This window comes from Dromiciops gliroides, chromosome 2, assembly GCF_019393635.1.
Source record: "Dromiciops gliroides isolate mDroGli1 chromosome 2, mDroGli1.pri, whole genome shotgun sequence".
NCBI lineage: Eukaryota > Metazoa > Chordata > Mammalia > Microbiotheria > Microbiotheriidae > Dromiciops > Dromiciops gliroides.
The window spans coordinates 469,782,037-469,903,932 of record NC_057862.1 but is presented as its reverse complement, the minus strand read 5'-3'; the positions used below and the strand labels follow the sequence as shown (position 1 = coordinate 469,903,932).

The 121,896-nt window shown below is 38.6% G+C and overlaps 1 protein-coding gene across 1 annotated transcript; it reads right to left on the bottom strand.

Moving 5' to 3' along the window:
• Nucleotides 1–515: 515 nt before the first annotated feature.
• On the bottom strand, nucleotides 516–92,103 carry RAB10 (RAB10, member RAS oncogene family). Its single transcript, XM_043984035.1, has 6 exons — nucleotides 91,352–92,103; nucleotides 34,535–34,595; nucleotides 17,419–17,557; nucleotides 6,822–6,911; nucleotides 5,340–5,441; nucleotides 516–3,078 (listed from the first exon to the last, which is right to left on the bottom strand). The coding sequence occupies exons 1-6, from the start codon at nucleotides 91,476–91,478 to the stop codon at nucleotides 2,995–2,997; spliced, it is 603 nt and encodes a 200-aa protein (XP_043839970.1). The 5' UTR covers nucleotides 91,479–92,103; the 3' UTR covers nucleotides 516–2,994.
• Nucleotides 92,104–121,896: the final 29,793 nt, after the last annotated feature.

Genomic DNA, 121,896 nt, shown 5'->3' with positions numbered 1-121,896 from the left:
GTAATGAATTTCTATAATAGATTTTGAGCTCAAAAGACCCTTAAATAGCTAATCCAGCTTCTTTATTTTTGTAGATGAAGAAATAAGCCCTGAACAAGGTTGTGACTTTTCTACGATCACAAAGGAAAGGAGTGGAGTGTTGGTTTCAACTCTAAACCTTGTGCCTTCCCACTACAACACAACGCCTCACTCAAGGTCTTCTGGATGACCACTTTGTTGGACTGCCAAAGACACAGGTTAGCCTAGATCTCCAAGGTTCTGAAATGCTATGAGTTTTATGAGGTTGGACACAAGAGCTTAGATGTTTCTAGTTCTAATTGTCTTTGTAAGAAACAATGGAAAAATCACCTAAACTTTTGCATTCAACTTGTTTTAGTCAAAGTAATTTATTAGTTTTGAACTGAAGGCTTTCTACTTCTTAAGGGAATCTATACCATATTCTCTATAAATAAATGAAGGCCAAACCAGAATTCAAAATCAAGTTATTGTTTTTATATGAACAGAAGTAGACCATCTAGAAATATTTCAGTTTATTTAAATTGTTAAGTAGAATATGAAACCGAATCTGTAGCTAGTGCTGTACCAGAGGATGGACAAATGGGTCGGTGTTTGATGAAAACAGCATCTACACAGGAGCCCAATAGACTTACAGAAAAGGGGCTAAGCCCTAATATTAAGCAAATAAAAGCTCATGTTTTAAACAAAGATTATACAAAAATTGATTTATACTCCATTTTCCCTTTTTCGATATTTAGAAAGTGCAGATTTAACAAAAGGTAGCCACATCCTGCCTATTTACAATGCCGATTATAATTGTTATGCAATGAAACTGTTAGTCTATCACCCAAAATCCCAGTGTTTTATTTCTCACCTTAAGTCACCCAATTAAGTAGGTTTAGCCAAGTGAAGATGGCAAAAAAAAAAAAAAGAAAAAAAAAAAAGCAACCTCCCTACCTCCACTTCCCACAAAACAAAAAACCATAAAACAACTTTACATTCCAGAGAAAAGGGAAACAAAAAATTCAAATGAAATTACTATGCTAACAGCAGGTCAAACCTAGAGCTTGAAGAAGGCTTTATATTGCCCTTTCAGTATATTTTAAAAAAAAAAAAGAATATTTGGCAAGGCTGCTTTTAGTTGGAAGTATGATTAAACTGAGAAGAGAAAAAAAAAAGATACTAACGCCCACCTCTGAGGCTCAGAAAGGTACATTTTAGGGTGCTACTTGGAAAATCCATGGATTTTCATGGCAGAAATCCTCCCTTGTTTGCATGAGCCAAAAGGGCATTAATATGCTGTTCACGAAAAGGCAAAACTCATTTCAATGGGAGCTGCTGTCCTAAACTCAGCCTCTGCTAGAAATGAATCATGCTATTCAATAATTTCAACAAAGGTATCATCTTAGGATGCCAGCAGTAGAAGGAACTTAACTTGTGCTATTCTAATAAGCAAAGCAGCAAAACAACTGGAAGCATAAGAAAAAATAGGAGCAGGGCTAAAGATGGCTAGTGACTTTATATTTACATGAGTACTTTTTGCTGTCAGTTTTCCAATCCATGTTAATTCAATTATCCAAAAGGTTTTACAATTAAGAGAGAGAAAACTAATTACAGCTGAGGTTCTGAATCTTAAGGTAAACAATCTTAACACTGGAAAAAAAGTTTTGGGGAGGCCAAAGCTTAATAACTGGCAATTTGTGGTGTTCAATTTGACCCATGACCTATTAAAAAAAATTTTTTTAAGTTCATAAACCTTTTCCTGGGCTACCAACCTGCTAGAGGAGTTGCCAAAATGGAGACCGTGTAAATTTAGGCTAACTGATACATTGGGGAACTGAATACTCTATACACATAATTAGAAAGACAAACCACATCACCCTCCATTGAAACACTAGTGCATGCAAATAACTCTTCCGTTCTCAACGGATACATAGGAGAACAAGGAGAGGAAGAGGTTAGGGAAAGGAAGGTAGGGGGAGGAGAGGAATAAGGAGAGTTGGGAGAGAGCAGATAAGGGAAAGACACCAGTGAACTGACATTTGCTAGTGGGAAGTAGTTAGTAGGTATATTTGAGTTTACCTTGCAAGTTAAATCAGTGCTTTGTGTTAAACTTAGCAAACATTGGTTTGCCCCCCTCCCCTTTTTTCAATTAAAAAAAAAATTATACCATGAAGAAAAAAAAAAAAAAGCAAATAAAGCACTATGCAGGCAATGAGGTGGGGTGGGGTAAGTGGCCAAGGAGAAGTAAAGATATCAGGAGCAGTTTTGAATTGCAAGGCCACTTTATAAAAGGAGACTCAGCAAATGAAAGTTACCGTTTTCTGCATTATCTGTTGTCCTCAATTCATTACATTGACAATCACAGCCAAGCAAACCACAAAAATTTTATATTTAAAAATGGTTACATTTGGATATGTCTCCTGCACATGCGTCCACCAAAACAAAAAGGAAAAAAGAAACAAAAAACAAAAAGTTTCTTTCCACATAAGGCACAGGACAAAATTAACCCCATTTAAACGTTCAAGGCGGAAATGAGTGTTTTCCTGTTTTTTTTTTTCCTTTTCTTTTGCTTATGCATGTCTACAGATTATAGGGACTCAAGCACATTATCCATAACAGAAATTCCACTGTTGTACAAAATAAAATTGTTAATTCTAACTTTTATTCTTATACAATTTGCAGAATAGAATCAAAATGATTGCTATAGGTTTTAATGTTGATAAGAACTGGACTATAATACAACCAAAACATAGTGGTGAGCTGAGCAAGTACATTTAAAAATGAAGTCACAGACATGATTCTTTTATACACTTTTGTTTGGAGAAAATTATATAGTCAGCAAGCAGTCATAAGATGGAAGAACAAAGAGAGGGCAGATAGTTGTTAAGATGTGGAAAAAAATGTTTGTTTAGGTTAAAAACGGACAGAGTGGTTTATTTTGCAGCAAGAAGAGAAAACGGTTGGTGGATGGCAATTGATGGAACAGGAGAACGCTCAGCAACATTTGCTCTTCCAGCCTGTTACTCCTCCTCCGCTGCTGATATCTACATTTTCACTGTTGGGCTCTTTTACAGGGGTCTGGAATAAACATACACAAGAAATTAACTGATAACCAAAATGCCAACAGAAGGCAAAATTAATGTAAACAGGAGTATTTCTGAAAATGTAAATTTTTTCAGTAAGATAATACCATAGTTCAAGTAGGTATGTATATGCAAATGCAAACCTAGTGGGGTAAAGCAATAAATCAGGGAACTTGGATATACTTCATTTTAAGAAAGGTCTGGAAGACTGAAGACTAGATCATCTACCTAGCTGACTCTACCAAAGGCCTTTGAAATACCCTCTCCTCTATGAAGAATGCTTGAACTGATTAGTAGACAAAGGAATGGCATCACCTAGCCATGGCCACTGAATACCTATTGATATTTTCTATCCTAAGAAGTTCAGAGGACTGTTGTGAGGAAAAATTTGTGAACTTTAGTTACAGAAATGTGATTTTTGTACTGATCAATATTTTCACTACTTGCATGGCCTTTCCTATATTTGTCCCTATTTTTGTTATATGTTCAATTATAAGCTCCTCAAGAGAGAGGAATCACATCACAGTACTGGCCTATGATCATCCAGTTACCTGTCAGTCTTGAATGATAACCTCAAGACAGGTTAAATAGGTTACATCCCAAAAGGTTAGAAATCAATTGTTTCCCTGGGAATGTGCATTTTGAGTGCCAAACAACATAGTCACTAGTGCTTAAGTCCCCAGTTAAACTGGAAAAATCTTAAAGTCTAAAGTAGCTACAATGAATTTTTACTTCCTACCTAATGTCATCTCTCCACCCATAATGGATGTATGAAATACCTTCCTCCATCACCAAGGAGAAACTATCCGTGAGGGGGAAAAAAAAAAAATCAGCTGTTCTACTAATGGGTATTTTAAAGTTGGAATTTCTTAATCCTCATAGCCAGACTTTTCTTTTACTTGCTTTCTATTCCAGAGCTCCTGAGAACTTGTTTTCTAAAAGGAAAGGTGCATTTTAAAGGGAACAAAAGTTTTAAAATGAATCTTGACAAAGGTATTTAATCAGACATGTACCCTGGTTTCAGGGCTAACATTCAAGTGCCCTCCTCCTCTAAGACCCCAAGATAAAGCAGGCATGTCTGTCAAATGCCTGATAGCAGTCAGGCAATAATGACAGTGCTGAGACCCTGAGCAGCCTCTGCTACAAAGGAAGCAGGGCCAACTGTATAGAATATTCTCAAATATAGGATGGATTTTGCTTTATTTTTTTGATTTTCATTAAATAACCAACAAAAAACTGCCTTGAGGTGTTTACATTCTCCTAAGGAGAGGGGATCTATGACCTGCACACAGATGAGTATATACATGTCAATTTGAGGAAGGAAAAAAGATTAACAAGGGGGAAAGAGGCAGGACTCAGGAAGGCCTTCTTCTGAAGATAGAAGGTACCAGGCCAAGCTTAATGTAATAAGCTAGAGATTCTGAAAGATGGAGATGAGCAGGGACAGCATTTGAAGCATGGGAAACAGCTTTATGCAAAGGCATGGAATGCTGAGTTCTGGAAACAGGAAGGTGAGTTTGGGATCTGGTAACAGATTGTTTGAAAGGGATGAATTTTTAAAATAAGCCTGGAAGGCTGAAGCTAGACTATGTGAGGTGTCTGAATCTTAATCTTAAAGGAGAGAAGTATCTACTGAAGGTTACTGAACATGAGAGGGACAAAGTTAGAGGTTTATACTTTAGGAAGGTTGAAAGCACTGTGGAGAATGGATAGTGGTCCCTAGAGGTGTCACTCTTGTCCCACCCACTAATGAGAGGCCAACTCCTTCCTGTCCTCCTCTGAATGGAAATATAACTGAAGCAGCAAGAGTCATATATGTACAGAGATAAACGAACTCATGGGAGTGACATGGACAGAGGAAAAAGAAGGGAGAAAATGGACAGGGGAGAAGAGGGCTTGGGGCAGAAGCTCAGAGGATTCCCATGATGAGGGTACAGATCACTCTAAGGGCCTCAGGTTTTTTAGAAGATGTGAGGTGGAACTAAAGTCATTTCCAGTTCTAACACTGATTATGACACCAATTCCATAAACCTCACACACAAAAACATTCTATTACATTTTGTATGCATAAATCACCAAAAAAAAACCCCTTCACTTATATTTGGGTCAGTCTCAATATAGTAAAGGTAAACCTCAAAAAAAATCAGTTTACTGGATGTATTTTGAATAACAGAATACTTTTAAAGGGGCCAAACATCCAAACGAATTATTTTGGGTATTAGTTATATTAAGTTAAACAAAAAATCCCAAACTTACCTTTCGAAGTATGTCTTCTGCTAATGTGAGGAATGCCTTCTCAATGTTTATATTTGCTTTTGCACTAGTCTCAAAAAACCTAATACCATGCTCCCTTGCAATCTAAAATAGGAAGAAGCAAAACAACCATCAGAGAAAGAACAAGCTACCATCAACTCTCCACTGACAGGTCTACAATGAGCAGCTTCTTAAAGGTGTTAATATTTAGGGTTGGCCCAAAGGGAAATTGCTCTTTTAGGATGCCATTATAAAAAGGCCGAGGGCAGAAGGACATAATTATATTTCAACTCTACTGTGAGGTGAACTTAAGCAGGACATGGGGGCAGCTAGGTGGCACAGTGGATAAAGCACCGGCCCTGGATTCAGGAGGACCTGAGTTCAAATCTGTTCTCAGACACTTGACACTCACTAGCTGTGTGACCCTGGGCAAGTCACTTAACCCCCATTGCCCCACCAAAAAAAAAAAAAAAAAAGCAGGGCACGCTTAATCGTATTATGCCCCAGTTAGCTTTGCATTAATAATAGCTGCCCTTATAGCACAAACAAAAGTATTTAGTGGGATGAACAATATCAAACAGATCTTTAGTCACAAAGATATCCTATGTATATGTGAATGGTTTGGCATCATCTATTACCACTACTGTACTAACAACTGAAAGCACATTTTCTGACACTGAACCAGTAATATTGTCTGCATAAAAGATAGTGGGGGATGATGTTGTATTCCTTGAAGTCTGGAAGATATATTGCGAAAACAGAAGAACTGAGAGTCAGGGCAAGTACTGAGGCCAAGTATAGGCAACCATGACTAACTAAGTCTTTGATCTAAGTGAATGATGGCATATTTGTTCTTTCTCCTGAATGCAGTCCTGCATCAGCAGCTGATTTCCACATTCTCTTGTGCATATCCTGTTCTTAGTATCCTGAAGTTATTATCTATATTACTCTATCTTGTACATAATCAAATATCTTCTATTTAGTTAGCTCCTGGAGTATAGCACACTCCAGTGACTTATTACTTTGTAGTAGTATAACATAACTATTTATGAATCAATAAATCACGCTGACCAGAACAGAAGAAGAAATCTACTCTTCCTACTGGCCTAAAAATCACATATAAACATAGGCTTAAAATGGAATTAACATAAAGACCTGTAGGTCAGGACTGAGGTCAACCTGGAAACTGACCAACTGCCACTCCAAGAAATCTGATCTAGCTGATGTGGCCCGTCATGGATACATGATACTGAAAAAGGAGGGTGGTGGACAACAAAAGGAGGCAGACTACCTCAGTCCCGTCCTTCTGCTAGACAAAAGGTGGGATTAATCTCAAATGGTTGAACAAACATGTTTCATTTAGCTATGTGGCTCATGTGGAGAACCTCTCTTAATCATCTGTATTAAATGAGTCTACCTTTCCAGTACATGCTAAAGTTTCTCCTCAAAATTCTGAAAAATGAGATATCATTCAAGAATCATTACCTGTTCTCCTTTTGCTTTAGATACAACTCTTTTATCTTCCATGTCACACTTGTTTCCTAGCAGCATCCTTTCCACATCTTCATTGGCATGCTACAACAGAACAAAATATTACTTTTCTAAAATGTATTTTCCAAGTTTTGACTCATTCTTTTTCAGAATAATTACTACAGCTTCAGTTTAATGTGTTTGTTAATATACTAATATTTTATTTATACAGCACCTTTGAGTCTCACAACAAACCTGAAATAGGTGTACAAATATTATCATGCCTGTCTACCAGAAAGATGAAGAAACCCTCAGAAGTTAAACTGACTTATTTAAGGTCATATATGATGACCTTTTTTGTTAAGTGAATGCATGCCATCTTTGAATTAGAAGAGGGCATCTTCATCAATTGGGGAATGGCTAGACAAGTTGTGGTATATGAATACAATGGAATACTATCGTGCTGTAAGAAACGATGAGCAGGAGGAATTCAGAGAAACCTGGAGGGTCTTGCATGAGCTGATGATGAGTGAGATGAGCAGAACCAGAAGAACATTGTACACAGTATCATCAACACTGAGTGTTGATCTACTGTGACGGATTATATTCTTCTCACCAATGCAATGGTACAGAAGAGTTCCAGGGAACTCATGATGGAAGAGGATCTCCAAATCCAGGAAAAAAAAAAAAAAAAAAAGAACTGTGGAGTAGATGCTGAATGAACCATACTACTTCTTTTGGTTTTGGTGCTGATGTTTTTCTATTTTGAGGTTTGTCGTCATTGCTCTGATTTTTTTTCTTATAACATGACTAATGCAAAAATATGTTTAATGTCATTGTGTGTGTGTATATGTGTGTGTGTGTGTGTATATATATATATATATATATATATATATATATATATATATAAAACCTATATCAGATTACCTGCTGTCTAGGGGAGGGGGGAGGGAGGGAGAAAAATCTGAAATTGGAAAGCTTGTATAAACAAAAGTTGAGAACTATCTTTACATGTAATGGGAAAAAAATATATACTTTATTAATTAAAAAAAAAGAGGGCATCTTGGAACTGTTGCATCTAAATAATATGTTATAAGGCTATGAATTAAGTTGCCACAAACTCCTCTGTTACCTTAGGGGGAAAAAAACCAAAAGACCTACATGGATATCCCTGACATAGCAGGTACTTAATAAATGTTTACTGATTGATTTGAGTAATGAAAGTGGGGAAAAAAACATTGAACTTGGTGACAGAAATCCTACTTTTGAGCCTCTGTTTCCTTATCTATGGAGTAAATATTTGTACTAACCATCTCACAGGGCTGTTGTAAGGATAAAGTGAGAAAATATATGAAAAGTACTTCATAAACCTTAAAGTATTATCCATAAATCATGATACAGTAGAAAGCTGAATTTGGAGTCAGAAGACAGTTCAAATTCTGGTTGTCATTTATTACTTGGATCCCCTTGTTGAAGTACCTTAAATTCCCTGGACCTCACAGTTTCCACATCTGTAAAATGAGGGAGTTAGACTAGACTGACCTTTAATTTGTAAAGTTATGACTCATCCCTTCCTTCAGCTCTAGATCAACAGTACTATAAATGTGAACCTCTATTACTTTCTAGATATTCTTACCAAAATATGCCACAGTGTGGAAACTAAGGCTGAATACATCAGCCATCTTGAAGACTGTCCAATCTCAAGCTTTTGTGGTAAAAATTATTTGTGGTAAAGATTAATATTCCCGTTTTTAGCTAACTCATTTGGGAGGGGCCACACCTGGTCCAGCTAGAGGTTATGAAGGCAGCTTTTTGAAGGACCTCTCCTTTGGGGGGGAGGGGAGATTGGACGCCCCCAGAAGGGAGACAGGCTGCTTCCGGAACACAAGGGTTTTTCCGGAACTTGGCTTTTCAGCTTGGGCCCTTGTGGTGGTGGTGCACAGCGCATGTTTGTGCTCTGTCTCAGGAGAGACTGCTGTCTCTGGTCAGCAACTGTAAACTTTCAGGTTTGGTGAGTTACTTACGGAAAACCCTAAATTCCTTTGAACTAGTTAAATTGGAAAGGGTCTGGGTTAAGCTTAGAGTTAAGAAAATCTATCTGTATTTCTATTTTCCTATTTCCTTATCTTTGATTTTTATTAGTTTTACTTTTGTTGCTTAATTAATTCCCAAGTAATAAAATTTGATCCTTTTGTGAACTAAAGCTTAGAGACTCCTTTCTTATTAGCCTGGGAGAAATATTTAAAAAGGGCAGTTCAGAGGGGAGGGTTAAACCTAAAAGGTCCCTCATATTTCCGGGACCGCATTATTAAGGCGAGTCACCCAAATAACACTCCATATATCAAATTTTGGCCTTCACACTTTTAATTTTGCAGATTAGAAAACTGAGATCCAGAGTGATTTAAATAACTTACTTGCTTCTCAACAGAGGTAGAAAGTTGGTAAAACCAGTCCTCTGACTCAATTCTAATGTTCTGGATAGAAGTAAAAACCCCATGTGGCAGCATCAAAATTCGCATTTAGGGAGTGTTAATTTTCTTATTCTGGATGTAACACTAAAAAGAAAAGCACTTCCAAATACAAGCAAAACACACAAAAGATGATTGTATTTGAAACTGCATATCTCCTTTATACATAGCTTGCTTTCTTTTTGTGTTTTTACATTTACAAAGTGTTTTTCTCAAACACATGATGGAAAACGTTCTCCACATCCAGAAAAAAGAATTGTGGATTCTGAATGCAGATTGAACCATACTGTTTCTACTTTTTTGTTTTTTATTTTTTCTTCTTTGAGGCTTTTCCTTTTTGTTCTGATTCTTCTTTCATAACATGACTAATGCAGAAATATGTTTAATGTGACTATACATATATAACCTATATCAGATTGCTTTCTGTCTTGGGGAGAGGGAAGGGAAGGGAGGGAGAAAGATTTGCAACTAAAAAATCTTATGAAAACAAATGTCGAAAACTATCTTTACATGTAACCGAAAAATAATAAAATACTTTTATGATTAAAAAATCCCCAGTGTTTTTCTCAAAATAACCTCTTCCCATGTGGTAGATAATGCAAATATTGTTCACATTTTAAAGATGAGGAATATGATGCTTAAGAGTTTAAGCAACTTGTCCAAAGTCACACAAGTAACAAAATGTGAGCACTTACAACCAGAGTTAGTGGTACAACATTTTTCACTTTCATAACTGAATTATGCCCATCCTTAGAAGATTAAGAATTGGAATGCTTAGGGACTACTTAGAGTCAGTGTGGCTTCAAACAATCAAGCTTCCTTGGAAACATTTTTCAAATCATTAAATAGAAAAAAAGGGAAGAAAACAAGGTTGATGAGTGCAAAGCAAAGACTACATAGAGGTATTCCCAATTTCAGCAGAGATGTATTCTACCATGACCAAACAGTGGTAAAAACAAGCAGGATGTGAAAGTAACAAAAGCGGTGGGCAGTGCTCTTATCACAGGCAAGTATATGTATCCTGTACTTAAAAGAATTATAATTTAAGGGATTAAATAATTAAACCACATTTATATTAAGGAAAAATTATTCCATACTACAGTTTTATTCCTGTTAACATCATTAAATGGAATATACCAATCTATTCCTAACATGCTATAGCTAACCTGGAGATGAACTACCATGGGGACGGAGACAAGCCAGTAAAATGCTGATGGTTGGGGAATATTGACAATTTAACAACTATATTCCAGGAGATGGAGATAAGCCTGCACTGTTAAACAAAGATGGCTACATCAGCCCATAACTCAATGTGTTATCTCCTTTTCACAGGTACTGGTAAAGTAAACAGGGATCAACATGGATTGACAGTTGTGTGTAGCTGAAGACATTCAAATGAAACAAGGCAAATTCAAGTGGTGAGAATGGTACAAAAAGGTAAAATAATTACACTGGATGTTGAGTTCTAAGTGTTAAGGCCATCTTTGGCTTGGGGGGGGGGGGAGAGAACAACTAGCTAAATTGCTAAAGTCTCATTTTTAGGGGAAAATTAATCAAGACAAATTAAACAGATAACAATACTACCAGAGTTGGAAGTACAATATTTCTTTCAAATTTTGTTTTATAAAATTGATAGGGGCAGCTAGATGGCGCAGTGGATAGAGCACTGGCCTTGGAGTCAGGAGTACCTGAGTTCAAATCCGGCCTCAGACACTTAACACTTACTAGCTGTGTGACCCTGGGCAAGTCACTTAACCCCAACTGCCTCACTAAAAAAAAAAAAAAATTGATAGCCCAGCATTATTCAAAGCCTCATCAGAAAGTTGTAGCCATTACTGGATTGTCTTTATAGTAGTACAAATCAGTATCATAAGTCATGCATGATACTATTCACAAGGTATTCAGCTAGATAAAATGTGTTTTGACACTAAGGAAATAAATTATGATTCTTGTTTAAATTCCACATCAAGACAGAAGTGCTTTGTAATGTGTCTATTGAATAACACAGAGCTTCCTTTTAGCTCACTGATTAAGGCATTCTCCAAACGGCCACTATGGTAATTATTCAGACTCTGAGTATATCCTAACCTGTCTTTGGAGCATGAGCCCTGCCTGCTGGCTTGAGCAAAGGATATAAACTGCCAATCGTGTTAATGTATTTTCCATATTCATTCCCATGTCCAAAACCTTACATTTTTCTTGGCACGGTTTTAAATTGTTTACAACATAAGAACCCTAGGTATTCATAATCTAATATCCAGCTATCGCTTCCTCTCCTTAATGCAAGTAAGTACCATGGGCCTACCACAAGTGAGTTTCCAGTGACACAATTTTATTCTAAATTTGGGGCACAAAGCCATAGTAATTGGATCTGAATACTCTTATAAAATGACCTCAAATCCCATGTTTTTACTCAATTACGGGCCTTTTTGCACGTGTCCTGGGGTTTCTCAGCTACTGGAAGGCGATATCTAGTTCCTGAAACAGCCAAGATTTTAAGTTTTCTACTAAGGGTGACTGAGTTAGTTTTACATGCACAGGTACTGGGACTGATCACCGATTTATGCCCTGGAACACTGTTAGCATTTCCCAAAGGATAAGTACCTTTGGATACAGGCATACACAAACTTATAAGAGTATATGTAGGTGACATAGTGAATGGGAAAACAAAAGGATGAGAAGATAGGGGCTGAAAGGAAGAACACAATTAAATGTACAACTAGTGCACAAATAAGAATAAAAAGGATCACAGTAATGACAGGCTGCTAGTTCCAACAGAAATTCTTAGTGACAGTTTTTCTGCCAACTGGCATCTACAAAAACCCAAGTTTGATTAACTTGAGTTCTCAAATTTAACTTTAAAATATGTGTAATTTAGAGAAGATTAACTCTTCTAATATAAACCTCAAGATAGCTTATGTTTGTATTTCAGAAATCCATGACTTTATTGGTGTGTACACTGTCCTCCACCAGATCACGGCCCTCTTCACATTTTAGCAGGTGGTCTTCAGGAGTAACTGTTGAGACTCTCTTCCAAATCACCACATAGTGGGCTAGCCTCCTCTTGATAAGCCTCTCTGAAATACAACTCTGTTAATCTTCACATAATAGATAAAATCCATTGCTAGGCCTGTTCTTGGTATGACTTATTTGACTTGAGATTGAAACAAAAGCAATGGTTTTTCAAGGTGAGTATTAAATCTTTGAAATTGGGCTCTTAAGCATTCTAGGGGGAAAAAAAATATTTTTTTTTTAGTGAGGCAATTGGGGTTAAGTGACTTGCCCAGGGTCACACAGCTAGTAAGTGTTAAGTGTCTGAGGCCAGATTTGAACTCAGGTACTCCTGACTCCAGGGCCGGTGCTCTATCCACTGCGCCATCTAGCTGCCCCCAAAAAAATATTTTCAAAGAAAGCACTTGTTATGTAAATGGCATGATCATAGGGAAGAAACCAATGTTCCACAATCTCATGCTTACCTCTTCTACCTTTGCAAAATACCTAATATAAAAATGGGAATGGTGAAGGCCCAGACTTCCATTTTCCTTTTAATTTCAGAGTTAACTAGTTAACTAAAAAATTAGTCATGGATGGTTCAAACTCTCATAAGCTAGAAAACATAAATTTGTGTTGGCTGAGTTTAAGTGTTTACAATACATACTGGGAGAAGAAGTTCGGTTGATCTAGGCAAAATTAAGTCTAGAGGCCACTAAATAGGCTTTGCTATCTACTAATAAAACACAAGTTAAGAGAGTCAAACCTAGCAAAGAATACAAAATCAAAAGGAGTAATTTCTTGGTTCCATGTACTCTATGCTGAGTAAATTAAATTAAACTGCAAAAACGAACATCTTCCAGATTATTTTATTTTCTTCCAAAAAGCATTATCAGTTCCAGGTTAATACCTCTGAAACACTAGTCCCAGGTCACATTAGTCTGCTCATGCTGCCTTCAATTTATCAGCCTGAAATCTGCTTCAGTCTAGATAGCATTTAAATCTTAGAGGGCAACAGATATTATGAAAAACTGCATGGCTTGATGGCTCCATAGCCTATGTAGAAATTAAATGAGAACGTAATGATTTTTTGCCTTTAACACAGATTATCTTATAAAACATTTTGATGCCCAATAGATATTACTGTTATATTTGTCTTATTTTAGTGGATTATTTGACTTCTAAATTTTCTAAGCACCATAAGAAAATAGGAATATTCTTATCTCATAAAAATAAGTGACTTTATTGATGTTTTAACACTGTGAACTGATTGTCCAAAGAAGCTAAACTTATCTATTTTGTACTAAATATTTCTTCATTCAATATGAATCTGTTTAGAGAATACTTTAAAAATATGTAAAGATGCATAGCAAGTAAAAAAATTTACTAAGTGCCTACTATGAGATAAGCTCTGCAGATACAAAGAAAAGCAAAAAACAGTCTCTGTTCTTTAACAGATGTCACCAAAATGCTTAAGTATACTCAAGATATACATACAAGATAAACTAGAAATAATCAAGAGAGGGGAGGCACTTGTTTGTCCTTCATTCTCAGAGGACCATGACATCAGGGTGATGTCATGACTTGCAGTGATTTGGATTTAAGTGAACGGGCAATGTGCAAGGTCACCAACCTCACTCTCTCCTACAGAGCCATTTGGGTCCAGTGGCAAGATATATCAGGACAACTGGAGATGGTCCCAGATATTTAAGGCAATTGGGATTAAGTTATACTTGCCCACGGTCACACAGGTGAGATTTGAACTCAGGTCCTCCCAACTTCAGTCAGTGCTATAGCCACTCCATCACCTAGCTGCCCCAGGGAGGCACTAGAATCTAAAGGGGATCAAGAAAAGCTTTCTATAGAAGGTAGGATTTTAGCTGGGACTTGAAGAAAGCCAGGGGGCAGAGATGAGGAGGGAGAGCATTGTAGTAATGGGGGTTGGGGGGGGGGTCAGACAGTGAAAACACCCCAAATGAGAAAAGTATTTCATTCAATGAACAGCAAGGTGGCCAGTATGACTCATCACAGAATACCTGTGAGGGGTGCAAGAAGACTAGAAAGGGGAGTGAAGAGGGGGTAGGTCATGAAAAGCTTTGAGTGCCACATAGAAGATTTTATATTTGATCTTCCAGGTGAAAGGGAGTTATTAAGTTAATTGAGTAGGGGATGGTGACAAGGTCAGAACTATGCTTTAGGAGGATGCCTAGGGGAGAGATTTGTGTCAGACACATCAATCAGCAGACTATCGCAATAATCCAGGTGTGAAGTGATGAAGGCCTGCATCTGCATGCAAGGCAACGTCATAGGAGAAAAGAAGGCATATTTGAGAAAGGTTACAAAGGTAAAAGTGACAAGTCTTGGCAAGAGATGAGATATGAGGACTTGGAGAAAATAAGGAGTTGAGGATGCCATTGAGCTTGTGAGCTGGTGTGACTGGGAGGATGATAGTATTCTCAAACACCAATAACGAAGAAAAGAGTGTTTTGAGGAAAAGACAGCAAGTTCAATTTTGAACATGTTAAGTTTAAGATGTCTACCAGACACCTAATTTGATTCGATGTTCAATTACAACATCTAGTTCAAGACGTCTACCTCCAGTTGGAGCTATAAGACTAGATCTAGGTCAGCAGAAAAGTTAGGGATGTATAAGCACGTTGAGAATCATTAAGCATAAGATAAGCAGAGTGGTGATCATTGAATCCTTGGAAAGTGATGAAAATACCAAATGAAATGGTTAAGAGGGAGAAAAGGGTCAAGAACAGAATTCTGAGGGACATCCACTGTTCCGTGAGAAATGACCTGGAAGATCCAGTAAAGAAGACTGAGTAGGAGTAGAACCAGGAAAGAGAAATGTCAGGAAAACCTAAAGAGAACAGAGTATCAAGAGGGTGATTGGTAATTACAAAATTGGTAGTAACTTTTGAGAGAGCATTTTCTGTTGAATGATGAGGTCAGAAGACAGACTGTACAGAGTTATGAATAGAGTGAGAAGAAAATTGGAAAGATGTATTATAGACGGCCTTCTCAAGGAGTTTAGCTAGAGAAGGATGGAGAGATATAAGGTGATAGCTACCAGAGGATGGATGGATCAAGTGACACTTTTTTTTGAGGGTGGGGAAGACATGGGCATGTTCATAAATAGTAAGGAAGCAGCCAGTGGAAAGGGAAGAGATGGAAAATAAGTGAGAGTGGAAATGATAGAGGGTGTAATCTTCTGGAGAAGATGGATGGAATGGGATCACTTGTCCATGCAGAGAGGTTTGCCTTGACAAAGAGAAGGGGCACCTCAAGTAAGACAGGGGTGAAGGAAGAGATAATGGCACAGAGTATCTGGGTGGTGTGAGATGAAGAAGTTCTCAGAGAATGGTCTCAATAATTTTTTTAGTAAAATATAAAGGAAGGTTTTTAGATGAGAAAGGAGGAGACTGGGGGAGATACAAGAGGAATCAGGAGGTTTGAGGACAGATACAAAAAATGTGAAGGAGTTGCTGTGGTGAATGGGAGAGTGAATCAATTAGGAGGGCATAAAAGGACTGCCTTGCAGCAGTAAGGGCTCAAGTGCAATTATGTAACATAAATTTGCGGTGGACCCAATCAGAATAATTTCATGACTTTTCTCTAGCTTTTTTAAGTAGCACATGTGTAAAAGCAAAGACAGGGGATGGCAGCAATGTTCCAAGTGTGAAGTTTTCCAGGGAGCAAGAGACTCCAGTGAAGACCAACAGTGTAGAGTTGAACTGGTTCATCAAGAGGTCAAAATGGGGAAAGGAGAGAGGTACAGTAAATGTAGAGGTGATAGCCTGAGGAAGAACTGAGGGATTAAGGGACCGGAAGTCACAGTGAAGATAAAGAACAGTGTTTAGAGTTGTGAGGGAAAGGTGAAATAACAAGACTGCCAGAGTTAATCAGAATTAGAATATCATTATTCATAATCCATGAGGGAATTGAGGGGATTCGGACAGCAAGTTGGTTTATTGTGGGAATGGAGTGAACCACACTGACTCCATCTTTTAACTCAATTTTCAAGTTAGCTCACTTCCCTTTCTATTCGATTATGGGACTATTTCAAATTCTATCTTGTGAGAAAAGTTTATTCAACTGTGGGAACTGGAAAAAAAAAACCTTATTGCATTGTTTGAACCTAACTCCAAATAGCTGGGAAACTGGACCATCTCTATTTGCTGTTTAGGAGACCCTTAACCAAGGACCTACGTTATGCTGACAAGAAACTCAATCAGATCCTAAGACTGATGCAAAGAATTTTCTCATAATTATAGATCTCATGCAACCCATGTGACTTATGTGAAAACTAACCCCATACTGATCAGTTATTTTTCCATGCTCCTTTGATCATTCACAGACACTCAGGGGAGTGTGATATCTCCTTTCCTGATTTCAGGGAATTTCACTTGTTCACTCTCCCCCTCTCAACTTGGAAAGCCCCTAGTCTTTCATTCAGTTAGAAATCAGATTACCTGATGTTGTACTGTTTCTATTTAATTAAGTGATCTTATCTGATAAATTGTTTTTAATGTATAAAAGACTGTCTCCCCTGTGTTTGGGTTCCAGCTCTAAGCTGAGGAAGGGGCCTGGTCCTGATTGGTTAGGCAATTGGCATATACTGCTTAATAAACTGATAAGTTTGGAAGATTGAACCTTTGCTTCTTCATTTCATCTTTCACCTGTCACAAATAGTGGCAGTAGTAGACAAGAAGTTTTAACCAATAGGTAAAGCTGGTGTTTCAAGGCAATAAAGCAATAACATTTTTCCCTTGATGCTGTACTTCACTCTGGTAAAATATACAAAGAGCCCTTTTAATAAAATTGTTCAGCTTTTTTTTTTTTAAACCACAGGGCCACTTTAAATATGAATGCCATATAAAAGGTTAAGGAACTTCCCAGTAACTAAGCCTCCCCTTACTGAGAATCCAGACATTCACCTTAGTGTCCAAGGATGGTTCCAATGATCTATCAACACGGTCTAAAAAAAAACCCCAATGATTTAATAAGTTTTTTAAAAAGATGGCATACTTTCATGACATAGTTGGACGATACCACATAAAGCCTAGAAAAGATCAACCTGACTAGAATTCTTCCCAACCAAAAATGTGAATTTGTAAAGGAATCAAATACTTCTGTTTCTGTCTTACCTCATCTATGTTTCTAAGCCATTTGCTGATGTTTTCAAAACTTTTACCATTGGTGATGTCGTACACTAGCATGATTCCCATAGCTCCTCTGTAGTAGGAGGTGGTGATAGTGTGAAATCGCTCTTGTCCCGCTGTATCCCTGGGAATAAACACCCATAGTTAACATATCATGCATTTAAATAGCAATACATTAAAGAGAATTTTACACAGTATATATAAATTGACCATCTGTAAGGTAATATCTAAGTAGCAATGTGGAAATCACCATTCTCAGCACTTTAGATCATACAAAATCATCGGATCACAAATCTTTTCAGCTATCAGGCCCAACTGCCCATTTTAGAAAAGAGGAAGATCCAGGGAAGCCAAGTGACTTGCCCAGGGTTAAAACATAATAAGTAGCAGAGTATAGTATATAATCTCAACAAAAGGTGATTAACAGCAATCAGATATGTACCAAGAAGCAAACCAAGATCAAACTTAAAAGACTATCATTTCCCCCTTTTACTTAATTGCATATAGCAACTATAATTGGACCTCATTAGCAAATGGGGAATAGACTAATAGATATAAAAAACTTTGATAAAAGGATAGTGATAATTCTTGTGAAAGGGGCTTTTCTCCTGCTTGACCTAACTGGCATGCTGAAGCTCTCTGTCTACTAGCATGCAGCCTAGGACACATGTGGTGAATCCACTACTGGTCAAATACTGATAAATTAGTATAACCTTATCTAAAACTTGTGTCTATAGTAATTATTATTTTCAACATCACATTCTTGACTTATAACCTGATTTTGCTTACTGTCACTTTAAAAAGTTGGTAGGGTTTGGATATTTTGATCAGATCCTATCAGTCCTTAAAAAACAGCTTTGGTTTGGTTTGGTTTGTAGGAAGGGAGTGGGAGTGAGGGTAGACAGAATTTAGCTTTGTCCAGTCTTGTATACAACACATTGGTATCATAAACCATGTAAATGATCAAGGTAAAAAAGTAAATGTTAAGTGACTGTAGTTATTCTTATTACTAGATATAAATGATAGATGTATTCATTACAAATCAATAAAAAGAAATGAAACAACACTCCAATTTTTAACTTGCTCTACAACTTTAAAATGCAATATAGCTTTGGTACACATGTAGTTTTTAAAAAGTTACCTATGTACCCAAAAGTATACTAAATTAAGTATCTGCACCAAAACTGTAGTACCTATGTAAAAGATATTTAATAAAGTTTGTTCCATGTATTTGCTGAATCTAGGGCTGTATCAGTGTGTGCCTAAATCAGTATAGGCTAGTGCTACCAATTGACCTTAAGAAGCTTTAGTCAGCTAATTAACTTATAACACAGGAATCAGCAACCGTTGGAATAGGTTAAATCCCAGCCCCTTCTCTCTCACATGCCATTTTTCTAGGTACGATCCCAGGACCCTTTCTGTTGAATTTAGGCCATCCCCAAACACCAATTTAATAGGCACATGAGCTGTGTATTTAGCAGGACATGAAATTGTACTAACATTCTTAACTGCTGGTTCCTCCGGGTATTTTGGCCATCACGGGGGAAGGAAAGTAGGAAGGTTTAGGGTATCTCCAAATCATCTTCCTTACAGTTTGCTCATTAACAGAATCCTGGTACAGGTATTTTTGCCATTTGACAAGGATAAGGTACTTCTAAGCACAGAACTACTTTATAACCCAATAGTCAATGTGCTTAAGGTCAAGCTACAGTGTATTGGATACAAATGAAAACTTAAAAAAAAAAAAAAAAGCTCAACAATAGCAGAGTACAACAGCCACAGTGTAGGAGGATTAGAGGATCCACAGTTCAATTATCTTTAAAGTAATAGCTATTTAGGGGAAACATCTTCTAAAATGCCCTACATGTACACACCCACCACGACTTTCTGCATATTATCACAATTAGCAAATTATATACACAATTCTATGCCTATGGGTGACTAAATTCTTCACCAAGAAAACACTGCTAAAATGGATCATGAAGCTAAATTTGAATCTAAAGTACCTGTAAACTATCCTCCTGACCACCTCAACTTTCTGGATATGGTTCCCATTAACCCTCCAAAGGACTCTCATTTCTAAATGATCCTATCCCTATGAGCCGTATAGTCTACTGTGAATCTTCTTTTGGTGGCTATCTGCCAAATGTTTGTTGGGAAAAGAATTGTTTACATATAACCTATTAAAGCTTAATAAAAGTGACTCCTCCTCTTCCTCTACTACCTCCAAGACACCAAGCCTCCAAGATTCTAGCCTCCAGGATAAGAACTCACTCTTTGACAAAAACTTTTGGGAAAACTGAAAAATGACAGAAACTAGGCACAGACCAACATCTTACACTGTAAACCAAAATAAAGTCAAAATGGTACATGATCTAGACATAAAAGGCGATACCATAGGCAAATTAAAAAGGGAAGGATAGTTTATTTGCCAGATCTATGGGGAGGGGAAGAATTTATGACCAAAGATGAGATAGAGAACATTATGGAATACACAATGGATCATTTTGATTACATTAAAGAAGTTTTGCACAAACAAAACCAATGTAACCAAGATCAGAAGGAAAGCAGTAAGCTGGGAAACAACTTTTACAGCCAGTGTTTCTGATAAAGGCCTCATTTCTAAAACAGAGAACAGAATCAAATATGTAAGAATAAAAGTCATTCCCCAACTGAGAAACTGGCCAAAGGATATGAACAGTTTTCAGATGAAGAAATTAAAGCTATATAAAGCCATATGAAAAAATGTTCTCAATCACTACTGATTAGAGAAATGCAAACTAAAACTACTTTGAGGTACCACCTCACACCTATCCAATTGGCTAATATGACAAAAAAAGAAAAGGATAAATGTTGGAGAAGATGTAGGAAAATTGGAACACTAATACTCTCAGTGAAGTTGTGAACTGATCCAACCATTCTGGAGGGCAATTTAGAATCATGCCCATATAAAATAGTGTGTGTGTGTGTGTGTGTGTGTGTGTGTGTGTGTGTGTGTGTGTGTGTGTGTGTGTAAAACTTTGACCCAGCAAAACTACTACTAGGCCTATATCCCAAAGAGATCATAAAAAAGGGAAACATACTGTTGGGAAAATTTCTAAGTCCAACAGAGGATCAGAAACAACAAAGTCTCCAAGCCAAAGAAAATAGGTTTATTGAGAGAAGGACTCATCTCACAATAAAGCAGGTCATTCAGGGGTTGGACCTGAAAGACCCGGAGTTACAAAAATCAACAGGTTTTTATACCCCTCCAGAACTTGAATGCTTCTGTACAATATTAATTAAAAGTATCTAAAGCATCTTCTTAGGAAATAGAGAAACTGCCTACATGACAAATGTCAGCACTTTCCAATACTCTTATCATTCTTCTTGTGGCAACAGGGTCATAATTATGCTGCATGATCCCTTCTAGTAGTCAAGTATATCACTAGTGAGCTGCATGACCCCCTTGAAGCAAGAATAACACTTGTGGTTTCTAAAATATAGTATTGCTGACTATTGTGTTTTGTGATATCACTTAATGCTTGACATTAGAAAGTATCATCTGACATTATTAAGTAGTAAGAAGAGAGACTTAATCTACTACTACAATTAAAATAAGATATCTGAATATAATAAACCACAATTTTCAGTTAATATGCTGATTATTATAATAATTAAATCACTTATAGCTATATTAAATCTCTTATAACTAAGGGGTGGGGAAATCTCACTCACATTATCCACATGTACAAAAATATTTACAACTACTCTTTTTGTGGTGGCAAAGAATTGGAAATTGAGGGGATGACCATCAATTGGGGAATGGCTAAACAAGTTATGGTATATGAATGTAATGGAATTCCATTGTGCTGTAAGAAACTATGAGCAGGAGGAGTTCAGAGAAACCTGGAAGGACTTGCATGAACTGATGATGAGTGAGATGAGCAGAACCAGAAGAATATTATGTGTTGATTGTGAGAATAAAATTGGATATTAGATCATGATCAACAGTGATAGACTAGGTTCTTCTCACCAATCCAACGGTACAAGAAAGTTCCAAAGGACTCATGATGGAAAAGGCTCTCCAAATCCGGGGGTGGGGGTGGGGGTGGGGGTGGGGAAGAAGAGAAAGAAAGGAACTGTGGAATATGGATGCTGAGTGGACCATACTATTTCTTTTGGTTTTGGTGCTGTTGTTTTTCTTTTTTGAGGTTTTTCCTTTTTGCTCTGATTCTTCTCTTATAACATGACTAATGCAGAAATATGTTTAATGTTATTATATATATAAAAAACCTATATCAGATTACCTGCTGTCTAGGGGAGGGAGAAAAATTTGAAATTTGAAATCTTATCTAAACAAATGTTGAAAACTAAAAAAATAAACAAATTATAAAAAAAAGAAAAGAAATTATGAGCAGACAGATTTCAGAAAAACCTGGAAAGACCTACATCAATTGATGCTGGGTGAAATGAACAGAACGAGAACATTGTACACAGTATTAACAACATTGTGTGATGATCAACTGTAACAGACTTAGATCTTCTCAACGATACAATGACCCAAGACAATGCCAAAAGACTCATGATAGAAAATGCTCTCCACATTCAGAAAAAGAACTATGGAATTTGAATGCAGATTGAAGCATACCATTTTAATTCATGTTGTTGTTTCTTCTTTCTTGCATTTTCCCCCCTTTTGTTCTAATTCTTCTCTCACAATATGGCTAATTCGGAAATATGTTTAACATGAATGTAATGTATAATTTATATCAGACTGCTTGCTGGCTTAGGGAGGGGAGAAGGAAAGGAGGGTGGGAGAAAAATTAGGAACTCAAAATTTTACAAAAATGAATGTTGAAAATTATCTTTACATGTTAATGGAAAAAGAAAAAGATAGTATTTCACATAGCTTACAGAAAGGAAGGATAGGATTCTATAGCCTAAGTTTCTAAATGGGAAACTGGATCAGAAGAACAGTATGTTCAAGAATGAAATTCTGAAGACAATCACAATATGATTTTGATAAGAAATAAAAGGAGGATCTGGCAAAAGAGACAAAGAGAACTGCATAGGGCTATACCATACACAGTGCACAAACTATAGTCTGAAGACTCCAGTATAAATCCCAGCTTGGCTACTTCTTCTTATGATCTTGAACAAGTTATTTAATGTTGCTAGGCTGTTTTTTTTCCTTTACAAAATGGGGTGTGTGTGGACTAGGTGATCTCTGAGATCCCTTCTGATTCTAAGAGATTCTGTGAAATCAAATGCTTCTTCTGAGCCAAACTCAGATATTTCATTTGTAACCAAGTCCTACAACATGCTTAGAACAAATCTTAGATTCACCATAATCCAGGCTCCAATTCAATTCAAAACATTAAGTGCTTACTATGTTCAAGGCACTGTATTAGGGATAAAGTATAATGTATATTTCAAGGTGGCTAATCTTCCTACATTAGTTATGAAAGAGACTGAGAACTGTGAACCTATGCAGTATATAAGCAAGTTTTTGAAATGGAAAGAAGTAGGATTAGAATTTCAAATATATAAACATTCCATTAAACAAGAGCTTAATTTTGATTAGTAACCTTGAAAAGGAAATTCTATCAAATATTTTTTTCTACTCAAAGAGTGCTACATACCCTAAGTCCAAAACAGAGCTGAATAAGAATTGTCTCTACAACCTGATATGAACTCATTGTTTCACTTTTGGGTACACAATTCTAATTGTTAGGAGGTTTTTCCTAATACATCTAAATTTCTTTCTTTTAAACTTTCACCTATTCATCTCCTCTTGAAGAGACCAAGGAGTACAAATCTTATCTTTTTTCCAGATGATGGTCATTCAAATATTTCAACAGAATTAGCAAGTTCTCCCTTAAGCGTTCTCCAAGCTAAACATATTATTCCTTCAACTGATCCCCTCACATGACATAAATTCAAGGACCTAGTCTATCACCTTGGCAGTCCTCCTCTGGACTCTCTCCATTTTATCTATATCATTCTGAAAATTTGGGGCCTATAACTGAACACAATATTATTATCTGAACAGGATAGCATGCAGTGGGAGTGATCTTTTCCTAATACAGTTTAAAAATATTTGTTTTTGGGGGGTTCCTCATCATAGTATTAACTTGATAATGGCACCTACATTTGCCTTATCATATCTGAAAATGACACCAAGCTGGGAAAGAGAATTGACATGGTGAATAACAGAATCAAGATTCCAAGATACCTGGAGATGCTAGATTATTGGGCCAAATCTAGTAAGACTGACTTTGGTAGGAATACATGTAATGTCTCATATTTGGTTTCAAGATAGCAATGATACAAGTACAAGGTAGTAAAGCTAACCAAGTCCCCTCAGTACAGCTGAGCTCCTAACCACAACTCCTCCAAACATCTATAACATGCACCAGACTGAATCTTGATAGGGAAATCCAGAAAAATCACAGTGAATCCCTTTGTCTGACCCAGATCAAGAGCGGAAGACAGAGAAGTCTGTAGTCACTGGAGACAGGGTTGGGATAAGAATTGCTCTGATGGACAAAATACTCCAGTGCCCAGGGAAAAGGCTGTGAAAAAGTACAAAAGGAGGTTCTAGAACCATTCTGGGGCATCCCAGATCCATGCCAGGGCATTTCAAAGGGTGCCATCTAGCAGCTTTGTCACCCACTGACCAGTCCCTGATCTCAAGAGAAGGAGAACCTGCTCACAACAGTGGCATTCTTGGAAGGGAGGCCCTGAACAGCATACCAAGAAAGGAAGAAGCCAGCAGCAGCAGCAGTGGTGGTGGTATGGCTCAGACTCTAAGCCTCAGAGCAAAGTCTCACTTCCAACCTCTAGCCCAGCCTGCAGAAGAATAACCAAGGCAGGAAACCCAGACCAAAGGGGAGCCTTTGAACCAAAAAAATTTTCCCACAGGCTGATAGGGGTGGAGTTCAGCAGCAGTCTACTCTCGCACTGACCCAAACCTAGGTCAGGAACTTGCAGCACTCGGACCAAGAGGGCAAGCAATCAGACAATGCCTGAAGGAGACCCCTTTGGAAGCAATGAAAGTGGGCAAGTCCCCAGCTTGTTCCTGAGATCCTGGAATAATACAATGCTCAATACCCCTAAGAAGGCAGCAACAGGACCAGCCCAGAACTTCCCTCCAGAGGATTGGCAGAATTCAGCCCTAACACCAAATCCAAAGTCAGGAATCAGTTTAGAAGAATGGGCTAAACCCACCCCCAACCTCCATAATGAACTAGTATGGTGGAAGGAATGCTAAAGACACAAATGTAGAACAAAAGAATGTATCCATGAGAGAATGCCCATCAACTGGGAAATGACTGAACAAATTGTGGTATATGAATGTAATGGAATACTATTGTGCTGTAAGAAATGATGAGTAGACAGATTTCAGAAAAACCTGGTAAGACTTAAGTGGAGTGATGCTGAGTGAAGTGAGCAGAACCAGGAGAACATTGTACACAGTAACAGCAACATTGTGTGATGATCAAGTGTAACAGACTTAGCTCCTCAGCAATACAAATGATCCAAGACAATGATGGAAAATGCTCTCCACATCCAGAAAAAAGAACTGTGGAATCTGAATGCAGATAGAACCATACCGTTTCTACATTTTTTGGTGGGTTTTTTTTTGACGTTTTTCCCTTTTGTTCTGATTCTTCTTCTACAACACGACTAATGCAAAAATATGTTTAATGTGATTTTACATATATAACCTATATCAGTTGCTTTCTGTCTTGGGGAGGAGGGAGGGAAAAAAATTTGGAACTCAAAATCTCATAAAAACAAATATTGAAAACTATCTTCTCTTTACATGTAACTGGAAAATAATAAAATACTTTTATGATTAAAAAAAAAAGAATGGATCCAAAATATCTACAAGCAATACTTCAAACCCAATAAAAATTCCTAGAAGAGATGAAACAAGAGTTTAAAAAGACATTTTAAATAAATAGAATAAAAGTGTTTGAGGAAAAAACTGGAAAAGAAATGAGAGCTCCGGAAGAAAGAGTTGGAAGGCAAATTAACAGCTTGGCAGAAGAGGTACAAAACCTTGCCCAAGCAACAAGCTCCCTGAAAATTAGAATATACCAAATAGAAACTAATGACTTCATGAGGCAGCAAGAAATAGTAAAACAGGGGCAGCTAGGAGGCTCAGTGGATAGAGCACTGGCCCTCGAGTCAGGAGTACCTGAGTTCAAGTCAGGCCTCAGACACTTAACATTTACTAGCTGTGTGGCCCTGGGCAAGTCACTTAACCCCAATTGCCTCACCAAAAAAAAAAAAGAAAGAAAGAAAGAAATAGTAAAACAAAGTCGAAAGGCTGGAAAAAAGAAAGGAGGGAAGAAAATATAAAGTATCTCATGGCAAAAACAATTGACCTGGAAAACAGATCCAGGAGAGAAAATTTAGGAATCATTGGATTATCTGAACACCATGACCAAAAAAAGAGCCTAGACACCCTATTTCAAAAAATCTTAGAAGAAAATTGCCCAGATCTCTTACAACCACAAGGCAAAGTGGAAACAGAAAGAATCTACCTGTCGCCTCCTGAAAGAAACCCTAAAACAAAAGCTCCCAGTAACATCAAAGCCAAAATCCAAAACCTCCAGGTCCAAGGGGGAGAAAAAATACTGCAAGCAGTCAAAAAAAAAGAATTCAAGCACTAAAAAGCCAGAGTCAAAATTACATACAATTTAGCAGCCACCACTACAAGGCAACAAAGAACTTGGAATACAATATTCCAGAAGGCAAAGGAAATGGGCTTATAGTTAAGAATAACATATCCAGAGGGCAGCTAGGTGGCACAGTGGATAAAGCACCAGCCCTGGATTCAGAACGACCTGAGTTCAAATCCAGCCTCAGATACTTGACACTCACTAGCTGTGTGACCCTGGGCAAGTCACTTAACCCTCATTGTACCTCCCCCCTCCCCCCTCCCCCCAAAGAATAACATATCCAGCAAAAGTGAACATAATACTATGCAGGGGCAGGGGAGGTGGGCAGGGAGAAGGGAATGGACATATATTGAAATAGAAGAGTTCTAAGCATTCATGATTAAAAAAAAAAAGACTAAAACTGTGTAAAAACTCTTAAGTTCAAACATAGGAGTGAAGTATAAAAAGATAAAAATGAACATACAATGATAAAGGACTAAAAAAGGATAAAAGACTTACATTCAAATATGGGGAGGTAACATGTGTCCCTTATAACATCAACACAGGTCATAGAGGGAGTCCAATTAGATAAGGCCTGGGAGTGTCTCTGTTATGTCTTGATGATCTTAAGATTGGAAAGAGAAGGGGAATACAATCTGGGGGGGGGGGGTTAAGAAAAAAGGAAGGTATGGGAAAATTATCTCACTTAATGTAAGCGCACAAATAGAAACTTATATAAATGGGGGGGGGCAGAGAGAGAAGAAGGAAGCAACTGACACCTCTCATCTGAACTGGTAAAAAGAAAGAAGACCACCATGCCACCTGTGCCACGTCACCCCCAGCACTGGGTATAAAAATCCATTTCACTCTACAGGAAAACAGGAGGGAAAGTGAGGGTGGTATTAAAGAACAGAATAAGGGAGAAATTAATCCTAAAAGCAAAACAAACTCTGAGAACATACAAAAATATTTATAACTGTTGAGGTGGCAAAGTACAGAAAGCTGAGGAAGTGCCCATAAGTTGGAGAACAGATGAACAAGTTATGGTATACATAAATGTAATGGAATATTATTGCACTGAACTCTTATCAGCATGATGACCAGCCAGGATCCTAAAGGACTAATGATGAAACATGCTACCCACACCCCGAGATGGAAAGAACGCAAAATGCAACAAAAAATTTTGGGGCACAGCCAATGTAAAAATTTGTTTTGATTGACTATACATATCTGTTATGAATTTTATTTTTCTTGTGTTCTCAATTTGGGAAGGGGGGGTCAGGGTGGGAGGATGAGAAGATGGATCTTAGCTGATGAAAACAAATTTTTATACTCATTCACTCAGAAAAAGAATAGTCTGTACCTCTCTCTGCTTTCTCAACACTGAATATCAATCCTTAGTCCTCCTGCCAACTGGCTTTCAAATATACCACTTTACTGAAATTATTCTCTGCAATGCCACCTAAAATGCTTTACTATGTGCCATGAACTGAGCTACGGGCTCATCCCTGTTGTGGTTTTTTTGTTCGTTTGTTTGTTTGTTTTTTGCCGGGCAATGGGGGTTAAGTGGCTTGCCCAGGGTCACGCAGCTAGTGTCTGAGGCCGGATTTGAACTCAGGTCCTCCTGAATCCAGGGCTGGTGCTTTTATCCACTGCCCCACCTAGCTGCCCCCCTGTTGTGTTTTAAGGGAGGGGAAGGCAGAAGTGGGGGAGAGGTGCAGGCAGAGAAAACATGCAGAAAGTTACATATACAAAATATACAGATTGTAAATAGAACGGAAAATGATCTATCACCAGTGGGGTGGGTAGGCGGATTAGAAAAGTCCTCCTATAGAAATTGGAATTTCAGCAGAATCTTGAAGGAAGCCAGGGGATTGAGCAGGAAGATCAAGATCATTCCAGGTACTGGGGACAGCCAGTAAAAAGGCATGTGATAAGAGTGTCATGAAGGAGAACAGCAAAGCCAGTGTTGTGGATGTTAGAGTACATGAAGGGAGAAGCTAGGCTGAAAAGGTAGGAAGGGGACAGATACTAAAAGAAAAAGGAAGTTAGTGAAGTTTATTAAGGGGTGGGGATGTAGGAATGGTTCAGACACAGTATGTGGAAAGAAATTGCTTTGTTTCTTCCCAGCAGCATGTGGCAATAAAAGAATTGGTTGCCTCTAACTGGGCAACCAATCTTGAATGAGCAGGTCCTATTTGGCTCCATCCCTGCCCTCTGTAGTCTGGATGCCCCTGGCATTTTGGATACTAGGGCTAGGAATAGGCCACATCCTCTTCTACAGTCACAGGTTTCTTTTGCCTCTTGGCCCAATGTGGGTATTGGTTTTGGCCTATCTTTGGCTCCTTATTGCACAATCCTCAATCTGAAATTAATTCTGTGACCTGCTGTGGCCCTGACAGTCTCGAATTGGTCTCAGGCCTCCTTCAAGTCTCTCTAGTTCCTGTGTCTGACTGCTAAACTGGGAGGAACCCTAGAGGACAACCTCTAGTTGGCCTTGTTTTCTGCATCCCTGTGCAGTGACTTACTGAGTGTTGATCCTGTTCCCCTGCCTCTCATCTACACGGTTAACAAGAGGTCATATTGGCTGCTGGCTACTGCTTCTCCTTCCCCTGGAAGCCTGCAGGTTTTGCCTGTCTTCTTTGCAGTTCTGGAGTGTAGTCTTCTTGAATGCCGTTCCATCTGGTGGTGCCTTTTCAGTTCTTTGTTGGGTGTTCAAGGGAGAGCTGGACTTCTCTAGGCCCTTTTATGTCACTATATTAATCCAAAGTTCTATACATAATTTTAAAAGGTGCATTGGACATTCCCTATCTTGCTCTTTTAAAAACAAAAAACAAACTGTTTTGTGCTTGTGTTCAGCTTTAATTAATTTTCCCCCCTTGTGGATTAGAGGGCTCCCATCAGAAAAAGAATCCCCATTCTTGCATTAAATGGTTAACAACAATACTTTGAAAGATAGTTATCAAGAACAAGAACAAGTGGATGTTGGATAATATGCTCACTGCAAAAAGAAAGTCTGGGGAAAATTCTATTTAAAAGCAACAGAGCAAAGAAAAATATAATAAAGGAGAAATGCACAATGATATACCATAACTAAGAAACCACAGAACTGGGGAGTAAAAAACTCTACAAATCCTCAGCAATAAAAAAAGGGAATATAAGAATCACACTTAAAATACAGACTGGACAAGTTAAAAGTAATCACTAGTTGGGTAGAGATAATGACACACAATAGCTAAAAATAGTAACATAATAAAATTAGTGTTGTTACAGATGAAATTTGGTAAATAATTCATAAAAGGAACAAGTCATGTCCTTGACAATAAACTAAAAATCTGCATACTGATCACTAAGTTATAACCTTTTTTTTTTTTTTTTGGCGGGGCAATGGGGGTTAAGTGACTTGCCTGGGTCACACAGCTAGTAAGTGTCAAGTGTCTGAGGTCAGATTTGAACTCAGGTACTCCTGAATCCAGGGCCAGTGCTTTATCCACTGCGCCACCTAGCTGCCCCAAATTATAACCTTTTAAAGAGAGCCAAGAGTGTTATGTTCTAGAATAGTTCCAAACTTAAAGTCTACTGACCCATGGGGTACTGGGGTGTTATTACAAGGAGTCCTAAAATTCATACAAAAGCTAAGCATGTCATTTTGATATTTACTCAACTCTAACAAAATACACATTGTTTTATGTCAATGGTTTTCTATCTTCAATGCTTCATTTGCAGTGGACCGTGGATTTTTTGTTTTTAATTTTTATAATGCAACATGGACTTTCATTTTGCTGAGATTCCTCTCCTAGTGGAGGGGTGGTGGTAGGCCAGGTTTTCAGTTTTTAACTTTAAAAGGAGTTATACATTTAAACAATAGTAAGGAATTATGACACAATGGAAGGATCAGATGATCAAGTTCTCATAGGAGCACAGATTTAGAATTGGACACATATTTTTCTCAAATCAATGTTATAATCATAGTACATATAGTATAATAAAAAATTTAGAGCCGGAAGGGATCCAGGAGGTTGTTTATTCCAACTCCTTGTTTTACAGATGGTGAAACTGAAGTCAAGAAAGTTAAGTAACTTGCCCTAGGTTCCATAAGCATATGACAATGCCAAGACTGGAACCCAGGCTTCCTTACTCCAAAGATAGCACTACTTTAACTACTACTTTGTCTGTGTTGGGAAAGGTGGGGAGAGGGAGGAGAGAGGTGGTGAGTCTGGAACTGTTTGATATTAAAAAGAGAGCTGAATACTAAAAACTACTGGGAACCATGCATTGTCTAGGATAATAATTCTAAACTAATGATTACTGGAGTTGAACATTGAAGTGGAGAAAGGGAGAGGGGATTGGAATGTCTTGAAACAGATTTTTAAAAGAGGGAATTATAAAATCAGCCTAAAAAGTAAAGGAGAGGCAGCTAGACAGCGTAGTAGATAAAGCACTAGTCCTGGATTCAGGAGGACCTGAGTTCAAATCCAGCCTCAGACACTTGACACTAGCTGTGTGACCCTGGGCAAGTCACTTAACCCTCATTGCCCCGCCAAAAAAACCCCCAAAGACCAAACAAACAAAGTAAAGGATTCAGATCATAAAGGACTTTAAATGTCAGAAAGGAGTCTGTACATTATTCTAAAGGCAATGGGAAACCACTGAAGCTTCCTGAACTGAGAAATTCACATTTGTGCTTTAGGAATATTAATTTAGTAGCTGTATAGAGATTGGACTGGAGAGGTTACGATATAGAGGGACTAAAGAGGAGGCTTTTTCAATAATCCAGACAAGAGGTAAAGAGGGCTTGGAATAGTGTGGTTGTGGTGTGAGTAGAAAGAAGGGGGTGGGTAGGAGGGATGGTAACAGGTAAAATTAACAAATGATTAGATACAGAGGGTAAGAGTAGAGTTAAGGATAATTAGGTTGCAAGAATGGGTGACTAGAAGAATGTTGATACCCTCAAGGGAAATAGGGAAATTAGAAGAAGGAGTGGGTTTAGGGGCAAAGATAAAGAGTTTTTCTGGACATGTTTAGTTTGAGACACCTAACATCCCAGGGGAGAAGTCTAATAGACAGTTAGAAAGACAGAAATGAAGTTCAAGAGAGAAATAGGGGTTGGATTTGTACGTTTGTAAATCACTTTCATTGAGAAAATTGACTCCATGAAAGCTGATGAAATGAGGGAAAGGTTTGAGAAAGAAGAGAACAGGACAGAGCCATGGAGTATATGCACAACAATGGGGAAACGACATAGATGACAATCCTACAAAGGAAACTGAACAAGGAATAGTCAGATAAATTAGAGAACCAAGGAAAAAAAGCAGTATTGTGAAAGGGAAAGAGAATATTCAGGAAGAGGTGACTAACAATGTCAAATGTGTCATATAGGTCAAGAAAGATGAGAACAAAACTGAGAAATGATCACCTGGTTTAGTAATAAAGAGATCACTATCACAGATGACCATGAAGAGTTGTTTCCAAGGAAGACAGAATGCAAGACCTTGAAAAATAAGTGGGAAATGACACCATGGACAACAGGATTTTGGTAGTGAAAGAGTGCTATGTTTGAAAGGATGATGGGAGGATCGAGTGAAGTTTTTTGTTCAAGGATAAGAGAAACTGGGCAGGTTTGAAGGCATTAGGGAATGAGTCAGTGAACTAGATCTATATAGGAATAGCCTTTCCTATCCTTATACCAGATTTATATTTATGACTATGGATTTATGCCTTCTTTCTCATACTGACAGTCCCTGAATTATTTAGGGCTTATATCAGCCAGTCAATAAGTATTTATTAAGACCCACTACATGCTAGCCACTCTCCTAAGTACTGGGGATACAAAGAAAGGGGTAAATGATAGTCCCTAAACCCAAGGAGCTAACAATCTAAATTTATAGGAACTTATATAGAGGTAGCATGATCTAACATTGAGACAATAAGTTGCTATAGGAGTCAGAAATCAATAAAATATTTATTAAGCATCTACTTTATTCCAGGTACCATGTTAAGGTACTGAACATAATAAGGCAAAGAGCTTACATTCTAGTGGGAGAAAAGACTAGACACCATGAAGGAAAAGAAAAAAAGATAATGATGAGCTTTCAAATCTGGCTGACTAAAAAAAAATGTTGGTGTCACTAAAGGAAACAGAAAAGTTGGGAAAGAGTAAAGATAATGGGACTTGCTGTGATGTGATAGTAGTATCTCCAGGTGGAACTATCTTAAGAGGCAGCCAGATGCATAGAATTTGGATATGGGTGAGAAGGACAAAGACAAAAGAATATAAACGATTTAGAAATAACAAGCACAGTATACTGGAGGCTAGAGAGCCTACTGTTATATTTTCAGTGTGAACATTTATAACTCAGAAATCAGCAAATGCTACAAATCAGGAATTATTTGCCAGCACATCACTGCATAAGACAACACCCTCCCTTCCCACTCATACACATAACACTGAAGCCACGAAACAGGCTTTAGTTCAAGAAAGAACACAGAAAAGAGGGCCTTAGAGGACTTTGAGTTAATCAAAATATTTTACTCAGCTTTGGGGCATGAAGAGCAATATAAAGTACTAAGGAGGAGAAAAAAGAGGCTAAAAATGTTAAGTGAGAAGAAAACTGTGAGGCGGGAACAAAATAAGCTAGATATAAGTCAAACAAGCAACTGTTATTAAGTGCTTACTACATGTTAGGAACTGAAGAAACAAACACAAAGAGTAAAACAATCCCTACTCACAAATAAATTTTTAAGGAGATGGTCAAGAATGGAGAAACATTAAAGAAGCCACTGGATTTGGCAAGAGGGTAGACAGCAAGTCATTAAAAAAAATGTACTTTCATAAGAATGGCTAGGACAGAATCCAGATTCTGGATGCAGGTGACTGAAAAAAAATGGGAGCTGTGTTCAACAAATATGGCAGCAAAAGGAGAGAAATGGGTAGGTAGGTAAGTAGAAAGGGGGAAAGGGTCAAGCAATAAAATTGCATTAAAATGCATATGTGTGTGGGCACAGTGGATAAAGCACCAGCCTTGGATTCAGGAGAAGCTGAGTTCAAATCCGGCCTCAAACATTTGACACTTACTAGCTGTATGTCCCTGGGCAAGTCACTTAACCCTCATTGCCCTGTTCCCCCCAAGTGTGTGCATTATTTATATGTGTAGATATAAATATAGATGTATGTTTATTCTATAATTGGGATTTTTCACACATTCTAACTGCTTTTCTCTTTCCAATTAATCTATATGAATGAGGTTTTACTGTATTACTACATAACAAATATTTCTTTGCAATACCATTTCTTTGCACCACACTGGTTGATAACAGAAAATTACTTTATCTAAGGATAACAGATAACAACTGTTCTCTCTTTTAGACACAGGACTGTATAAAATACACATATACACACACAAATCTGAGTTTGCAGTTAGCTTCCTTAAAGTGCAATGCCAAACCTAAGCCGATCACTTGTCTGTGCCAGGGTATGAGAGTTATTTGCTTCCATTTGGAGCTTCAAGGAATGAAAGAGCAATTGAAATAATATCTAACATCTTGACAATTTTAGAAAGTTTTCCTGCTCCACTAAAAAGCAGAAATTGGTCTTGACTCCAAGAATTGTAAAGTGGGCTGAAAAACTAACACAAAATGTGGCTGATATATTGAAAACCTGGGTTTACAAATTATACAAATTATCAGTTTTAAAGAGATTTTCTCAAAGGGGAAAAACCAAGAATGCCTAAAATTGATTAGTAAAATATAGGCATCTTTTCAGTGGTCTGTGATATGGGTTAAATGGAGATGAAAGTTCTTAAGTGTGAACTTTCTTTTGCATGTTATATAATACAAAAGGATTACCTCTGGAGTTTAAATTGGTTGTTTAATTTTCAAAGTGACCTTAATATATACATTGTGATTTGGTCAGAACCACAAGCAAGTCTTAAGCTTATTATTAACAAGGTTTTGGGGCTAAAAACTAAACAACAGCCAAACAAGAAATAAAGTTAATGTCTGAGGAAAAGGAAGAAGAGGATGATTCACATCTGTGGAGAGCTTGCTTGTTTTCTTTATAGTATGTAAGTGTATTTTTTATTCATCCTGTGATAAATAAAATGTTAGATTTCATTTAATCCTGAAAAAGACTACAGAGAGGGACCATGTTTTCTTTCATAAACTAACACCTTCCCAAAAAAGTTGAAAATATGGGGGAAGTACACTTCTAAAGTCATATAAATATGTTTCTAATGATCAATTTATTTGTAGTTTCCTGTAAAAGATTCCCTTGTCATTTTATATAGAGAAGATACTTTAATTCTATTCTTTGAAAATCATTACAAACTATCACATTGAATGCTGTCCAATAATTCACCAAAATTGATGGCATCTACATATAAAGTAGTGCTTTTCTCTATTAGATCTATCACTAATATCCACAGTGAAAAAATATTAGCACCACTTACCAAATTTGTAGCTTGATCTTTTTTCCTTGTAATTCAACTGTTTTGATCTTAAAGTCAATTCCTACAACAGAGAAAACAAGGAAACTTTTAATAGTGACTTCATAAATAATTACAATTAAATTTTTATATATACATATATTTTTTTAAGTTTCTGGCCACTGAATCATAGCTCTGAGGAGATACATCCAATTTTTAATAAGTAAAACCAAAGATAAAATTAGAAGGGAGTTTCTCTTAGATAAGTAGTTCATGACAGAGGATAGCTGTCTACTTTTCTTTTTTTTAAGTCTGGACTTAAAATGGACATTTCCATATACACAGAACAGAAAAAGTATAACTATAGGTATCTATTATATACAGTTTGCTTTCTTAATGTTCAACCTGTAACTTTCAAAGCTTTTTTGCTTGTCTGTGTTCCTTTGTATGTTTTTCTCTCTGCATTTTAAAGAAAGATGTCTCAATAACTTTTTTCTTTTTGGCACCCTATCCATATCTTTGTTTTCCTACTTCCCCACTGGCAGAAAAAAAATTAACAAATACGTATAGTCAAGAAAAGTAAATCACCACACTGGTTGAGTATGAAAATGCATATCTTTTTGGTATCTTAAGTGCATGACCTCCCCCCATCAAGGTATATCTTTTGAAATTAGAATTTGGTTCCTGCATTGCTCAAAGTTCTCAAGTCTTCCAAAGTGTTTTTTTTTTAATGTTATTTTATCAATTGTTTTCCTTGTTCTGCTCATTTTACTCTGCATCAGCCCACCCTGGTTTTTTTTTCAAGTTTATCTGAAGCTTCATTTCTTACTGGGCAATAGTATTTCATTAACAATCATAAATCATAATTAGCCATTCCCCAATACAAGGGGATCCCACCTGAGTTTCCAGTTCTTTTCTACATCAACAAAAGTTTCCATTAATAATTGTATACGTATGGATTCTCTTTCCTTTTTCATCTCCTTGACATTTAATGGTACAGCTAGGTAAGTACAATTTAGTGACCTTTGGGGAACAGTTACAAATTGCTTTCAAGAACAGCTAGACCAACTCAGTTAACACCATCAGTGCACTGGTGTACCTGTTTTCTCATGGCCCCTCCAACATTTGTCATTATCCTTTTTTGTTATCTTTGCCAATCTGTTGTGTGTGAGATGGAACCTCAGAGTTGCTTTATTTTTCTTTTGTCTAGTTATTACTAATTTGGAACACTGCTTCTCATCTGCTTAAATTTTTCCCTTTGAAAACTGCTTCTTCATATCCTTTGACCATTTATCTACTGAAGACAGTAGTCTGCTTTTTTTTCCAGAGAAGGCTAAAAACACTGCTAGAAAAACAAATGTTGGAAAGATGGAGAGCAGGAGGTGATAATTAAAAGCAATAGATACTGTGTAAAGATTTGTTATGGTCTGGAAAACTTATTTCCTACACCTCACTCCCCAGCCTCACTTTTCTCTAACAGAGATTGTCTACTACTTAGCCCTGCTCTCTCCTACTTAGTATCCTCTTCCTTTCTACCCTGTCCCCTCCCTGGCTGCTCTAATTATAGGGTTGCCATGACTTCCAAAGAGGGACCCCAAAGTTCCCTGAACTTCTCTGAAGTATGGACCTTAAAGTTCCAGTGTGAATGTGGTAGAACCACATGCCAAGTCCTGGGAGCACCTTCTTGACAGACCACTCCCTTTATATGTGTGTTATCCCCCTCATTATAATGTAAGCTCCTAGAGGGCTTTTGTATTTGTATCCCCACCACTTAACATAGTGTTTGGCATATAGTAAAGGGCTTAAAAAAATAATTGCATTCACTCACTGCCAAAAGACTACTCTGTCTGAGGCTGCCAGATACCATCTCTAGTTGTATTTCCTCCTCACTCTCCCAGAACCCTTACAAGGGTGTCAATCCTTGTATTTTTAGTGTAAGAGTCTTACTGTATTGCACTAGTACTCTTTTCTTTGTGTGTCTCCAATTAAGGGAATGGGACTTCCTATTGGTTTCAGCATTGACTGGTATGTCTGATTTTCTGGGAAGTTCTTTTAGTTTCAGCAACAGACCCTGATGTAGAGGCTAATTTTTTTTTTCACAATAAAAAGAAAAAAAACCCACTCCCTCAAAAAAAAAAAAGTCCACTACAAACATTTTGCTAGAGTTAAAAAAAAAGTTCACAAACTCATGGAACTTGGGAACTAGAAGGGCCTTTAGAGGTCTCTGTTCATAAGATTATAAATTCTAAGGTGAAAGGAGGATACACAGATATCATCTACATTCAATATCTTTGTTTTAAAGATAAAGAAATGGAAACCCAGAAGTTAGATGATTTGCCCCCAAGGTTACATGAGAATGTAATAGCAGAGCCAAGACATTATTACCTCAGGTTTTGTAGCTCTAAGTCAGAGTTAACAGGCTCCTAAGGACTAGGATGAGATCGACTTGCATGAGTTCACCTAACAACTTAGTGGATGAATTGGTACAAGTATCCCAACAGCCTGGCTCTCATTTGGTAATATACACATTTCCTCTCTAGCTAATAAAAAATATTTTAACAACTACAATAGTTATAAGCAATTAAGTTGAACACTATTATTTTATTAATTTATTATTTTACCCAATGATTACATGATCAAATATACAGATAACATAAAACTGCTAAACCACTACAAAGTATAATAATAGAGGGAGTCCTTTTATATAGCTTACAAAGTATCTAAAATCAAAAGAAAGCACCATATATGCAATGGAAACACTTGAAGTGTTCCCAATAAATACAAGAGTAAAACAAGGACGCTCTCTTCTCCTCACTATTTAATAGTTCTAGAAATGTTAGTAATAGTGATAAGACAAAAGAAATAAAGTTGCAAAGACAGTCAAAGGGACAAGCCATCCCAATTAGTTTATGACATGATGCTTTTAATTAGAAAATCTAGAGAACTAGCAAAGAAAATTAATGGATTCATCAACATTGAAGGCTATAAAATAAACCGCAAAACCCAACAATAATCCAATATAACAATAAAATCCAAGGCAATAATGGAAAAGGTAATACTATTCGAAATAAGTACAAAACTCATAAAACTCAATCTACAAAAACACATTCAATAATTGCGTAGATTCAATTATAAAGTGTTACTTTAAGAAATAAAGAACTTAAATAACTATCCAGGGTAATTCACGGCTAGGTCATGTCAATATAATAATACTATGAAGGCGCTTGCATATTTAGTGCTAAACCAAATTATCAAAGGGATAGAGAGTTAGATAAAATAATAACAAAATTCATTTGGAGGAACAATGGGACTATCAAGGGAAATGATGGACAAAGATAGGCATGAAGGGGGGACTAGCACTCTAGACTTCAAATTGTTTTATAAAGTAACAATCATTAAAAACTATTTTGTATAGGTTAAAAATATAAAAGTTTATCAGTGGAACAGAACAGCCAAAGAAGAATAAGAAATAATGAAACTGAAGTACCCTAGTGTTTGATAAATCCCAAAACATAAACTATATAGGTTAGAACTCCTCACCTGATAAGACTTGCTGATAAAACTTTAAAACAGTCTGGCAGAAATGAGGCTTAGACCAACATCTTATATTCTTGCACATTACCATATTCCACAGTAAATTCAAAATGTACATGTCACCTGAACATTACAGATCATAATCTTAAAAAATCAGAATTCTTAACCAAACAAGGGATAGCACAGTAAAGCAATTAATTACAAAAGATAAAATATATAATCTGGATATCTTTGTATCTAAGCTATACCGACAACTAAGTACCTAAGACAAAAAACATTCCCTAGTAAGAAAAGTAGTCAGGGGGGGCAGCTAGATGGCGCAGTGGATAGAGCACTGGCCCTGGAGTCAGGAGTACCTGAGTTCAAATCCGGCCTCAGACACTTAACACTTACTAGCTGTGTGACCCTGGGCAAGTCACTTAACCCCAATTGCCTCACTTAAAAAAAAAAAAGTAGTCAGGGGCAGCTAGGTGGCACAGTGGATAAAGCACCGACCCTGCATCCAGGAGGACCTGAGTTCAAATCTGACCTCAGACACTTGGCACTTACTAGCTGTGTGACCCTGGGCAAGTCACTTGACCCCCATTGCTCGGAAGGTAGGAAGGAAAAGAAAAGAAAAAAGTGGTCAAAGGATATGAATAGGCATTTTTCAAAAAAAACTTCAAACTATAGACCATATGAAAGAATATTCCAAATCACTAACAATAAAGAAATGGAAATCAACATAAACCTGAATTTTCACCTCAGAAAATTGGCAAAGGTCACAACAGAGGGAAAAACAAATGTTGGAGTGCTGTGCAAAGATAGGAACACTAATGCATTATTAGTGGACCTATAAAGTAGTACCACAAACCTGGAAAGCAATTTGGAATTATACAAATAAAGTAGATAAAATGTCCTTATCCTTTGGCTTACAGATTCCTAGCTATGTACTTCTAGAAGGGTATTGACAAAACAACCCCAAATACATAAATCATTTATAGAAGCATTTGTTTGTGGTAGCAAACTAGAAACAAAGTAGAGGCCCATCATTTAGGAAATTGCTAAACAAACTGTGGTAAGGCTTACATGAACTGATGCAAAGTGAAGTAACCAGAGCCAGGAAAAAAATATACACAATTATAACAAAGCAAATGAAAAAAAAAACCACCATAAAACCAAAACTGAGTATTGTGAAATTTAAAAAACAAAACAAAATAAGTTTGGCCCCAAGAAAGAGATATATATCTCCCCAAATTCCTTTGCTGAGGGAGGGTGGGGTGGAGGAAAGGCATGGTACCACAGTTGTAAGATATAATGTAAGTTTTCAATTTTTAAAAAACCTTCATGTTTTCCTTTCTCCATTTTTTGTCATAAGGGAAGTTCTCAGGAAAGGACATGGATATGGGAGAAATCCAAGTGATGCAAAAACAAAAGATATCAATAATAATCTATTTTTAAAAACTGATGTGTTAGAAGTTCATATCGCTGAGGAAACAGAAATGTCCTTTTCCATCCCTTTCTTGTCCTCTGGTGTAATATAGATTTATGACATTTTGATGATTTTTGTTTCCCTCTTTTTCTTTTACCAGAAATAATGAGATTATATTAGTCCCACTGTCTTATGCCCCAGTCAGACTTCATCTGGATAAACATATTAAAACCAGGTAAAAATCTCATCATCATATTCAGTCCTTCCTTTTAATCACTTTGTGTTTCACCGATTCCTCTCATCCAACAATAAACAACTACCTAAAAACATTTCATTCAGTAATCTTGACTGAAATGCAGGAAATCTTTTCTTCCAACAATGCAAGGGCTCCATCTACTGGCTGAAATAAATGTAGGCAAACCTTTACAAATCAAACAGGACAGGAAAGAGGGAGGGGACAACCTCCCCCTGAAATCTTACTAAAGTTTTTGTGGTGTGAAGTGATGCTCCTGGATTCCTAAAGTCTATGCCAGCAGACCACAAGTGCCAGAAGGTACCACCAGGTTCAAGAGGCTTTTCCTATGGCCAGGTAAATACAATGTCATTTGAGACTCATCAACAGAGGTTTGTCCAACTTCTGGGTGCTGGACTTCTAATAGTAGGAGCAATTCATGGGAATCATATAAGGCATAGGTTCTTGACCTGTGGGATCTGCAGAATCCTTGGATTGTGAACAGGTTTCACGAAATCTATGAACTCTGGGGGAAAATTATTATCATTTCAACAGAATTGATTTCCTTTCTAATCCTAAATATCATTCCAAAAGGAAGTCCATAGACTTCACAAAACTGCCAAAGGGGTACATGACACACAAAAAGGTTTAGAACCCTTATCTAAAGTGTAGCGGCAACTAGATGGAGCAGTGTATAAAGCACTGGACTCAGAGTGAAGAAAATCTCAGTTCAAATCAAGCCTCAGACACTAACTGTATAAACCTCTTGACCTGCCTCAGTTTCCCCATATGTTAAATGGGGGATAATAGTGGCATTTACCTCCCAGGGTTTTTGTGAAGATCAAATGAGATCATATTATAGTCGTATTGGTCAAATGAAATCATATTGGCAAACCATAGAGCACTATATATATATATATATATATATGCAAGCTATTATTTTTAGTGGGGTTATGATCTCATCAGTGGAAAGGCTAGGCATATCAATGAAATCAAACACTTCTTAAAAGTAAAGGGAAAGTATTTTTCAATAGTTTCCCTGAACATACATAAATCAGCCTACAAAATTAATTTCAGGAGGCAACCAAACTATTTGGTTGAAACAGAATTTAGTTTCATGGTTACCAAGAAGTGGCATAAAAGTACATCAACATGTGACTGGAGGAGGAGGTGGGATACTCAGGTAAAGAGTGAGAAATAATAGAAAGATAGCAATGCAACACTTGGGTTTTTTTTAAAAGGAGAGCCTCCAGAGCCTTGGGGGCATAGACTAGGAATTATACAGGATCAGAAGGCATGACCTCCACTGATGGAGGAAAATATTCATACCACTGGCTATGGACTGAGAAGCAAGCCTGTTATACCACACAAAGGAATGGGGTGAACGAGGAGAATCTGGTTAAAATAAACACACTACTAGAACTCATATCCCTAAGCTCAAAGTGTCAAGAGCTTTTCTCTAGCTAATCAAAAGTGGGTTGGAAGTGGGGTGGAGTAGTTGTTCTGAACCCAGAAAGCCAAGGAGAAGGGTATTCTGTTCCTTATTTGGCTCCAATTACCTTTTAATATGGTTGGTTCAAACTGCATAGGTGAGTTTTGAGGGCAGCTAGTTTGATAATTTGACTAAAGAGTATCAGGGGGAAAGGAATAGGTTTTTATTTATATAGCACCTACCATGTAGTAGGCACTGTGCTCAGTGTTTTAAAAGTATTAACTCGGGGCAGCTAGGTGGCGCAGTAGATAGAACACCGGCCCTGGAGTTCAAATCCGACCTCAGACACTTAACACTTACTAGCTGTGTGACCCTGGGCAAGTCACTTAACCCCAACTGCCTCACTTTAAAAAAAAAGTATTAACTCATTTAATCCTCAAAACAACCCTTGGAAGTGGATACTGTTAGTATCAACATTTCAAAGTTAAGGAAACTGAGGCAAAAAGAGATGTCCAAGGTCATCCAGTGTCCGAAGTTAAATGTGAACTCGGGTCTTCCTCACCCCAAGATTTAGCATTTTATTCACCGTATCGCCTAGCTGACCCAAAAGGTAGACCACTACTAAAGCTCTGGAAACATTTTCACAAATTTGTTAAAATAAGTGACCAGTTAGATTCTCAAGGGAAATAGAGAATAAAGTAGAAATGAAGAGGAAGCAGCAATTCCAGGCCTCAAATTCTATTGTAAAACAGTAATCATCTAATTGATTGATTGATGGATTGGGTGAAAATGAAAACTGATTGATGATGATGATGAAATGTATGGTTCTTTCTTTGCTGGGCTATTGTGAATTCTTTGTCAGGTATAAGGTACTATATAAATGTTATCTATTACTGTTGTTGCAATAATCAACCTCATGGGTTTATTGTAAAGAAATATCTCTTTAAAGTACTACATAAATGTAGTTTACTATTAAAAAAATGGTGAGCAGGATGCTATCAGAAAAACCTGCAAAGACCTACATGAGCTGATGCAAAGTGAAATGTACTGTATGCAAAATAACAGCAATATTGTAAGATGATCTGCTTTGAATGACTTGGTTATTTTCAGCAACGCAATGATTCAAGACACCTGTGAAGGACTTAGGAAAAATGCAATCCATCTACAGAGAAAGAACTGATTGAAGCATAATTTTTTTGTTAGTTCCTTTATCTGAAGTTTTGCTTTTGTCTGTTTTCTTTCACAACCTGGCTAATGTGGAAATGTTTTGACTAATACTGAATTACTTGAGTTCTTGGGGTGGGGGGGGGGGAGAAAATTTGGAACACCAAGTTTTTTTAAATTGTCAAAATTTGTTTTTATAAGTAATTTGAAAAAATAAAAATTCTTTAAAAAAATAAAACCAGTAATCATCAAAACTATTTGATAGAGAATAGGAAAATTGATCAACAGGATACACTACAAAACAAGAATCAGAACCAAATGAACTCAATAATGCAGTTTAATGACCCAAGAACATCCAGGCCTTTGTCTTTTTAAAAAATATCATCAGCAGAAAATATATACTCAATAAATACTTGCTGAATGACATAAATTATTTGGGGGAGAACTCTATCTGAAAGGAAATACTGGGGGAAGCTGCAAAATATTTTGGCATAAATAATACTTAAGTAAGCATTTTATACCATATGCCACATCAAATTCAAAATGCCCATGTGACCTAAATGTAAATAGTCACAGACCATTAAAATATTATAAGAGGAATGAATATCCCAAAGGCATCTCAAAACTCCAGTGTCCTTTAAATTTGTATTTTCCTGCACATAGCAAACTGCCTAAAATATAGTAGGTGCTCAATGCTTGTTGACTGATTTATTATCTAAATTTCCCTATTTCTGTTATGAACACCACCATCCTTTCCAGTAACATAGGTTTGCAAACTTGGTGGAATCCTCAGTCTTCCTCACTCTACATATACAATCAGTTGCTAATTTGACATTTCTACCTCCACATCTCTCACATTTCTTTTTTCTTTACTCACACAGCCATCATTTCTCACCTAACCTACATTATTGCAAAAGTCCAACTGATTTCTCTGCCTCAAGTATCTATCCTTTTGAAGCTGCCAAAGTGATTTTACACAAGTGTACATCTAAATATGCCCTTTCCCTTCTCATTTGACCATTTATCAACTGGGGAATGGCTCTTACTTTTACAAATTTGACTTAGTTCCCTACATATTTGAGAAATGAGGCCTTTATCAGAGAAACCTGCAGTAAATGTGTTTGTTTGGTTTTTTAAAAAATGTTACTTATTTGATCTAAGACAATTCCATTGTTTATGGTAACTTTTAGGAAAATGTAGATTCCTTGATTTTTTCTTTTAATTAGGTCTATTTTTGCTTTTGCTGTGTTTGAGATCATGACTGCTACCTCTGCTTCCCCCTGCCCCACAGGGCAATGGGGGTTAAGTAACTTGTCCAGGGTCACACAGCTAGTAAGTGTCAAGTGTCTGAGGTCGAATTTGAACTCAGGGTACTCCTGAATCCTGGGCAAGTGCTTTATCCACTGTGCCATCTAGCTGCCCCCCCCTGCCCATTTTTTTTTAAAGGTGAGCTGATGTATAACAGATTCTGCTATAGCCCTTTATTTTCCATGTGTGTCTTTATGTTTCAAGTGTGTCTCTTATAAACAACATATTGCTGGATTCTGGATTCAAATTCATTTTGTTATTTGTTTGCATTTTATGGATGAGCACATACCATTCACATTCACAATTATAATTAACTGTGAATTTCTCTCCACCTTTTTTCCTTCTGTTTATCTTCCTTTCTTTTTGTTCTGTTCTTCCTCAAAAGCCTGCTTTGCTTCTGATTCCCTTAATTCACCTCCCTTTTATCACTCTCCCACCCCCAGTCTCTCATCCCTCTTCCCCTATTTCTCTATTGGATAAGATAGATTTCTATACCCAACTGAGTGTGCATGTGTGTCTTCTTCCCTCTTTGAATCAATTCTGGTGAGAGTGGAGTTCAAGGATTGAATTCCACCCTTCATTTTCCTCTCCCTTATAAAAGTTCTTTGTGTGCTTTTTATGTGAGAAAATTTTCCCTATCCCCTCTCCCTTCCTCCTTCTCCCAATGTATTCCTTTCTCAGCCCATAATATTTTTTTTAAGATCATACCAACATAATCGACTCTGAGTCTTCATATGAAGACTCCCAACTGCCTTAATAATGATAAAGTTCTTAAGAATTACATGTTGGGGGCAGCTAGATGGCGCAGTGGTTAAAGCACTGGCCCTGGATTCAGGAGTACCTGAGTTCAAATCCGGCTTCAGACACTTGACACTTACTAGCTGTGTGACCATGGGCAAGTCACTTAACCCCCATTGCCTAAAAAAAAAAAAAAAAAAAAAAAAAAAAAAAAAAGAATTACATGTCAAAGCACCAGCCCTGGAGTCAGGAGGACCTGGGTTCAAATCTCATATTCTAAACCCTCTGCTCCTTTCATGTAGAAGTTGCTAAATATTGCATGAAATGCACTATGGATCCATATTTGATTGGTTCTTTCTAGCTACCTGTAATATTTTCTCCTTGGCCGGGGAGCTCTGAAATTTGGCTAAAATATTCCTGGGAGTTTGGAATCTCAGGAGGTGATGTGAAGATTCTTTCCAATTCTACTTTACCCTCTAGTTCTACATATCAGGACAGTTTTCCCTGATAATTTCTTGAAAAACAATGTCTAATTTCCAACTCCCTCTACCCCAATCTGCAGTGACAGAGTAATACAATTTGTAAATGTACTAACCTCTAAAACTAGAAAACATATCCTACTTGACAAATTAGGCCAAATGTACATCTTAAAGCTGAAATGTAAACACCTGTCCTTTTCTAGTCATTCAGGAATGGGATAACTTCAACAGAAGTGAATGTAGCATTAAGAACTTTAAAATTTGAAGAGCTTGATTATGACCTTAGACCTACTAATACAATCAATCCTCAACATTCATACTTCAATTTTTTCAACTTCAAGCATTTCCATGATTATTAGTAACTGCATTTTCACTTTCACATTGCAACTGTGCACATTCACAAGCTGTGTGCAGTAGAGAAAAAAAAATGAGAGGTGTGATGAGTCAAGTCTATAGAGCAGCTGGTATCCTACTAGATGCTTCATTGGTCTTGTTCACCCTATCGTTGTAAACAACTGTCTGTGCATTTGCTGCATATTTTCATTCTTTGCCTTTAAAACTTGAATTCTAAATTATAATTATGCCCCCAGATTACAGTTCAAGTCCTTTGTGCTCTAAGATGATGCTAAGACATAGCATCTTCCAAAATCAGTGAATAAAGTGTCAGCAACTTCTTCCTTGGTTTTTAGAGGGTGGCCTAGGTAGAGAGATCTATAGCAGTAAAGTACACAGTGCAATGCCCTCACACCATCATCTGACACGGTATGACAGGCTAAAAAAAATTTTAGTTTTAGGAATTTTATTTGCTGTAACAGTACTTATGGCACTATGGATTTCATGTGTTATGAAAATGAAAACTGAAATGTTTTGAGATGTTAGCATAATATTAGTGAAGAGATCTTTTTCATGACACTAATTTTATTTTGTGTACTGCATTTTATGGGTTATTTCATGGTTACTGTGTTAGGAAAAGTACCTATTATCAGAAGCAATGTTTTGTTATAAAAAAACTGTATGCAGGGGCAGCTAGGTGGTGCAGTGGATAAAACACTGGCCCTGGATTCAGGAGGACCAGAGTTCAAATCCAGCCTCAGACACTTGACACTTACTAGCTGTGTGACCCATGGCAAGTCACTTAACCCTCATGCCCACCCCCCAGAGAACAATGAAAAAATTGTATACAGAAAAGTGTATTTTTGCTATCTTTAGAAAAAGATTACAGGTGTTGGTAGTTTGGGAACCTAACCCCTAGTTTCCATAGGTTTATACCAACATTTGTGTTTTTGACCATCATGCCATTTTCTAGGAATGATATCGCTGTGAAAGCTGAGGACTGATTGTACTTACTAAGTCACTCTGAATAAGGCAGGGCTACCTCAGATGTAATTGAGTTGGACTATATTGTCTCCAAAGACCCTTCTACCATGATTCTGGTATCCCTTTACCTTTTCAATTATATATATATTAGTCCCTTCCGTGAATATTCTATATGCTAAAATGTACAACTGTTTCAAGGCACTGAGTTCTCAATAAGTCTTTGCTCAGACAATGCCATAACAACATCAAAGAGACTCATAATGAAAAATGTTATCCACATCCAGAGAGAGAACTGATGAACTCTTGAATGAAGACTGAAGCTTTTTTCCCATTTTATTTTTCTTGCTTCCCTCCCCATCCTCCCCCAAACTGGCTAATGTGGAAATGTCCTGCATAACTACACATGTATGATAGGTACTGTATTTCTTGCCTTTTCAATGGTGGAGGAGGGGGAGGATTTGGAATTGAAAATAAATTTTCATAATTTTTATATGTCTTTTAATTCTATTTTATCCTATAAACTCAAACTGATGTAGGTGGCAGTCTAGAACTTGTATTCATGTTGCTTAGTGGTTAAAAGATCAACTAAATTCAGGTTATACTGTTATCATAGCTATATTATTATACACTTTAAAGAAGTAAATAAAAAGAAAACTGCCACTTTCTCCTTCATACCACAGAAATTAGAAATTAGTTGTTTATTCATTACTTCCTATTACTGAAAGATCAGCTCCTGGAATTAAGAATCAAGAGATTTGACAAAGTTCAGATGAACAACTATTTTTCATTTGAGAAAGGCAGCATATATTTCATTTTCTCAGAAAATTTCACCACAGAAGATTGAAGTATTAAATTGACAGTAATAGTCTAGGCGAACAATTACACACAGAGAAAACCAATTTGAGAAGCGTGGTTATAATGCAAGTAACTATAAAAAATGACTACCTAACTTTGAAACATCTTTTAATAACTTCATATATTCCCATCTAAGCTTGGGGAACTCACTTTTTAATTCTAATCTTGGAAGAGCGAAGCTAGAACTGGTTTCAGACTTCAGTTAAAATTCTGATTACAAGGGACTTCCTAGCTCCAAATCTATGACTCTTCAGCCTGCTAGATAACCCTACTGCATAAACTTTGCAAAGCTATACTAAATGATATTGAACACATTCATTCTTTTCCTAATCACATACAAGCTCTCAAGCTATGTATTTATACAGTCTGCCTGTAATTGAGCAAGATTACTGCTTAGATAAATTGTGCTTTAGTATCTTTATATTCAAGTGATCAATATGGTCATGGGAAATCTCTTCTACCATCAGTTAAACACTGGAGTTGATTGTATTTCCTAATAGAAAAAACCTCAGGCACTGAAAGCAAATATCTTTGGCATTTGGTTTCTTCCCAGAATAAGCACTAAACAAGAACTGAGAAAACATTTAAGTACCAGAGATGTGGACCACAGCTTCAAGTGCTGGTCCGCTTGTGAACTGTCAGTTGTCAAGTAGAAAGAAAAAAGTGAGACCAGCTAATGAGGATGAATGTTTAACCACCACCACCACCACCACCACCACCACCACCACCACCACCACCACCACCACCAATCTAATGACTTTTGTGTTGCTTCTCTTGTTTTACTGTTCCTTCTCCTAAATAATAATGTACTCTATTTTTAGTGCAACTATTTTTAACATTTATAATCTCACAAACAGTTTGATTACAACATGGATCTTGGGAGTCAAGTCAACAAACCTATATTAGGTACCTACTATGTGCCAGACACTGTTAAGTGATGGAGATATAAAGAAAGCAAAAGCAATTCCTACTCACAAGCAGCTCAGCTTAATAGCAGAGACAGCAAACATACAAACAACTATATACAGACAAGATTATTTCAGGACAAATTAGAGATAATCTCAGAGGAAAGTCACTAAAATTAAAGGGACACAAAAAATGTTTTTTGTAGTAGCCGAATCTTGAAAGAAATCAAGAAAGTCAAGAGGGAGAGATGAGGAGTGAGAGTTCCAAGCATGGGGAACAGCCAGTGAAAATGTGTGGAGCAGGAAACAGTAAGATCAGTGTCATTGGATTGCTGAATACATGGAAGACAGTATAAGAAGACTGGAAAGTTAGGAAGGGGCCAGGTTATGAAGGGCTATATTGTGTTTAGTCAGTGCAAAGAAATTCCATCCCACCTTTTTATTCTTGCAACAAGCTTGTTTACAGGTACTTCAGTTATGAGTCACTCCTGAGGTATCTGGTTACTACCTATCCCACAAAGGGAGGAAAAAAAATCGTGTCCCCCCCCCCATAATCTGATCAGAAGCTATGAATGTATACTAAATTAAGACAATACACATTAGAACACAAATAAGATCTCATTACTCTCCCCAAAGGGGAGAAAACATTCTTTTTTTTTGCTTTTTCAGAAATTCATATCAAATTGTTCCTACACTGGTCTGAAGATAATTTAGTTTCTTTGATTTAAACACAGCATATACTACCTCTCCTTGCCACGACAGCTTTGAAATGAGACAACACAAGTGAAGTATAAAGAATGCCAGACTGTAGTCAAGGGCAGTAGTCATCAAAACCAGGTGGTATTGGTTTAAAAAAAAAAAAAAAAAGAATGTGGATAAAGTACTGGCCCTGGATTCAGAACCTGAGTTCAAATTCAGTCTCAGACACTTGACACTTGCTATCTGTGTGACCCTGGGCAAGTCACTTAACCCGCATTGCCCTAAAACGAAACAAAACAAAAACAAAAACAAAAAAACCCCAACAACAGAGAGTAATGCAATAGACTAGATAAGGGAGACTCAGAAACAATAGAACTCAATAACTCAGTGTTGGATAAGGTAGAAAACAAATTACATAAGGAACAACTCCCTATTTGATAAAAACTGCCAAGAAAACTAAAAAGCAGTCTGGCAGAAATTGGACTTAGCCCAACAATTTACATTATACTTCACATACATTCCAAATGGAAATGTGACCTTAATATTAAAGCTCATACTATGAAAAAGAGTCAGAATTGAATCAGATCACATATTTCTCACAGTTATGTATAGGAAATGTATTATTAACCAAATAAAAGATTTTTGTTTAGTCATTTTTCAGTCTCTTTGTAACCCTTTTGGGGTTTTCTTGACAAAGGTACCATAGTGGTTTGCCATTTCCTTCTCCGGTTCATTTTACATATGAGGAAACTTAGGCAAACAGAGTTCACTGATTTGCCCAGGCTCACAAAGCTAATGTCTAAGGCTGAATTTGAACTCAGGTCCTCCTGACTTCAGGCCCAACACTCTATCCACTGTGCCACCTAGCTGCCCAAATAAGAGACAGAGGAAATTAAAAAATAAAATAGATAACTGATTCTTTGAAAATGAAGTTTCTGTAGACAATGCATCTAGATTAAGGGAAGTGGCTGAATGGGAAAGATAATCTTTGTATCAAATTTGTATTCTCTGCACATAGCACACTGCCTAAGATACAGGAGGTGCTCAATAAATGCTTGTTGATCGACTTAATATTTAAATTTCCCTATTTCTGTTTGTTAGCTAAGACACACACACACACACACACACACACACAGAGTCAAAAGATGTAAACAAACTTCTCAACATTCACAACTACTTGAAAAAAATGTTCCAAATCACTAATAAGAGAAACGCAAAACAAAACAACCCTGAAGTTTCACCTCACACCCTGCAAACTGGCAAAAATGTCGAGTCAATGTTGAAGGGACTGTGGAAAAACAAGCACACTAATACACTGTTGATGGAGGTATGAAATCATACCATTTTGGAAAGCAATCTGGAATTATGAAAATAAAATGACTAAAATATCCATGCCCTTTGACCCAGGGACTCCATTACTGAGCTTATATCCCAAGGAAGTCATCAATAAGAAAACAGTTTCCATATACTCTAAAATATTCATAGCAGTATTTTTTTTGTGATGGCTAAGAACTGGAAACAAAGTGGATGTCCATCAGGTGGATAATGGATAAACAAATTGTAGTACGTACACGTAATGGAATATTACTATGTTGTAAAGAAATGATGTATGTGATGGATACAGAGAAGCATGGAAAAACCTATATACAATGATGCAGTGAAGTAAGCAGTCAAGAAAATACATATGCTAACTACAACAATGGAAATGGAAAAAACGACACCGAAAAATCAAAAGTAATTGTAATAAAATTATAAAGATCAAGTGAGACTCAAATGAAGAGATATGAGAAGATACATGTCCCCAGTCTACCCCTTAGTGGAGGTAGGAGGTTATAAATCACATGTTTTTAGACTTTTTCAATTTATCAGCTGTGACTTGTTCTTCCCCCTCCAAAAACACTATTTGTCACATGGGATGACTCTGGAACAGGGAATAGAGGGGAAAGAATACATGGGATACTATGGTAATATAAGCAATAAAAAAATATCAATAAAAAAAATTTTTTTTAAGTGCAGATCTGACCTCATGTGTATCTCTACACATACACATACCACACACAACCCCCCCCCTTCAATGGCTCCCTATCACATCTATGACAAATAAAAAACCTTCTGTGGGACATTCAAATTCTATGATAACTTGTCCTCCCCTCATTTTCCCTGTCTTCTTACACCTCACACCTCCCTGCCCCTCCAATCGCTTTGTGATCCAGTGAGATTGGACTCCTTGATGTTGAGTCAGCCACTCTAACTCCCAACTGGGCATTTTCAGTAGCCACTGCCAATGCTGGAATGCTCTCTTGTCTCATCTCTATCTCCTGGCTTTCCTTGGCTTCTTTCAAGTCTCAGCTAAAAATCCTACCCTCTACAGAAAGCCTCTCCCAATCCCCCTTAAATATAGCGCCTTCCTTCTCTTGACTATTTCCAATTTTCCCTGTATATATATTATGTGTAAATACTTGTTTGCCTATTTGGTGTCTCCCCCATTAGACTGAGTTCCTTGAGAGTAGGCTCTGTCTTTTGCCTTTCTTAGTATCCCTAGCACTTAGCACAGTCCCTGGTATATAGTAAGTGCTTATTAAAAATTTATTGACTGACTCAAATCATTCTTTCAATGAGCTCAGTAATTTATTTTTATTAAGAATTTACTAATCAATGAATGAAGGTTTATATGGGGGAGGAACAGAACACCACAAAAAACAAAAACCTAACTACAAAAAGGATATAGGGACACTTGGGCTTTCTCCAAGCTTTATGGAAAATCTTTGGTGTCTACATTCATCTGATTTTTGTGTAAAAAATCATCTCCATATAGTGGCTAGTCAACTTATTTAGACAAATGGTGATTATCAGTGTAACATCTTAATAATTAATTCTAGTTCCAAAAGGACAGATTTCCCCTATCAAATGGGAAGTAGCCACTAAATATCTATTAATGTGTATGATTGGTTTCTATTAAAGAATCCATTTGATTAACTGGTTCACAGAAGGTAAGGTGTATGTAGGGAAAATAAAAACTCACAAGAATGTAGAATATAAAAAGCAAAATTTTCCTTCATGTCAATATTAGGATTCTTACCTGCAATTTTTATTATGCATGGAGGACAACCTATTTTCCCCAGGAAAAACCACTTCCCCTTCTCTGGGCCTCAATTTTCTCACCTGTAAAATAAGTGGGGTGAACTTATTTCCCAACTTGATGTCCCAGGGGTTTATCTCATTAAATGAGCTGAGTATAGGGGCAGCTAGATGGCGCAGTGGTTAAAGCACCGGCCCTGGATTCAGGAGTACCTGAGTTCAAATCCGGCCTCAGACACTTAACACTTACTAGCTTTGTGACCTTGGGCAAGTCACTTAACCCCCATTGCCCCGCGCAAAAAAAAAAAAAAAAAAAGAGCTGAGTATAATAAACAAACCTCTTCAGACTAAGTGTCTTATACATGTATATATTACTTTTTAAAAAACACGTGTGTGGGGGGGCAGCTAGGTGGCGCAGTGGATAAAACAGCAGCCCTGGATTCAGGAGGACCCGAGTTCAAATCTGAGCTCAGATACTTGACACTTACTAGCTGTGTGACCCTGGGCAAGTCACTTAACCCTCACTGCCCTAAAAAAACAAAACAAAGAAAACCCACATGTAGATTCTGTTGTGCTTAATAAAATACAAAGTTGCTTAAAAGTATTACTGAATTCAGTTCAAATCTGGTCTCAGACACTTGACACTTACTAGCTGTGTGACCCTGGGCAAGTCACTTAACCCTAATTGCACCCCCCCCAAAAGAGGTATTACTGAATTCATAATGGCTTTTAACAGATGCTAACGAGTACAATTAATATCATTTAGAGTTCTGAAGAATTTGATGTTAAAAATTATTCTTTGCACTCAAAAAGACTGGGAATGGGCTAATCAGGAATTCCTAACCTGGGAGCCATAGATCCTCAAGGAGTCCTTGTATAACCTTTAGAGTGTCCATGAACTTGGGGGGGGGGGGTGTCTGTATCTTCACAAACCTCGAACAGAAATTTAGCATTTCCTTCAATTATTTAAAAACATCATTCTGAGAAGGGGTCCATAAGCTTCAACAAACTGCCAAAGGGGTCCACAACACAAGGAAGGTTAAGAGCCCTGGCTAGATGATCCCTTTGGCCCCTTCTCTCTCTACTTTTTCCCTTGGAGATTTAACATACTAGTTTCAATAATCAGCTCTATGGAAGTAATTTTCAAATTTATATTTTTCTTCTCAGGACCCATGTCCCATATTTCCAAGGGCCTACTAGACCACCTCCATGTAGATGTTACATTACACTTCAAACAGCATATCCCAAACTAAATTTACCTTTCCCATTATAACAGATCCAACTGCCTAGAGCATCCGAAATCACTGAGATCAGTTATCAGCTGAAGATATCAGGTTCGTTCTTGGATCCAATCTAGGGCTTTCACCATTTTATAAACATTCACTCTACTAATCCCTAATTGTAAGCTTCCTGGAACCTTCCTGGTCCCCTGACTCTTTTCAATTCCCAACATTCAGTGGGAGAGAAGAAGAGAAGTAATAGAAATGATAATGATGATGATGATATAATGCATTTATATAATGCTTTAAGTTTTCCAAGGGTTTCACAAACATGATATTTAATCTTCACAAAAACCCTAGAAGGTGGGTGGTGGCTGTTTTTTTTTTTAACCTTCATTTTTGTGAGGAAATGGGTAATGATCTCTCAATAAGGATAAACCAGCCTCTCAATGGATTCTGGAGCTGCAAAACCTACAAAAAGATGAACTGAAAGAATCCACCAATCACCTCCTGAGACTCCAAAAGGAAAACTCCAATGAATATTGTGGCCAAATTCCAGAATGATCATATAAAGGAGAATGTACTCTAAGTAGCCAGAAAAAAACAATTTAAATATCAAGAATCAAGAATCAGGATCACACAGGACCTGGCAGCTTCAACATTAAAGGATCAGAGAGCTTGGAATGATATTCAGGATGGCAAAGGAACTAGGATTACAACCAAGAATGTAGTACCCTGCAAAATTAAGCATAATCTTTCAGGGCAAAAGATGGGTATTCAACAAAACAGGTAACTTTAAAAAGGCACAAAAGACCTATTACAATAGAGGGAAAGAAGGGAGAGGTGAACATTGTTTCAACTTTACTATCATGCGATTTGGCTCAAAGAGGAAATAATATACACACAGTTGGGTATAGAATTTTATTTTACCCATAAGGAAGTAGATGGGGAAAGGGGAAAGAAAAAGGTGGAGTGTTTACAGAAGGAAGAGTAAAACTAGGAGGCAAAAGGGCAAAAGAGGTGGGGCTGAAGAAGGGAGGGTAGACTGAGGGAAGTGGTGGTCAGAAGCAAAACAGTGGTGAGAAGGGACAGGGGGAAAGGAAAAGAGAAAAATAGGATGTAGGGAAATACACAGTAATCATAACTGTGAATGTAAATGGGATAAACTCTCCCATAAAAAAAGGAAGTAGAGAGCAGAGTGGATTAAAAACCAGAATCCTACAATATGTTGTTTACAAGCATTTGAAGCAGAGAGATATACACAGACAAAGTAAAAGGCTACAGCAGAATATATTATGATTCAGCTGAAGTTAAAAAAAAAATCAGGGGTAGCAATCCTTGTCTCAGACAAAGCAAAAGCAAAAATATACCTAATTTTAAAAGATAAGGAAGGAAACTATATCTTGCTAAAAGGTACCATAGACAATGAAGTAATATCAATACTAATGCACCAAGTGGTACAGCATCCAAATTCTTAAAGAAGTTTAAGTGAATTATAGGAAGAAATGGACAGCAAAACTATGTTAGTGGGGGACCTCAACCTCTCCCTCTCAGAACTAGATAAATCTAACCACAAAATAAATAAGAAATTAAGGAGGTAAAAAGAATTTTAGGAAAATTAAATATAGTTTAAATATAAATTAAATACAATTCATATAATGGAGAAAACTGAATGAGGATAAAAAGGAATATACCTTTCACTCGGCACCTACACAAAAACTATATAGGGCGTATAAACCACATAGTCAAACGCAAAAATAGTAAATAGATCATGATGCAATAAAAATTATATGTAATAAAGGACCATGGACAGATAGACCAAAAATTAATTGGAAACTAAATAATCTCAACCTAAAGAATAGAAACAACAATTTCATGAAAGAGAATGACAACAATGAGACAACATACCAAAACTTATGGGATGCAGCCAAAGCTGTTCTTATGGGAAATGTTATATCTCTAAATGCCTACATGAATAAATGGAGATCAAGGAATTGGGCATGCAACTAAAAAAAGTAGAAAAAGAACAAATATTAAATCCCCAATTAAATACCAAATTAGAAATTCTGAAAATTAAATGAGTAACAAAATTGAAAGCAAGAAAACTGTAGAATTAGTAAATAAAATTAAGAGCTGGTTCTATGAAAAAAACAATAGATAAACCTTTGGTTAATTTGATAGATAGATAGAAAGAAAGAAAGAAAGATAGAAAGATAGAAAGAAAGAAAGAAAGAAAGAAAGAAAGAAAGAAAGAAAGAAAGAAAGAAAGAAAGAAAGAAAGAAAGAAAGAAAGAAAGAAAGAAAGAAAGAAAGAAAGAAAGAAAGAAAGAAAGAAAGAAAGAAAAGAAAACCGGGGCGGCTAGGTGGCGCAGTGGATAAAGCACCGGCCCTGGATTCAGGAGTACCTGAGTTCAAATTCGGCCTCAGACACTTGACACTTACTAGCTGTGTGAACCTGGGCAAGTCACTTAGACCCCACTGCCCCACAAAAAAAAAATAAGAAAAGAAAACCAAATTACCAGTATCAAAAATGAAAAGGGTGAATTCACCATCAATGAAGAGGAAATTAAAGCAACAACTAGGAGCTATTTTGCCCAATTGTATGCCAATAAATTTGACAATCTAAATGAAATGGATGAATATTTACAAAAATATAAATTGCCCAGATTAACAGAAGAGAAAAGAAAATCTTTAAATAAGCCCATTTTAGAAAAAGACATTAAACGAACTACCAATGAACACCCTAGGAAAAAATCTGCAGGGCCAGATGGGTCTACAGGTAAATTCTACCAAACATTTAAAGAACAATTGGAGTTGTGAACTGATCCAACCATTCTGGAGGGCAATTTAGAACTATGCCCAAAAGGCTATAAAACTATGCACAAACCCTTTGACCCAGCAATACCAGTACTAGATCTATATCCCAAAGAGATCATAAAAAAGGGAAATGTGGGCAGCTAAGTAGTGCAGTGGATAAAGCACCAGCCCTGGATTCAGGAGTACCAGAGTTCAAATACGGCCTCAGACACTTGACACTTACTAGCTGTGTGACTCTGGGCAAGTCACTTAATCCTCATTGCCCTGCAAAAAAAAAAAAAGGGGGGGGGGGTGCACCCACATGTACAAAAATATTTATAGCTGCTCTTTTTGTGGCAAAGAATTGGAAACTGAAGAGATGACCATCAATTGGTGAATGGCTAAACAAGTTGTAGTATATGAATGTAATGGAATACTACTGTGCTGTAAGAAATAAGCAGATAGACTACAGAAAAACCTGGAAAGACTTACATGAATTGATGCTGAGTGAAATGAGCAGAACCAGGAGAACACTGTATACAGTATCAACAACACTGTGTAATGATCAACTGTGATAGACTTATCTCTTCTCAGCAATACAATGATCCAAGATGAGAGAGAGAGACTAAGCGACTGAACTAACCCTCAAGGAGCTTACACAGTCCAAAATCCTCATTACTTCTTGCTTTGACTATTATTCCAGTAGTACCCCTGAATGGCATATAGTAGGCATTATCAAACAAACATACATGTGTATATATGTCTGCTTATCTATACTTATTCCCTTCCCTAGATTGCTATCTTTACTATTGGAGAGTTCCTTCTAAAATCTTATGGATAAAAATATTCACTTACTTATGATACACTCACCCCAAAGTCACTATTTTATCTGGTTCCCTGACCTAGTTCTTCCCCTACCAATCTAAGACTCTTGAATCTGACAGTGGCAAAACATTTCAGTTTCATGTATAATAAAAGGATAATACTTTGATTATTAAGGGGTCTTGTGGTCTAATGATTATGTCTATTACTTCCAATGACAATGCAGATAACTTACTTATGATGGCACATATCCCAAATAACTCTAACCTGCATCCTTCCAAAGACCCTCTGTTTCCTTGTAATTGTGAGAAAACCGACTAAGCATGCAGGCTTGTCCATCAGTAATCCCTCTCCCTTTCACTATATAACTACCCCATATTTTTCCATCATAAATTTCTCTGTTAACAACAAAAATATCAGAACAAATAGCATTTATCATTTTAAAAGTGCTTTCATTAAACATACTTTAAAATAGTTAGAAGAAATATTACTATTACCCTTTTACAGATGGGAAAACTAAGGCTCAAAGGCTAAGCGTTTTGCCCACAGCCCGTTAAGAAGCAGAGAGGAGGGGGCAGCTAGATGGTGCAGTGGATAAAGCACTGGCCCTGGATTCAGGAGTACCTGAGTTCAAATCCGGCCTCAGACACTTGACACTTACTAGCTGTGTGACCCTGGGCAAGTCACTTAACCCCCAATGCCCTGCCAAAAAAAAAGAGGCAGAGTGCAGAAACTCAAACTTAGGTCTTTTGATTCCAAATCCTATGCTCTTTTCATGATAACATACTGCTTTCCCATTAAGTAACTAGAGTTAGAGGCAAACTGGGGGCTAGAAGACACAAGGAATGTCTTTCTTATTTGTATCCCCAGCACTTAGCACTGTTCCTGGGATAGTAGGCCCTTAATAAATGTTTATAGCATCGTCATATATTCCCCTTTGTCCTCTCTATTTTACTCTCAATAAAGAGTTCTAGTCATTAGCCCATACCAGATGTCTCCAATACTCTCAGTTTCTATACTACTATGCCAGTACTGTGTTCCTTTAGTACTTCTAGGACCCATTCAACTGCCTGTTTATTCCAAGAATATTTAATTAAATGACATTATGTTTCACATACATCTCCAGGAATATATATTCTAATCCCTAAGTTTTCTGATTAATCAAACAAGCATTAAGTGCCCACTATGTACCTGACACTGCTCTATGGCTATAAAACCAGAAGTGTCAGTCCCTGCCCTCAGAGTTTACATTTTGCTAGGGGGAATAACAATATGCTCAGAAAGAGAAATATAAATTAATATGCAGTAATGGGGGGACAAGGTCAGGGGAGATGCCAACAAACTGGGGAAACCAAATGGCCCTTGAACTGAGCGAGAGTTTGAGAAGGCCAAAATGTGCAAGGACATTTCAGGAAAGGAAGTCAGCCTGTGCAAAACTCACAGAGGTAAAAAAATGAAATGCCATGTGTGAGGAACATTAAGAAAGCCAATTTAGCTGCCCTGCAGAGTGATGTGTATAAAGTATGCATTAAAAGGTCGGAATAGAAAGTTGGGCCTAGATCTTGAAGGGCTTTAAATGTCAAGTAGAAAAGTGTATTTGATCCTAGAAGCAACAAAGAGTAATTGATGAATTTTGAGCAAGGGATAATCAGTAACTGCAGGGGCATTAAAAAGAACTAGGTTTTCCCTAAAATCCCACAAGGATCCCAAAATGACTATAAGTTAATTGTGAAGAACTTATTTTGTTTTCTCAAAAGAAAACTAATAAAAAGTACCAGGCAAAAATTTAGGAAAATCAAGAGAGAAAACAGTGAGAATTTATCCTTTTAAGAGGATAAATAAAAGACAACAGGCTACTAAGGTGCTCTGATCAGAAATAAGCCTGACAATAGCCATTTGAATTCCTTACCCAACAATCTTACTATACTGAAATAAATAAAAAGTAATTATCACTTAAAATACTCACAAAATGTGACAAATATTTGGGTTGAATATACAAGACATTCTGACAAATCTATGAACTAAATAACTTTAAACTAAGTCCCTGTACATGGTCATATCAACCAAATATAGCAAAGCTGAAATACTTTTAAAATTAAGTTATATATTTTATTCAATGTCAATCAAAACACCAGCAGGGTACTTGAAAGAATTAGATAAAGTCATAACAAAATTCATATGAATAAGGATAGTAAAGAATATCAGGCAGCATTATTTTTTTTAAAAAAAGAATGGAGGGGCAGCTAGATGGTGCAGTGGATAGAGTGCTGGCCCTGGAGTCAGGAGTACCTGAGTTCAAATCCAGCCTCAGACACTTGACACTGACTAGCTGTGTGACCCTGGACAAGTCACTTAACCCTCATTGCCCTACCAAAAAAAAAAAAAAATATATATATATATATATATATATAGTAGAGCTAGAAAAAAATAACAAAATTCGTCTGAAAAAACAAAAATTCAAGGATATCAAAGGAATAAATGAAAAAAAAAAAAAAGGCAAAAGAAGGAGTTCCAGCAATACCAGGATCCCAAACTGCATTATAAAGTAGTAACTATCGAAACAATCTGGTACTGGCTAAGGAATACAAAGGGGGGGGGGGGTGTCAGTGGATTATAATAGGTAGAAATCACACTCTAGTAAATGACTATAGTGAATCTAGTATATGATAGATCCAAGCTTTTGGAACAAAAACTCGCTATTTAACAAAAACTGCTGGGAAAACTGGAAAATAGTATGGCAGAAACTAGATACAGACCAACATCTTACACCATATAATAAAATAAGGTCAAAATGGGTACATAAAAGGTGATACCATAACCAAATTAATAGAGCATGGAATAATTTATCTGTCAGATTTATGGAGAGGGGAAGAATTTAGGACCAAAGAAGATAAAGAGCATTAAAAAATGTAAAACAGATAATTTTGATTATATCAAACTTAAAAGCTTTTGCCCAAACAAAACAAATGTAATCAAAATCATAAGGAAAGCAAAAAAACTGGAGAAGAATTTTTGCAACAAGTTATCAAAGGCCTCATTTCTCAAATATATAGAGAAATGAATCACATTTTTAAAAATATACCTCAGGGCAGCTAGGTGGCACAGTGGATGGAGCGCCAGCCCTGGATTCAGGAGGACCCGAGTTCAGATATGACTTCAGACACTTGACACTTACTTAGCTGTGTGACCCTGGGCAAGTCACTTAACCCCAATTGCCTCACCAAAAACAAAAAACAAAAATACATCTCATTCCCCAATTGATCAATGGTTAAGAGAAATGAAAAGGCAGTGTTCAAAGAAATCAAAGCTATCTATAAGCATATGAAAAAAATGCTCTAGTGGATAGAGCACTGGCCCTGGAGTCAGGAGGACCTGAGTTCAAATCCAGCCTCAGACACGTAATGCTTACTAGCTGTGTGACCCTGGGCAAGTCACTTAACCCCAATTGCGGGGGGGGGGGGGGGGGGGAATGCTCTAAATCACTATTGACTGGAGAAATACAAATTAAAACAACTCTGAGGTACTACCTTATACCTATCAGAATGGCAAATATAACAAAAAAGGAAAATGTTGAATGTTAGAGGGAATGTGGGAAAACTGGGATGCTAATCCACTGAAGGTGAAGATGTGAAATGATCCATTCTGGAGAACAATCTGGAACTATGCCCAAAGGGCTATAGAACTGTGCATAACCTTTGATCCAGCAATACCACTGCTAGGTTTATATCCCAAAGACATCTCCAAAAAAAGAAAAAGATCTATTTGTACAATAATATTTATAGCAGCTCCTTTTGTGGTGGCTAAGAATTGAAAATGAAAGGAATAACCATCAATTAAGGAATGATGGAACAAGCTGTAGTATATGAATGATTATAATGGAATATTCCTGTGCTATAAGAAATGACAAGCAGGGGGGCAGCTAGGTGGCACAGTGGATAGAGCACCGGCCCTGGAGTCAGGAGGGCCTGAGTTCAAATCCTGCCTCAGACACGTAATACTAGCTGTGTGACCCTGGGCAAGTCACTTAACCCCAACTGCCTCACCCAAAAAAGAAAAAGAAAAAAGAAAAGAAAAAAGAAATGACAAGCAGGATGATTTCAGAAAGGCCTGGAAAGACTTATATGAACAGATGTATAGTGAAGTGAGCAGAACCAAGAGAACATTGTGCACAGTGACAGCAAAACTGTTTGATGAACTGTGAATGACTTAACTATTCTCAGCAATACAATGATCCAAGACAATCCCAAAGGCCTAATGATGAAGCATAACATCTACCTCCAAAGAAAGAAATAATATTGATTGAACAAAGATGAGGCTTTGCATAAACTGTTTCCATCCTACCTATCCATACTCCTTTTACTTATTTGGAAATATCAACCCCCTACTCTGACATCCTGTCCCTTAAAGATTCTTTTTTGGGGCAGGGCAATGAGGGTTAAGTGACCCTGGGCAAGTCACTTAATCCTAATTGCCTCACCAGGGAAAAAAAAAAAGTTTAAAGATTCAATTTAATCCTAAACACAGTGCTAGGAGCTGGCAACACAAAAACCAAAACCAAACAGAACAGTCCCTTACCTCAAGGAGTTTATATTCTTGGGGGGGGGGGAGAGAAGTATACAAACTACAGAACAAGTAGTTTATCTCCTTTTTTGGTGTCGGGATGGGGGGGGGGGATTAGGGAAGTAGAGACCACCAACTAGAGGAATCAGGAAAAGTCATGCAGGAAGTACCATCTGAGTTCCTTGAGGGGAGCTAGAGATTCCAAAAAGTAGAGTTAAGTAGGGAGAGTATGCCATGTAAGAAAGGCAAAGACAAGGAAGATGAGAATACCAAGTATACAGTTTGCCTGGAATGGAGAATGCATAAAGGGAAATAATGAATAATCAGTCTGAAAAGACAGAACACCAAATGGTTAAAGGCATTAAATGTCAACTAGATGACTTTGTATTTTATCCTAGAGAAAATGAGGAGCTGAAGCTTCTTGTGAAATGGAGTGACATGACCCTATACTGTCCACCGTAACCAGGTATTCGCTCTTCTGCTTATTCAGATCCTGTATTTTTCATGATGGAGATTGCACTTGGGCTAGCCTTTAGATCATAGCTAGAAGGACCTCAAAGACCACCTCATCCCATCCTTCTCATTTTATAGATTAGGAAACTAAAGCCCAGAGAAGTTTAAATGACATATCCATGGGCTCATGCCTTAGATGTCCAATTTGAACTTTTCTTTCCAACTTTAAATCTGCCTTAAAGCTTTACCTGAAGACCCCATTCCCTCTCTCAAACTTTGGAGATTATCGTTATTTATAGCTAACATATTAATATTAACCAATTTGTTCGTGAAACACAAACCAAATACCAAATAGAATAAAAGCTATATTTAGAATGCATACCCTCTTCTTAAAATGAAATACTTAGAGTAGCTAAAAAGAACCCTAAGAAAGCCACATGACACGAATCAAACACCACATCATCCAAGTGTGTGGCTTTTCTAGTTTAGTAGCAAAGACTTGAATTCATTTAGTATTGATCCCTCTCCCCCTTCAGAGCAGCCAGTGCCTTGCTAGGTTCTGTCCTATCTGTAGTCAGGACTTCTTTGTAGTTCCATGGAGCAAAAAGGCACAAGCAAAACCAACACCTTCTCTCCCCTCTTCTTTGCCTTTTATAGAATGAGGGCATGTTGTAATGGTGTTTGCTTCAACAGGTTCTAATGACTACCAACACCCTTCTTGAGGGAATGACTCACAGTGGACATAGTTAACTAAAAGTTAAACAAAGTTAACACAATTAGATGTAAAGCAAATAGGTGTCTTAATGTGTCCCATTCCACTGACAGGAAAAACAGGTACAAAGAAGACAGATATGTGATGTGCGTGGAGAGCAATGCATTTGGATTCAAGAAGAATTGGGTTTAGAACCTACTCTGTTCCTGGCTGTGTGACCACGGCACAGGTCCCCAACTAGGACCAGAAACCAAATTTCTAGTTCAGTACATTTTCCATGAAAATATCAGTATCACAAGAGCCTCAAAGAAGGATTTAATAACATTGAATCTGAGTTTTTTTTAATTATTTGTGCTAAATTTTTCTAAAATTAATTGCTATTCAGTTTCAGCATCAGTTCTCTTTCCGACCCGTTGTCCAACCCCCTTAGTGTCTGAGAACTTTGACAGCCTTTGCTGCCACTTCCAAAGATTTCTCTGTGTGTGCACGGGTCTGTTTGCACATGCATGTATACGTGTGCACACACACTTGTTCTGTGGGCAGACCTCCACTCTGGTGTCACAGATCTGCTACAGACAACCCAAGTTGTCTCAGACTGGAAAGATGTCTCACCTCAACCTTTTGTTGGTTCTGCTGCTCTAAAATTTGATTTGAGGCATTACTTTAAAGGTGTTTGGAGAATATTGAGAGACTTCAGCTAATGTTTTTGCCTGTCTGCCACCATCTTCAGTGTGATTATTTTGGCAACCTTCGCTGAGTAATACCATAGTGCTCCATAAAGATTCTACAGGTTTATGATTCCACTAAAATTAATTGCTATTTATACAATAATGGCTATTGCACCCATTTTGGTAATAAGCAGGGTTTTTTTGTTTGTTTGTTTGGGGGGGGGGGGGGAATGGGGGTTAAGTGCCCAGGGTCACACAGCTAGTAAGTGTCAAGTGTCTGAAGTCATATCTGAACTCAGGTCCTCCTGAATCCAAGGCCGGTGCTTTATCCACTGTGCCATCTATCTGCCCAGTAAGCATTTATTATTAATGAATATCATATAAACCAGTAAAGAATTGACTGAGTGGCAAGTTAGCACAGGCAGGAGAAAAGCCCCAGATCCATTTTGTCTCTCAGAGACGGCACTCGGGCTCGAGGCCTAAGAAGAAGAAGGTATATCAAGCAACCGACCTTATTCCAAGCCATGAGAGGGGCAAGGTGCAAGCCAAGATGGCGACCCTCCAGTGGTCAAGGCTTTTTATCCTCTTTTGATAGAGGCATGTTGATCAAAGCTAATTGGTTAGCATTATTCAATTCCATTGGTTGACATGACTTGAAGGTGGTCCAAATTAAAATGAGCTCTACAGATGCATAAGGAGGAAGTGTGCAAAAGACTTTTCCAAAGGGCAAAGTCTAGATGTGGTACAATCCCATCAGTCCTTCAATAAGCTAAACAAAAGAATCTATCTCCATTCCTTTTGTTCCCTTGGGCTTGCCCCAAACAAGATTCCAGTAAAGAATTGGGGGGTGGGGGAGAGGGCACCACCTGAAACTGGATCTCTGGGTCCCCAAGAAATTCATTATTAATAATTATTTTCTCACAAATTCAATCTATTATACCTACTATAGTAGTGATGTATATATTTAGACCCATTGTAACTGTATATATTTTATTATATGAATTCAAAACATTATTCTGAGTTCATGTTTCCCCATTCTGCCAAAAGTGGTCCAAGACAGAGGAAAAAAAAAAAAGGTTAAAAACTCCACTTTAAAGGGAAAAAAAGGATTTCTGGATCTTAAATGAAAAATTCAGCTAACCTGAATAACCAATCCCTTTTTCACAGTCTTTGCCTGCCTCCTAACACTTCCAAGTCAGGAGACATAACAGGGCATTTTGGTTAATGTTGGAGGCTCAGCTCTAAGGCCTTTTAGTTGAGGTTTGATATCGGGATGAAATGAGGCACAAGTCACTGAATATTTACAAAATGAGATTTACTTTGCCAGAACACAGCAAAAACATACAAAGATACTGTTCCTCTTAGCTTCTCTGGACAAATATTTCCAACCTGAAATGGGTTTGGTCAATTTACAGTGAGAAGTGCTCTTAGGCACCCACCACCAATTCTGAGGAGGCCTAAACTCATTGTAGCTGGAGCTTTTTATGCCCCTATATGGCCAGGAAGCTTGTGTCAGGGAAGCTAAGGCCCATCAGGTCCCTGGAGCAACTCTGTCTTTTTTTAGGTAAAAATGTATGAGGTTATGGATGGGAGGAGAGGGGTTACTTTCTTATTAAAGTTTAAATCCACTTTTAAAAGTCACTATGGGTTTTTTTCTTGTTTATATATTTAAATGTTTTCATTGATGGATTTTCATTGATATAAGAAAAAGATTACAGTGTCTCCCACCTCAGCTTTCTTTCCTCCCCCAAGTCAAAAAAAAAGATCAAAGTTGAATAATTTTCCAAAACCGTCAGTCAGTGAGTCAGAAATAGATCCATCCTCTCCCCGTATCCCTTGCAATTTCAAAGTAAACCATAAGGACACATTGCAAATATGCTGTAGAATTTTTTTTTATTTCGAAGAACAAATAATATTCTCATTTATTCTATTGTTATTGGCAAGGGATATGGATGACAGGGGGATAACCAGAGTTAGAATGATGTACTTCCAATGTGTGGACAAGGTAAAGGTTTCCAGCATGGTGGGTAAGAGAACATGGCCAAAAGTTGCACAGGATGGGCAGATACAAATGAGTTTTGATCTTCACTGTTGGAGGGAAATCCTGAATAAATCAGATAATAGATCTAAGGGTCAATGACTTTAATATACTACTCCAACTGAATGAAGGGATGGAAAAGGGGAAGAAAAATAACCCACAGGGGAAAGCTCCTTCCCCCTTTCCCTTTCCTATTTTTGTGTGTGAGTCCAAATTGCTTAATTTAAAGGTTGGCTTAGATTGTGAAGATTTTAAATAACTGGAATCTCTATATAGACATATAGTTTTGCTTTAAAAGTTATAAATACTTTTTTCTAAGACAATACAACAAAGCCATTTGTAATTTTTCTAAATTCAATCTGCCCAGAAGGGGATATCATTCATAGCCCTCCATATGCCAATTTATAAAATCTGGGTGATGTCAAATTTCAAGTAACACTAGAACACTTTCTAAGAGATGGAATTCTCAAAATGGAAATTCTGTAAAACAGAGGAGGGCTTTTTCAGGTACTGCATAATTTTCTTTCTAACTTATAATATGCCAAGCCAAGTCTAGCCATCACATTCATGTTCTGCCATAAATATGGCCACATATAGAACTCAGGCAAGAAAGTCCTTCTGGGAGACATCTATCTCCATGTCAGGGCAGATGACTTCCCCATAACTTCTCCTAGAAAGTTCTCCTTATTAATTCACTGTTTAATGTGACTGTACATAAATAACCTATATCAGATTGCTTGCTGTCTTGGGGAGGGAGGGAGAAAATTTTGGAACTAGAAATCTCATAAAAACAAATGGTGAATACTATCTCTACATGTAACTAGAAAATAATAAAATGCTTTTATGATAAAAAAGTATATTCACTTTCAAATCTAGCAAATTTCATCAATAATTTTAATGATTTCTACCATACCCCTTGATGTAGAAATCTAAGGAATGTTTGTCATTGTGATGGGGCCACCTGTACCCAGAAGGAATTCAAAACTAAAAAATGTATAGTACTAATCATGAGTCAGTGTTTACTGACTGCCCAAAGTGCTCAACTAGAATTACTATTTTAGAGAGACCAAAAAGGTGAGCAAATAACAAAAAAGAGAAGGGTCAAATAAACTAGACAATTTAAGGGGGGTGCTTACAAGGGAAGATCTGGTAGGGATCAGGAAACAACAAAAGGGGAGTGGAGAACAGACAAAATGGAAAGTCGCAGAAAAATAAAATAAAACTGGGTGATGAGACAGAGAAAAGGAGTTAAGACATACTGGGAGGGTATGAAAGACCAATAAATTGACTAACTCCTATAAAAAGTACTGTAACACTATACAGTTCTTTTTTGTTGTTTTTTTTTTAGTGAGGCAATTGGGGTTAAGTGACTTGCCCAGGGTCACACAGCTAGTAAGTATTAAGTATCTGAGGCCAGATATGAACTCAGGTCCTCCTGACTCCAGGGCCGGTGCTCTATCCTCTGCACCACCTAGCTGCCCCATACAGTTCTTAATAAACAAGCTTCCTACTAGTGAACTTACTTAGGAATAGGATTCACTAGATAATAATACCTACCATTCTCAAACATTTTATAATCTCTTCTCTAATGAGAATGCAATATATTTTGTAAAGCATAGGTTTTTTATTTACATCACTTTGATTGCAAGTGCTAAATACTTACTCAACACTCTATTCTCAATGGTATATATCTTCTAGATCAGAAATTTACAACCCTGGTTTTATAACACTCTAGGATATTGTAAATTACCTCCAAGAGGTATCAAGATTTCCAACAAAATTACTGGAGTTAAAATTAAATTCATCCCACTCCATTCATTAAAAGAAAAGCACATCTCTGCAACAGATTTCAAGACCAAATCATGTGGTTTCACAGTTAATAGAGACTTAGTGTTTTCTTCTAAAGAAACAGTATCATCATGCCCAGATATATAACCTGGATACAGAAAAATCTGCCAAGTCTAAACGAGGAGAGGCAGCTATGACTTAGTAGCTTGGGCACAGGATTTTAAAATGTAGTTCCCACACCTGTGAGAAACTGGTCAAATCACTTCAGCTTTTGGGCTTCTGTTTCCCAATCTGTAAAATAAAAGGCTGGACAAGATGAATTTAAGGTCTTCAATCTAAATCCTCCAACTTCCCCACCATGAACTCACATACAATAAGTGTGACAATCTCTCCATTTTAAAATTCCATATTCTATGTAAAGTTGAAGGGAAACTGAAGTGCTTAATGATCTGGATAAACTGGCTAATCTAAATAGGCAGACTTAGATAAAACATTTTCCTTGGATAAAAGAGTTGAAAGTTTATTTATAGGGGCAGCTAGGTGGCGCAGCGGATAAAGCACTGGGCCTGGATTTAGGAGGACCTGAGTTCAAATTCGACCTCAGACATTTGACACTTACTAGCTGTGTGACCTTGGGCAAGTCACTTAACCCTCATTGCCCCGCCCCCCCAAACCTATTTTTAGATCAAACAGTCCAATAAGTTGATAATTCTTTTGCTCTTGTTATTCTCTGTAGCTCCTTTACGCTGAGGTAACTCAAATTTAAATAGATTATTATATGAAACCTGTTTAGTGCAGTATATGCTGGAAAAACTAATCTCATTTTTATATGATATATTCTTTGTACTTCTGATGCTGGAATGTAAAGAATCAAAGAGAATAGGTAGGCTATCAGGATCCCACAGTCATCCTTTATCCCTGAAGCTTTCTTAGTGATTCATCAGCTCTCCTGGGCTTAATGATTTACTTCTACACAAATCACTGTAAAAACTAAATATTTAGCCCTATTCCGTCTTCTGAATCCCATTCCCACATCACCAACTACCTGACACCTAGATATCTCCAACCAGATGTGCATTTCAGAGTCAACATGTCCAAAACTCAATTGGTTCTTTCTCCTCCTAAATCCAATCCTTACCTTACCCCACCCTCCTAACTTCCCTTTTTTCCAAAGGGTACTCACCAGCCTTCTAGTCACCCAGGTTCATAACCATGGAATGGTTCTTAACTCTTCCTTCTCTCCTTAAATTCCTGTAGCCAATCAGTTGCCTTTTGCTGTCAACTGTACTTCTATAACATCTACACGCACACGCGCGCGTGCGCACACACACACACACACACACACACACACACACACACACACACACACACCCCTGCTGCCCAAACTTAGACTCTTGAATCACCTCTTGCCTGAACTACAAGAGCCTACTTAATTGGTCTCCCAGTTTCTAGCCTTACTTCAATCTATCCTAAATACAGCTGTCAGATGAAAACAGCTTCTTAACATGTCTCTCACCCACCCTCACTGAGGTACCAGTGGCTACCATTTGGCTCAAAGGTAAATACAAACTTCCCTATTGAGCTTTTAAAGTCCTTCACAATCTGGCTCCTAACTTTCCAAATTTAATACTGTAATAATTGGAATGACACCACCTGCTGGAGACTTATTGTAGGAAAGCTCCAACATGAGGAGAGGGCCTCTGAGGGCAGGACCATGCCTCTTTTCTTTGGCATCAGGAAGTGCTTGTGGGAGGAAGAAGGGGGAAGCTGGCACATTGGCTCCCTCTTTTTCTTTTGTGTGGATTCTGGCGGAGAGTGGAGCTAGGAATGCTCTCTCCCTTTAATAGATAGATGAATCTAGGCCTTTCTCTTTCTCTTCACCAAATTTTTATTCTCCTTAATAAATGCTTAGAAGTTTAACTCTTGCTAAAGCTTATAATTTATTGGTGACTACTCACTAGATTTTAGACAGACTAGCTAGAATTTTAGCCCTTACCATACACATTAGTGTCCTTTAGGAACTCCATATTCCAACCAAACTTTCCTGCTTGATATTCTGAATACATGATATTCCATCTCCTTCCTTTATGCCTTTGCACAAGTTGCACCACCCCACTCCCTGTAATTTGGAAGTGCTCTTTCACTTCTACAATAGAATTCATAGCTTCCTTCAAAGCTCGGTTCATTTGCCACTTCCAACAAAAGGTCAATCCTGACCCCAAGTTCTTAGTGTCCCCTCCCAACTTTGTCTCCCCTTATCCCAATAAAATGTAAACTCACTGAGGGTAAAGACTGTTTTGTTTTCTTTATCCTCAGAGCCTAAGAGTGCCAGATGCAGAATGGAGATTTAATCACCATCCACTAAAATAAATTGCATCAATCATCATAAAAGTTCACCAGTAGATCTCTGTTCCTTCTGGCTGCAATAAGTACCTGCAGACCCAAGGCTATCTATACACACAGCAGGTGGTACAAAAAAAGAGCAAGGACAATCAGCCTCTGCCAATGACACTCCAATGCGGTCTGCAAGCTCTGTACTTGGAAGACCTACATCCAAATTGTGCCTCTGAAATCTACCTGTGAGGTTTTGGCAAATTACAACCTCCATAAGCCTTAGTTTGCTCACCAAGAGGCAGCTGGCCTACATGGCTTCTGAGGTCCCTTTCACCTCTAGATCTATAGTCCTATGATCTTACCTGAACCTCTAATTAGTAAGAGTTGGCTGTCAGGTGCCATCGATGGTACAAACTACTACAGTCCTGTCCCACTGCTGCTTTTGACAAGACAGTCTTTGACAAATAACTAGAGATGAAAGCGGTTTTAGAGGCATAATCAAACACTGAATGTGAAGAGGTCTTCTTTTAAGTTTTTTTAAACAACACAAGTTTTGGACTCCCAGAACAGTAACAATACCATCAGTATCCAACAAGTACAAAAATATATAATGATAAAGTTACTCTGAATGCAATAATGCTTTGAAATGCATTTATATTTCATTTCCACAGAAGTCCTACTCAAGATGCTTATGAGAAGGATTTTCAAAAAACTACCATGAAGATAACTCCAAATTGGGAAAGTATAAAAATTCTACCAAGAACTCAAGACCCTCCAAATTATATAAACAAATTTTAATACTCTGTGATTTCAATGAAAAAGTAGGCCTAAAAAAGGATTAGTCTATTCTTGTTCATGTCTAGCAAGTATTCCACAGAGAATCCTCCCAATGTACTAGGAGACTTCCTCTAGATCTTTTGAAACTGCATAGATTCCAAATGAGTTTCAATATGGACATCTGAAGGAATACCAACATCGATAAAATCACAGAACAATCCCAAGCACCTACAAAAGCCAGACTCCTGGGATACCAAAAAAATAAAATAAAATAGTCCCCACTCTAAGGAGCTTACATTCTACTGGGGAGATTCAACTCATATGAGTAAATGCAAAATAATTCCATGGGGAAATCCCAACTACAATGAGAACCAAGAAAGACTTCTTGTAGAAGGTGGCATTGAGTTTGTACCTTGAAAGGAAGCTAAGGATGCCTACTGATAAAGATGAGGAAGAAGAATATTCCAGGCATGGAAGACAGCCTGTGAAAAACTGGGCACTTGGGAATTGACATTTCTTGTACAGAGTAGGGAAAGAACAGCAGGTAGGCTGGAACACTGAGTCTGTGAGGGGGAGTAATGTGTAATGAGTCTGGAAACAGGCTAAAGCAAGATTGGGAAAGACTTTAAATTACGAATAAAGGAGGTTTTGTACTTACTCATGGATGTAACAGTGAGACACTGAAGCTTCTTGAGCAAGGATCTATCAAACCTGTGCTTTAGTAAAATCACTCTGGAAGACTGTGGATGATAGACTGGGAAGGGGAGAGGGTGGATTCAAAGTGATAAACCAGGAGGCTATTATAATAGCCTATAACCTCTTCAGCACTGATTTACACAACTTGGGCTATATTGCCTGCACTTATTAACATATTATATGCAGTAGAAATTTCTAATGTCTTCCTCATATGCATCTCTTTATCTGTGCTCATCTTCTATTTCCTAAAAAGTTCTGTTCCTACTAGTACTTTGTCTTTACCATTGGTCACTTCAACCAGATGTTTGTTTACTGGTGCTTCTTTTAGGCAGCATGTCAAACACAACAATTTAGGCTTTCTCTGAGTCTCCACCAAAAAATCTAGCATTCACCACTCTACAATCACTAGCGGATCAAGTGAGATAATATTTATAAAGCACATGGCACAGTGCCTGGCACAGAGTAGGTGCTTAATAAAATACCACCTTTTCCTAACTGATTTTCTATCACGATTAATTCTTAGCTATTCAGCGGCTGTCTCCAATGACCCCATCCCCCAACCCCCAATCAAAGAAGAAATTCCTGGTGTGGAAAACTTATTCTACCAAGCAGATTATAGTCTTGTCTATAACCTACACTCTTTGCAAGTTGCCTAGGCAACAGACAAGTTAAGTAATTTGCCTAGGGTCACAGTGCTAGCATTTTGTCAGAAAAACTCAGGTCTTCCTGACTCTAAACCTAATTCTCCACCTACTATAACTCCACCCCCCACCCTTATCTCTCCTTAAGTAGTTAAAATGTTAAAAATAAACACTACTACTTTGCTACTTACTAAAAGCAAAAATGTATCAAAGCTTTCAATCAGTTGCAGTACTAAGCAGGGAGGTGATGTAGAACTTAGATATTGACAGCCCAGCTCTACTATTCCTAACATTGTCTCCTAGGATGCAAGAGAAGGGGCTCTTGAGATCTGGTGTTTGGAACCTAAAAGATCCAAAGAGGTGGAGGTCAGAACAAGAACCCAGAGCACCCATGGCAAGACCAAGCAGAGTCAACGACCCCGAAGAAAATATTTTAAAGTGGGCTACAGAAATTTGGGCATGGGGATGGGGATGGGGAAACAACCAGCATTTATTAAATGCCTACTATCTGCCAGGCACTGTAGGCACTGGAGATACAAATACACAAGTGACATAATCCTTGTTCTCAAGGAGCTTACATTCCGATAAAGGGATATGTGTTCCCAGCTAAGTTAGTACATGCAATATACCATGATGGAGATGATGGAGTGTGACTCCTGAGCAGACCCTCAAAGGGCACTGCAGTAAAGTGAACGCCAACATTTACAGCTTGAGAGACAGCAAGTGCAAAGGTAAGGAGGTGAGAGACGAATGGAAAAGTCTGAATACCATGTGAAGCTAGAACAGGCTAAAGTGAGTTACAATTTACCTATTCATAGTTGTTCCTTGGGATTTCCCCACAACTCAGTTCTTGCTAAACATCCAACTGCACCATATAGGCTCAAAGAAAATATTATGATAATATCAAAAAGAAAGAAGCAGAAACGATTCCTGGTTGGCAGGAAGCTGTCTTTGAAAAAGAGGGATATTCAGATTGGAGAAGAGATTTAGGAGCCCAATAGTAGCTATCTGATCCTTTTTTCACATAACAAATTTTCAAATATAGTATGATGGGCATAGCTGCCTCCATAGAACAGTTAGTTTTAATGCATTCATTCATAAAGTTTCAGAAATTCAGGGGGCATTTAGTCTAATACCTACTTGAACAAGAACATCTTCTGCAACAACTCCCCACCAAGCAGTCATCCAGCTTTTTTTTTTTTTTTTAGTGAGGCAATTGGGGTTAAGTGACTTGCCCAGGGTCACACAGCTAGTAAGTGTTAAGTGTCTGAGGTCGGATTTGAACTCAGGTACTCCTGACTCCAGGGCCGGTGCTCTATCCACTGCACCACCTAGCTGCCCCCATCCAGCTTTTAACCAAACACCTCTAGAGAGAAACCCAACAATTGTTGAGGCATGCTACCTTTAGAATAGCTCGAAGAAGTTTTCTTTCCAAAAAACCTAAACCTATCTTTAAAGTTCCACTGATTACTTTTCCAGTGTTGCCACCTTGTCTCAAGAAGAACAAGTATTTGAAGAATCATGTGAGCAATGAGAAAACAGATGCAAAGTAAGAATGGAAGATAATCTCCTCTCTTTTCCCCAACAGGGCTTTAGAAACATACTTCTTAACAAAATGTTCTTAGTTTTCCTCTCCAAATTGCTTTTTCTTAGTGGTAGCATTCTTAATACTATTCTTACAGAATTATACCACATTATTTTATCAACCTTTGTTACTAGCGCCTTGCTTCTAATTTCTGTGTAGGTTCCTTTTTTCAACTCTAAAAGTAGGTAATTCTGCTGTGACTACTAGTTCGTAGGACATAGAGATGAGAATCTGGGTACTACCCATATCAACAAGAAAAAAATAAGAGTGGTCTGATGCCGGAAGAGGAGGAAAGTATTATTACATACACAGGTACTTCATTCCCCATCCCTTTTCTTCTCTTAGTTCTTGGATCTTTTTGTATGTTCTATTGTAGCAAGTAATTTGGAAACAAGTTTCAGTGGTTTTTTAATTCAGGTATTAGCATAAATTTCATGGAAGGAAGAATGAGTGGAGTTGAAGGTTAACTGAAGGAATGTAATAAAACTACTCAAAGCTCAGGCAAGTAGTAGCCACCAAGTTTCACTCTATAGTAATTGTTACATATTACTAGAAAAAGTATTTATTCTAATAAATGCATGTTAAACTGAACTGAATTACAGGACTGCTGTTTAAATAGATGTCACTATACTCAGATAAACAAAGGTCTATTTGTATGAGCCATGGGGGCATGCAGAAAAGAGCCAATACAGAATCTTTATTTGAAATGTCACTAGTCATAATAGGAATTTACCTTCAAATAAGTAAACAAAGGAAGTCAATCTTTCACACTGGGGTTCATGATGTATCTATGCTATGCTAGAAAATACTTAAAAGTATGAAATAATTTATAAAGAATGAGAGAGGTAATTTGGAAGAACAGGTAAATGTTAGGAGGACATGAGATGGTATTTGAAAGTATTTGGACTCGTGAGTAACAGGATGATAAGTTTCCCAGTTTTAGAATGAATGTTGTGAACTGCTGTCTCTCAGAAGTAGTATACGTCCTGAATTCTCCTCCCCATGCCCCCCCATGTAGGTCCCAAAATACATAAATTTGGCTTCAAATCCTAACTGCTACTTACCAGCTTTGACAACTCACAGCCTTAGTCTCGTGTGCATTTCTAAAATACTAAAAATGAAAAATATTTAATAAATCACCTAATTAAATGCAATTACTTGGGACACAAAATTAAAAAGAGATATACACACCTTGTCCTGAAGGAGTTTAAAAGTCAGAGGTAAGATACATAAACACACATGGATAAATGTACACAAAGTAGGATGGTTATAAGGATATGTATACTCCTAAGGAACTCAAAGGTCCCTTAATCCAGCCTGTATATAAACGCTACTTACCTCGATGATATCTTGACAAGAAATCAGTCAATAAACAAGAATTTATTAGTTTTATAGTTGATCCTGGAGGTTAAAAGGGAACCAACCACTGGAGCTCTTTCTAGGAGCAGGGGTGAGGAGCACAGTGACATGGTCACACTTATGCTTTAAGAATATCACTGTGGCAGGTGAGCAGAAGGAAGGTGGATTAGAAAAGAGAGATTTGAAGCAGTGAAACCAATTAGAAAACAATTTCAGCAATCCAGGCTAAGGCAAGGAGGGCTTTCACCAGGGCTGGTGGTTGTGTAAGTGGAAAGGAGACATAAACAAAAAATGTGAAGGTAAAAGTAACAAGACTTGTCAATAGATTGAATATGTTGTGTGAGTGTAAGGAGTTGGGAATGACACCAAGGTTGTGAGCCTGAATAACTAAGAAAATGGGGATGACCTTGACAGTAATAGAAAGATGGGAAGGGGAGTGGGGTTTTTTTTTGTTTTTTTTTTTTTTTAGTGAGGCAATTGGGGTTAAGTGACTTGCCCAGGGTCACACAGCTAGTAAGTATTAAGTGTCTGAGGCCGGATTTGAAGTCAGGTACTCCTCACTCCAGGGCCAGTGCTCTATCCATTGTGCCACCTAGCTGCCCCCCCCCTTTTTTTATAATACACATGCAGGTCTTTTTATTTATTTATTTATTTATTTATTTGCAGGGCAATAAGGGTTAAGTGACTTGCCCAGAGTCACACAGCTAGTTAAGTGTCAAGTGTCTGAGGCTGGATTTGAACTCAGGTCCTCCTGAATCCAAGGCCAGTGCTTTATCTGGGAGTGGGTTTTTGAAAAGTATAATGAATTCTGTTTTGGACCTACTGAGTTTGAAGAAACCTATGAAACCGTCTGAAATGTCCCAAAGCCAATTAGTTAATGCAGGACTGGTGCTCAGAAAAGAGACATGGGCAGGATACTGAGAATCATTCCTACAAAGATGATAAATGAACTCACAAGAGCTCGTAAAGTCACCAAATGAGATTGTACAGAGGAAGAAGAGAAGAGGGCCCAAGACAAAGCATTAGGGGACATCTACAGTTAGTGGGCATAACCTAAGCTGAAGACTTCTTTCCTCTCCCCAAGGAGAAGGAGAAAGAATGATCAGACACACAAGAAGAGAACTAAGAGTAAGCAACGTCATGAAAACCTCAAAGGAAAATATCTAAAAGATAGGTATTTGACAGTGGTATCTGAAGCCCATTAAAGTTTGGCAATTAAGAGATCACTGGTGACTTTGGAAAGGAGTTGTATTTGAATAAGGTAAGATGTCAAACCACCAAAGGTTTAGAAGTGAGAGGAGAGGAAGTGGAGGCACTGATTGTAGATCACTTTCAAGGAGTTCAGTCAAGGGGAGCTGAGATATAGGACAAATAGAAGGGATGGCTGGAGCAAGTGAGAATTTGTATGGACAGGGAAAATATGGGTGTGTCTATAAGCAGCAAGAAAGGAACCAGTAGACATTCAAGATTAGTGAGAAGCTGTGAATGATATAGGGAACAATCTGCTGGAAAAGATGAGAGTGTATGGGATCAAGGTTACATGTAGAAGGTTTGGCCTTGGTAAGAAGAAGGCCACATATGTATGTGTGACAGTGGAAGGAGACAGTAGAGAAAGATATCTGAGTGGTATAAGATCAGGAAGCTTATGGCTAATAAAGCAAATGGCCTCCATTTGGGGAGTGAAGTATAAGGCAAAGACCTCAGCAGAGGAAGTGGGTGCTGTGGGAGTTTTATGGGGACATTGGGATGTTTGGAAGAGGTGCTATGATGAAGCAGTGAATCAATCAAGGAAGTGAAGAAGGATTACCTTGTTTCAGTGAGGGTCAGTAGAGATTATATAACACACACACATATATATATATATGAGATATATATGATACATATATATCATATATCACAAATCTGTATTCTAAACATAATTCCAAGATCTTCTCCAGCTCTATTTAACAACATGTGAACAGGAACAAGGAAAGACAGTGGTGGGAATCATGCAAAGCTGAAGTTAGTTAAGGATTTACTGGCAATAGAACAAGGGGTCATGGGTAGAACTGGAGTGGATCACTTGAGCAGCAGATATGGAGAGGAGCAAACAGGTACGGGGAATGAGGGTTTTTTCATCCGCATCTAAAGGTTCAGAATCACTGGGACAAAGAAATATAAGGAGATAGGAGTATGCTAACCATTGAAATTGTTCTAGGTCCTCCCTCAAGATCCAACCTTGTGGTGTGCAGAAGACCCAGCTCACAGAGTATAAGAGTAGGCAGTCAAGAGATAGGATGCCAGCAGTAGGTGGGTCTGGCCTTTTGAACACAATAGAAAGGCTCTAGAGACAGAGCTAATAAGACAGATGGCTGATTCTTAAATTGATATAGAGCTTGCCAGGCAAGAGAAACTAGAGGCTAGGGGGTGGGTGGTCAGATCTAGAGTTGATTCAGGGCTCAATGTGAAGGCTTTGGCACAAAAACAGAGGCTGGATGCCAGGCTGACACAAGGCCCATTTAACTTTCATTTGAAAAATTCCAGCCATGGGGAACCCACTTTATCTCCTGAGACAGTTCATTCCAATAGTTAGGAAGTTTGTCTTTCCATAAAGTCAAAACATGCCTGGTTTGCAACTTTCACTAACTGCTCCTATTTCTACCCTCTAGAGATAAACAGAAGTCTAATTTCTTCCATATGACAGCCCTTGAAGCCAGAAATCTTACCCCCTCTTCTCATCTTGTACAAATCACCCGATTTCTTTTCAAATGATGTTTGTGTAGCATGATAGTTAGTTCATTCTCATTCTCTCTCTCTCTCTCTCTCTCTCCTCCCCCCCCCTCCAGTTTCTGCTCTCAATGAACTTACACATTTTAACATATGGGGAGACAGTATATATTAGGAAAATTTAGATGGCAGGTCCTTTAAGGACTTAGCAGCAAATGGTAAAGTGGTTTTTAGGGTGCATCAGTAAAGTAAATAGAATTACACAAGGTCCAAAAGAGGTAGCAGCAGAGCTGAAGGCTTTGTTATAACATTTGAGAAACAAGAGATGAATTTCTAGTCCTAGGATAATATGCAATAATCCAAACAAAGGACAATCAGGGGGGAAAAGGGATATTATGTCAACATGTGGACATAATAGGAATTAAGAAGAGATATTGTTAAGGTAGTGTCAGAAGCTGGTAGACAAATTGATAAAGCAAAAGACAGTAAAATAGAAAAAAATTACATTCTAATTTCCATTTAGGTGAAAGGATAAGAAATGAAAAAAGCTACTTTACTATTTTTAACTTTCAGTAATGGTGGGAAATCCAAAAGATGCTATCCACCTCCAGATGACTGGTTTATGTCATGTTAGCTTTTCTGTTTATCATTTGCTTTTTTACAGCACATCACCTTTTGGATTTCCCACCATACCTGTCTGTTTATACATCCTTTAACTGAAACCACAAAGACAGCAAAATATACCAACTGGTAACACAATCACAAAGTAAGAAAAAGGAGAAAGAACCCACCCTAAGGTCCCTAAACAAACAATAAAAACAATTCCAGAAGAGACTCTCTCAGAATAAATTAAACAAGAGGTTCTAGGAACCTAAAGATGGAGAAGCCTTCAATTTCTCTTATAAAGAATTGTTATTTGAGGTTTTTGTGATCCCCATCTTTTGGCTAGAATTAAAAAAAAAAAAAACTTCTGTGAGCGCACTGGCCTCTGGGGCTCCGCAAACGTCCTGGTGCTCCACCCACTAGTTGTAGCCATTGCCATAGCACTGGCACCTCACCTCATCACCACTCACTGATGCCTACATGGACCTGGCAAAATTATGATTGGAAGCCTAGTGAGGGCAGTCATGTGACTGTCAGAGCAGCCAACCAATTGGCTGGGGGCTGTCTGGGGTCAGCTGGGAAGAAGGGAGGAGATTTGCCATTCTAACTGGAAGGGGACAGGACTGCTGTGTATTCTCAGCTGATTCCTGGGCGGTGGTGTTATTCAGGTTGTATAATTTCCCTTTCCCTTGATCCTACTGATCCTGTTTGTGGTTTGTTTTGTTTTGTTTTGTTTTAAGTTCGTTCTTGTTAAATAAATCCTGCTCTGTTTTGAGGGAGGCTGCCGGTCTCCTTCCTTGCCCCAATATTGCAGCCAGCCTCACTCCCCAATTAAAAACTGGTCCCCCACACTCTTTAGATCCTTTGGTTAAGTGATGCTTTTGGCATCATTGCCTTCTTTGCAGAATGTGAATCTAAGTGTGGAATGCTACTTATACAGTGGCCTCAGTTGCTTTCCTGGTTGGTTTTACTGTTAATTTAATTGCTGTTTTCTCATTTACCCTGTTATGGCTCTCTGCGTGGGTGGGGGTGGTAGACATATTTGTAAATGTAAGTGAATCAATGAAGAATTTTCAAAAAATACTTGTTGGAATTATTTTTACTAGCTAATTTCAATCTTTTATACTTGAAATGGAAAAAATTATTAGTTCTGAGTTCTGTTTCTGCCACATTGTATCTAACCTTTAGTAAGTTATCTCTGAGTTTCAGTTTCTTCACCTCAAAAATAGCGATCAGAGGGGCAGCTAGGTGGCACAGTGGATAGAGCACCGGCCCTGAAGTCAGGAGGACCTGAGTTCAAATCCGGCCTCAGACACTTAACACTTACTAGCTGTGTGACCCTGGGCAAGTCACTTAACCCCAATTACCTCACTAAAAAAACAAACAAAAAAAAATAGCGATCAGAATACTTAAAACTACCTTATACACAAGATTATCATGATACTCAGATAAAATATATAAAGCAGTAAGTAGCCATAAAGTACCACATAAAAATCAGCTATTATATATATTTTTTGGATGGTGAGGACTCGAAAATGAAATGGAGGGTAAAAAAGATTCAAATAATTAATTAAATGATTAATGAAAGGATTTTCCTTTAACTTTTATTTGTAGCTCCTTACTTCATTAGAATTTAATTAGAGGGGCAGCTAGGTGGCACAGTGGATAGAGCACCGGCCCTGGAGTCAGGAGTATCTGAGTTCAAATCCAGCCTCGGACACTTAACACTTACTAGCTGTGTGACCCTGGGCAAGTCACTTAACCCCAATTGCCTCACTAAAAAAAAAAAAAATTAATTAGAAACAAAAAAACCCATACAGCATGATATAAAGTAAACTTCCATAGACACATATTTGCTAATTACACGAGGATAAATTACAAGGATATTTTAAAGGGAACCAAAAGCTATCTAAATGAAGAAAGTTACTTTGTTATGTTACAAGTATATGAATTGATTCACTCCATACAAAGAAATGAGTCAAACTGCAAAACTATGCCACCATGCATCTCAAAGTCTATGAATCAACACATGATAATGACATAACAGAAATACTGCCTTTTGAGGAAGGTAATTTTAAGGAGAAAGACTTAATGGCAAACTTCACATGATGTTCAAATTGTTAAGTCAACAATTATTCACGGGGCAGCTAGGTGTGGAAGTGGATAAAGTGCTGGCCCTGGATTCAGGAGGACCTAAGTTCAAATCCTGCCCCAGACACTTGACACTTACTAGCTGTGTGACCCTGGGCAAGTCACTTAACCCTCACTGCCTCACAAAAAACAAACAAAAAACCACAAATTATTCAAATGAAGGTCTAAGCTCAAGTAGCATACAAAACCTTTCAACACCACAGGGAAAATAAATTAATTTATCTCACTGGTCCCCATCTATTTAAAAAAAACACACAGAAATAGAAGTAGTTTTAAAAGCATTTTACATTTTGTAAAGTATCTCCATTTGAAACTCATTCAACCACGACATTTTAAGCTCAACACCTGACAAATCTGTAAAATAGTTTTAATTCACTAATATTCACATAAAGCAGAAGAGGGAGTCGCAGTCAACAAATGAGCATGTCTTAGACAAAGGGGAGAATGCCATGGTTGAAAAGAACATTACATTCTTGAGAATTTTAGGAGTTCTGGTCTTATGGATACATAGAAGGAAGTATTCTTATGGGAAGAATACAAATGTATAAGCATCAAAGTCACTATTGTCTACCCTAACTATTGCTTGGCAAGTGGGTTCAATAAACTGTACTGTCAAAGTTGAAGGCAGACCTAAAACAGCCAGTTTACTGGGGGGGTATACGGGGAGAGACACTATACTTGATGCTGGTTCCCGAAGCATAAACTTCACAAGGATGATCCTTCCCCACTTCTGTGAATCTAAAAAGGCTATTTTCTTAGAATAGCCACCTAAGAAAAATTCCAAGTGTCATGTGTCCCTAGATCAAAATTACAGGGGCATTTTAAATTTGCTTAGAACAGCCAACTAAGAAAAATTCCAAATGACACATCTGTCCCCAGATCAAGACTACAGGGGCATTTTAAAATCATTTCCAAACACAAACTAGATAATAAGAAAATGTTATTAATTTTAAAAGTTATTAGGCTAGGAATAGGGACTGTACCTGTTATTTCACTAGTTCATATGGGGAAGTGAAGGGTGGGCAAACTTCCCCTACCAAGGTCGATCAGCACCTTCTCTGACTAAGTCTGAGAGAGAGTTACCTAGAGCAATGGTGTCAAACTCAAATAAAAATAGGGCCACTAAATCATACATAAGGTTCCCTGAGGGCCACATGTTTAAAAATGTAATATTATCTATGCTTTGTAGTATTTTTAAATGTTTCTTGTTAAATATTTCCCAATTACATTTTAATCTGACTCAGACAGCACTCAGGAGTGTTGAATCAACTTGCAATTATGAAACTGATAACAAAATTAAAGATCACTTAGACTATATGCTTCGAAATGCCCCACTTTTTTCCTTTATACTTTTTGAATCCTAAGCATGCACTTACTGCCATCAACCTGTAATTTAAAAATTGCAATATGTGAACCAAAATGAATAATCCAATTCGTAAATCATAAAATGCCATTACAAAAGAAATCACCACTTTTAAAAGTCTTCTTTGGAACATATTACTGATCCTTGCTGTGTGATTCTAAGCAAGGTTATTGCCTCAGTTCCCTCAACTGTAAAATGTGATACCTTAGGGTTGTTGTAAGGATCAAATGAAGTAATGTTTGTAATGTGCTTAGCACAGTGCCTGGCACATAGAAGACAGTATGTAAATGCTTATTTTCTCCCCACCAGCCCTTATTTATAAAACATAAAAACTCCAAACTAGATCTGAACTGTGAGCTACCAAGCTCACACAGTTCTGTTGGCCAAAAGTGGTCCCAAGGGAAATGACAAAGGACATGCTTTCCTGCCCTGACACTAACCTCAAAAGATTAATTCTACATCAACTTCTCTTTCATAAATTTGTCCAAACACTTTCTAAAAAAATCTATTAACTTCTGGTAATATCTTTTGGGATAGAGTTTCACAAACTTACTACACACTCCTGTGGGAAGTGTATTTTTATTTGCCCTTAAACTTGTCTATATCAAGTTTTCAAAGGTACCTCTTCATCTTATTTAGGGATTTGGTGAACAAGTCTTTCTACTTTCTCCATTCCATTCATGGCTTATAAGAATTTAATCATATCTTTCCCTCTGATTCTCAACTCTGATAGCTTTTCTAAGTCCTAATTCTTCTCAACCTATCAACCGCACTTGACACTATTAACCTCTCTCTCCTCCTTGATACTCTCAACACTTTGTTAACATTCTACCTGTCCTAATCACTCCTTAGTGATTTTTATCCATATCATACCCTTAACTTAAAATTGGTTCCCCAGGTTATATCCTGGGCCCTCCCCTCTTCTAATTTTCCTTTCTTAGTACTTCATCAGCTCTCTTAGGTTTAATTATCCTCATCAATGCACATCTACATATTTATCCTAATATCTCCCCAAAGCTTCAGTCCCACCATTGCCTACTGACACTTTCAACTTGATGTTCCAGAGATGTCTAAAATATTGGAACCCATTCTCAGTATGCTCCAAATCTGCCCCACCCTCTTCCAAATTTCCCTATTTCTTCTGAAAGATCCACTATCTTTCCAGTGTTTAAGGTTCATAAAAATTAGCATTATCCTCAACTCATTATACATCTCAAATGACTAATCTTGTCATTCTACCTTTACAACTCTTTCACATCTGACTCCTCTCCACTCATACAGCTATCACATTTAGCTCAGGCTCTTGTCAGCTGTCATCTAAATTATTTCAACAACTTCCCAATTGGTTCCCCTGCCGTAAAGTCTATGACCACTCCAGTCCATCCTGTAGTTTGCTGGCAAAGTAATCTTCATTAGGCATAGAGTCTGACCATGTGACCCTCTTCTGAAATCATTTCAGTGGCTTTCCATTGCCTCTAGGACAAAATACAAATTCCTCTGTTTAGCTTTTCCAAAAGCTTCACAACCTAGCCCCAACTTACCTTCTAGCTCACTGGACATTAATCTCCCTCTCTGTGAGCCAAGCAAAACATTTTCCCTTTGATGGCTAAGTCACCACCAATGCACTTCCCACCATTACTGTTACAGTGGACGAGTTATCATTCGTGGAACACACCTAAAAGGAAAAAAAACAAGTTCATTATATCTGGTAAAAACTATGTGTTTATACATACACAAGTATTGTACCCAAGTAACTTAAAGTATTTTAAAAACTCTGAGTACGCTAGAGTAATGACAATATATAACATTTAATAACAGATGGCTTTGTAACAGCTATTTCAAGGTTCATTATTTAATTCAGTCCTAAGAGCTATTGTAACAAAAGCTAAGGTGTGCAAGAAGACAAGATACTGGATAAAAGAAGAGAGTACTAAGGGCTTAACTATAAGTTCCGAGGCAAAAGTGTTAAAAAAACAACGGAGGCAAAAATACAAGTAATCAAGACAGTCCCTACTTTCAAGGAGTTTACAGTCTAATAAAGAAAATTAACAAGTAAGGAGGGGACTGAGGAGAGAAGAAATCAGCAGTAGCATGATCTGGAAATAGCTCAAAAAGACCTGGTCACCTGGTTCCAGGGCAGGAAAGGCGAAGCCCATCTACCAGGACCCAGGATCCCAGAGTCATAGTGACAGTTCCAGTGGGAGGAGGGTGAGGAAGATGGCCAGAGTACAAGCACATATTTTAGAAATTATATGCAAGAGCAGCATTGCAGTTCTACTTCTCTAGTTCCCCTACATTTTTCTAAATATATTTAAATGAACCAGAACTGAACATAGTTTTACAGATATAACACAGTTACTTTGGGATTCCCTAGTTCACTTCAAGGTTTGGCTCAAGTGTCTTTCCCTTCAAGGACCTTTGCTGATTCCTCCAATTGTTAGCCCTATGCAACCCCCCCCCCCCCATTGCTGAGTATTTATATTCTATTTATCCTGTAATTTCTTAAATCTAGTTTTTGCCTTTCTTTATATTTCAGTTCTTTGAACTAGCTTGACACAAAGTAAGGACTTAATAAATACCTGTTGACAATGAAAATGTATCTTCTTCCCCACCTCCTGCCCCTGCTCAGCTCCAGTACCCCAGAAGACTATAGAGAGGACAGAGAATCAGTTCTAGAGTCAGACAATCTGGGTAACCTAGGCAATTCATTTAACACTCCCCTGGCCTGAGTTTCCTCCTCTGTAATATAAGAGGGTTGGGCTGGATTAGATTTAGATGGCCTCTGAATTCCCTTCCAGCTCTTGAGCTACGATCCTCTAAGTTCTATGATCCCAAGCTCCCTGATGGCAGAACTATCTCACTTCTTCATTGCATGCCCAGAGCCTACCATAGCACCTGAAACATATTGTGTTTAATAAATGCTTGATGGTTAATTTATATGGCAACTTAAAAGTTTAAAGTTAAAAAAAAAAGTTTAAAGCTAATGCTTAGAGAAGAAATTGAAGGGGAAAAAAAGACAACACAGAAACATAGCTGTATTTTCTAGTTTATTAAAATAAATTATTCTTCTTTTGAAGTTTAAAAAAATATAGTCTGTAAAATAGCTACAACATTTGGAAAATAATCTAACAACAACTCACATAAATGTTGTATGTCATAAAGGTTAACTTTACACCAACTTGGATTTTTTTTCCTGAATTCTACAACTGCATTCATATACTAAGCCATAAGTATTTGTCTACATAACCAAATACTTACTCCAGTAACACATCATTAAAATTATATCTTATCCAAGCCTGCCCAATGCATGGATGGTAAGTTACTAGTTGTAAGACTATATAGAAAAAAAGGAAGACTTAGCTGTACAGTAATGGAGCAAAATTCTTGGTGTTACTTATTGGTAACTTAATACCCAGTTGAAAGCACTTAATAAACATTCCCTAATAAGAGGTTTCCAACTAGAAAAATCACAACTGTGCTGGGCACTACAGCCTAATGGTGTACAGAGTAATACAATATATGACTATCTCATTGTAAAAATTCACTCATCCCCTTTATATAGATTATGGATTTGCTTAAGTTTGTTGTATATGTTATACATTATAGGCCAAAGACTGCAGCTTAATACAGTCCCATGCCATACAACAGAAATAGAGACTAATTTAATCATAGAAGGGCCTGAGTTTAAGAATACTTCAAAGGATTAAATGCATCAACTGACACAGTATACTGGTTTTATCCAAAAAGCAAAGAAAACAGAGATAGGATGAAAAATTTTATTTCAAAGCAAATGTTTGTGTCAATTCATGTGCTTGGTCCTTCTGGTATTAATAAACATATCAAAACTTACACAAATGTTGTCACTTTCAAAGAAACCATCTTAGTAGGTTCTAAACTTATTTCAATGATACCATCATTGTTTGATGCTTTTTTGGATCTGCTTTCAGAGTCCACTATCCTTTACTTTGAATGAGAGGCAACCTAGAACAGTAGATAAGATTACTGGGCTTGAAGACAGAAAGACCTGATTTCAATTCCTCCAGTGAAATTAATGGCTGGTTAACCTTAGGCCAAGTCACTTAACTTACTTTACCCTCAGTTTTTCATCTGTAATATGTGGATAACTGTAATACTTCTATCTCCTAGGGTTGTTTGCAAGAGTCCAGTGAAATAATGCATATAAGATGGTTAACTTTAAAAATAACAACTGTATCCTATATGGTAGTAAATACTTTTCCCTTTAGGATGTATAGATTTGGGTTTGGGATTTTTTTTTTTTAAGAAAAGTGAAAAAGACATTCTCAATGAAGTCAAATGAATAAACTGCATAAAATGCCACTTTTTCAATGTTTGTTGGTTTTACTCATTTTTTTCATCTTAAAATACCTTTTTCTAAAGGATAGCATTCACGGGAGGGATTGGAGAGGGATACAGGGGAAAGTCTAGATTACAAAGGGAAAAAATATTAAAAAATACTTTTAAAAACAGTGAATAAAGCAGGTGAATAATCAGGGTAATACCATTTTAGGTCACAGGCAACATGACAAAAAAGCATATTGTAAGCCAGAACGCTGACTTCTTCACCATGACAATCACTGTGCCAAAAGTTCATTCCTCTGGACATAGAATCTCTCATAATCCTAGCTGAATTTCTGACTGACTGTTTAACCTTGTAGGATGAGCTCTCCATCCACGAAAGCATTGATACAGAATAAGTAAATCATCTTTTTCACATGTGATTCAGTGTTTTATAGGGTCTTGGAGAAGATGACATCTTCCACTACAGACTTTTTCCACACTACTATCACTAGAATATTTTCTTGAAAATTATGTTGTTTGTCCAGATTTGAGACCTAAACAAATGTCTTCATGGTTTTACTTCATTACTTAAAACGCATATTACATTCTTTCAAGAAACTTTCAAGTTCAAGTTTTTTTCAAAATTAAATTTATCCAAATGTAAGACTTCATCAATTGTCTATTCGAACAAGCTATTTAATAATTGACAACTTTCACATATTATGGCTATCTTCTCTCTAAATATGCAGTACCAATTAAAAACTGGCTTGATGATATATCATCTCACTTTTTAAAAAACAAAATCTCTCCTCTACCCCCTCCCACTCTCAGGCCCAAGTGATAAAAGTCAACATTTGATATTTATTCATCAATCTAAATAAGCAATTCATTTTTACACCAACATGAAATACACTTCCAAACAGACTAGCTAACCAGTCTACAACTTGATCAACAACCACAAGATGAAACACTTTACAAAACTGTTCCTGGTATCAGTACACTCCTGCTACCACAAAGGAAAAAAAAAGGGCAATCTTATTACTATATAGTAACATTTAACAATCCTACCAACATGATCCCACAATGGAAAAGATTCTTAATTTCATAAACCACTCTAGAATCCAGACGTGCATGGCAAGTCAGAGAAACACTTAATATTTTGCACTAAGATAGGAAATGTCTATTGAAGCAATTATAAAGAATATTTCATTCTTACAAAGTAAAAATTACTAAGTGGAGAATTATTAGATAGCTTCTCATTTGACTGTGAATGGAATTACAGAATGAGATGGAGTTACTACCACATTCCTTTATAATAGAGGTGGTGAGGTAGAAAATACTGGAATAAAAAAAACAACAACAGGTAACCTAGGCTTCCTTTTGATTCTATTTGATAGGTGAGTCACCTCACCTCTCCAATCTGTCTGCTCACCTAGAGAGAAAGGAGATGATAGTAATCTCTAATGTCCCTGCAGATAATGGCTGTGATCCAGCAGGCATATACAAAACCAAAATTCATACACATCCATATGAAGCTCCCAGAAGAAAGTGAAGGATCAGAAAGACTAAGGAATGGGAAAAGAAAAATGCTTTAATTACCGACTTCCCTAACCAGTAACAACTCTTGAATATACACTAAAGAGAACTATTGTTTTAGTTACCTCCCTTTATTCTTTATTTAAAAAAAAACACTAAAACAAACAAAAACTATATTAATAGGTGGAACGATCACTTCCAGTTCTTTCCCTTCCTTCTCTGAGTAAAAAGTATGCATTCTAGAAGCCTCCAGAGTATTTTTGTCAGTATTTCACTGAATGCAATACTTGGAGTAACCAACTCTTCCCTAGACAAAATATATACCCTAAGGGAATAGAAAGCCTTCTACCTTAAGACCTCACTACTGCCCAACATACCTCTGAAAACTTGTAGTTTTTTTGAACAAGTAAATCAGGCAGTTTGTTGTAGTAACCAGAAAACTAGTCTGAAAAGAGGAAGACCTGAGTTCAAGAGCCACCCCTGACTCACACCAACTATGTCACCCCTAGGCAAGTCACTTAACTTCTCATTACTTCAGACAACTCTTGGAGTTTAAGGTGCTGATTTAAATTAAATGAGTTCATCCTTAAGCCATTCTATTAACTTCTCATTCCTAATTGCCAATGATCTTGTGAGTTCATATTGCTGGTTTAAAAAAAAAAAAAACGGCAGCAGCTACCACCATCACCTTCTATAAGTTAGTAGGTAGTCTTCATGGAATGCTAAACAGAAAAATTCTCACCCTGTAGCCAACCTCCAATCTTTGATAACAGACACTGCCACCTGTCCATGTCTGTACTCATATTCAAAACCTTTCCAGCTTGGCAAAAGCTGTCAGGGCTTGTGGTCTACTGCCTGGCATGGACTTTGAGAACCCAGGGTCACCTCCAAAACGGGTGACAGAGGACATTAGTGATCTGAATCTATCGAGGGAATACCCACACTGATGAAATAAATCCTTGAAATACTAATGTACTGAATAATAAGTAGCTAACACTTCCATAATGCTTTAAGGTTTAAAAAGCGCCTGACGACAACCCAACAAGATAGGTTCACCAGTTATTCTCTTCACTTTACAAACAAGAAAACTAAGGTTTAGTAAAGTTAAGTGATTTGTCCATGATCACACAACTAATACCTCTGCTAGAGGTAGAATTCCATTCCAGATCCCTCTGGTCTCAGAACACTTTCCATTATTCCACACTATCCCTGAATTTTTTACTCAACAGATGTCACTCTATACTACTTCAATTATTTTTTCCAAGACTCCTTTAACCAAGATCAGTGTTGCTGTAATTCTTCTAAAAACAATTTCAAGAAACATCTGAATACAAACAAGCCTAAATTCAGGAAACAATTAAGTACAATCAATATTTTTAAAAAACTAAAGAACAATCTAGAACATAAGTATTATATTTCTTCAGTCTACTGTTACTCACATCAGGCTTGTCATCACTGACACTAGTTAATATAGTATGCCTCTTTACATAACTGCAAGTCTTGTTTTTAACTGATTGAAAAACCATAACATCACACTAAATTTCAATTCAAAGATGCAGGGAAAGAATAAAAAAGTGATAAATAAAAGACGTAACTTGGTGTTTTGTGTGCATTACTTTATTCTAAATTTATTCTAAATATTTTAACTATTTTCAAATAAAGAGGTAGTATCAAAAGAGTAGTTTCAAATCTCCCAAATAAAAGAGATTCTCTGCCTTACTTAAGCACTCTGGAACTCCTACAAGAGAGACATTTCTAGATAATCTTACTCTAGCCATATTACTCCATTTACCAAGTAACCAAGCCCCCAAATTTCACTATTACTATACTTTGGAAATCAGCAAAATCTGGTCTTGATGAAATAAAAATATTCTAAAATAAAAAGGTTATGCAGTCTTCCTCATAAAATTCATATTTGTCCATTAAGCTCTGAAAATGTGACTTTTTAGACAAGTTACATATGCCAACTATGCCCAAAATTTTAGGCTTAAACCAAGTAAAATGAGTATAGCTAAGTAAGTGAGTGAGTAAGAGAGAGAAAGAGAGAGAGAGAGAGGGAGAGAGAGAGGGGGAGAGAGAGAGAGGGGGAGAGAGAGAGGGGGAGAGAGAGAGAGAGGGAGGGGGAGAGAGAGAGAGAGAGAGAGAGAGAGAGAGAGAGAGAGAGAGAGAGAGTGTGTGTGTGTGTGTGTGTGTGTGTGTGTGTGTGTGTGTGTGTGTGTGTGTGTGTGGTGGTCAGCATCCATCTTATATCTCAAAATGGCAATGAGCTGGTAAAAATGAAATATTGTTCAAAAGCAGTAATCAATAGATGCATGTTTAATGTGCATGTCACTCAACCCACGATACATCATGTGTTCTTTTAGATCTCAATCACTGAAAGGTTTCATGAATTTGATTAAGAATTTACCTATCTAGGGGGCGGCTAGGTGGCGAAGATAAAGCACCGGCCCTGGATTCAGGAGTACCTGAGTTCAAATTCGGCCTCAGACACTTGACACTTACTAGCTGTGTGACCCTGGGCAAGTCACTTAACCCCCATTGCCCCACAAAAAAAAACAACACAAAACAAAACAAAACAAAAAAACACAAAACAAGAATTTACCTATCTAATCTATACCTTCTTAAAAGCAGCCTAAGGCCCTAAATGAAAATAAACATGTAATATTCTGGATCTAAAGATATTTTAGGTTAAGGTAACTGAGTTGTAGAATATACTATTTAAATGCTATTCTTCCCAATGGAAAATACCATTGACACATTTTCATGAGGACAGAAGAACATATCTGAAAAGTACTGCCTTAAGAGAAACAGCATAGTAAAAAGCAGTGGCTTTAAGTCCAAAGAGTGCTGGGTTTGAATCCTAACTAATGTGATCCTGGAGAAACTGACATATCTGAACCTCAGCTTCCTCATCTATAAAACTAAGAGTTGCTTAGAAAGTACTTTCTAAACCCTAATGTAAAAGATAAATCTATCTCTTTTGTAAATTATGCAATTATTATAAAGGGAATATGCTTTGATGTGTTCTTTCAGTAGTGTCCATAGATCCTCAGAAAGTTGATATTCTTTATCCCTTCTTACCAAAGACATGCCAGGACCCAAGTAAGGGCTGATCCAACAAACAGGAATAAATAAGCTAACTGCGCACCACAAGAGATCCAAATCTCATCTTGTTAGCCTTATTTCTGACTAACTGAACTAACCAGCTACAGCTGGAAATGGACCGCATCTGGCACAAATTTAATGTCAGTTATTCCCTACACAAGAAAGCAAAGATTTTAAAGGCAAGGATGGATGTGTAAAATGCTCATACACCTATATAATAGGCCTAATATGATTTCAATAATTAAGAAATAAGGTCATGATGATAAAAAGGTAAATTATGAATAAAACCATAATCTAGCTTTAGTTTATATCACTGTCTAGGTAAAGTGGGGTTCACATGATAAACTAAATTAAGTGTTTCTCAAACAATCACTGGGAATATTAGTAATATACAGGAAATTGTTTAAAGTCAGTTTACATTTTGACAATGTCTACGGTGGTTTGTTTTTCCCTAGGAACACATCAAAGCTAAATTTAAGGAAACCTACCATCCCAAATATTTATACCTAAACACAAGTTCCTTAAACAATTTGTGGTTAGTTGTGCCATTAACACAATTAATTCTTCCAACCATATCAGAAGATGCTTTCCCAAGAATTAGGGAGGAATAAATTCCTTTTTCCTCCCGTTTTGTAGAGAATTATACTTTGATAGTGTTTTCACCATCCTGACAAGGACACCAGTCAATTCTGAAACATGAGGTGAAGAGGCACCTTAAAGAAAAAGTTTTTACAACCCCATTATTTTCTCACATAGGGGAGAAACATGAGTAAAGACACTTTACTGTTAGCACCATAAGTCAAAGCACAAAGAGTAAGAAAACTGCCACACCGTCAAAGCTTTAAAAGGAAAAGGATAAATGGAAATGGATTAATGTCATCAGAGCACTTTAAAGTCTGGTTACAGTCCAGTGCCAAACTTGGAATGCCTCAATGGCTTACTCTGTGCTGCAGGCCTTGCGCCACTAGCTCAAATTACTCTTCGTTTCAACCCTAAAATTACTTAAAATCATTCGCCTAAAAAAAAATCCAAACCCAGCATCTGGGACCTCTTCTTTTGTCCCACGGTTTATATACGGAGGCCCTGACGGACTCAAAGGGATCCAACCACCAAAACGCAGCCACAACGTACATCCTTGCGGTCGTAACTGCAGACCCACATCCCAAAAACCAAACTAAAACCGAAGGAGAAAAAAAAGGGGTTGGGGGGGGGGAGATGCCAGCATCCCCTCTCACTATGATGGTATTCTAACTTTTCATTAAATGCCTCTAGAGGGGCAGAAAGAAGACTGGGAGGCGAAAGACCGGATGGGAGATAAGGGCAGACACCGCCCCCAAAAAATTCAAAGAGCAACTTCGGCTGGGGTTGGGCTGGGCTGGGCTCGGGAGTCCCGGAAACAAAGGCCACGGCACCCAAGGGGCGATCGGGGGGTCAGGGACGAAAGGCTCCCGGAAGCCCCTGCCCGAGGCTTACCTACCTATGGTGGAGATGAAAGTGGTGTTGAAGGCATCGTCCGAGAAGCGAAAGAGGACGCAGGTCTTCCCCACTCCCGAGTCCCCGATCAGGAGCAGCTTGAAAAGCAGGTCATACGTCTTCTTCGCCATCGGGAGGAGCAGCAGCTCCGGGTCTCGCCGCCGGCGGCCCCGCGGGATCGATCCTTACTCTCACCCGCCCCGGGCTCCTTCTTCACTTGGGTTCCGGGCTACTTGTCCCCGGCCGGCGCGGGGCAGGGTGAGGGGGCAAGGGACGCGCTCTAGTGAGGGGATCCAGGGGCGGGGACGACGGCCAAGCGCCCTGGCACTGGAGGCTCCGACAGGCGGCTCGCTCCGGCGCCTCCGGGGGGCAGCAGCGGCGGCTCTGCGGCTCTCCCGTTCGCCTGACTCGGTTCCGGGGAGTCGGTCGGGACAAAATGGCTTCCCCTCCCCCCTCAGGGCTGCTCGGCCGGGACGCTCCCACGGCGGGCAGGCGGGTTTGGAGCGTGGGTGGGCGAGCAGGAGGAAGAGAAGTCTCTGCTGGCGCGGGGAGGCAGCTGCGGCGGCGATTGCAAGCAAGGACGCGACGGCAGCGGGGGACCCCAGAGCCTGGCAGCCCTCAGCTACATAGCCACAGGAAGCTGAACCGCCCCGGCCCAAACCACCTTTTCCCCGTGCCCTCTCACGCCGGCGTACCCGCGCACGCACGTACGCATGGGCGTAAGCTCGCCCCTCCTCCTCTGCGCACCCGGGCGCAGTCTAAAACCAGAAGTCGGGAAGTCTGGCGCGCCTATCTAAAATGCCTCGACCTACGGAAGGGGTGCGCGCACGCGCTCCTCCGCCAGCGTCTGATTGGTCGGGGGGGGGGTTGGGGAGGGAGGAGGCAGGCTGAGGTTTAGAAGTGTCAGAGTGGGTGGAGTGCCCCGATAGGGACTGGGCAAGCGCAAATGTCCTCGCTAGACATATTCTCCCTCCACCCCACCCCGGACCCTCCCATTAGAACTAGAGCCCTAGAAAGAAAAGATAAGCCTGACTAAACGTGAAGCGAGGAAGGCTTGACCCAACCGGACCGAGAGTAGCGTCCGGTCAGTCGAGGCTTTCTGTGCCTTGTAAACACGCGAGAACTTAGGACTCTCTGTCATCCCCACGAATAGTCCATTCGGCGTCCACGGCGCGCAAGACATGCTCACTTAATTGATTTCGAGCTTTTGCTAAACTCCGAAGCAACCCCGAAGCTCGCGGAAAAGCCGGGGCGGTAGAGGAAGGAGGGAGATCCCACCCGCCCCGGTTTGCTTTAGGTAAAAGGGGGCAGGAATATGAAAGTGAAAAACTGGCCACGCTGGTTCAGGAAGAGATGATGTCATCTGCCCGTCTGCTTGTCAGGGCGAGGAAAAGAGGACAGAGGGCCGCCAGCCCGGCGCTGGAGGGGAGGGGCGACCGCGACCCACAGCAGCCTGTGGGAGGAGGGTGGTGGGGGAAGGGACCTCCGCCCCCTGCCTCCTACTCCCCCCCTCCCCTTCTCCAGCCACTGCATTCCTAGAGAGCCTGCGGCCCCGCAGAACTCCCGACGTCCCGGGAGGCGGAGCCGGCCGCACGGCTGCCCACGCCCGCTTTCTTGTCTGTCTTCCTACCTCCTTCATGGCTTTTTAAACCTTCTCATTTATACTCCATTTTATGAAGCACCTACTGTGTGCTGTGCTCTGGGCTTGGCCATAGAGGCGACGCAAACTCAAGGCGTTGTCCGATTCCTGCCCTCTTCTTTCTTGTTTCACATTTGGCACATTGCACTTAAATGCTTTCTCATTTGTGCCTTCATCTCAAAGCCCTTCCCTTAATATTTATTTTTTTTCCTACAGCTGCAGTCTTAATTCTTTCTTCATACCTCCATATTTTACCTCCATCCTTCACCTCTCCGGACGTTGAACTCCTAGCTGCCTCCCCATCCCGTCCACACACACTTTCCTTCTTAGAATAAAAGAAACACAGATAGCTCTGTTAAGGAACCTTCTCAGCCCTTGCTTCATAGTAGCCCAGGTACACCTAAGATGAGCCAGAGGAGCGAGTGGTTTGAATGGGGATAGGAAGCTTGGGAAGGGACCAGTTCAAACTGATATAGTAGTAGGAACTGTGAAATATTGGGGAAGGAACAAAACAAGAATTAGTGAAGCGAGCTTAAATATTCTGAGTAGAATTCGTATCTAGTTAGTAGTCAACTGAAGTCAATAGTTCTGGCAACCTTGGTAACAGGATTATTATTCTCTTTGCCTCTTCTGACTCCTCTCTTTTCATCCCCACCCTTCATTCTCCTTCCAACTCTAGCTTTGAGAATAACCAGTCAAATTTTCCCCTATTAGAATGTAAGCTCTTTAAGGACTGTGCCTATCTCCCCTTTAATTTCCATTTCTTAAGTTCAATGCCCCGAACATAGTAATATTTAATAAAACAAGACTTTCTGGAAAACTCCCATTCTTCTCCATCCCTCTCTCTTATCCTCATCTGAGATTCCCATTCTTCCTCCCTTCACCTAGTCTTCTTTCATTCAATCCTACTTCAATTTGGAGTTTATTATTGTCTCATGATCATTTTCTCATTCACTCAGCCACCATTCAATTTAAGTACCTACTTTGTGCAAGGGATCAATTGGCACTAAAGTCTTATTTCAATGCCTCTTGGCATTGAAATGACCCTGGATTCTGTAAAGAGTTCGCCAACAGAATACAAGCCCTGACAGATCTCACCAGGCTGGAAAGACTTTAAATACAGGCCTGGCAACTGAACATGTATACTCCAAGGACCAGTCTACCTAATTTAGGAGAGGCTACTTAACAGGTTGCTGCCTGGAGGAGGATGATTTTTTTTTTTTAGCTACAGCAACTCTAAAACAGTCTTAGAAACTTGAGAAACAATGGATTTTCACACGGGAGAAATCACTAATCCTTGAAATATGTTCACGACAAGTCTTGTCAACTTTACCTCCAATAATATCACATCCTTTTCTCCATTCACAAGGCCACCACCCTAATTCAATTCCTCATCACTTATCACCAGGATTATTGTAATAGCCTCCAAAATGATCTCCTTGATTCATTCAATTCAATATCACTAAGCACCTACTATGTGCCAGTTACTGTACTAGGTTTTGAGAGAAAAATTATATGGTCCTTGCTTTTAAGGAGCTTATATTTTATAAAGGAGTAGGACATGAACATAGATAAATCCAAGATACATAAAAAGTATATTCTGAAGAGGGGAACTAAGAACTGAAGCAACTAGGAAGTGCAGTGGATAGAGCACTGGACCTTGAGTCAGGAAGACTCCTGAACTGAGTTCAAATCCAGCTTAAGACATTTGCTAGTTGTATGACCTTGGATGAGTCACTTAACTCCTGTTTCTTCAACTGAAAAATGAGGAGAATAATCACACCTACCTCAGGGTTGTTTCAAGGTTCAAATTTTTGTAAAGTGCTTAGCACAGTGCCTGGCATATAGAACATGCTATATAAATTCTGGCTATCATCATTATTAAGTGGAGGAATCAATAAAGGCTTCATGTAAGAAGTGAACCTTGAAGGAAGCTAGAGATTGCAAAAGACAGAGACAAAGAAAAGAATAATCCAGGCATGGAGGACAGCCTACGTAAGGCACTGAGATGGGACGTGGAATGTTTTGTAGATGAGTTTGGCATATAGAATGCATGAAAGGGAGTAATGTTATTAGCCTAGAAAGTTAGGCTGGAGACCAATTGTGAAGGGCTTTCAGTGCACTTTCAATGCAAAGTTTAGATTTTATTGTAGAGGCAATAGGGAGCCACTAGAGCTTCTTGAACTAGAAACTATGCCATGGTCAAAGCCATGCTTTAGGAGTATCATTTTGGCAGCTGAATAGAAGATGGAGTAGAGAAGGGAAAGATGAGGTGAATTTATTTCCTTTTATCTCTACTAGGGAGTACAAGAAGGTTTACTGAAAGCAAAGAAGTATGGGGACTAAAAAAAGTTGAGAAACCCTGTCCTAGGGGAAGAGTAATCTAACAAAGGCATATAACATGCATGTAGATATATGCAGAATAACTAGGGGAATAGTATAAGCATTAATAGCTGAGGGAAGCAAGACAGGCTTCAAGTAGAAAGTAATACTTGAGAAAGCTGACTTAATTCTCACTGTTCCCCAACCTTCTTGAAGGAAACTAGAGATTCTGAGAGGTAGAAGTGAGGAAAGAAAGAATTCCAGGCATGGGGAACAGTCAATGCAAGAGTCCAGATAGGGAAGATAGAGGGCTTTGTGTGACCAACTATAGGAAAGTCATTTCAGTAAACTATAGTTCAACTTACTTGAAGTGGAATAATGCATAATAATTCTGGAAAAGTAGCAGGGAACCAAGTTATAAAGACCTTTAAATGTCAAACCAAGAAGTTTATATTTGGTCTTTGAGGTAACCAGGAACCACCGGAATTTAATGAATAAGGGTAATGAAATGCTTATATGATCCTATCTGTACTTATGGAAAATACCTTTGGCTGATAAGTGCTTTATCCACTGCACCACCTAGCTGCCCCCAAGCATGACTTATTGGATAGAGAACTCAACTCAAAGTCTGAATGACCTGGGTTCAGGTTCAAACACTGACACATACATACTGACTGTGTGACTCAGGACAAGTCACTTAACCCCTCAGTGCCTTGGTTAACTGTCTAGAACCCTAGATTAATTGCAGAAAGGGAGTTGATCTACATTGGGAAAGGGACTTTCCTCACCAGGGAGCTCCCTTCAAAGATGGAAACATAGGTCTAGGAGGCAGGGCAGGGGGAGAAGTAGAAGGCAAGATAAGAGAGTAGGGGAAGGTAGATGTGGAAAGATTGACTAGAAAAAAAGAAAGTGGTGAATAGCCTCAAGGAAATGAGTTAAAGAATTAATTTGTTGGGCATAGTGGATAAAGCCAGCCCTGGATTCAAGAGGACCTGAGTTCAAATCCAGCCTCAGACACTTTACACTTACTAGCTCAATGACCCTGGGTAAGTCACTTACTTAACCCTCATTACCCCACCAAAAAAAAAAAAAAGAAATAATTTGTTGTTATTGTTCAATCCTTCATGACCTTATGGACCATACCATGCTAATACTGTCCATACAGTTTTCTTGGCAAACATACCGGAGTGGTTTGCCATTTCCTTCTCCAGTGGATTAAGGCAACCTGGGGCTAAGTGACTTGTCCAAGGTCACACAGCTAGTAAGTGTCTGAGGCTGCATTTGATCTCAGGTCTTCCTGACTCTAGGCCCACCCTTCTATCCACTGAGCCACCTAGCTGCCTCCCTGAAAATCAATTAGGAGAAAGTAAAAGGATTCTTTTACTGTTGTAAGGGCTCAGTTGAGATAGATAATATAAATTTGTAGTAGACAGTCTGCTTGGTTATGAGACTCCACTTTGAGCAGCACTTAAATAGGAGCAGAGGCAGATGGTGGGAATGTTCCACAATTGGAGTTCCTTACCTGGAATGCTCTCCTTCCTGCCCTCTGCCTACTGACCTATCTCCCTGGCTTCCTTTAAGTCCCAAGTAAAATTCCATCTTCCTAACCCTTCTTAACTCCTGTGCTTTCTCTCCATTAATCATTTCTTATTTATTCTGTCTATAGCTTGCTTTGTATATATTTGTTTTAATTTTGTCTCCCCCATTAAACTGTATGCTCCATGAGGGCTGAGACAGTCTTTTGCCTCTTTTTGTATCCCCAGCACTTAGCACAATGCCTGGCATATTAATACAGTGCTTAATAAATGTTTATGGACTTGACTTGAGTTTGGCAACACATGAGCAGCAAAGGATTCAAGGGAGTTGAACTGATTAACTATGGGGTTAAGGTTGGGAAGGGAGGAGAGTGAAGTCAGAGCAGGAATGAATGACCTGAAAAAATCCTGAGGAATATAAAGATTAGAGATTAAAGTGAGCATGAAGAAAAGTTTCAGGAGACGTAGCAAGAGAAGGAAAAATCAGAGGTTTTGATTAAAGAAGCAAATTTTGGAGTTTTTGCACATGAAAATGGAATGCTTGTAGATAAAAATCAAACCAAGGGTGTGACCATCCCTGCATATAGATTAGACAGAGAATAGAATACATCTTGGGAACTGAGGTTGGGAAAGTTGGGGCTTGAGTGTTTGAAGTGATGACAACATATATGCCGGAATCACGATAGCAATTGGAGGAGAAGGGGGTTTGCCCAATAAACCAAATTCCTTGAGAAAGGAGAGAAATTAACTAGGAGCTAATGGTTAAAAGCTACCTCAAAAGAAATTAAATTTCAAGGAGATTGTTGTTTCAGTTTATCATTCCATGCTGTCAAGGTTATTTTGAGCCCTGATTCTGTTAACTATGGGGTAAAAGTTGAGAGCCCTAAACTGAGGTCAAGGCATAGTGGGTCAGGTTAAATTCAGAGCTAGATCATTATTAAGGAGATACATCTATATGGTGTGTGTGTGTGTGTGTGTGTGTGTGTGTGTGTGTGTGTGTGTCTATGTGGAGGAGAGACCTGAAGCATGGCTTGTGCCAGAGGAAATTTTAAAATTATTACCTGAACCAGGTACTTTTTCATTCAAAGCATTGATAAACATTGAATAGGCAGAATAGGTGGTTCAGATTTATGTTAATTCATAAATCAACATTTTTTGAGTATGGTTATTCAACCAGCTAACCAGCTTCCTTTAAGGTTTAGTTCATCTCAGCCATCTCCTATGGGTAACCTTCCCTGTTGACCCTAGCTGTGTTCTCTCTTTTCTCAGATAATCATGTCTGATAACCATATATATGTAGAGAATGTGTATCTGGAAAGTTCCTGTTCAAACTGGGGGTGAGGGGGTTCCTAAATAACTGAAAACAGAATATAAAAAGAGTTACCTAAATGACTTGATAACAAAGGGTAGAAGCATTTATTCAAAAATCTGACATCATAAGGCATTGGTCATTGGATGAAGGCAGCTGATGGAATATAAAGACATTCTAGTAACTGAATGGCTGAGGATAAGCCATGCCTCTTATGTCTTTAAGAAACAAACTAGCTCCATTTAGCAGTCAGTCAGCTTGACCAATCAACTTTTAGGAGTCAGCTCTGAGCTTTTAAGGAATACTTGTACCTCTTACAGAATATAAGATATTGAAGAGTATATCCTAACTCCTCCTTCCTCCACCATTTTTTTTTTGTGAGGCAATTGGGGTTAAGTGACTTGCCCAGGGTCACACAGCTAGTAAATGTCAAGTGTCTGAGGCCGGATTTGAACTCAGGTCCTCCTGAATCCAGGGCCGGTGCTCTATCCACTGCACCACCTAGCTGCCCCAACTCCACCATTTTCAGTAGCATCCCGCAGCAGAAGAACATGGCTATAGGAGATGTACTTTCGTGCAGCTTGAGAGGGAAATTCGACAATTGCTTGCTGAACCCTAGACTTCTGTGTAGAGAATGTTAAGAAGAGAGAAAATTTGGCATCTGGAACTGGGAAACTTACTCAGGAGATGCCAGGCCTGAGATCCAAAATTCTGAAGTTACAAAAGTGGGAGGCTTCTAGATGATCTTAGGGTGGATTCTGTTTCTTTTGAAGAAAAAAATGCATAGCAGTATCTTAGGCAAAGATTACAGTTCAGCTGAAATGGTCAGAGAGTATAGCCAATGGATGGATCAGTGAGCCCAGCTGAAGAACATATTTAGCAGAAAATAGACCCAATAGGCCCAGCAGACTAACATAAAGTGGTAGGGGGAATATCTATCTGGTTCCCTGCCATAAAGAATAGGCCAATTGTTTCCTCTAAAAAAGGTGGGAACCTATCCCTGCGATTTGATTGGCCCAAGGAACTAGGACTGGAATTGTTGACAGTGTAGACACCTAAAGCATAAAAAGGATAACTCATGAGGAGTCAGTACCCCTCAAATTTGATGGATATCCTGTTGCCGAGGTCATCTTATCCATCTGACCCAACACACCTCACTGACTAAGTACATTTCTATTTGGATTCCAGGGGGCTACATATATCTGAACTAGTAATATATCCTTGTTGAGTATCCTTTATGTGCTATCGTTAAGTAAACTCCTTTTTCATTAAATGTTGGATAATCTACAAATATTTCACTTCTTTCCAGTCTTGAACCTGTACTACCTGACAGGCCTGAGTTAGCACTGGCCTACAGCTTATGCCCAATCAAAACATCTTGCGCAGAGACAAGCATCTCAAAGTCATTGCAAGAGGGCAGAAACAGGCTTACAGTATTGAAGGTATGTTTCAGTTCATATATGATGACCACATATAGGTCCTTCATGTACAATCTCTGTGTTTCCTTACTTTCCTTATTGGTGGTATGTATGTTTGAAATTATGTAACATTGTAAATCTTAAATGCTCGCCAAGTGAGTAGGGGTTTTTTTGAGTAAATTTTGTCCTAATTAAAAGGAAAACATATTAGTAGAGGCTAAAGAAGTAGAGTTTTTATTTATCTATTTTTTTGTTTTATTTTTTGCAGGGCAATGAGGGTTAAGTAACTTGCCCAGGGTCACACAGCTAGTGTCTAGTGTGTGATGCTGGATTTTAACTCAGGTCCTCCTGAATCCAGGCCCAGTGCTTTATCCACTGTGCCACCTAGCTGCCTTCTAAGAAGTATAGTTTTAAAAATATAGACTTACAGAGCACTTGAACCTGGGGGAGCCTTCCCTTTAATTTGAGAGAAGCCCACAGGATACTCCATGGTCTTAACTTTTTACATGTTGTATCTACCTAGCAGAATGTAGGAAGGAACAGCATGTATCATACCACTTTGCACATAGTAGATATATAATAAATGCTTATTGGTTTAGATTGGCTCTCCTATCTTTCATATGCTGCCCAAAGCCCAGTTGAGGTACAATCTTCATTCATTATAGGAATTAGAACTGTAGGAAAATGCAAATCATTTATATGTTAGAGCCTAAGGTTTCTGGAAAGGTGAGTGCATAGCCATCAATTATGCCCTGACCTATTTAGAAAGCATTGGAATGTCCTCTAATTGCTATTGTTAAAGGTATTCAGAATTACCAGATAGGTATACTCTGCTTTGGTTAACAGGGTATATTCATGGGAGAAAAGAGAGATTAAGAAGAGCAGGTCTACATAGGAGAAAAAAAGATATGGGGAGTATAGATGAAAAAATGAGGTATACATGTTAAGTGTGCAGGAGTCTGGAGCCCCAGAAGTTTAGATGGGAGAGAAAAAATTAAATGGTACTAATAGGAGGGAAGTGTGTTTTGTTTTTATGTCCTAGTCCTCCTTCCACCACAGACATTGGGCAATGATGATGAAAAACCTAGTGAGATACTTTATCGTAATAGCATGTTTCTGAGTTACTTCTGTTCTCTGTATGAGGGGAAAGTATGCTTAGAGGATGGGGTCTAGGGGCAGCCAGTGGATAAAGCACAAGCCCTGGATTCAGGAGGACCTGAGTTCAAATCTAGCCTCAGACACTTGACACTTACTAGCTGTGTGACCCTGGGCAAGTCACTTAACCCTCATTGCCCCACAAAAAGGGGAAAAACAAAAAAAGATGGGGTCTAGCAAGGGGATGAAGGAGAGTGAGAAATCCAAAACAATCTAGATCAGTGGTATCAAAAGGACACTCCCAAATGCTGCCAGAACCAGTTTAAAATGTAATTGGGAAATATTTAACAAAATAAATAAAAATACAATAGAACATAGATAATGTTAATGTGTGTTTTCTGAGTCAATAGGCACCCACAAGGAGGTAGTTTAGTGGCAACACTGGCCTAGATCAATACCCTTATTTTACAGATAAGGAAATTGAGGTCCAGAAAGAACTAAATGTTTTGCTCTAGATTACAAAGTAGTAAGTAGCAAAGCCATTATTCAGGAATAAGTCCTTTGGCCCTAAATCCACTGCTGAGAGGGAAGGAGATTCAGCTGTCTCCTACAGTTCTGTCAAACAGCCATCTCTCCTCATCTTGCATGCTGTAAATGTGCCAAATGAATTACAAGAAAAGAATAAGATTAGAAAGTCAGCCAAATCCTCCCCCCTGAAAAAAAAGAGTGTTACCCTGGGAAAAGGGAATATGGGGTGGGGAGTGTGCTATCTTTATGCCTGTCTGTATGGGATGTTCAGGGAGGAAGAGTACCTCTGGTGTGAGGGCTTGCTGAACCCTTTTCAGGGCTGCTCATCCATCTTTGATGTTTAGCTCTTACCCAAATCTCACCTGTGATTCCAAGAAACCATAGCATGTGCAGCTGCCGCACCCTGTAAAATTGTCTCAGCAGATGAGCTAAACCAGTCTGAGGGGAACTGATAGACCTCCAACCTGACAACTTTGTGCAACTCTGGCCTCACTTAAATCCAATTCACAGGCAATTCACCTCATGATGTCATTAGTCGTTTTCTAAAATGAAGGATGAACAAACTGGAGAAAATACAGTGGATAATCTAAAATATTGGAAAGTTCCCAAATCATCTTAACTTTGTGTTGGAATATTTAAATAACATTTAGGTGCAGCATATTTACTCTCCTAATTAGATTTTGACTAGGCTTCCATAAAGTTCAGTGTTCATACAAGTGAACACCAATTATGGCAAAAGGTATTCTTGAAGTATGTATCATAACATGGAAGAATCAGTATGGGATTAAAGATTTGCTATGGAAAATAATAAAAATTAACTATATTCCCATTGCATGCTAAGTATGGGATGCTATTTTAGTGTGCCATTTCTTAGAAGGTATGTGAGGAGTTCATGTTTCCTACACAGCCTTGCACAGGATGAGTGCCCAGTACATGCTTAATGGTTCCTCCTAACAACAATAAGAACTCACATATATATCTTTTTACTGCTTGCAGAATGGTTTCCTAATACCTAGAACTTGCTGCCCTTTTGAATCCACCTCTAAGAAGTATGTTAAGAATCTCAAACACCATCAGTGAAGCCACAAAATATTCTGGGAACAAGGAGAACATGTCTGGCAGATGGACTAACTGAGGCACAGAGAAGTAAAGGGAGTATTTCAAAATCATTTATTAAGCTAGAAGCTGAACTTTCTTCTTCAAAACCTTATGTTCCATTTGGGAAGATGACTATTATTATTATTGTTTGTCCTTAGTTTTTGAGTACCAATGACATCATAGGGCCATGACTTGACTCATGCATGAATTGACTTTAAGTGAGGCAGAGTTGCACAAAGCTGTCAGCCTCACTTTCTTTTCCAGAGTCATTTAAGTCCAATAGCAAGACAAAAGGAAGACTGATGATGGCCTGAGATGCTGGCCTTTCTAAATTAAGGTCTTTCCCAGGTCTCAGTTTGTCTGAGGCATTGCCCATTCAATGACTATGGGCTAGGTAAGAATTGAGACAGAGGCAGCTAGGATAAAGCACCGGCCCTGGATTCGGAAGGACCTGAGTTCAAATCTAGCCCCAGACACTTGATACTTACTAGCTGTGTGACCCTGGGCAAGTACCCTCATTGCCCTGCAAAAAAAAAAAAAAAAGCGAGAATTGAGACAAAAGATGGCCTAATTTATCATCACAAAAATATAGGTGTGGGAGGGGAAGACCCTCAAAGTTTTTGGCCAGAATAGAAAACAATTGCTATTTATACTCATTCTATCCCTGTAAGGTACAAAACTTGGAAGGGAGGAAGGGGCGTGGTTATGAAGGACTTTATAAGCTAAAGAGAGGATGATATATTTGATCCTATAGTATAGAGAACTACTGGATTTTGTTAAATGGGGAGAAGGATGACATATATCTATGTTTTAAAAAGATCAGTTTGACAAATGATAGATTAGAATAGGGAGAGACTTGAGACATGGAGACCAACTGGTCATTGTAATAGTTCAGGCATGAGGTGATAGGAGCCTGCCCCAGGATGATAGAAATGTCAGAAGAGAGAAGGAAGCATATACAAGAGATGTTATGTATGTAGAAACTCCAACAACTCCAAAAACCTAACAACTGCTTGGATATGGTGGGTAAGAGAGTTAGGAGTCTGGGATGACATGTGGGTTGCAAGTTGGGGTGACTGGGAGAATGGAAAACAGGAAGGATATGGGGGAAGATAAAGAGTTCACTTTTAGACTTGTTGAGTTTAAGATGTCTTGAGAACATCCAGTTTTAGATGGGTAATAGGCAGCTGGAGATGTAAAACTGGAGTTTGGGAGAGAGGTTGATTTTAGGGAAAAACCAGGCATGGCAATATGGATTTGGGAGTCAGCTGCATAGATGTAATAGTCCAAACTATTAAATAGATGAAATTTGTGGGAGGGGCAGGACAATGAGGGTTAAGTGACTTGCCTAGGGTCACACAGCTAGTAAGTGTCAAGTGTCTGAGGCCGGATTTGAACTCATGTCCTCCTGAATCCACGGCCGGTGCTTTACCACTGAACCATCTAGCTGCCCCCAATAGATGAAATTTTAAAGCAAGAAAACAGAGAGAAGAGAGGAGGTCCAAGGATAGAACCCCACAGAATGCCTACATTTTAGAAGTAGGAAGGGGAAAAAAAGGATATGGAAAGGGGAATAAAAGAAACAGTAAGAAGAAAACTAAAGATGCCAGTGTAATAAAAGGAAGGAGAAAGTTTCAAGTACCTAAGTAACTGTATTTCTTTAAATCTTGCTCTAAGGTATATAATCTATTTACATAATGTTTATGCTTTTATGTTGTTATTGTTTAGTACTGATTCTGCATGACCCCATTTGGGGTTATCTTGGCAAAGATACTGGAGTGGTTTTCCATTTCTTCTCCAGCTCATTTTACAGATGAGGAAACTGAAGAAAACAGGGTAAAGTGACTTGTCCAGGGTCACATAGCTAGTAAGTGTCTGAGGCTGGATTTGAACTCATGAAGATGAGTGCTTTATCCACTCTACCACCTAGCTGCCCATGCTTTTATAAGTAAACAAAAACAAAAACAAACCAAAAAAATCATTCTAATGGAAAAAGTTATAGAATAGACATAGGGACTGGACCTGTGATTTCAATGGTATAGGTAACTACCCAGATGAGGAAATTTTCTCTTCTAATACAGGTCAACACCTTCTCCACAACTAAAAGTCTTTAGAGAATTAGATTAGAACATTTCGAATTTAAGTAACTTACTGAGAGTCACACAGACATTATGTGTCAGAGGTTGAGCTTGAACCTAGGTCTTTCTGGCTTTGGTGCTAGCTCTCTATGCACTATACCACAGAGCATTTCATAATTGAGTGGGAAAGAATACCTTTCACATTTTTTAATCTTCTCCAGGACCTATCACAGTGCTTTGGCTATAGTGAATGAATGAAACAAACATTTAGTAGGTTCCTACTATATGCCAAGCAAGATGCTAAGCATTAGAGATAGAAATATAAAAAGAGAGGCAGCGTTTGCCCTCAAGGAGCTTACATTCAAATAGTAGAAGACAACATGTATAGGGAAGTAGGGGCTAGAGAAAGAAAGGTAGAAAAATGGGGCAAAGAGTAGAGAGGATACATGCTATGCCCGGCAAATGGCAAGCTGGTTTGGGTGGTCTGAGTAGATGGCTGGATGGGATGAGAAAGGGAATGAAGCATCATTTTGGTATCTAGGGCCAATCCATAGCTTCAGAGGGCTAAGACTACTAGTTTGTCCTTTCTCGGTCATCAACCAGCTGGGCTGGACCCTATAGCAGGAGCTCCAAAAGTGAGTGGATTAACTTCTCTAGGGACTGGGGGCATGAATTCTAAAGATCCAGTGTTAAGGGTGAGTGCTAGCTAGCGCTTAGTAAATATTTGCTGAATTAAATTTGATTGTTGACTTATAGAGATATATTTCAGTACCCTCAAAGCCTCCCCCTAAAAGGATGTGACAGCATCATTACGATTTCCCACAGTTCCTTTAATGAGAGACAAGAAGTTGTCATTGGCAAAGCATTGAATTGTGGGGTAGAAGATCTGGGTTCAAGTCCAAGCTTTGCTGGCTCTCTGCCTCTTGGTTACCTCATCTATAAAATGGGGATGATGCTACTTCCTCTACCAACTTATAGTATTGTTGTAAGGAAAGCATTTTGTAAATTGTAGAGAAACTATATAAATGTGAGTTAATCCTCTCTCTAAGTTACCCAACTGCTCGAACAATGACTTAGTAATGAGGCCAGGGTATCTATCCTCAAGCCACCTTAATAAGGCTTGAGTCTTAATGAATTCTCATGCCTATACAGAGGAAAGGATAAAGCTGCCTTGCAGTACTTTTCAGGGCATCCAGATTTCCCAAGTCCTAAATTACCTCTGGACTGAGAGCTTTTGCAAGGGACTATTGTTCAAGATGCTATATCCAGTGGATAAAGCACTGGCCCTGGATTCAGGAGGACCTGAGTTCAAATCCAGCCTCAGACACTTGACACTTACTAGCTATGTGACTCTGGGCAAGTCACTTAACCCTCATTGCCCCACAAAAAAAAAAAAAACCCAAACAAAGATGCTATATCCCAGGGTCTCAAGTCTCTCTCAAATTCATTCTCTGAACAGCTGCCATGTTGATAATCCTAAAATACAAAGCTGACCATGTCACTCTCCTATTTGAGCCTCTAGGAGAACACAAAATCCTTAGTCCTCCTAAATATGACTCTTATCTACCTTTCCAGTCTTATTTTTCTCATTGTAGCTGAACTGGCCTGTTACCTTTTCCCTCTAAAATACCTTCCTGACTCCCTGCTCTTGTCCAGGTGGCCCCCCATTTCTACAACTGAGTCCTCTGTTCTCTCTGCCTCATAGATGTTCAAGCTCCTTAGGAACACAGTTCAAGTACCAGTATCCACTGTTGTTAACTCCCTCTCCTTCTCAGAAACACTTTGGACCTGGGTTGGAGTCCTCCCAAGGGAAGGGGTTGGGGGTGAGTGAGACTTAACCACAACATTCTAAGCAACTCTCCTAGCTGTAAATTGCAGAGGTGACACTGACATTGGTAGAGGGGGTTTCCTCATTTGGGAGTCTCCTTTACCAAAGAAGTTAAATGTCCAAGCCCAAACTCCAGCCTATTTGGTATATACCTTGGATTTACTTCTCTTTGTACCTTGCCCCATTGTCCCAATAGTCTGTAAGCTCCTCGGAGGTCAGGATTGTTTTGTTTTGTCTTTGTATCCATAGTACTTGTTACATAGCTGGAACTTAATAAACGCTTGTTGAATTAACTTGAATCGGTAGGGCAGAGCCCTAGAATAATGCTGTGTCAGAGATGTAGCCCTTGGCTCTCTCTCAGAAAGGCTTTATCATCCTAGATTCTGCCTAATAACAGACTGGCCCCACCCAGTGGAGCAGCACAGTCACACAAGATGCCGAAGGCAAGGGGGAGCAATGATATCATAGAGCTAGTTCCCAGAACCACCTTCAAAGCTCAGCCTAAATGCCACCTCCCATAGAAGGCCTGTTCTGATACACACCTGTCCCACTTCCCCAAGTACTAGTGCCTCTCCCTCCCAGCCCCTATCACATACACCCTGCTGCCTTTAATTACTTTGTATACATTTTGCACTTATATGTGTGTGTGTGTGTGTTTCCCCTAATAGAATGTAATCTCCTCAAGGTCTCAGATTATTTCCTTTATTTGGTTTGTTTTACATCTCCAGAGTTTACTACAGTGCCAGGCATATGGTAGGTAACAAATGCTTTCTGATTAATTCTAAACTTCGGAACAGTAACAGGGAGTTTATTTTTCTTTCTAATTGAAAAAAAATAATTTAAAAAATGAACTTTAGGATCATGCATCAGGGATAGAGTTCTTTGTCTTGAACACATTTTACCAAGAGGAAAAGTTGTGAAAGGAATATTGCCAGCTGGGCATGTTAACCCAGTAGGATCCAGACCCCTGGAATACCAAATGCTTATTGCCCATTATGAACCTGATGGTCATTCACATTCATGAGGATAATTCACTTCTTTCTACCAGTGCTGCCAAGTATCCAGGGCTGTCTTAATTTCAAGCGGCTACCATTTCATCACTGTATTATCTTTTCACCTAAGTCAATTGGTTTCAGTGAAGAGCAGCTAGGTAGCCCAGGAGATAGAGTACCAGGTCTGGAGTCAGGAAAACTCATCTTCATGAGTTCAAATCTGGACTCAGACACTAGCACTGTGACCCTGGGCGAGTCACTTAACCTTATTGTGCCTCAGTTTCCTCATCTTTAAAATGAACTGGAGAAGGAAATGGCAAATCACTCCAGTATCTCTGCCAAGAAAATCCCAAATGGGGTCACAAAGAGTCAGACATGACTGAAACAGCAGAACAACAACCACGACCATTTCATCACTGTTTTGTCTCTTTACTTAGGTCACTTGGCTTCAGTGTTGGAGAGGTTGGGAGGGGCCCATCTTAATGGAGCAGTTATTCTTTAAGGATGAATTTCTAGAGATGTTTCTCTCTCTCTCTCTCTCTCTCTCTCTCTCTCTCTCTCTCTCTCTCTCTCTCTCTCTCACACACACACACACACACACACACACACACACATGTTAAACCTCCAGGAAAGGGCTAATGGATGATCCTGTGTTGAGAGGAGGCAATGTTAATGGGGATATATAAAAGAAGATTGAAAGAATCTCAAGGGATTGTACATCCTGGAAATATACCAGAATTAAAAAAGGGCAGTGGCCCTTCCAGCCATGAAAGGATGGCATTTGGATGGGAGTGGTCTGAGACTGTGCCTGACAGGACCTCCAGAGGGGGGAGGCATCGTGTTGCAGTAGTAGGAGTACCAGGCTTGAGAGGCGGAGGAGCTGGGGTCACATTCTGGTTTTGCTGTCACAATCAACTCTCTAGGCTTCTCTTGTCATTGGTAAAATGAGAGGGCAGACCAGAGGGTCTCTAAGGTCCCTTCCAGCTAAACCTGTGGTCTTATAATCCTGGGAAATGACCCCTGAAGCTCCTGCAGCTGCTCCACCAATACAGTGAGTGCCAGGACTTCTACAACTTCTTCTGAGTCCTGGATCCCTTTGGTGGTCTGGTAAAGCCTACAGAACACTTCTCAGAATGTTTTTAAAACATAAAATAAAATATATAGGATCACTAAGGAGACCAATTATATAGAAATACAGTTATCAAAATACTACCACAAAACACACACACACACACACACACACACACACACACACACACACACACACACACAAGTTCCCAGTCCCCAGGTTAAAACCACCTGAACCAGGGAGATTAGAGCAGAGTGGCTTCAGCGGGAGGAAAAGGAGAGAAATTCAAGGGTAGCTAGTGTGGCCCTCTATCCTTCCCAAAACTAGTGGGGCGGAGTCTCAGAAGAATGCCAAGCCAGTGAAGCAGCCCTCGCTCAGCTGTCTCAGAAGGGTTGTATCAGCTTGGGCTCAGACTGACCACACCCAGGGGGGCGGTACCAAGCTTAGCCATAGCACACAAGATGCCCAAGGGCAGGGGGGAGCTTTGAGACTGTTGGAATGCCATTGACACTGTTGGAGTATTGTCTTCCCTGGAGGGACAGACAGTGACACACCCACAGGAGAGGCTTTCAGGGAAACCCCAGGATCCAACCATGATCTTCCCCAGACCCCAGAAGCTTATAAAGGTCTCAGCCACTTATTCAAGGCAAACTGAAAGACTCCAAGACAGCTAGCTGCTTGCTTCAAACTCCTGGCAAGGAAAGCTTCATTCCATCCTTGCTATACCCTAAGACACCCATAATTCCCCCCGCAAAAACACCTTATGATTTTACCAGTATAAAGAACTTCCCATGTGGAAATTCCCTCCACTGAAGTAGATCAGCAACTCATCTGTAACATACATCCTTGGAGAGTAAGTATGTGTCAGGCAAAGAGTCTGAAACTAAGTCCCTCTGACCCTGATGCTGGCCCTCCAGTTACTAAGCCATGTTGCTAGGAATACCAATAATGGCAGCAGAAGTAGCCAACAACTTTAGACTGCTCTGGATAAAGTCTGATAGGCTGACAGGCTTATAGTCTCCCTGCTGAGCCAGTGCTAGGTACTATAACAAAAAGGGAGTCTGGCTTTCCCACTCACTACCTCTGTGACTTTGGGCATTCCACTTAACTTCCCTGGGCCTCAGTTTCCTTCTCTGTAAAATAAAGCTATGGAACTAGATGGTCTCAGACTGAGGTCCCTTCCAGCTTTAGATATATGATCCTACAAGACCCAAAGACTCACATTTGTTTGTTTGTTTGTTTTGATGAACAACAGAGTCTAGAACCACTTGAAAGAGGGAGATTTTCAAGGAGATGATTGGTGCATAATCCATCACTATCTATCATAGGGTTCATCTATGTTCCTCCCTCCACACACACACACCCATTCCCAGACTTAGAGACCAAGGTTTGAGAAAGCAAAGGTTGGAACCCCTTTAAGAACAAGTAAGGAGTGATTGTCAGCCATTACAACAAACAGTGCATTCATCAAACATGTATTAAGCACCTGCTTTGTACAGGGAGGGCAGTGCTCAGCCCAGGGATAATATGATAAATTGGATACAGTCATTGCCCTTGGGGAGCTTAAAAAAATCTAACAACAATCACTCAATAGTTTATATAACACTGTAACTTCCTTACAACCACCTTTGGAGGTAGATATTGAAAGTGTTATTATTCCCATTTTATAGATGAAGAAATGGATTTAGGGAAGTTAAATGACTTAGCTGAAATCAATCATATAGGTACTGAAATGCCAGAGATAAGATTCAAACCCAGGTCTCTTCTGCCTCCAAGTCCAGCACTTTTTTTTTTGGGGGGGGGGGGTTTGTTTTTACAGGACAATGAGGGTTAAGTGACTTGCCCAGGGTCACACAGCTAGTAAGTGTCAAGTGTCTGAGGCCGGATTTGAACTTAGGTCCTACTGAATCTAGGGCCAGTGCTTTATCCACTGTGCCACCTAGCTGCCCCACAAGTCCAACACTTCTTTACACTATTTCATGTTGTCACTTAGTAGAAGTGATAGGATATAAAGACTTTAAAGTATATTAAATAAGCCCTCCTGCTGACTGCTTATGGAGTTTCAGAGGGTCTGTGTTCCAGTTCTTTCTCTGATACATTCTAGGTAATACCTTGTAAGTCATTTAACTTCTCAGTGCCCTAGACAACTCATTAAAATTGTAAATTAATTGCAAACTAAATGTTGATCTTCATTGACTGAATTTGCTGGGGATGCTAGATAGAGCATTGAATAGAGCCCTCCTGCCTAGAGTCAAAATGACCTGAGTTCAAATCCAGCCTTAGACATTTACCAGCTGTGTCATTCTGGGCAAGTCACTTAAACTCCTTTTCTTCATTTGTAAAATAGGGATAATAACAGTCTTTACCTCCCAGGATTGTTGTGGGGATAGAATGAGAAAATAATCGCAAACTGCTTGGCACAGTTCCTGGCATATAGTAGGTACTATATAAATGTTAGCTGTTATTATTAAGAGTTTTCTCACTAGGAGTTTCCTTTACTAATGAAATCTTCAGGTCCAAATTCCCCTCCCTCTTAAAATACACTATATTAAGAACACAAGAGGAGTAGAAAGTGCTATGAGATCAGATATGGGAAAGACAATTTCCATCTGAGGAAGATCAGAAAAAGGAGTAGGAATGAGCAGAGCTCATCCAGTGTCTCAGATTAATCCCATTTCGAAAAGGGCAAGCTTGATATAGGGTGGGAGAGGAAAGGGAAGCTGACTCAGGGCACAGGAGAGTCAGGTTACGCAAAGACAGCTGTTCTCTGGATGTTTTTAGAAGGCTTTGGCTCCCAAATTTCCATTCTCCATTCCTGTTTTTGCATCCCATTCCAAAGGTAATTACATTCTGAAAACAAGCAAAGTGAATTAAGACACCATCCTACTCTATAGGACAGAAAGTATTAATATCCCTTAGTTGACATTGGCTAATCATTTATCTTAGTTACTTTTCATGAACCACAAACAACTGTGAATTTTGTTATTATTAAAGGGATAGAGTTGGCTTTAAACCCAAGGTGACCTGGATTCAAGTTCTGCTTCTGAAAAACACTGGCTATACAACTCTAAGTACTCTAAGCAAACTCTCCAAGATTTTAAGTTGCAGAAAATGTGCTGACCTGCACCAGTAAAGAGAGTTTTCTCACCCAGTAGAATTCTGGTCTATGTCCCTATATATTATGCAGAAGAGTACTCAGAAAAAAAAATTGTTTGGGCTTATTAAGTTGAATATAGACTTTAAAAAAACCTTTTGCTACAGAATTTAACAATTTGTTATATCATCCTCTTTTTTTGTACTTTGTATGTTGCAATGTTTATTGATGGTTGTAAATTTCATAATAAAAATTGTGTTGGGGCATCTAGGTGGTGCAGTGGATAAAGCACCAGCCCTGGATTCAGGAGGACCTGAGTTCAAATCTAGCCTCAGACATTTAACACTTACTAGCTGTGTGACCCTGGGCAAGTCACTTAACCCTCATTGCTCCGCCCCCCACCCAAATTGTGTTAATAAGATGAGAGGCAAAATAGTTCAGTGGAGTTATGCCGAGGAAGACCTCAGTTCAAATCCTGTTTCTAACTGATTATTAGCTATGTAACCATGGGCAGATTAATCTTAGTCTTGGTGCCCCAGGCAACACTCTAAGGCTCTAAGTGTTGGCTGGACTGCTGGTCTACACCAGTGGAGTTAGTTTCCACAGACAGTTTTCTACAAACATGAAACAACCATCTAGACCAAAATAGAGTAGTGGGGGTGAGAATGACCTTGATATCCCTGGACCTAAGGGGATATAGGAAGCCTGATGGTGTAGAAAGAGAAAAAACATTGAACTGGATTTAACTTCTCCCTTTGCCCCTCACTAAGAGGTGAAAGAGATAGTCATTGTCTCTCTGAACCTCAGTTTCTACATGTATAAAGTGGTATTAACACTTACTACTTCATATTCAAGAATCTGTTGAGAGAATAAAAATGAGATAATAGAGGTAAAGCCTTTTGTAAGCCTTGAAGCCTATGTAAATGTCAGCTTCTATTATTATCCTACTATAATTGGCTCTGGACAGTGGAAACTCTGGGTTTGCCTGGGATCCATATGGGGGACTCTGGATTGGGCTCTGGTTCTTAGGCATCTGGAATATGTTGAGGGAGGAGTCCTATTAGGCAAAAAGGCAAAGATTCAACCAAAAGAACAGAGAAGCCAGGAAGAAAGCCAACTAGGCAGGATTCTGTTGAGGCATGACAGGTTTTAGCTGGGAGAAGTCTATGATAAATGTATCTTCCTCTACTCTGAATAATCCCAGTAACTCCCGATAATTTCACAGTGTGGGTACAAGATGTATAGACAGAAATGGGAAAGTTGCAGCAAAGGCAGCAAACTTACCTCTTCAATACCCCTCTCCAGATTTCCACACCCTTTCCACTGTGCCCTATGGAATGCCTGTTCCATAGCTAACCAACTTGCTTTCTTCTTAATGCTTTTCCTATTCCTAATCCTTCTGTCTTCTGATAGTCACTGTGGCATCCTTGGCCACCTTTTCCAGTACTGATTGTACTTTCACTAGTCATGGTGGGAGAGTTAGAATACTCCTTACCCTGCCCCCCCCACTCCCCTTGCTTACTTCAGATTCTCTCTACTACCACCATTCAGTAACATTTCCTCCTTTGAGGTTCAGACAAACCATTCATCATGCAGTCAATATTCTGGTAGCTGGAACCCTCTTCTTCCTCCATGAGTTCATGAGTTAATGCCTGACTCACAGTCTTTCTCTTCTCTCCAACTCCTGCTCTTGTGCTAGGTGACTTCAGTATGCGTATTGATACTCCTTCAAATACTCTAACTTTCCAATTCTTATTCATTTTCTATTACCTACTCCTCCACTTCACTTTAGTTAACATAAGAGATAGGCTATTCTTAGTGTTGGCCATCATTCATAAGTATTCCATCTCATGTTCATGGACTCTGAAATTTCCTCGTCTGATCATGAGCTTTTGATCATTCCATCTTTCCCTCTGCCTTATGATACCTAGCCCTATTTTCATCCTCACTGTGCTCTTCAATTCCTCAGCACTCAGTTCTTTCCCTAAATCATCTATAACACTGTCCTCTCTTCCCTATCTTGACTCTTTGGGGAACCAATTCAATTATACACTATCATCCACACTTGAGTCCCTTATCACCATTACCTAGTGTGCCTTGCCAAGCACCAACCTTGTATCACTTCCACCATCTGCTGCTTTTGCTTCTATTCACATGCTACCAAATGGATCTGGAGAAAATCATTAAGCCATGCTGACCCGGTCTACCAAAAATGTTACATAATCTCAACTGGAGCTTCAATGCAGAAAAAAAACCTTTTCCACCTCCCTAATCAATTCACTATCTCATTTACCACAAATAGCTCTCCCAAACATTTTCATCCCTCCTCAAACTCCCTAATACTACCCTCTCATCTGACAACCTTCCCTAATACTTGAGAGTTACTTCTCCCCTCCTTTATGTCTCACATCCCTCACATCACAAGTACCTTTTTCCATTATCTCTTCCCTCACCCACATCTCACAAGAAGATGTGTCTTTTCTCCTTGCAAGGCTCACCCCTCTACGTGCACAAGTGATTCTATTCCATCCTATATTCTTTAGCAGATTGCTCCTTCGATCATCTCCTCTCTCTTATGCATCTTCAATCCCCTCCTGTCCCATGGGTTGACTGCTTCCTTGCTCCCCTAAAACATGTCTCCCTCATTCTTAAAAAAATCCTCACTTAATCTACTCATCCTCACTACGCTTCATCCTATATTTCTCCTCCTGTTAATGGCTAAACTCCTTGAAAAAGGGATCTAACAGGGACAGCTAGGTGGCATAGTGGATAAAGCACTGGCCCTGGATTCAGGAAGACCTGAGTTCAAATCTGACCTCAGACACTTGACACTTACTAGCTATGTGACCCTGGCAAGTCACTTAACCCTCATTGCCCTGTAAAAAAAAAGGAGGGGGGTGCTTAACAATCACTGTCTCCATGTCCTTTTCTCTCATTCTCTTCTAAGCTTTCAGCAGTCTGGCTTCTGACTTCATCATTCCACTGAAACTGCTCTTTCTGAAGTGATGAATAATCTCTTAATTGCCAAAATCTAATAACATTGATACCATCAACCACCATCTTCTCCTTGATGCTCTCTTATCTCTAGGTTGTAATGACACTACATTCTCTGAGTTCTCCTATATGTCTGGCAACTCCTTATAAGGCTCCTTTATTTGATCTTCATTCAGATCAAGCCAATAACTGTCCTAGGCCCTCTGTTTTCCTCAATACTATTTCACTCGATGAACTCATTAGCCCCCAGGATTCAATTTTCATTTCTCTGCTGATAATTCTCAGATCTTTTTATAACAGCCCTAACTTCTCTTCTCACTTCCAACTACTTATTGGACATTTTTAAACTGAATGTCTTGTAGATATCTTAAACTCAGCATGCCCCAAACTGAACTCATTATCTTTCACAAACATTTCCTTCTTCCAAACTTCCATATTACAAGGGCACCATCATCCTCCAGTCCATCCAGACTTTCAACAAAGGTTTTCAACTTTTTACTCTTTCACTCTCCCCCTCCCCCACATCCAATCGGTTGCTGGGTGCTGTCAATTCTTCTTCCACCGCATTTCTTGTATACATGCCCCCTTTTCTTTTCTGACAAAGCCACCAACCTGGTGCAAGACCTCATCAACTCACACTCAGACTACTTGCAATAACCTTCTGGTTGGTCTGCTACCTCAGGTTTTCTCCCCCTCCAGCTATCCTCTACTCTGCTGCCAAAAATGATCTTTCTAAAGTGCAGGTCTGACCATGTTACCCTCCTACTCAGAAAATCTTCAGTGACTCCCCTATTACCGCTAGGATCAGATATAAAGACATCATCACAAGATCAGAGTTGGCCTTTGGTTCTTCCTTGGCTGCATTCAAGTCTGGAAGAAACACAGACCCGCTTCATTCATTAAATTTGGTTAAGAAACCATACTTTAAAGGGAAGAACCCAAGAGGTCTTCCCTGTTGAGGTTATGTGGCCCTGGAGAAATAAGCAGTTGTCCTTTTCTACTCTAGTTACAAAGAGTGGAGTCTATGACTTGGTCGAGAAAACAAACCGCTAGAATCTGGGAGTTAAAATCCAGGCACCTGCCCAGTGCCCTGAGGAGTAAGGAAGGGCTTTTGGAGGGCCTTCAGGACTCATGCCAGTAAAAACTACACAGAGGGGGGCAGCTAGATGGCGCAGTGGATAGAGCACCGGCCCTGGAGTCAGGAGTACCTGAGTTCAAATCCAGCCTCAGACACTTAACACTTACTAGCTGTGTGACCCTGGGCAAGTCACTCAACCCCAACTGCCTCACTAAAAAAACAAACAAAAACAAAACAAAAAAACAGCTACACAGAGGACTCACCTAAAAGCCACACTTCCTTTGGGATGCGAACTTGGTAGGACTACAGCTGTGTATGAACTGAAGTTACCAGTCTAATCCTCACCCAGAGACCAGGATGGTGCAGAGGATTATACCCCCAAGGTATTAGGGAAAATTTTTGTCATCTTCCCCATTAGAAAATGAGCTCCTTGAGGGTAGTGACTGAATTAGCCTTTCTTTCTTTTTTTTTTTAGTGAGGCAATTGGGGCTAAGTGACTTGCCCACGGTCACACAGCTAGTAAGTGTTAAGTGTCTGAGGCTGAATTTGAACTCAGGTACTCCTGACTCCAGGGCCGGTGCTCTATCCACTGTGCCACCCAGCTGCCCCAGCCTTTCTTTGTATCTGCACATTTAGCATAGTGCCTGGCACATAGTATAAATGTAAAAATGCTTGTTGACTTGGTTTAATAAAGACTAGATAAACGTGAGCCATGTAGAACTCTTTAGCTCCTTCCAGGATTGCTGCCTACTTCTGCCCAACACGAATTTCTTTATATCTTTGCTGTCACCTATACCCGCCTCGATCTGTGTTCTTTCACAGATTATTGCAACAATTTAAGGTTACCATTTTAATCACTGCAACACCCCTGTGGGCTAAGTCCCTATTATCCCCCATTTTTACAGATAAGGTAACTAAGATTTAGAAAGGCTAAGTAATTTGCCAAGTCATAATCTATCAAGTAGTCAGAGCCGAGATTTAAACCAAGTTATTGCTCCTTGTTTTTGCCTCACTTGATATCAATAATCAAAGGAGAGTTGAATAAATTTATATCAGTGGGGGCAGCTAGGTGGTGCAGTGGATAGAGCACTGGCCCTGGATTCAGAAGGACCTGAGTTTCAGATCCAGCCTCAGCACTTTACACACTTACTAGCTGTGTGACCCTGGGCAGGTCACTTAACCCCAATTGCCTCAACTAAAATAAATAATAAATAAATAAATTTTATATCAGTGGTTGTATCTGTCATGGACTTTTGTATGATCTTACAACTGAATACTCTTATTGGGGTGCATTTAAGGTTATATTTTGTTCTACTGAGTCAAATGCTTTTTGTGTGTAATGTCTGTATCCACACAGGTGCTTTAAATGTGATTCACAGTCAGGTAGCATGGACAGATATATCTGGAGTCTGGCCTTTTCCTTTCCTAGGGAGACATGTGTCCATTTTGAGAAAACCTGGAGAAGGCCACAGTTGGATGCTTACTCTTTCTCTTAGCTATCTCTTAGAGGGGATTACAGACTAGAATATATTTGTCTGTCCCCCTAAATATTGGTAATTTAGGTTTCAACAGATTCGGTGCAGAGGCCTCTTACTTGGTTGCTAGCCCTTAGCTTAAACTCACAAGTTTGATTCCGTCCACCAAATGCTAGTTACAACAAAAGACCATCACAAATGGCAAGTAGTGAGTAAACCCATTTATTCAAGCAAAAACAAAAAAACAGATATTAGAGACATTCTACAAATTATAACATATCAGAAAACACACAGCAGTGAATGAGCTTTTATTCTGGGAGCAAGATATCTTAGTTCTAATCAAGAGAAACATTCTCTCTCTGTCTCTGTCTGTCTCTCTGTCTCTGTCTCTCATTCTAAAGAGGTAGACAGAAAGTCAGGGACATGTTGAGGAACCGGCTTCCCTTCCAGTTCTTCATCTTTCAAAGTCTTTCTACAATGCTTCTCTGGAAGAGTGTTTGGACGTACTTGTGTTGTTCTTCCAAGAAGCTCTGGCACCACAATGATCCCCTCACAATGATCCACAGGATTGCTCCATCACTGTCTCCACCAATTAGGAGTCTTCTTCCATATTCAGCACATAGCACAAGGCTGCTTCTCCATGACTCTGCTTGGATGAGAGCCAGATTACATTTCTTCCTTGGGCCAAAACTTTTAAAAGTCCCTTGCAAAAGTAAGCTAGGACAAGCTTGAGACCTTTAACCATGTAGCATAAACACATTCATCAGCATTTTAAAATAACAAGAGTGATTTTCCTGTCATCTTGAATCACCAATCCATAGTGCCATTGAAATAAAAATAAAACAAATGTATGTTAACTGTAAATGCAATGTTTGGCAGAAATTAGGCATAGACCACCACCTCACACCATATAACAGAATAAGGTCAAAATCAATAAATGATTTAGATGTAAAGGGTAATATCATAAATAAGTTAGTGAATTTTAGAAAAAAACTTACCGGTTAAATCTGTGGATAAGAGAAAAGTTTATGACAAATCAGGAGATAGGGAGGATCGTAGCAAGTAAAATGGATAATTTTGATTACATGAAACTAAAAAATTTTGTACAAACAAAAATAATATGTCCAAAATTAGAAGGAAAACAGGAAACTGGGGGAAAATTTTTTCCATCAAGTTTCTCTAATGAAGGCTTAATTTCTCAAATATATAGAGAACTGGGTCAGACTTTTAAAAAGTAAGAACCAGGGGGTGGCTAGGTGGTGCAGTGGATAGAGCACTGGCCCTGGATTCAGGAGTACCTGAGTTCAAATCTGGCCTCAGACACTTGACACTTACTAGCTGTGTGACCCTGGGCAAGAAAAAGAGAGAAAAAGTAAGAACCATTCCCCACTTGATAAATGGCCAAAGAATGTGAACAGGTAGTTTTCAAAAGAAGAAATCAATGCTAATAATAGTCATTTGAAAAAATGCTCTAAATCACTATTGATCAGAAAAGTGCAAATCAAAACAACTCTAAGTTATCACCCATACCTATCAGATTGGCAAACATGACAGAAAAGGAAAATGAAAAATACTAGAGGGGATGTGGAAAGATTGGGACACTAAGGTACCTGCTGAAGAAGTTGTGAACTGCGCTAACCATTCTGGAGAAGAATTTGGAACAACTCCCCAAAGGACTATAAAACTATACATACCCTTTTATCCAGCAATACCACTACTAGGTCTGTATCCCAAAGAGATTTTTTAAAATGAAAAGGACCTCTATGTCCAGAAATATTTATAGGAACTCTTTTTGTGGTGGCAAAGAATTGGAAAGAAGATGCCCATCAATTTGTGAATGGCTAAACAAGTTGTGGTATATAATTATGATGGAACATTATTGGGCTATAAGACGTGATGAGTAGGATGGATTTCAGAAGGAAGACTATATGAACTGATGCAAAATGAAGTGAGCAGACCAGAATATTAATATATAGTAACAGCAATTATTGTATGATGATCAGGGCAGCTACAGTGCACAGTGGATAAAGCACTGGCGCCTGGCATTCAAGAGGACCCTGAATTCAAATCCAACCTGCAGAAACTTGACACTTAATAGCTATGTGATCCTGGGCAAGTCACTTAACCCCGAATTGTCCTGCCAAAAAAAAAAAGCAAAAATATATATTGTATGATGATCAACTATGACCTGACTCAGCTATTCTCAGCAATGCAATAATCTAAGACAATTCCAAAGGACTTATGATGAATAATAATTTTTACCTCCAGAAAAATAAATGATGGCATTTAAAAAATTTTTTTTAATTTTTTGGTGGGGCCAATTGGGGTTAAGTGACTTGCCTAGGGTCACACAGCTAGTAAGTGTTAAGTGTCTGAGGTCGGATTTGAACTCGGGTCATCCTGGACTCCAGGGCCAGTGCTTTATCCACTGCACCACCTCGCTGCCCCTAAATGATGGCATTTAAATGCAGATCAAAGCATTTTAAAAAAACTTTATTTTTCTTGTTTTTTGGGGGGGGCATTCTTTTGCAACATAGCTAATTTTGAAATTGTTTTGCATGACTTCACATGTAAAATCAATATAATATTGCTTGCCTTCTTAATGAGTAGAGAAGGACAAGAAGGAGGAAGAGAATTGGGAACTCAAATTTAAAAAAATAATCTTAAAACATTTTTAATGTAAATAGGATAATATCTAATGAAACAAATAATACTATATATATATATATATTTAGAGGGAAAAAACAGTAAATGCAATAGACATGACAATATGTAGAACATCACTTGACAGTATTTCAGTGACAACATGCCTAAGTTATATGCAGGATATAGTGCATGCCCAGTTCAAGAGTATATGCATTAAATCAATCATAAATAACAAGGAAAGCATGGATAACTAACAAAGTAAAATTTGCTCAGTGAAATAATAACATGACAAATAGGCCCATAATAAAAAAAATACAGCTTACCTATAAGTATTAGTATTTCACAAAACAATCAACAAAAAGCCATTGCTATATCATGAATATAATACAACACATAGTCAAATGAACAAACCAAACAAAATAAGAGACAAGGACAGAAATGCATAGAGAATGCTCATAAACTTTATAAAGATTCTGAAGTTTTCAGAAAGTGAGTGAAGGAGGGAACCATAATTCTTTTAGTGATTTTTTCCCCATTACTTTGTAATCTTCTTTTGAAATATCCTGAAAAATCTCTCTGTGTGCCTTCAAAATTGTGTTACCTGCAGCAGGGGGAGTCCTCTTGTATGTACTTGTTCAGATCTATCTGTTCTTCCTAACTTCTTTCTTTAAATTATTATTTCTATTTCCTCACATAGTATATCAGTTACTGAGGTGATAGAAGCCATTATGTACTGTCATCAGTAAGGAAACAGATCACTATGGAAAAATGCTGGCAAATAATGTTTTGTATCATGTCTAGTTTGTGTTGGCAGAAATAGGTAGCAAGCCTGGAAGTATCTAAGGAGTGCTACATGCTCACAATCTCAACCATGATTCATGGCATAGTACTAAAAACTTGGGTTTATGTAGACTGGTTTTGATTGGGGGATAGGGCTAGAAAAAAATCTCCTAGGCTCAAGCTCCTGAACCTTCCTAAGATATATCAGAATTTGACCTCATGTCTAGAACTCTTTTTTAAAAAAAAGAAAAATGGTCCTCATCTCTTGTCTTCTATTAAAACAAGATATCAATACTATAGGAAAGGCTTTATTGAATTCAACACACAAAAATGCAAAGGATTCATGTCCAATTCTATAAAGAGGACAACTCTCCTTTCCTTCCCCTCCTCAGAGACCCATGTGGTCCTCTAGTATTCTAGCATTGCCCCGATGGAGCCCCCCATAAAGAAAAAGAAACTTGGGGTGTTTAGAGCCAGACAACTTGACCATCTGATGAATTTCACTCCTCAGAGACTTATAATACAGAATCACAGGATCATAGTTTTAGAGCTGGAAGAGACCTTAGAGGTCAACAATGAGGAGACTGAAGCTGAGAGAGGTTAAGTGATTTGCCCCAGGGTCACCATAGCTAGCAGTCTTCTTGACTCCTAATCCGTCATTCTATTACTCTGGGCCACCATAGTCTTCCAAACTGATAGTGGGTCCCCTTCTGCAAGAAAAGAAAAGTCCTCAGACAAAGTCAGAGTTAGCTTCTAGACACTGTGGTTCTGTTCATTTCTGCATTCTCAACTTCAGCAACCACTTGGTCCATGAACACAAATGGCTTGGCCTAAGAATTCTGCCACTGCTGCTTTTCTATGGTTGACTGACATACCTGAAGCACCTGGATAGATCAAGAGAATTCTTGTCCTCTCCACTACCCCTTATGTCCTTTGGCACCTCTGGATTTGTGCTATTCCACCTCTGCTAGGAAACTATGAAGATATGCAGATCTCCCTTTCTGGAACCAAGTCTCTGTATAATCCTTTTCTTCTATTTCTCTGTAGCCTCCCCAGGATTCTGCCCTTTCTCTGTGTCCCCTTTTATTTTTTTATTATTTAGTTAAAAATATTTTCAGTTCCAAATTCTCCTCCCTCTCACCCCTCTCTCACCTATGAGAAGACAATATGGTACTCATTATACATGCAAAGTCATATATTTTTTCCATTGGTCATGCTGCAAAATAGATAGATAGATAAATGAATGAAGTGAAAGAAAATATGCTTCAGTCTACCCCTCAGAATTCATCAGTTCTTTCTCTGGAAGGAGATAGCATTTGTTTCATCATTAGTCCTTGGCATATTCATGGATGACTGTATTGATCAGAGTAGCTAAGTCATTCATAGCCAAGCATTGTTACACTATGGTATTGTGTCCAATGTTTTCCTAGTTCTGCTCACTTCTCTTTGCATCATTTCATATGTCTCTCCAGGTTTTTTCTGATGCCACCCACCTCTTCATTTCTTACAGCACGATAGTTTTCCATCACATCATAACAACTTGTCCATTGATGGCATACCTTCAGTGTCCC

Excerpts from the sequence above, each read along its gene's own strand:
- RAB10 (XM_043984035.1), bottom strand. The coding sequence starts at position 91,478 with ATGGCGAAGAAGACGTATGACCTGCTTTTCAAGCTGCTCCTGATCGGG. Across the intron at positions 34,596-91,351 it reads CACTTTCATCTCCACCATAG|GAATTGACTTTAAGATCAAA; the intron begins GTAGGTAAGCCT and ends TCTCTGTTGTAG. Across the intron at positions 3,079-5,339 it reads CAGAAGACATACTTCGAAAG|ACCCCTGTAAAAGAGCCCAA; the intron begins GTAAGTTTGGGA and ends TGTTTATTCCAG.